This window comes from Lissotriton vulgaris, chromosome 9, assembly GCF_964263255.1.
Source record: "Lissotriton vulgaris chromosome 9, aLisVul1.2, whole genome shotgun sequence".
Taxonomy (NCBI): domain Eukaryota; kingdom Metazoa; phylum Chordata; class Amphibia; order Caudata; family Salamandridae; genus Lissotriton; species Lissotriton vulgaris.
This window is the reverse complement of record NC_141697.1, coordinates 755,356,975-755,501,153: the sequence shown is the minus strand read 5'-3', so window position 1 is coordinate 755,501,153 and position 144,179 is coordinate 755,356,975.

Genomic DNA, 144,179 nt, shown 5'->3' with positions numbered 1-144,179 from the left:
GCGTTGATTCTCGGCCTTGCTCTCTGCTCTATGACACATCATGGTATCAAATATTGTTTTCAGTGTGATCTCATCGTTGTTCTCTTGCTGTGGACTAGGATCATGTATAACGTTATGACTAGACCCCGGGATATCATTGACAACTGAAGCAGTGGATTTAGAAGATAGGGGATTTGTGTTATTTGGTGAATTAGAGGCAGCCTCTTGGCTCATTGTGCGAGAAGATCTCTTCTTTCTCCGCTTCTTTTTTATAATGGTTACCGCATTAGTATTGTCAGGACTCATGCTAATCTCACCCTCAGAAGATAGGCTCTCGCCGCTAAAGTCTGCCCAGTCTTTATTCGCTTCATCGGATGAGAGTTCCGATAGTGAATAAAAGTTTTCAGGGAGCTCTTGATTATGTTGCTGCACAGTGGTTTCTTTTACATTTCGTGTTTCGCTTGGCGCTTCATTCAATAGTAATACCAGCGATGGAAGAGAGCATGCTCTGTTGGTAATAGCTCCACCCGGAGTTGGAACTACAAGTCCCATGATACCCTTCCTTGACGAGTCGGTCGGTATCTGAATAGGTGCTAAAGTAGAGGGATTATTAGGGTTATGCTGATTGTCACCGCTTGCAGATGGTTGGTTAGTAGATTGTGCTGCGGTTATGTCAGTTATGTCAGTTATATCAGTGCTTCGATTATCATTGTCAGTTATTTTCTTTTTTGCAGCATGCTTTTCAAATAAATCTGGTAAAGTTTGTAATGCTGGGCTTTTTATACCGAGTATTTCATTAGATTTAACAGCAGCCCCTTTATTAGAGTTCTTACCCTGTTTGGTGATGGTTTTACCAGGGATCAGTGGCGTTGCCTCTGCCATCTCAGTAATGACCCCGGATATACTTTTTTTTCTACTCCCTATCAAAAATGTGTCCGTTTAGACTATTTTTTTGTATCCTCAGTTTTTTTTAGAAAAAATTCATATTGAGATATTACCACAAGTCATTTCAGATCATAATCCTATAATTGCCGAGATGCAATTCTCTATTGATTGCCAAAACTCCACTAGATCCTGGTCATTTCAAAGAAATGTATTATTAGATGAAGATTATCTTCAATTTATGGTCAATATTATTAAAGATTACTTTCTAATAAATAACAATACTGCCTCTCCACAAGTAGTCTGGGACTCTTTTAAATCTATTGTACGGGGCAAGACAATCAGTTTTGCAAATTATAAGAGGAAAAAAAACCAAACAGATTTTAGGGACAGGTTAAACAAGATTAGGCAGGTCGAGCTGGATTTATCTACCGCATGTAAAAACAATGCTAATATAGAGGATGTACAAACACGATTAACCATTGAACGCTCAGGTCTTCGTACACACATTGCTGAAGAAGTAGCGGCAAAATTCAAACAATATAAAACGGAAAGGTACGAATTTAGCGAACGTACGGGAAAAATTCTAGCACAGCGCTTACGACAAAAATCCTCTTATAACGAAATACAATGTGTTAAAGATACAAATGGGGTCCTCCACGAAAGTAGGGAAGGAATATTAGAGGCATTTCAGGGCTTCTATAAGATGCTGTATAACGACTTTAACAACGAAATTGACAAGACTCTTAATCCCACAGACTATTTTCAAATCATTAACCGACTTTCTTTGTGCACAGATGATATAGATTTATTTGCTAGGCCAATAAGTTGGGAAGAGATTGAAAGGGCTATTACGAGTCTTGCAGCTGGTAAAGCTATGGGGCCCGATCAGATTCCTCTTGAATTTTATCGGACATTTAGACTCTTGCTGAAACCAGAGCTGCTTAAAATTTTTAATGTAGCATTTCAAGACAAAGCTCCTGATTCCTGGTCTACAGCCACTATAGTCGTTTTTGTCAAAAAGAACAAGGATCCAAAAGAATTAGGCTCGTATCGTCCCATTTCCCTGATTACAGCTGACAGTAAGATCTATTCTAAAATTCTTGCAAATAGATTAAACGATGTTATGCCGGGTTTAGTTTCTAACATTCAACATGGGTTTATTAAGCACAGGGACACTACAGATCACGTTAAACGGGTTATTGCACTGTTGGATTGGGCTCAGGCAAAGGAATCCCCAGTCGGAGTTATTCTACTTGATGCTGAAAAAGCGTTCGATAGAGTCAACTGGGGGTTCCTTTGGTCTGTGCTAAAATGGAAGGGTTTTCCACCACAATTCATTAAAGCTATACAGTCACTTTATTCTAACGCAAAGGGTGTAATAAGATTAGGCACGGATATCTCTAGTCCATTTTCAATTACATGGGGGACCAGGCAAGGGTGCCCTTGCTCTCCACTTTTATTTGCACTTTATCTAGAACCTTATTTGAATAGATTAATTACAGAACCTGGTATTCCACCTGTCCGTCTTCATGAGATAGACCACAAAGTCCTAGCTTACGCAGACGACGTGGCCATTGTAACCTCTGATTCCTCTTCCGCCTTACCTAAAATAATAGAAATTGCAAGTGAATTTGGAAAGTTTTCTGGATACAAATTAAATATCTCAAAAACCCAAATTGTACATTCTAAAACTGGTACACCTACTGATATTCTACTAAATGATACGGCTACATACCTCGGTGTAACTATATCATCTAAAGTAGATGACATTGTTGGACTAAATCTGGATCCTTTACTTATATCCACTAACAGAACCTTAGAAAGGATAAATAATCTACATTTATCTTTATTTGGACGGACTAATGTCATTAAGATGTTGATTTTTCCAAAATTTCTTTATTTTTTTCGAACCATTCCCCTATTTTTCTCTATGTCTCTTTTTAATAAAATAGATAGGATGCTGTCCAGATTTCTATGGGGGTATCGCCGTTCAAGAAGATCTTTAAAATGGTGTACCTTACCGCAAGGGCGTGGTGGGTTGGGATTTCCGAATTTTAGAATGTACTATTGGGCTATAACTCTTAAAACAATCAAGGTTTTATTATTTCATGATCATGTTAATGAAACCTTTGCGTCACCGTCCATTTTTGAAATGCTTATGGGTGCTCATGTGCGCCAATGTTTACTGATATTTATGGAGCCGAGCTATTACAAAAAAAAAAAATTCAAGGTTCTTCTCTCTGCTTTTTTATTTTGGAGACAAATTAATAAAGCTTTACGGATAATCCCAAAATATAATTTTTATACACCCATCTGCTGTAATATCTCGTTATCTGGTATCTCTCAAGATATCCCCATGAATCGATTCCGTCTGGGACAGATACATTCAATTGGGCAACTGTACCAAAATGGGGCTCTAATGTCTTTTTCCGAACTTCAAGATATATTTGGCCTCTTCAGAAAGGAATTTTTTTAATATTTACAAATTCGTAGTTTTCTGGAAAAAAAAAACCTCTTATATAGCGACGAAATGGAGACCAATGTTGTTATGGAGAGCGGTAGGAGGGATAGTCGTATTGGCACAATTTATCAACTAATGGTCAATAGGATGCATGATGATCTCGACCAACAAGCCCAGAAATGGGAAAGGAAACTGTGTATAGAAGGGATAGATCTGGCAAGGGCGTTTGAGATTAGCAATAAAACATTAATCAACAGCTCTCTTAAAAGTCAACATTACATGGCTTCTTTAGATCTTTACTATACACCGGCAAAACTGGCCAAATGGAAAGCTACGAAAGGCATTAATTGTAGTCGATGTGGTACTGTAGCAGCAGACTCATGTCATATGTTTTTTAGCTGTTCTAAACTAACTGTATATATAAATAGGATAGAAAAGTTTTTGACTAATTTGCTCAATATTAATATCAAGCTATGTCCATCTGTGATTATTTTTGGCTTATATGTTCCATCCGAGAGCTTATCAGCTGATCAAGAACACTTCATTTTTATTGGAATGTCCATTTACCGTTTTTGTATTACTTCAAGATGGTTAGATGCTGATCCACCATCATTCGAACAATGGTTGGGAAAGCTGTTAAATGTGTATAGAATGGATAAAGCAGTGTACAAATTGAAAGGACACAGAAAGAAGATATTTGCTAGGAAATTATGGTCTCCTATTGATAATTGGATTTAATTTAATAACGACCACATCTGTAAAAAGTGATATCTTATGTTCTCTATGTCTCACCGGTTTATTTTTTCTTTTTTGGCTTCGTTAATAATGTATCGGCAATTATGCGAATGATTGTCATTGTTTAAAATGTTTTTCTCATCCTTGTATTTTGTATGCCTCTGCCACTGAAAATAAAAAAAATATTAAAAATATATATATATATAAAAGAGTTCCAAAGTTAGAACTTTGTTTTGAAAAAATGAAGGTCGAATTCAGAGTCTCTCATAACACTGTGTCCCAAATCAAAAGTCAGTGTTATTGTTTGGAGAAAACATCAGGGACCAGATGTAAGAAGCCTAATTCCGGTCAGTAACGGCCGAAATTACCAAATTTCGTCCATTACCGACCGGAATTGGGCTTTTCAGATGTAGGTGGCCAAATTGTAGGACTCGGAAATTTACAGAATCGGTAACTTAAGAAATCAGTAAAATACCGAATTCTTAGCATACCGATTCAGTAAATTACTGAATCCTTAATGTAGAGAGCACTCAAGTGAGTGCTTTTTACATTTAAGTATTCCTTATTTACCACCAACTATTAATTGGTGCTAAACTCCGAATAACTTTTAAAAAACAATTTTGTGATTTTTATTCAGTGCCATGTGGCAGACATACATGTATGCCTGCCACATGTGCACCCATGCACTATACAGGGGTGCAACAGGGTGTCAATGTGACACCCTGCCACCCTTGTGGGTCTACCCCCTATTACCGATTCATTATTTACCGAATTAGTAATTCTCATTCATTCCTATGGGCCTCAAGGCCCATAGGAATAAATGGGAAGTACAGATTCAGTAAATACCAAATCAGTATTAACCGCATTTTACCGATTCTGTAAAATTTACTGAATCATTAGCTACATATCATTTACCGATTCTAAAATACTGAATCAGTAAAATTCTGTATTTTAGAATCGGTAAATGATATTTACCTACATCTGGCCCCAAATCTTCTAAGTCTGTAAATAATTTGTCTACCATTGTAGTTGAAAGTTGGATTACCTGGTTAAGAAGATCAACCGCACATAGATGTGAAGCATCGCCGTCAGCATTGGTCGCATTAGCAATGTTCGTAGTGTGTGATACTTTTGGGCCTGTTTCCTCTTGTACCTCACCGTTAGCACTTTACGTCTGTGAGATCTCAATGAATGCCGTCATCAGAATTGGTAGCCGCTGGGGACAACACAGTGCATAGGCTGTTACTGGTTCAAGCAAAGTCTCAACATCCGTTGGCATGACTGATGGAAATGTCAGACATGTGTCTAGCACGCATTCTTCTCCGCATAGCAGGCAGCGCAGAAAAGGTAAGATGCAATCTTGCCAAATTGGTCTGAATGACAGAAACCATGTGGTATTTTAGTCCCAAAATTTAGACGATGCGCTCACAACACTTCATCACCAGTAGAGTTGTCTTCAGGGTGTCGCTTGTGGATTGACCTGCCATATCGCAGCAGTAGGAACAAAAATAGTATACCTGCAGCAAATACCAAAATGAGAGGCAATCCGCCAAACACAGAGTGCACGAAGTTTGGAAATATTCCTAGGACTACTTCAAAAGTTACTAACAATCCAGAAAATACTGTCTTAAATACAAGTACAATACCACTCGTATCAGACATGTTTAAGATATGACTTAACATTTCTGAGAAATGCATAGGGCAATTTGTAGTTAAGAGGGCAAGTATCTCTGCAGAAGTCGTTGCGACTTGCAGGTCATAGGTTTCTTTGGCCGAGGTCAGTGGCACAGTTTTCTGTAAAAGAATGGCTTTCATTCTGCTTAAAGTATCAATTTGTATAGAAGAGATGTTCAATGAAGGCCATAACGGCAACTCCAGTTCTGCCTTGCTTTTTGGGAACAATACTTGCATACAGCAAGTGACCCCGGCTGACACAGTCACTAGATAGGGTTAACCTGGCAACATGCCACAGCAGTTGTGATCGTTCAACATAATGTAATTCCATTTGAAAGTTGTCCAAAAAGTATATCAATCACCGCAGCTGGAGAACCCTACAGGTGGCAGGATAAGTTGTTAGAGGAACCATCTCAGGCCCCGTGTAAATTAATACCCTGATAAAGGAGAGAACCGCTTAGTGAGTTTTAACAATTTTTACCACTAAGCAACACCTCTCTTCCCCCAATCCAACATCTGTGGGCGTGTGGTAATTCTTGATGTATTCTTTACCCAACCTTTCATATGTGCCTACTGGTATGTGTTTTAGGCAATATTGAAAATGGAAAATTGTAACAGGCAGAGTGATTGTTCCATGTATAATCCATTCTGTGGCTGGCTTTTCAGTGACAATAAATGTCAATCTTTCCAGTTTTTCATGCTCAGCGCAGTATAGTCTGCTCCCCTCTGTGCCATTTTGATCTGTTTATCAGTGAAATTGAATTCTGAAAACAGTGACGTAGTATTGAATAAACTCCAAGGCACATAGCCTGAACGTAGGTTTTGTAACGTCCAGCCTAATAGCATGATATAACGTAATTGCGACTGACCATGTTGCAACATGACCAAGTCCTGTTCTATGATGTCTATGGCAGAGGAGACTATGCTATAGAAAGAATATATCCTGAATGACAGGGTCGTTAACCCATTGTCAATTACAGAGAGAGTTTTCTCTAAATGAATACATTCAATTTCTCTAATTCTTTCTGCAGTCTCTGCTTGCATAATCTTCCATGCTTCATTATAAGCAGCATATATACCGGCATATATAAAATGTTTATGACGCGGTTTTTTTGGTCCATGCAAAAATTCCTTAAGATTAAAGTAAAGATAAGTGTTGCTGTACATCCTTGAGTGTAGATCTATGTAACCGTTCAAGGCACAATTTCCCTACACTGTATGTTGTTACTATTCCTGGATGCTGTCTCTGAATATACCTTGGATCTGGCTGAATGAATGTGAACCCCTGTCTTTGTGCAGAAATCTATCTTGACAGTTGTTTGTGTCTCTGGGCCAGATTAACCATTTTTTCCAATCTTGATCTGTTCTGTTGTGATGCCAAATAGTATGTACGTCAACCTCCCCCTCTGAAGTTTTATCACTAACAGGTGTAGGTATGGACGGATTATTTAGGTCTTTTATCTTGGCTAAATCAAGACAAGATATCTGTTAGACAGTCTCATTCAAAAACATAATTTGCTCTAAATAAAGCTTCTATCCACTGCATGTGCCAATCTTTTGTGCCCCAGGCAGTTTTTGTCTCAATGTTGTCTTTCCAAAAGTCAAAACCTAGTGAAGACAGCTGAGCATAAAAGGCTTGCGAATAAATTTGCTTGGTATTTGTCAACATACTTTTCATTCCGGTCTTATTAACATTTTTAACGTAAAATGATTCTGGATTGGAAATATTAAAACCTGAAAAGTGTGGAAATGTTCCCAATTTTTTTTGGGAGCTACCCTTTGGTGGCGTAGGACAATGTTCCTATTGGTTATATATCAATACATTTCTAGGGTTTGCAGATTTGTGCAAGAAATGATGACCATAGTGATTATAACAATACATTTGTTCATAATCTGATGAACCTTTTAAGTATTCCTGATTTGTTAATACAGCAGACATTTCTAAGTCTGACATCATGTTATTAAAAGTCTCGAAGTCCCAATCATCAGAAAAGGTATTAGATGAAACAAAGTCATCATGGAAATCTTGAACTGGTGCGGAATGTTCAACTGCTCCGCAGGGCCAAAAATATTATAATCAGTTCTGTCCCAAGCTACACCCCCTGGTTTAGGAACAGCTGTAATGTTCACTGATGACAAGTCTCTTTGTTCACGATGAGAAGATTTGTGTGGCTTAAGTAGTAAGTTGATCTTCTTAATTTGCTGTGTCCGTTTTAACATATCTTCCATTTATCAGCATTCCCAAAGTTATTACCTGGTTCAACCAAAGTAGAAGAAAAAGCACACTCAACACAATCCAAAGTTCAATCCATGGTGAAACCAGATAAGTCTTTTCCAAGGGATGAAAAAGGTCTGTTGCTTGTTCTTTTAAAGTTCTTTTTACTGGAGTTGTTTCAGGTTCGCTGGGACCCTCGGAAAACGTATCAAAGTTAATGAAATAGCCAGAGGCAGTTCTGTCAATTGTTGGGATTGCATTAGGGTTCGTTGAAATCGCTGGAACCACTTGATCACTTGATACATTTGTGTAGTCTGATGCTACTTCATTGTAGACAGGTGTTTCTTGACGAACTGTTATGTGGGTCTCAAGAGGTCCAAGTTCCATAGCTTTGTTGCTCTGTCCTTCTTTCCGCACTGCAGATTCTTCAAGAGTGATGAGTCTCTCAGTTTGTACCTCTTGAAAAGTAGCTAGATTAGGGTGTCTGCTACATTGACGGAGTCCTCTTGGCCTACTGCTTATGATCGTCCACATGATGTGGTTTGACCAGGTCGATGGACACAAACCTGTTCTCCATTTTGACAGAAAGGTGCGGTAGTAATACTGTTCTTGATCCGTGGATTGCTAGGACAGGTAGTAGTTGTCTGTAAGAAGGCCCAAATTCCTTCTTGTCTGCGATCTTCTCTTTGACTAGATCTCCAAGCTTAGGAATCAGGACAGGCCTTGCTGGGAAGGTTGGTTTCTCTTCAGTGGTGGTTGGCTTCAGGAACACGTAACTTTGTTTTGTTCTTATTTTATTTAAGTCCTGTAAAACAGCCAAACGGTGTTTGATATCAAAGGGTTTTTGGTCTACCACTGAAGCCTGACAACCGAGGTCCGATACTAAAATTCTGGTCCCAAAAAGGACTTCATATGGAGGTATACCCCCTAGAGAACTTCTTGGCAGATTGTTAAGACTACGTTGGACACTTATTAGATGTTTGACTCACCTGTCACCTGAGCCTAATACCCTAGCTGTTATAGATTGCTTTATGCCCCAGTTTTTTCTCTCAACAACCGAATTTCCCTCAGGATGGAATGGACAAGAATACCGCAATGCAACGCTCAATTTGGCCATGGCCTCCTTGTAAGCCCGAGAGATAAACGCAGGACTCTGGTCAGAATGTAGCGAGCCGGCGGTGTATGTGCCAAAAAAGGCGCGCAAGTCTTTCATAACAGTTCAAGAATCAGCCGAGCACTGAGGCCACATCCAAATGAATCTTGAACACAAATCCATTGCTACCATGATATTTTATAGTTACCATCCCTCTATAAGGGACCGTAGTGGTCCAGGCAAACGCAAGCTAATAGTTGATCTGAAATTAACAGGGGCATCTGCCAGGACGTTTCACTGTAGATACTTTCATCTTTTGGCAGATTTCACATTCCAAAACATAGTTTCTGGTTTGTTTCCCCATGCGTGGCCACCAGTATCTCTGTTGTAATAATGATACTGTGGTGGAAACACTTGCATTTGCAGAGGCGAACCCTTCATGTGCATCTAAGATAATCCTAATCTATGTTTGGAATTACCCTATCCCCCACTCCAGGGATTCGAGCAAACGGAACATTGTTTGCATCAATATATATAAGCGTTTCAGTGGAAAGCCTTTTGGTAATGTTTTACCACTGTCTTTGCTTGAAGCATTGACAGCTAGAATTATTTTGCTGTCTATTTATGTTTTTGAATGAGTGATTGCAGCTACGGAAGCCGTTTGCACAGCTGACTTCGAGGCTTCATCAGTCAATTAATTCCCTTCAACGTATACGCCATCACTATGATGACTCAGCATATGTATCACATGAGTGTTTTGTAGTCCATGTCGTAACTGAACTACTTGTTCCCAAAGCATTTTATGCATGATTTTGCCACCTTTTGCATCTTTGTAATCGTTTTGAATCCAGTTTTGCAGGTTTTTATTGTAAGATTGAACATAAAAACAAGAATCGCACACTATGAGTGTGGGGAATTCGCGGTCCGTATTCTCAAGCACCATCTTGAATGCTTGTAGTTCAGCTCGTTGAGCTGTACAATCTCCTAAAGATTGTGCGTTAGTGACGATTGGCCGGAATTTACCATTGCGCTAACGACCTTTAACGATCGCGCACGCCACACTATAGGCTTGTTTACCCCCCCTGTAGCGGGTTGCGCTGATCCGTCAGTATAAATAATACATTCATACTGCTCTAGAGGCAGAATTTCAGAAGGCAGAGGACATTCTTGTTCGTATTGAAGAAATGCTTGTATCTTCAAACATGGGTCAAAAAGGTATTCAATGTCTGTTGCAGCAAGAGAATTAACCAATTGTATCCATCTTGGATGTAAAGCTTTAGCATTTGGAATGCTCGCTTTTTTCACTGCCTCTAAGACAGGTACAGGTGTAATGACCATAATGCGTTTACCCTGTGCGCGGGCTCTCCTGCCGCAGTTTGAACCGCTGTCAGAATTTACTCTGTTGAAGTGAATTTCATTTCTGTTTGTGTGTACAAATGGGATTTGTATGCTATTGGTACTTTTTCAAAGTTAAGTACATGAATCTGCATTGTCCTGGAATGATTCGGATCACTAAGTTGCGTACGTTTAAGCTTGTTTGCAAATGTTTTGTTGCTAACATGTAGTTTGCAACTAACGCAAAATTTCTGTGTGTTTTTGTGTCCAATTAGCTGTTTTGAAATCAGGTTTGAGTAGTTTGTAATGAGGTTTAACCCTTTCTGCATAATTTAGAATGTATGTTCTTCAGAAATTTAGGAAACCTAGAATCGACTGTAGGTTTTTTAGCCTTTTTGGGGGCTGGAGCAGCGCACATTTCTCTAGAGAGTTTGCTGCAATGTTTTTGCCTTCACTTGAAAGTTCATATCCTAGAAAGAGGATGTTTAAATGGGTAATTCTAGATTGAGGTTTCTTGTTTTTCTGAACATGTTGATCGTCTTTGGACTTCACATGTTCTTCCTTGTTTTCTGACTGTCCTCTTCATTCCGATTTCTTTGACGAAGTCTAAAAGGTACGAGTGGAACGTGTATCAGTATCTTGATTTCTATCAGGTTTTCTCAAATTATCCCTATTCCTGAGGTTATACCTCCTTCCAGAGGGCTCCTTTGGAGGAGACTTACCTCTGGATTGAGAACACTTCTGTTTAGAACTTTGTTTAGTGTTTTCCGACTTATTTTTAGAAGGAGTGGGAGTGTTTTTAGTAAAGACCTTTTCAGGACTTTCTGACAGTTGGGGTTTAACTGGTTTCCCACCTAAACTATCTCTGCCTAATGCTTCACCTTTATTATAGGCTAATATTATTATTGAGACCTGCCCAGTATTCCTTTTGAATCTGTTTCAGGACATCTGGTATTACCGCCATAGACGGAACACAGTGTGTTTTAGTGTAAATTGCAGCAAAGACTGTACCCCAAGTGTCGCAGTCCTCCAGATGTGGTGCAATCCCCATTGGTAAATACTGCCTCGATTTGAGTAATTTTTTGAGGTATCCAGAATGGAATTGGTTCCCGTTTTGCAGGTAATTTACGACAGAATGTAGAGTCTGTGGTGTAATTTTATTTGTGTTCCCCTGGAGGGGGGAATGCTGTGGAATCATTATTGCTGATTGGACTGTAAGAGTCTGCATGACATATTGAACCAATTGTCTATACATTTTCATTAGCTCCTTCATTTGAGCTAGTAGTGCCACATCGGTTATTTCATTGATTTCAGGATGTGTAGTATAGATGGTTAAAACCAGCCATGTGGCTCCTGGTCTACATAGTGGACCGAGCCTGGCAATGTGATTTATATGTTATAGGGCGCCTTTAAACCAGAGAGCATGCTCCTGGTATGTTGGTGGAATTTCTATATCCTCGAAAGGAATGTATTTCGTTGTTGGTGCATCTTCTTTGTAGAAGTAAAAAACATGTGTTACTGGATTTGCTTCAGGGACGACTATCCATGAATGGAATACCTCTGTCTGGTGATATTCATGTGCCTCTATCACAAAAACTACCCTACCACCTCTCGGTGTTAGGCCAAGTTTTATAGTGATGGCTTTCCTTAAATTTAGAGGTATGCTTATAGCATCCGCGTCAGTTTCATTAAAACCTGTTTGATTAAAAGCTAGTACAGCTTTGTCGCCTGAGGCTCCACCGGTTTCGGTGTTATTGTCCCCGTTTAGAGACATTTTTGTTTACTGAAAGTTTGCAGAGCAAGTTTCAAGGAAGCAAAGATAAGGTGCAAAATATTTTGGAACACTATATCCTTCAACGTTGAACAAACCAAAAAGCTAATACATAGGATTTTCGTCCTACTCAGCTATGGCGGATATTATCCCTTTACCCACTGCTGACGTCTATTGGAGTATTACGGAAAAAGGGGTCTCTGAGAAAAGCATGACTGAGTTACTTTAGTATCTAGCGTTAAATGAGTGCCTTACCAAATGTTGGGGGCCATGTAGTGTAGTTCCTATATTCCCAATAGGCTCTGCGCATTGGAATAATAAATCCTATAGATATGACGTAGGACTTTGGTCAGTAGGTCTCTATCGAATATACTAAACTTAATTATGAGTGCCACTAGTTTAGAGGTCACTAGAAACTTTCTTGAATTCACAAGAAGGGATTAGTTTCTGACAACAGCATAAACATGACAACTTTGTTTCCCTAGGACTGGAATAACTATCTTCAGAGTCGTGGAAACAATTGATAAGTATTTCACACAGTCAACCGTGCATGCTTCGTTTCTACAGAGTTTGCAGAGAAATATTGAGACTGGCGTTTTTAATAAAAGGTTTATTGAACAGTCTTCTTTCTCATGCAAGAGAGGTGAACTGTTACAATCGTTATACAGAATTCAAGGTATAATGCGTACAGCGAGAATAGTATTATAAAAGAATACTGTAATAGCATTGTATGGTTTCTAAGCCATATAAAAATACATACATAAATAACATAGGCTAAAATACTCAACTGGTGCTTCTAAAAAACGCCTACCCCAATGTACCTAACCTAGGTCTAGTACGAGGGAAGAAGTAAGTATGGACTTTAGCATAGGTTTAGTTTTTGCCAAGAATCTACTAAAGTTTGCTCTAGGTTCTAATCACCTCCGTACCTTAGAATGAAGGAGGTCTGTATCTCTGTCTCAGGACTCGATTTCCCAACACCCCTCAAGGGGAGTCAGACACACTGGAGCTGGATTTCTCAGCAGAGGAGGGCAGCTTCCTGATCAGTGCATCAGCTGGAGAGTCGGCTTTCTTCGGCACTTGCAGTAGTAAGCTGCGTCTGGCAAGTAGGTCGTCGAACTGCTTTGAACAACCGTGCTTTGCCATAGCAAGTGAAGGTATATTTATACCTTGAAGGTGTTTAGGAATGCCATGTTTGACGTAAAGTCGGGCATATGAACGTCATGAATGAACCCCTAAGGAATAGATGTTCATTGTAAAACTAACCGAGTTCTTGGAGAAATCAATATTCAACAAAGGGGAAGTCCCTAACGGCTTAAGCTGGTCTTCCAAGATATCGTTGTGACGTTTGGTGAACGGATGGAAGTAGCCATGCCTGTATTTGGGTTGCATGGGCTATTCCTAAATAAGGGCTTGATTTTTATGCCTATATAAGGGCAACGTGAATTGTGCCTATATAAGGGCATGAATCGGGAAAATCCATTCAGAATCGAAAACACCATACAGCGTTACATTCTACTAGCATTACATACTAACATTCTACTATGACTTACATTAGAATACTACACAGAGCACATGACTTTACAGAAATGAGCTCATGGTTTTATCCACAAGTCTTGAGACTAGTAGGACTGAGTCGTTCGCTTCCCACTCCTTCTATTGTATGAACTCAAACTAACACTACTTCCACAGGTATGCTACAGCGCCTAGCATCCAGAGCCCATCACTTTACAGCAATCAGCTTGCTTTGATCCCAAAGTCTTCATACCGGTAGGTGTGAGTACTTCACTCCTGGTATAGTATAAACGCACGGTAGCGGTCAGTAGTTCGTTTCCCACTTCCTGCGAGGTATAAACACCTACTAACACTACTTGGCCACGTATGCTACAAAGACCAGAACACATCACATTACAGCAATGATCTCACGGTTTAGGCTCTCAGTATCATACCCGAGTGTAGCAGCATCTCATCACCATTTCACTCTGAGCAACACTGCACTTTCAGACAGGTAGGAGTGACTACTTCGCTTTGCACTCCACCACAGACGTTACAGTGCTCCTATCTTCCTCTTTTCGCCCATTTTTCCCCTTACTCGTTTCAACAAAATCACAAAATGGCAGCCAACACTTCCTAGCAGCGCTCACAACCAATAAACATCAAGCTCGCGCTTGTAACTCCCCAGCCAATCAGAAGGCAGAATTCCCTGAACTCACAAAGCCCCTCCTTGAGTCCCCTCGGACCGTCACAGCCCCTCGTGCAGGAAGGCCAATGAGCAGGGGCTAAATGCGGAAAGCAAATTGCCACAAAGAAAGGTAAAATACCTCAACCGCTCAGGTCACCCTGGTAGGGAGGCGGGTATCAGACACATTCCATCCCTGGAAATACCAATGTGCAGTGAAGCGCAACAGTTTCATTCCAGACCCAATTGTGTGGTGGGGGCTACCGTACTGCGCGGCTGGCACGCACAGATAATATCAGCAAACACTCCCTCTGAGAAAGAAGCAGAATCCCAGAGGGGAACTGGTCGGAAAGGCTTAATTTATTCAAGCAAGACAGTTCCAGTGGCGGCGAATGTATTTTGGCGTTTCGCCTTCTTCAGTACGATGCAGTTCATTGTCCATGAAACCAGACAATATTCTGAATCCGAATTCGTACAGAGTAGGTAGGCAGCTGGTCAAAATGTCTAGCTATTCAAGAATAAAACAGGCATAGGCAATAGTTCTGGATTAAAGGAATGTTGTGTAGTAATGTGAAGCATTACAAGTAACTAGTATAGGAATTAATATGTTTTTGTGCGGAAGTAAGTAACTGTAGAATATTACTAGCAGCCCACCCCAGCGTTGCCTTGGGCAGAATGGGGCAGCATTTCAGGCTTGCGTGCACTCCCGCCCCGGCCCCCGCCCGCCATGTCATTGTCTGTGTCCCGGACAATGTCGTGGCGGGCGGGGGCTGGGGCGGGAGTGCACGCAAGCCTGAAATGCTGCCTCCAGACCCTGAGCCTTACAGCAGTTGTTCCGGGCCAACCTCCCGCACCGGCTCCCTCCCGTCCCATGCCCCAGAGCCTTACCTGAGCCGACGCTCCTCCCCGAGCTCCTCACTTCACCGCCGCTTCTCCTCGTCATCACGTACATTGCGGGCAGCGCTACGTCGTGGCCATCAGCATCGCGGCCGGCGCTACTTTCAGGGCACTACTTTTTTTTAAAGTTATATTTTTAAATTTACGTTTTTGTTTTTATTTTCTATAGCCTATGTCCATCTGCACACCCTGAGGATTACAACAATGTATTGGGTATGTGGATTGGCGCTGTGGTTCCCGAGTTTACCTTGCCAAAAGGTTTGTGTTCTCTCTTTATAATAGTAGTATAGATAAATAGATGGATGTAGGTTAAAAGGTCAGGTGACAGTGCACTGTCACGCCAGACCTAAACATCCATGTAAGATAATGACTGCCATTCTCCCATCTGTGCTACTGCCATAGAAAGACAAACACTAAGAAGTATGTAGTTATAAAATACACTTTTACTGCATTGCAATGTAATATGTGTACCCCTGAAAGTTCAAGAAAGCCAGCAGGATAAACACAAAATGATCACAGCTGGTGAAAGCAAGCACTTTTTTAATTGAACAATACAACTTCTGCCCAATCCAAACATGTATTCCTTTTCCCCAAGTTGTGGGCGGAGCCAAAGCACCTCTCTAGTGTTGCTCACATAATGGTTGGGGCCAGCTGCTGTCAAGCAAGACCATAAAAACAAGCCTTGGCATAGCCAATAGGTCTCACCTTTGGGACCTTTTAAGTATTTAGTTATGCAGCATAATATCCTTGGTGCAATAACATCAACTGTTGCATGGCTAAACACTTATACGGTCCCAAAGGTGAGACCTATTGGCTATGCCAATGCTTGTTCACTCGACGGCGGTGATATGTTTTTCGGGGCAATGAGGCTCCCACTTCATAAGAAGTACATAAATGCCAAGGTTTCAGATTGGTATGTATGACATTTTCCTAATTTTAGTGCAATTATGAGTGACATTTTAACAGCTATGAGTGACATTTTCTCTTGAGCAAAATCAAGCAATGAAAATGAGAGAAACATATAAATATCAGAAATTAAACCCATTTATGCAACGAGAAACTCTAAGAATATCTTAAAACTGGTGCAAAGCATCAGAAATGGATGGGCATTTTTTAAATGCTACCCTTTAACACCTTGATTCCAAAATGTATTCACTGTGTCTAATTCGCCCCAGCGTCCTTGGCCTCTGTCACTTCTTTCGGCTTTTTAAGGGCAGACCAGACAACCTGAAATAGTCACTTGGTAGTGGTTCCCACTTTCTAGCAATTAGATGGGAATGACAGGGCTACTCTAGTCATCTAGAGTATGTAAATGCTGGGAGAAGGGCCATTGTGCCACTGTGTTCTTGGCATCTGAAGGTAGTGCTAGTGAGTTACTAAACTGGCAGCTGCAGGAGATGCTTATTCCTTCTCATTCATACTCAGCAACATTAGATGTGCACTAAGATGCTGTTATCTCACAATCACGACGAGCCACTTGACAACTGTGTTAGTTGTCATCTAGAAAGACACTAATGCATAACACACATGCAACATAGATGCAAAGTAAAACTGATCCGAGACAGAGTGTTCTTTAGTGAAAGGTGTGTGCATGTCACAGAGCAAGAGTGATCTTTGACACATACAGTATTGTGTCTAGGGGACTGTCATGGTAGAGGTATGTCATCTGCCTAACTTGGATGGAGTCTTCTCGAAACCCAGCAATGTAACTTGACACAGAGGAAACACTTCAGGGCAATATTCTAACAAGAACAAGAGTTGAGAACCTCTGAAAATAACATGGAGTCTGCAGTGCACCTAGCCTTTCCATGATAACAAAATGCGGAGGGGTTGCATGCAGAAAGAAATGTTCCCCCTCAAACTGAACACTCACTAGGCACCCTGCATTGGTTTCAAAATGACTAGTTTAGCAGCGTACACCCTAATAAAAAGATCATTACCCCGATCTGTGCGGGCCACCCGCGTTGGCATGCCGCTACCTGCCCAGCCCCCACAGCCTGTCTTTGTCACAGAACCAGGCTGTGATTTAGTAACACTCCGGCTTGGAGGCACGCTGAAAGTAGAGTAGATGTTGGACCTTGGAGTGTGACTTCCAAACACCGAACAAGTATAGTGAGCGACAGACTCCCTGCAGTGTGTGGCAGCTCAGAATATAACACGATCATGACGGCTCTGTGCCCTCATTCTAAAACACATTAGAATCAGCAACTTAAGAATGCTACCTCACTCCAGGCTAGCCACTTACTTTATTTTTGCTGTTCAGAATGGTACGGGCCTACCTGGAGCTTGCCGCCGCACCGTCTGCTCAGACTACTGGCCTGCGGCAACACTAGCTGAGCATGATTGAGGCTGAGCTAATTAGGCTGCACAGTGATGTCTGCACCGGGGACTGGTGAGTAAGGAACCACATTTCAGCACCCGCCTGATGCAGTCCCTGGTACACTCAGCCCCCGGGCCGGTGAGGGCAGAACGCAAAGCCGGGAGATCTTTAATTATTGCCAGCGAAGCACTCTTACATTACTCTTATTTCACGTCCCTATCTAACTTCGGGGCTAGGTAGGCACACACACTTACTTGAAGAGAGCAGCTGCATTTCACGCAGCAATGCTGGCTGCCTATCTCGCCTCTCTCTGTGTTGTGACCGGCCGCCTGAATCAGGTTCGCTCGGGCCGGCTGGCTGAGCTGCACAGTTCCTGGTGCCGCAAACGAACCACTCCAGCCGCCGCAGGCGTTCTAAGGGACTCTGCCACCACCCGGGCTTTAGTGAGAGAGCTGAGTCAGGCGCGCGTGATGCAGCGGGCGTGGGATTAATGTACCCCGCCTGCTGTGACCTCATCAAGACCAGCCTGGAGCCATTTCTAGGATCAGTTGCTGCCCGAGAACTCATGAAAATGAAAGTATGCTGCGCTCCCGCGTGGCGATTCACATACACTTGCTACATTGTAGCAAGCGCCGCAACTCAAAACCCAGCCCCCAAGAAGTCTCCCCTGAAGTCTCCCAGCACAAGCTGCCTGCCTGTACCACTGACGCAAGTGTTTTATAAGAACAGCGCTTGATAGGCACAGACTCTAATATGCGTGACTTCGCATTTCAGTGCAGTGTGCGGACCACCTCACTGAAGTGCGGTAGAGTCACGCCTGATGCGTGATACTTGGCAGGGCTGGATGTATACCGCGCGGTGGGCACCATAATGCAGGGTGGGCACCTGCAATTAAAACAGCAACACTCGGGGTGGGCACCCGCTGTGTCCTTTATCACGGGCATGCTGCCAAGGTTTCAGATTGCTGTGAGTGTCTTTTTCATAATTTCAATGTAAGTGACATTTCAACAACTATGAGTAACACTTTCTCGCAAGCAAAATCAAGCATTGAAGACAAGGGTAACATGTAAATAGCATAAATTGCATCCATTTGAGCAACAAGAAACTCGAAGAAGAACTTAAAATCACTGTAGGCACCAGAAATGGAAGTGCACTGCCACAGACTGCTGGCACTGCAGCTGGTCTGAATATGATCTAATTAATCTGATCATTCACGACAGTTCATCAGACGATCCTTTGTATTTTAGATTTACTGCCATAGTGTGAGACATTTCATCAAAATTAATATAAAGTAGGGTTACCCTCCCCGACCCCCAGTCCGGTCCCAACACTTGAACAATACCCTGCACAACCCCAGCACTACCCTGAACCCTTAAACTCTACCCCCAGCACGACCCCAACCCCCAGTTCGGTCCATACACTCAAACACTACCCTGCACGACCCCCCAGCACTACCCTAAACCCTAAAACACTACCCTACACGCCACAAACACCACAACACTACCCTAAATCCTTAAACACTACCCCCAGCACAACCCCACGACCCTCAGTCTGGTCCCTACACTCAAGCACTACCCTGCAAGACCCCCCAGCACTACAACACTACCCTACACTAATCAAACACCACAGCACTACCCTAAACCACTACCCCAGCACGAACATCCCCCGACCCCAGTCTGGTCCTCACACTTAAACACTACCATGCACGATCCCCCAGCACTACCCTGAACCCTAAAACACTACCCTGCACTACACAACATTACCCTAAACCCTAAAACACTACCTCCAGCACGACCCCCGACCACCAGTCCGGTCCCTACACTCAAACACTACCCTTCACGACCCCCCAGCACAACCCTAAACCCTAAAACACTACCCTACACTACACAAACACCACAACACTACCCTAAACCACTACCCCCAGCACGACCCTTCCCTGACCCCCAGTCCGGTCCCCACACTTAAACACTACCATGCACGACCCCCAGCACTACCCTGAACCCTAAAACACTACCCTGCACTACACAACACTACCCTAAACCCTAAAACACTACCCCCAGCATGACCCCTGCCCCCAGTCCTGTCCCTACACTCAAACACTACCCTGCATGACCCCCCAGCACTATCCTAAACCCTAAAACACTACCCTACACTATACAAACACCACAACACTACCCTAAACCACTACTACCCCCAGCACGACCCTCCCCCGACCCCCAGTACGGTCCCCACACTTAAACACTACCATGCACGGCACCCAGCACTACCCTGAACCCTAAAACACTACCCTGCACTACACAAACACCACAACACTACCCTAAACCCTAAAACACTACCCCCAGCATGACCCCCGTCCAGTCCCTACACTCAAACACTACCCTGCACGACCCCCCAGCACTACCCTAAACCCTAAAACACTAACTTACACGACACAAACACCACAACACTACCCTAAACCCTAAAACACTACCCCCAGCACGATCCTCCCCAAACCTCCAGTCCGGTCCCCACACTCAAACATTACCCTCTACGACCCCCGAGCACTATACACTAAAACCTGAAACACTACCCTAAACACTGCAACACTACCCTTAAAGACTACCCCAGCACGACCCTCCCCTAACCCCCCAGTCTGGTCCCAACAGTCAATCACTACCGTGCACGATCCCCCAGCACTACCCTAAACCCTAAAACACTACCCTACACTGCACAAACACCACACTAGTATAATAAATAACGCATAAAAATAGTATAATAAATAAGGCACTGATCTACCATTCAGCATGCAGCTTGAATAGAATGTTAATAGTAGTCTGTTTAAAGTCCAGTAGTATTCAAATTGTTTGTATTCACTAAATGTTCTGCATTGTAAATGAAGACTATGCGACTACAAATAAGTATGTGCTTAGTATTCTGTTAGTATTCAAGAAGTACCACTCACATATCAGTAGACTTCATGCACTTGCCTTCCAAAAAAGAATACTACTGAATACTAAAATTGGCATAAATTAGTCTTCGAATGCTATAAAAAGACAGGTTAACCACTAAATGTATTATTCCACTTTGGTAAGGACTTGTTTAACAAGGAAATCGGGCAATCACCGGAATTCGTTGCTATATATATAATGATGTTCTTTCTAATGTCAGCGGTTTGCACCGATTACAATTTCTAAACGGTTACAGTCTGTCTCCGACAGGCCTCTTCATTCCAAAATAAACCCAACGCACTTGTCCTGCATTTGGGAATGCCAAAGGTGTTGGAGTGTTGGGATCCACTCATTGCCTACCCTATTTTCAGTGTGATTCGCAAGGGTTCGCAATTTGTACTTTGTGATTCATAATTGTAATTTCGAATTGCAAAACACTTTTGAGTCATGTGACTTCAAAGATTTTAAGTTTGAAAAGTCAGCTGCACTGGCTTTGCCAATTCAAAGCCATATAATATTTAAGCCTAAGTAAGTATGTTTGTTGAGAGTAACACAGTATCACATTTCTTTATGGTAAAATTAAAAAAATACATAATTTGAAAGGAAATACAAAACACTTTGAGGATAAACCAATCGTGCGTCCCTTAGTGCTGTCTGCTATATAAGATGGCTGTGTTTCAATGTGATTAGCAGTAAACTCAAACCTCTAATATTTAATACTTAAGTTTTTATATCTCTCACAGTACAGTAAAACTCCCATTGTTGTCTCATCAATATGAAGACCTTGTGAAATGTCAGGAACCCAAGGCAGCATCTCGTGATTTAACTGTTTACTCATTTGATTTATGAGTTGAAGGTATTCCAAGAACTGTTCAATACAAGTTTATGGTGATTAATTCATGGGCCAATAATTGAAAGTTGTTTGTCCACTAGAGAAATACAGGATCTGGTCATTATCAATTGATCACAAAGACATGCTCTTGAAAAGTTAGATTTTTCTTTTTCTTTTTTTTAAATGGACAACTAAGTAAGTGTGTTAGCAGGTCACCTTGACTCACTTTTGATGCTGGAGTAGCATGTGATAACTTTTCAAAGCCTGCCTAAAATTAGTGCTTACGTAGGCAGTTAGCACCAGCCTCTGTCCATCTTTAATGGGCTATACCCCCTCACCTTTCGCCCAAAAAGAAAAGTGTCTGTCAGGCTCAGCAAAGGTAAGCCTGACAGACACATTTTATTTTCACGTCACTTGCCAGGAACTAGACATATACTAAATGTGCAGGATCCTGGTGTCCTGAGCTGAACTTTGCGAGGCTGAAGATGTTGCGGCTCCTGTAGGTGTGAGCTCTTCAGTGTGACAAAGTACCTCAAGGCCCTTCCCATATGACGAGGGAGAACGTCACTGATAGCCTCAGACCTAGGCACTTCAGGTCTAAGTCCTGAAGTGCCCAGGGCCGTGTAGCAATCACTGACACCTCTTCACAGAGTGGGGTCAGAAACTCTCACTGACCCCATCCCACTCTTTGATGAGTAGAGACTGCTGCCTCCCTGCATTGGCTGACCTAAGGTCTGCCAATGTGGGAAGGCAGCAGTCCCACCCTCCTGGGACCTCTGCTACAGAGCTGTGGTGCAGGCAGGTTTTTTATGTTTGGTGAATGTGTGCATGAATAAATGAGAGTGAGTGTTGTGAATGGCTCTGTGTGTGTGTGTGTGTGTATGTGCACATGTGTGAATGCACCGGTGTGAGTCACTGTTAATGTGTATTTTTAGGTCCCATCCACCTCCCCTCCCTGCTAAAAGTACCAGCCACCACTGATCGGCACACTCATAAACTACTGACTAACGTACCTGTTAACTATATTTTTAGCAGAATTGATGATTAATATATTAAATCTGCTATTTGTAAACAAAGATACAGACTTGTGTTTTGCTTTGTATCTTCTAATATAAACTGTGTAATATTGTGAAAGAGATTTTCACATATTCAATGGTTTTGTTTCAAAACCTATATGCTGTGCAATTTGTGTGCCAGCCTCCCTCACTGCTTAAACGGTTAAAAGCTAAGGGGCAGATTTACAAGAAAGTGACTCAGTGCATTCCGCAAGCCATTTGCCTGTGCCACACAGAGTCACTTTCAAAGCACAGGGATGCAACATATTTACAACAATATGTCGCATCTCTGTGCTTCCTCCTGCGCTGGTGCACAAACTGCTGCCATGCATGTCATGGGGAGACTTTAACCGCATCGCTGCTGCAGTGATTTTTCCCCTACGTGGCTTTTTTTCAAAAGCCGCGTTATCCGCACACGCCCCCCGTGGCTGATGACGAGCTGAGCTCGTCATCAGCATCGAAGGGGGTAAACAATCACTACAGGCATTTCATTCCTTCAATGCAGCACACATTGAAAGAGGAAAAAACGAGGAAAAATGAAAAAAATTCTCCACGTTGTGCCTCGCTACGGCTTTCCTGGGGAGGAGTAGCAGTCGCACGAATTTCCAGATTTACGATTCCTTGTAAATCTAGAAATGTGTCTGGTTCCATGGGTGTTGCGTAGGAACACCCACAGCAACACCCATGGAATGCCCCTTTCACACAAAATGCTGTGTGTAAAGGGGCCATATTTACAAGGAGGGGAAAAGCCAAGAAGGGTGGCTTTTCCTGCCCTTGTAAATATGGAGCAGTAAATGCGCCATCGGTATGACACAAAAAGTGACGTACTGGTGGCAGTGCAGGGGGCTTGTAAATCTGCCCCTAAAAATGTTTCCAGTAGCGTTTCACAGGTCAAATGTCAAATAAGTGCTAGGACTTGATGCTTGTTGCAATTACTTGTCTGTTAAAAGCTTTGCCCCTAAAATACATAGTTCTGAGTAAAACATGTTAAATGCCTAGCTAAAGGCTTGGAACATTTTAAAATACATATAGAAAGGCAACTGCAATTCATATTCGCTACTTGTTTTGTTTTACTTGCGTTCCCATCAACATTAGCAATAAACAACCACAGGATATTAGAGGGGGGTCAATTGTTTAATAATAGTTGTTTAAATTAGATGGAGAGCCATCCAGTGAGAGTTGGAATTTTATAAAATTATGCTCTGTGTTTGGAATCTACAGAATGAAGCATAAATGAATATATTGTTGAGTGGTGAGTAGGGGACTAGTTTGATTTCAATGATGCTCTTAATGCCTTGCTTCTGACTTTTTAGGTGCTATTATTAAAATGAGTTACTATTGCATGAATGACTAGTACTCAATTAACTGATTACAAAAAAAAAAAGTGGAGTTAAATATTCAGACTCGTGCCCCTTTGATCATACATTAAAGCAAAAGATACTGTGCCGAATTTTTGAAACGGCCTCAGCCAATGACAATCCTTAGCGCCACATTTCTTTAGAGCATTATTTAAACTGGTCATAGGTTGCTGGTGCTAAGGTCTAGGGGGATATGCTAGAGAAGCTGGGGCTGGAATGTCTACTTTAGAACACTATCAACTCTGCCTGGCCTCTGTGTGGAGTGGATGGTGGGCAAACCACAATGCTAGAATATGAATAGTTACCACTGACTGAGATTAATTCAACCTTGACACCCATCGCTTTTTTTGTTTCTAGGTCGTCTGCAGATCTCATGTCAGGGGCGCATGTTAATTATCTAATCTACCTCCCTAGCAGATGAAGGATGGTTTGCAGCCTCTGTCACTAGCCGCTTGATGTTTATTTTCCTTTTGTGATTAGGCGCATTGCAGATTTTAGACATGTAGACATTCCACAGCTGAAACAGCTATCAGCATAAACCAATTACTATCGGCACAATTGCTTTAAACAATGTGCTATTGAGTAAATATAACACACAGAGATGCACACAGACTCTTGTCATTACCTACTGGCGGTCGCCAGTAGGTAGTTATAGTTAGGACCTATTTTCCATTGGAAATTCACAACATTCTATTTCCAATATCTTTGGCGCCGGTTAATGAATCTTCGCAAAATTTTCAAAACTCGTGTGGCGCTCCGGCCCGCTCTTATCCTAAAAGTTTCGGGGTGATTTGGCATGTGGGGGCCGAGAAAAAAGGGGGTCCCAATACGTGTTTTCCCCATGCAATTTCCCATAACAAACTTTACACATGGCTACAGCCCGAACTGCTGAGCAGAATTACACCCAATTTGGCAAAGAGGTAGTTCTTGATTCAGAAAGAACCCTTTTTGTTAAATGGTGTAAATCCATTTAGTAGTTGCTGATAAAATCAAAAGTAAAAACTCATATATATCTATGGCCGCGCAGGGACCGGTACCCCCGGGGCTTCAAAATACATGGGTGGGGGGGTTCAAAGGCCCCCCAAGCACTGGGGACCGCCACCCCCGGGGCTTTGTGACAATATATGCGGGGCTCATGGCCCCCCACAGCCCCGGGGACCACCACCCACCGGGGCTGTAAATTTTAACATGGGGGGCATGCAAGCCCTCCCAATCCCCGGGGATCGCCACCCTCCTGGAGCCCTTGATGGCCCTGGGGACTGCCACCCCCCAGGACCGCCTCCTGCAGTGTCCCGGGGTGCCCACCCCTGGGACACTGTGGTTTGCTATGGCAGGGCGGGAGCCTTGCAGCTCCTGCCCTGTCATAGCAAACTTAGTTTGGATTTTGAAAGAGAGAGCATAAAAACCTGCTCTCTCTTTCAAAATGCAAACCAAATTGCATTTCCATACCGGGAGCTGCATCTTAGCAGCTCCCCATGTGAAAAACCATTGCCGGATAACGAGGGACGCGGGGAGCAGGTGGGACCCTGGGGGGAATGGGGACCCCCCCTACGGCCCTCAACTGAGAGATTCAGCCCCGGGGGATGGGGTCCCCGGGGCTACAAGTGGCCCGGAAGTGGGGGCCACGCGGCCCTCCTCCCCAAAATTAAAAAAAAAAAATGTCATAAAAAAACAAAGGCCGGCCCCGGAGGATGGGGGCCATGGGACCATAAGTGGCCTGAGAAGGGGGGGCAACGTAGCCCCCTTAAAAATAATTTTTTAAGAAAAGGCCATGCCCTGGGGGATGGGGTCCCCGGGCCTGATTAAGGCCTTAGGAGGGGGGCCACGTGGCCCCCTTCCAAATTTGAAAAGATTAAAATGAATAGGGGGCAGGCCCTGGGTGATGGGGTCCCCAGGGCCAATACAGTAGAAAAAGAAGGGGGGGGGGGCACACAACCCCCTCTTCTTAAAAAAAATAATAATAAAAGACTGGCATCACGCCGGAGGCCACACCCACTCCTTGCAGAGCATTGTGCAAATGTCTGTTTGCAGATAGGGAAAGAATTCCCCTTGAATACTTTGGGTCCCTGGGGCCAACTAGCCCACCAGGAACCTCCAGTATGCGCCAGGGGCTGAGCTGCAGAGTGGTGTTCAGAGGCCATGCCCCTTTTTACACCTCTCTGCAACGCAGCTCTGTAGCACTTAATGGAGGTAGCTGGTGGGCTAGTTGCGCCCCAGGGACCCTCAGGATTCATGGGGAATTAATTCCCCAACTTAAAACGCACCACGGGGCGCATTGCAGAGTGTTGTAAAAAGGGGCCTGGCCTCTGAACACCTCTCTGCAACGCAGCTCTCTGGCGCCTACTGGAGGTACCTGGTGGGCTAGTTGGCCCCCAGGGACCCTCAGGATTGAGGCAGAATTAATTCTCCAACTTAAAACGCGATACAGGGCGTGTTTGCAGACATGTCACGTCAGGCCAAGCCCCCTTCCTTCACCATTGTGCAAACGCGCCCTGTGGCGAGTTGAAAGTTAGGGAATTAATTCTCTTTGAATACTGAGGGTCCCTGAGGGCCAACTAGCCCAACAGGTATCTCCAGTATGCGCCAGGGAGCTGCGTTTCAGACAGGTGTTCAGAGGCCACGCCCCTTTTTACACTTCTCTGCAACGCAGCTCTCTGGCGCTTACTGGAGGTACCTAGTGGGCTAGTTTAATCTCTCACCTTAGAACAGCCACAGGGCGCATTTACACAGTGGTGAAGGGAGGGGATAGGGCCTGAGGTGACGTGTGCAAACATGCCCTGTGGTGCGTTTTAATTTGGGGGAATAATTCCAATTCAATCCTGAGAGACCCTGGGGTCCAACAAGCACAACAGGTGCTTCCAGTAAGCGCCACTGCGCTGCGATGCAGAGACATGGTGCAGGCCGTGCCCCTTTTTACACCTCTCTGCAATGGCGCTTACTTAAGGTACCTAGTGGGCTAACTTGACCCTAGGGACCCTCAGGATTCAAGAGGACTTCATCTCCCAACTTTAAATGGCCAAAGGGCGTGTTTACACAGTTTGGAAGGGAGGGTACGGGCCTGAGGTGACGTGTGCAAATACGCCCTATGGTGCGTTTTAAGTTGGGGAAATAATTCCCCTTCAAACTTGAGGGTCCCTGGGGGATAACTAGCCCACCAGGTGCTTCCAGTAAGCGCCACTGCGCTGCGTTGCAGAGAGGTGGTCTAGGCCATCCCCCTTTTTACATCTCTCTGCAACACAGCTCTGTAGCGTTTACTGGAGGTACCTAGTGGGCTACCTGGACCCTAGGGACCCTCAGGATTCAAAGGAACTTAATCTCCCAACTTAAAAGGGCCATAGGACGCGTTTACACAGTGGTGAAGGGAGGGGACGGGGCCTGAGGTGACGTGTGCAAACACGCCCTGTGGCGCATTTTAAGTTGGGGATATAATCCCACTTCAATCCTGAGGGACCCTGGGGGCCGACTAGTCCACCAGGTGCTTCCAGTTAGCGCCACTGTGCTGCGTTGGAGAGAGGTGGTCTAGGTCATGCCCTTTTATACACCTCTCTGCAACGCAGATCTGTGGCGCTTACTGGAGGTACCTAGTGGGCTAATCGAATCCCAGGGACCCTCAGGATTCAAGGGGACTTTATCCCCCAACTGCAAATGCCCACGGGGCATGTTTGCACACATGTCACCTCAAGCTTTCACCTTCACCAGTGTGCAAATGCACCCGTGGCACGTTTTAAGAGGTAGTTTTAATCTCCCTGCCCTATTATGTACTAGGGGCTGATAGAGGAGGTATTGCTAATCACAGGGGTACCCCAATGCATAGTGTTCCCTAGTGTATGTATTCTAAGTGTCATTTAGCATACAACTGGCTCTAGGCCTGGTTAGTCAGAGTCAGTTAACACCAGTACCCGTCTGAAAAAGTTGTGGGCACAGGATGATTTTTTAACAAGGCCTCTTTCTGCTCCTCTGTTGGTTCTGTTTGCACATGTCTTGATTCTTCCAGCACTTTTCTTTGTCTTTAAGGACTTCTGTTGCTTCTTTCTGCATTTCTTTTTTCTTTCTGTGCATTTTTTCTTCTTTCTTCACATGTCCTACCACTGTAAGCATAGTTAGAAACTAGCATTTAAAAAAACTTTGAAATTCACTAAAAAAACATAGGTTTCAGTTACGTTAAAGTTAGAAATTAGCATTCAAAAAACCTTAGAAATTCACTGAAAAAAACATAAGTTTCAATGCATTTTAGTTAGCTGGACATTTCACTCGTACAAAACCATTGAAATTCCCCCGTTACAGTTTGTTCAGCTAACTATAACTCGCGTGCCCGCAATGCACTGCTGATGACGTCACATATTACATCATTCATGACATGGTCAGTGACATCACTCATGACATCACTGATGACATCTCAAATGACATCACTGATGATATCATTGATAACATCACCCTTGTGATAGAGTGGCAGACCTTCTTTCACCCTGATATAACCTTTGATACACACACTCACAAATAGAAACTAACATTTTCAAAACAATGGATATGCCAATGGCAGTTACAACAACCTATTCAGTAATTCCAAGATCTACACATATATCAATTCATTCACCAACAGTCCTATACAGTCACTCATACATGTACTCACTCATCATATGTACTTATACACCTATACATCCTGTTAGACAGTGACACTCATTCATAGAGTTACTCACACACATAGTCACACATGCAAACAAAGTATCAAACATCCATTAAATTGCATATACAGTTATACACACACCACCACACTTACTGCTACAGAAACTTACACATACTTACTCTCTTAAGCAATTCCTTATAGAAACACTTACTAATTTATACAGGAACTCTTCCAATCTCTCTCTCACATATACTCACTTATATACACCAATACTCACATATACTGGTTTAAAACATATGTAGTTACTCATAAAGACACTATTGAGACAGTCATTCACTCACTAACACACCCATACACTAACTCATCCACCCATACAGTCCTGCACACATGCTGTCTTCAACACATAAAACAGTGAATCACTCATTGATGCATCTATGCACTATGTAATACGCCCAACTGAACCATGCAGACACTCAAACACTCATACTGATACTCAAAAAAAACAACTAATAACCCATATAGATACTCCTGTAGCTACTCACCAACCCATGCAGTCCCTTATACACAAAATGAGAGACTGATACAGATATTTACATAATTAGACATTATTCACTAACCCATGTATTCACTAAGATACACTTAATCAGTCAGTTATACAATCAATGTTTAAAAAAAAAAACATCCTTTCACAGAACTAACTTAAGACAAAATCCTAAACTTACTACCATTTTGGTATTTACAGAAGGCACTTACTAATTTTGGTATTCACAGAAGGCACTTACTCATTTCAGTATTTACAGAAGTTAGGAGTCCTAACTTTAGGACTCCTAAATGCCTTCTGTGAATGCTGAAAGTCTTCAAGTTAGGATTTTTCTGAGTGTAGGAGTAGTAAAGTTAGGACTCCTAACTTTGGGACTCCTAAATGCCTTCTGTGAATGCCGAAAGTCTTAAAGTTGGGATGTTTCTCAGTTTAGGAGTAGTAAACTAACTTTACTACTCCTAAACTGAGAAAAATCCTAACTTTAAGACTTTCGGCATTCACAGAAGGCATTTAGGGCCCGATGTAGGAGCCCTAATACCGGTCGGAAACGGCCGATTTCGGCCGTTTCCGACCGGTATTAGGGTTTTCTAATGTAGGAGCATGCTTTACAGAATCGGTATTTTACCGAATCTGTATTTACAGATTCGGTAAAATTACCGAATCGGTAAATACAGACTCGGTAAAAATACTGATTGTGTAAAAGCACATGTAGGTAGCACATCTTTGAGTGCTGCAGGCCTTTTAGATTCGGTATTTTACCACCCAATCCAATTGGGTGGTAAAATACCGAATCCAGGTGTGCATGCACATCTGTGCATGCACACCTGTGCAATGTGACACACAGACATGCCCTTAGGTCATGTCTGTGTGCCACATGGCACACAAGTCCGGAATTGGGGTGCCGGAGGGTGTCAAAGTGACACCCCCTGCACCCTTGCAAAAATCGTAATTTACCGAATCGGTAAATACCGATTCGGTATTCACCATTGATTCCTATGGGCTTCAAGGCCCATAGGAATCAATGGGGGATACCGATTCTGTATTTACCGAATCGGTAAATACCGAATCTTACAGATTCGGTATTTACCGATTCTGAAATACCTACATGTGCCCCCTTCTATTTTACCACTTCTTAAATACCGAATCGGTAAAATTCGGTATTTTAGAAGTGGTAAAATAGAATTACCTACATCTAGCCATAGGACATCCTAAAGTTAGAACTTTCAATTTGGATTGCTGAAAAATACTTGCTGGGTCCCCACGCTTCAGGAAGCAGCTTATCAGGCCTCTGAACTCCTTCTTATGCTGTGCAGACAAAGCAGATATATCTGAGAATAATTTAACTGAAAAATTGTCACTATTCTGATATATTTTGTTACAAATAGAACATGCCAAAATGTTATCCTTAATTCTTAAGTCACCAAAGTTTACAATAATTGTTTGTGGATATTTGGCATTAGTATACTGGATTGCTGGTAAATGATGGGCCCGCGTGATAGTAAGGTCGATCTCCTGTACTGCTACTTCTGGACACACATATTTATAAATAAGGTCCGAAAGGACTTCTATTACTGAGCGGCTATTTTCAAGACCCCCAGGAACTCTTCTTATGCGTAGGTTGCATCTTCGTGGCCGATTTTCCTCATCATCCACCTTGCTTTGAAAGTTGGCTAGCACAGATTGTAGTTTGGTCGCTTGTTCAGTTTGCCGTGGTGTACTATCTTCAAGATCTGATATACATTGCTCTGCATCTGTGATGTGTGACGTAAACTGTTGAATATGAGATTGAATTGAACACAGCTGTGATTCAGTTTTCTTTTGAGCTTCTTCCTGTGCCAGTTTCATACTTTTAAATTCTAGCAGATTTCTTTTTAGCAGGGTATGTGTGGAGTCCTCCTGCGCTTCCACTTTCTTTGTAATTTTGGGCACCGGTGCAGTCTGCAAAATCGAAGAGCTTGTGGGTATGGTCACGGGTGGAACTTCAGTTGTGGCCTCCATGGCAGTGGTAAGCAGGGAGGTGTCCACAATTAAGCTCAGCGTGGTCTCCCCAGAAGAACACTCATACTGGACATCAAGGTTTGTAGTTAACTTCTATGTTAAAGGGCTGATCGATTTATGCTGTTCCCTTGCATTGAGACATATAAATAATGGATATGCTGCCCACTGCTTGCTACCCAAGAGGACCTTTGTTGTTGGAACTTCATTTGGTACTATCATGCTTGCATCCATTGTCTGGGGAGAGGCAGGGCTTGCTGCGTGTCGGCGAGGCTCTATTGTATTGCAAGTGTCCCTAACTAGCAAGTGACCCAATCAGCTGCTCGATCTTTAATCCACTGTTGCCCATTACTTTCTATGGCCCAATTGTCTAAGTGCCTCATTGAAGGAGTCACTCCTGGGTTCTCCGCTGAACAGCCTAAATTCATTTTCCTTCATGGAAGGATTCTGGCTACGATTCATTGTACCCCGTGTGGAGTTTGCTACTAGCCGGTTTTTAATAGTGCTGTCTCTGGAGATTCTCTTCATGATCCTCATAGAATAGCACTTTAAGAAGGTAATATGAGAAGGTATGTAAGCTGCACCCAAAACTGACTAGGCCGCTTCCACGCCCATCCCGCCCTGTCTACCATCATAGGGGCAGCCTAATGCCTACCCTTGTGGTTCAAGACCCAGTGATTGTAGCACTAGGGGTGTAAATCTATTGCTGCAGGCATAATGGCAGTATCATTTGTAAAATAGTGAAAGCTGTTTTTTTCCGACCTTTGCTTGTGTGTTTAATCTTTGATCCTTCCAGGCACCAGAAGTGGATGACTGTTCTTGGCTTCTGTGTGGTATCCTCCCCAGCTCCATATTCTGACAGGCATCATTGAGCACAGCAGTCCAGCCCGAGTCTGCGAGTCCACTATGACCACACAGGTCAGGCCTTCTGCCAAAACGAAACAAGCTCTCCTGCTGTCTTTCGTTGCCCCGTCTGGCTTGGTCCTACCTATGCTGCAGCAGCTTTGTGAGCGCTACGCCTGCTGTGATAGTACTGGTTGGGCCGTCTATGAAAATGGAGTGAGCTATCCCGCTGCCATTCATTTGCCCGGTCATACAAGGTCCTGCCTCATCACTGAAGCTCCATGCTGACCCCATCCTTGATATGCACCTAGGACAATATTCTTGTATTTGGAGAGAACAGACACCTTCACAATGCCAGGTTAAGAAAAGTCATGGACATTTTAAGTAAGCATGGTCTTACTGTAGAACTTCAATTCAATTCAATATTGCTTTATTTCGATTTTGGTTGCAAATCATAAAAGCATACATTACAAAACATACATATTTTATAAATACATACAATCATTTAACCATTTATAATACATTTAAAAGTACATTATTTGCAAGCTAAAAATGTAATTCGATTGGCAACCTGCAAGTTGAATTTAGATATCTAAGCATTACTTATTAAGTCTATAAAATTCAGGTTTCAATTTGTTGTGGTGAGTGCTCAAAGGTCAAACGGTGGCAAAGAACACATTTAAGGAAGTTTGCCACTAAGAAAACCAATCGCTCACCCTGTAACAATTGTAGGAACAGCAATGCTGGACGATATTGTTTAAAACCAGTGCTCCTTAGAATGGGTACCAGCCATTTTTTCCTAAGGTTGTAATAAAATGTACCAAAAAATAAAATATGGGAAGTGGATTGCAGCGAATGCCCATCACAAGGACAAGGGGGGAGTACTTTTGCCCAATTGTTTCTAGTAGGGTATGTGACCGATCTATGAAAGGAATTCATTCTAAACCTTACCAACAGATGTCGTTCGTAACTTGTGGTGTTATAGGTGAGGTATGGTTGTATTGAAGGTTCCGTTTGTGTAAGCAAGGCGTGAGTAACAGAAGGTTTCGTAATCTCACTGGTTAATCTCAAAGCCTCTAAATGAGCCAAACATTTCTTTTTTAGAACCTTTCTCGGTACCTCACGAATTAGGGAGGGATTAGAATAGTATTGGTCCCAACCCAAATCTTGAAAAAATCTCGCTACATAACGCAGCCACCTTGAGTTACTGGCGTCATCCATTTTCAAGCAATCGGAGAGAATATGTTGGGTAAAAATTGCCTTTTCTGAGGTCCATATCCTGTGCCACAATAACAATGGTTCAATTCTTGCTAGGTCCGTGATGTATGAGAGACCTAGCTCAATGTGGCAGGCAAGAGTACCCGTACTACCAGGTACTCCTAGTAGATATCTAAGAAAAGTATTTTCAACCCGTTGGATGCTGTCGAGTGCAACAAAACCCCAAAGGCCCGCCCCATACAGAGCCACAGAAAGACTTTTGGCTCTGTAAATCTTTAACATTTCCAAGGGTGCTCTCTTCCCCAACTTTCTGGCAAAATTAGTTAGGGCTGCTGTGGTTCTTAGAAAAAGCAACTTGTGTATGTCCACAGCAGCTCTCCATGAAAGTTTATGATCAATTGTTATGCCTAGATAGCAGTATTTGTCAGTAGTCGCTATTTTTTCCTTATTGAGGTAGATCCCCCTCATTTGTTTTTTGCGACTTGAACCCACCTTCATAACGAAGGTTTTGCTAATATTTATTTTTAAATCCAGACCAGCCATAAACTTTGACTACCTATCCAGGTTCTTTTGAAATTCAATTGGGGTGCGGGCTAGTATTACTGTATCGTACGCATACAGTAATGCAGGGATTGGGCGATTTTCCACCATTGGGAGATCTTGGAAGTTTTCCAACATCTATCTTTCTAGCCCATTGGTGTATAAGGTAAAAAGAAGGGGAGCCAGGACACATCCCTGCCTCACCCCTCTTTCTATAGGGAAATCCTCCGCCAACTCTCCTCCTGTTCCATAGTGGACTTTGGCTGTGGCATTGGAATAGAGTTCCCTCAGGAACTTCACTTCGTTTGATGGGGCCCCCATATCGGTCAACAAGGACCAAAGTTTAGAATGGGAGACACAATCAAACGCAGATGATAAATCCACATAGATCATATACAGGTCTCCGCTTTTAATGAAAACATATTTATCAATTAGGAGGGAAAGATTTAGGGCCTGCTCAGTGGTACCTACTGTAGAACTTACCAAACGTAAGTTTGCTGAAGAGAAAGTATCATACTTGGGGCATGAGATTGGGGTGGAAGGTGATAAATATAAGGCTTCTTTAGCCAATGCTATCAAAGAAGCTCCAGCTCTGAGTTGTAAGGATGAGTTAAGGTCCTTTTTAGGTCTTGTAGAATATTGTTCAAAGTTTATTCCACATTTTGTAGAAAGGAGATTTCATGTGAGGCAATTACTAAAAACTAAAACGAAATTTGAATGGTCTACCTTTGCCAAGAGGAATTTCAGCTGATCACTTTGACCATTTACAAAGTGTAAGCTTTAGAGTGTTTTGACCCTCATTTAGACAGTTGTATCACTACTGATGCCAGTGGAAAAGGCATTGGAGCTATTTATTCAAAAGAGACAAGGATAGAAAGAAGTTGATTGTTTCTTTCACATCCTGGGCATTAACTCCAATGGACAAAAATACTCTCCAATTGATGGAGCAGCACTTGCATTTGTCTGGGCCTTAGACCATTTTAAAGCCTTCATATGGGGCAAACCTGTTACAATGATATGTGCTCATAAACATTTAGTTAAACTTCTAACTACAGAAGGAAGTGTTAGTGCATCTGCCAGATTTGCTAGGTTCTCTATGTGCATGCAAGGTTACATCCATAAAGTTGTGTACTTACTTGGCAAGGACAATGTTTTAGCTGATTGTCCATCCAGGTTGCCTAAAAAACTGGAGGAGTGCAAAGATGATGTATGGAATATTTTTCAAGTTGCATTAGAGCATGGAAATAGTGATCCTGTGGTGAGAAAGGAGGAATGGTTAGTTGAGTGTGGAAGGGGTGAAGAACTTAAACAAGTCAAGGAATGTATTCAGAGTAATTGGACAAACAAAAGAAAAATGATTCAAAACACAGACCTTTTTTGGAAGTAAGGTCGCAGCTGACCCTGGATAATGATACTGTAGTAAGAGGGGAAAGAAAAGTACTTCCTTTTGGTTTAGGTAAATCTGTCATCCAATTATGTCATGAGTGTCATTTTGAAATGGTGAGGACAAAGTGTGTAGTGAGTGATTACTTTTGGTGGCTAGGGCAGGATGCTAAGATTGAGAGGTATGTAAGGAATTGTAAGGTTCTGTTGTTGCTAATAAAACTTTACAATCCTTACAACCACCAATGTCAGAGGGTTGCCCCCCTAAATTCCTATTGACTTCTGCTGCCATTGATTTGTTTGGCCCAGTTTGTGTAGATCAAAAGTGTGTCATAGTGCTTTTTGACCTATTCTCACGGTGGCCTGTAGTAAAGGTAGTTGAGAAACTTTCCACACCCCGTGTTGGAATTTATTGATGACGTTTTTGTTTCAGAGGGCTTACCGAATTTGGTGCCAAGTGAAAATGGTGTACAATTCCAGCCATATGCAACCAATGATTATTTTAAGAAAGAGGGAATAGTACATAGAACTACCTCCTTGTATAATCCCAGTGGAAATGGAGCCATCAAGAGATTCAATTTAGTTGTCAAAGGGGTCATACAATATACTTGTGTTAACAGAGTGTATTAGGACATGCAATTGCATAAGGCTGTTTGGGCGTACAGAGTGACAAAAAATTATGCAACAGGGTTATCTCCTTTTGTAATAATGAGGAGGCACAATACCAGATCAAAATATAATACTGCTTGGTTGTGTGATACTAGAGTCCAACATTGGTCATTAGAATCAGTTACTAGTAAGTTGAATGAAAAGGCAGTCTAAAATAAAACAGTTTTACTATGAGAAGCATAAATGGAATCCTGTCAGCATTGCAGTAGGTGATTTAATTAGCATAAAGCAGCCTTGTAAAGTCAAGAAAGGAGAAAGTCCTGTGTATGAGCAAGAGGAAGTAGTGGAAGTGCTCCAAAATGCTGCAATGGTAAGGAGTGGAAACGTTTGGAATTTGATATGTGTTGCCTTGGGTTCCCAAGAATCTTGAAAACAGTTTTCCTCATCTAGTTTTGAGGAGGATTTTCAGTGGCTGGAATTAAAGCTCAATCTGGATGGAAAGGGGAAGAGTGTAAGTGGGGATGACAGCACAACTATGGATAGTACTGAGCAGGAAGCTGTGGATGGAAGTGAGGAAGTGGTGGATGGTCAGAGCAACCAAGAGGTTTTGGTGGATGGAAGTACGGAAGTCATCGATGGTGTGTATGGTCAAAATAGTCAGGAAATGTCTGTGGATGGAAGTAGAGAACAAGAAGGGCTCCTAAATGGCTGGAGGATTATGAGGGTGGAGGTGTAGAAGCTCATGGTTCTAAATGATTACTCCTTGATATAATTTTGTTTTTGTAGATCTCTTATTTTTTATTAGAAATCCTTGTGCTTTATTATGTTGTTGAATATTCGCTTGTTATTGCCAACATTTGTCTGAACTACACACACAAAATCAGACCAGTTTAAATTCTGTCAGGATGTTGCTGTAAAAAAAAAGAACAGGGCGCCCTTGTACAAAATTAGAAGATGCCTGTAAAGAAGAAAATTACTTCTTGATGCATGCCTTAAATGTAAGAAAACTGGAATACCGATGATAAACTGTGGCTCCTGGAAAAAATAGTCTGATTAAGCAAATCAATGAGTTAGTGAAAAAAATGGCTCATACAGATACTGTTTTCAGTTTGTAAAAACGCAAAAAAATATATAAAACTTAAAAAGCGCAACATCTTGCTGCATAGTATATGCCAAGATAATGTTCTTTTTGGAGAGGTACAGCAGCTTTGGAATGGGTTGTAAAGGATTTGCTAAGGCATCCATTTGATGCCGTCTAGTATGCAATGTGATTCACATCTTTTGAGTGGCAAGTAGACATTTGCTCTAGGGCACGTTTGGAGATGTTCAGTGTGTACTGATTGGATTTCACAATGATTCATCAGGACATATGTTTTTTTAAAGTCATCTTGTTACTTCAGACTCTAAACACTGTACTCTGCTACTAGTCCACCATGATTAGTACCTAAGAATATTTCTTGCCATTTGGTTTGGAAAACGTGAGCCCACGCATTTCAAGTGTATGGGTACAAAAACATGTCCTTACTGGATATATTAGTTATGTGACTTATCTGTTAAAATATTCTGGGCATCACCAAAGATTCTTCAGATTAAAACTGTTGCCCATATTGCTGTTAATGTCATGGAAACATCTTGGAAGACATGCTTTGCCCACATGCATTATGTCTTGGCATTGGCATTGTTTGGACACATTTAAATCAGCAGTACTGAACATGAAGAGAATTAGCCTTTGAAAAAATAATTGTGATTCTTGTTGTATCTTCTTTAATGGAACTACCGCTTTATGTCCATCTTTAATTGTGAAACATGAAATAGGATTCTCTATATACAGCACATATATATTTTTGGATAAAAATAATATATATTTATATCTTTACTAATAAAAGCTTGAAAAGCTTTTTTTTAAATAAATGTTGATATACTATGCTGTAATTATGAAAAATGTGTTGCCCTTTGAAAAGCAGTAAGTATTTTACATAGATTGCATTTATTTTAAACTTTTGGGACCAGTTTGTAAATGTGCTTGAACATTAAACATTTTGTTCTTCATAGAGTATGTTAGGAGTTTAATGTATTCATTACTTCTTAGTTATTTTTTGTGCCCCTTGCCCGAATACAAAACCTTTCAGTTTACTCTCTTCAGTACCCAAAATGTCTGCCACCAATGCTCACACCTTAACACTTACTGTTCGGTAAATGAAATGTTATTGCAATAAAGATTTCCTCTAACAAATTTGACCTCCAGATTTACAAAAACTCAAACATGGTGTGTGAAACGTAATTGACAACTGTAGATACATAGTAACGAACATGAGAGGATATCAAGCCAAAATAAAAAAAAATTACTTGTGCAAAAAAAAAAAAAAATCATTGTGTAGATCTTTGTTTTCATAAGTTTCCTTGTTCTTGTTATTCTGTTGAAATGAGAGGGATGTGTTATGTCCCTTCCTTTTTGTGGGTTGCTGGGCAATGTTAGATGCTATGTTCTAGCATTAGAATGTGGTCACTGGGGTGGGCAGTTTACTGATAGACAAGGCGTTGTGAAGATGTGAATCCTGGTGGCTCCATACAATAAACTTGTATAGTTCAACTTATATCCTGTAGTCTGCACTCAATAAAGAATTTGTATTCTTCATTTACGTTTTCTTTTTTTTTAAATGATGACTCCATTTCAAAAACGTATTTTTATAGATATTTTCCAGAGTAGATGCTGACCGGATCAGGGGTTTAGCTACTAGTAGTGTAGCCTGTGCAATGAACTGGGGCCCAGGTGTATGTGGTGGGTCCAACGCCAACATCCCCTTGAGTTTTGAAATGGCACATAAGTAACTACGCTGGAGCCCCAAAGGTGAACAACATTCAAGTTGGCTTAACATTTTGTTTTAACCCCTTAAGTGCTGCGTCGGGGCGTTGGCCGACGGCAGCACTACCTCCCCAGTGCTGCGCACGTCCATTGAACGTTCATTCAGCACTAGTTCGAATGGACAGCGCAGCACTGGGGAGGGAATTGCGCCGCAGCTAAGGTGTTAATCTTGTCACATTTGGTGTGCTGTGCCTTCAAAGATAGAGGTCAAATGTCAGTCTTGTCTTTTGACAAATTGCATCTTATTCTTTTAACATGAGACTGGTGTTTACTTTTCTTCACTTACTGTAAAATGTGAGAATTTTGTAAAGTGAAATATGAGTATAAATTGTGATGGTGTGAAAGGGAAGTCAGAAAGATGTTGGGGCATATTATCAAGAACGGCGATAAAATTATCGCCACTTTAGCGGCAGGAAACTGCCACTAAATCGGCGCTAATGGGCTTTATATTATGCCCTTGTGAAATCCCATAGCAGCCCAGGTTAACACCAGAACCTGGGCTGCTATGGGAATTCACGAGAGCATAATATCAAGCCCATTATCGCCGCTTTAGCGGCAGTTTCCTGCCGCTAAAGCAGCGATAATTTTATCGCGGTTCTTGATAATATGCCCTGTTGTTTTCTATGAGAACACAACAACATTTAAATACCTATGAATGAACTGCAAAATTATTTCAAAATAAGCAGTTAGGAAAGCACAAATTTAGCACTTTTTCTCATTCTAAAATGGGATGTTAACAGTTTTAATAGGATCAAAACAAACCAAGACACTTTACCTGGTGATGCCTAAATAACAAATATCCGCTGAAACACAGTTTCCACAGATTATTGTTTGTGCGAGTGTTGTCAGTAAATGTGAATGTCCATGCACATTTAGTGGTCATTTCAATGGAAAATGCACTGTCAATGACAGTGGCTACCACACTATGCTTAAGCAACATATTTGTGACAATGTGGGTGGCATGAGTTTCTTTATCTCCACAGTAAGCTATGGAGCTCTATGCCCCAGATCTTAAGAACAAAATGGAATTGTTTTAATTCCAGAAAGCTCATAATACCTGGCTCTTTAATAGTTAGATTGTGCTTCCTCCTTGTTACTACAGTTCTTCTGTTTTGTGGAGTTTCATTGCCTAAACACCCCAGGGTAGTAGAGCACTTTATAATTGTAATTTTAATTTCCTTTCATACCACACCCTTACCATTCACCTGCAGAATCAACATGGCTCTTTTGTGACACTTTTTCCTTGTGCAATGCTTGCAGTTTTCAGAATCCCTATAAGCTCTGTGATGTAAGATTTATGGCAGAACTACCAGTTTGAAAATTACTCCAGAACCACTGCCTTCTAGGGCCACAGGAGCTCTTGCAGCACAGGGAACTTGCTGTCGGCTCCATCCAATTTCCTAAGCGGCGGGAGTCATATTATGATCGGCAGCATCTACTGAAGCGCCTACAGGGGCACTGTGAAGGCCCCATTGCATTGGCATTTTGTAATTACAGAGTGCACCATTTGGCCCTTGCTGCCTGATGCCAGCTGGGGTTATAAAAGAAGTTATGCCCATGATGCTGCGTGGCATCTGAAGACATAACTGTCAAATTTGTACTGCTTTCAGCCTGCCTGGTGGAGGGCATGCAAAGGTAGTTAGTAAAAGAACATAGACTTACTTAGGACTGAGTGCTGGAACTGGCAAAATGAATGATTTACACGTTGTTTGATTAATTTTATGCTAAAGAACTGCAGAGTTAATTTTAAAATAACTTATTAAAAACAGAAATAGGAATAGTTATCCTTCTGAAACCTGTGGAAGCCAGCAAGATTCTCAGAAAACAAGATGTTGCTCCCCAGAGTGAAATGCTGAGAGAGGGGAACTCAAGTAACTGTTATACACAGTAATGTAGTAGAGGTGGACGAGCCAACAAATTAACAGGGAAAGCTGATTGAAGGGCATCTATTCTCTCAATATGAAGAAAGCTATGCACTGGCTGACACTGCAGTACCACACTTGTTACGTGTCTTTGAAGGAAGATTATGCTGGTTCTGCAGTACCACACTTGTTCCATGTTTTTCAAGGAAGATTGTGACACTCTTGACGAGTACTGCATCTTCCATTATTTGTGTGGGCAAGGACTCAGTGTCCTCCAAGGTTTACCTTTTTAAATCATTATTTATTGCAGACCATGCCCTTCACATTTAGCTGGCATAATCTTTTCTTTTGTTTTTCTTTCTTTTTTGTCTTTATTTATTTTAGCATATGGTTGCACAACAAAGATAAAGACCACTTTGATTGTTAGAATGCAAGCTGGACTTTTTTATGCCAAGACTCTTCCCTGCATAAGCCCACAAAGATTCGACTCACATAGTCTGCAGTGCTAGTCCACATGTGACTGATAGGAGATTATATCATCTCAGTGGACATTCTAGCTTCTATTAAAAAATATATATGTTGCAGTTTTTTAACATTAAAGCTAGAGGAGAGTGCCACTTAAAGAAATAAACAATTAGCCTCAGAGAAGCTAAAAATACACAGTACAACAATGAGGAATTGGTGAATGCTCACATTTTATAAAATACTATAGTGAGGAATTCATAAATACTCTAAAGTTACAAGGGAATCTCATGTAATCATAACCATGATTAGAAAACAAAAATGATCATTCAAGAAGACAAAAACATATATACAATGTCTAACAAACCCTCCAAGGGAATAACAGCCAATACACCTAGACCTTAATGTGCATGGTGTACAGAAACTTTTCAAACTGATCTATTTGGATAGCACAATCCAAACACACTTGGCTTGAAACAGCAGACCTGGGCTATACTGGTGGGATGTATCCTTAAATTGATTCCTCGCCATTCGAGCAGGGGTACCAATATTTGTTTCCCCTTTAGGTTGTTTTTTAACCTCTTTTCAAATATAAGGCCATTTTCAAATTGAATATTACTAAAAGTCAGGCAAACCATTGTTGGAAAGAAGGGGAGATTTTATCCAACCAGGACAAAGCGATACATAAGCTGACTACAGCCATAGCTATAAAGGAAAACCACTGAGCAGGGCCCCAGTAAAATAAGCTGAGGAGTTAAGGTGATTTTAATTCTTAAACACAAATCAAAAAATGTTGTATTCTCACTTTGGAGTGGTTCCAATTGGGGGTAACTACAAATTATCTCCGACTCCTGAAGTTGACAGCACGGGCATACTCATTCATTCTTTCTTTATTTCGATCACTTGGACCATAAAAGGTATACTTCAAAAGTAATAACAGTCGAAAATAATACATGTTCATGAAACAAGAATTAAAAAATCATTATGATATTCATATTATTGTACAGGTTCAAAGTGCAAGTGCAAGATAAGGGTCTGACTGCAAAGTGCTATTAAAATCAATTTGTTATAGTTAATAAAAACAAATGCAGTCACATCAGATCTAAAAATTATCTAAGCAATGAATTCTTATGGTGCCTGTACCAAATCCGTATCAGAGTTCAGAATGTGGCGGGTGCGCTTATGCCAGATCGCTGTTAAAAATTTGGCTACGGCAAACACAGTTGGAGGTGATAAATCAGTCTTGAGTATTCTATAGGCTGGAATGCAATGTCTGAAGCCTAGATTTTTAAGGAGAGGAACAAGCCAGTACTTTCTAAGTTTTTGGTAGGCAATGCAAAAAAATAAAACATGTGATTCATTTTCCAGCTGGTATGAGCATGCGGGATATTGTTTGGTAGAGGTAGGGTGAGACCAGGTGCTTGTGAATGTTCTAAGAGGGAGGGTGCTGTGTCTCCACTGTAAGAATAGCTTCCTAGTCAAGGCAGGGCAAATTCCGTCAAGGTCTACTTCCAAGTCATAAAAGTCTTTTAATTGGATGAATGAATTTGTTAAAGTCCCCAACCGCCTGCTCCCTAGTAAGGTATTTAATTTTATTTAGTAATAATCCTTTGATAAATGCTTGCGTAAAACCTTACTGCAGGCATTTTCAGGGTCTATCCATAATTCTGGCCTTCCCAAACTTTCACATGACTTTTTTATGTATTTTAGCCAGGGAGTGTTCATCATGTTTGGTAGGCTTAGAATCTCTTTCAGCTCCATCCTGTATGTCAGGAGCTCTGGGGGAGTCCAGAGTCAACGCCAGAATGTTAATGGTTTTAAACCCAATTCTTCATCAATCAGTCTAAGGCCCAATCAAATCTAAGAGGGAAAAGCGGGGTGCTTGAAGGTAGAGCTGCCAATTGCCTGAGGAACTTGTTTTCTGTAGTCATCATGTTTTGGCAAGGTGTGTGCCCCCAAAGTTCCCCGCCATGTGTGACTGCCCTTCTTGCCTGCATTTTGTAGATTTCAAGCACTGGAGCAAGGAGTTTGTAAGTTGATTTATTTGTCATCCTGGAGATACTACCCGTTAACTCCACTAATTTAACATTGGCCTGTGTTTGATGTGTATCCCAGGTCATGTTCTGGTTAATGGTCACCCCTAAATACTCAAATGTTTGAACCCTCTCTAACCTCGTGGTACCTATAGTTGGATTGGGGCGAGTTATTGGCAGGGGGCTGAATATCTTATATTTGGTTTTCAGAGCATTAATCTCCAGCCCCCTCTCCCCACAGAATATCACAAAACCGTCCAGTACACGTTGTATCCCCATAGGGGATTTTGAAAGCAGGAGGGTGTCATCCGCAAACATAATTGCGGGCACCCTGCTGCTATTAAGCTTTGGGGCATCTATATCTTTAATCCTAGTCAGGTGTGCGATTACCCCATTGACAAAGAGGCAGAACAGGGTGGGTGCAAGCACACAGCCCTGTCTCACCCCCCTGTCGATGAGGAATCTTCCTGAGAGCATTCCATTCCTGCCACACCTGACCCATACAAAGTTTTCTTGATGGAGTCTCTTCAATATGTTCAAGATGTCTGGTGGAATACCCAGCTCCTCTAGCACGGACCACAGTTTGAGTCTTGGCACCAAGTCGAAGGCGGCGCGCAAGACTACAAAAACCGTGTAGAGGCTGCCGCCCTTGAATGTTACAGTTCTCCAAAATAGCAAGTTAAGGCGGAAGATCTGATCCGTTGTGGAGAGCTTCTTTCTAAATCCTGCCTGGTAAGAGCTCAAAATGGAAAACTCTTCGATCCAGTAATGTATCCAATCTAGTATCAGCCTCCCAAATATTTTTTGTGACACATCGATGAGGTTGATGGGCCTTTAGTTGGCTGGTAGCAGAGGTGAACCCTTCTTGAATTTGGGGACAATCTCTGCGCCCAGCAAAGTACAGGGCACCTCCATGCCCCGCTGGACAGGGTTGAAGATAGACAACAGGTAAGGAGCCCATACATCTGGCTCTTGTTTATAAAGATCACCCGGGAGCCCGTCCAGGCCGGGGGCTTTGCCAGATGCTAACCTCGAGATTGCAGCTCACACCTCTTCCTCAGTAAAAGGGTCCCCCTCTTGCTGTGTGCCAATAGTTGGCAATGAGTCAGCTAAGCCCTCAACTGTATCCAAAGTGGTTCTTGTATAAAGAGCTTGAAAATGATCTTCCCAGGCCTTGGCTGAAATGTTGGGTTCAACTGCCGAGAGCGGCTCATCTGAGCCCGTATTTACAATACGCCAGAATTTACGGGAATCCCTGATTGCTAATGTGGTAGTGAGATTCTCCCATTTCTCCTGTTCCCATTCAGCCTTGGCATGGGTGATCAACTGTTTATAATCCCTTCTCCTTTCCTGTATGATGGATCTGTTGTTACCTTGCTTTAGGGATGTTAATAGGTCTGATTTGTCCTTTCGGCAGGCAGCATTGTACCACAAAGGGCGGTGACTCGTGCTAGCCCCAGTTTTTCCTGGGGAAAAAAGAACTTCAGCCATAATCTTAATAAGGTCCTCATGAGCAGGCCAGAGTTTTTTGTGCATGTCGTGGGCATTAGATTGCTTGACGATTGCACACACCTTTTCGAGTGTGGGAATAACACAGCCATACAACGCTGATAGCTTTTCTGGATTAGTGGCTAGTTTTTCCCACCTCACTCTCCTTCTGTTATTCGCCAGGGTTAGCCCTGAATCAGGCACGTCTACTCCAGCCCGTATTTCACTATCTACACCAGGGAGGAGATATTCTAGTTCTAGCACATTATGGTCGCTATCATCCCTGACTATCACCCTGAAGTCCTTCATTTTTGACCAGGAAGACAGTTCGACTAGAATATAGTCCAATCTTGCCTCCCTCCCCGCTTTATTAAATGTGCATTTGGGGGGAATATCAGGGTTCAATCGCCCATTACAAGCCCTTATTGCGTGTGTGAAAGTTAAAGTGGTGATCTGTATTGCTAGAGGAGTCCAAGCTCTAGGGGGAGGGGCCACCGTAGGAGTTACTGACCAGAGATGTTTCATCCAGTAACCCTGATACTGGCTCAAAGTGGCAGTTAAGATCACCTCCGACCACAAAAGGTATACCCTTAGCAATATCATTGAGGAAGGTGGAAAGTTCCTCAATGGTTCTAGATTCCCGAGTAATATTCACTGGTCTGGAGTAGACATTTACCACTGCCAATTTGGTGGAATTGGGCCATTCCACGAGGACGCATTGAACATCCTCGGATGCTGTGGAAAGGGATGTAGCCTTGCAACCCAGGTAGGTTGCCACCCAGATGGCAAGGCCCCCAGATGGGTGCCCCTTGCCCCCCATTGAGCAGGAATAGAGAATACAGCAAAGCCTGGACGGGTATATTCCTCTCTCGCCCACGTTTCTTGGAACATAAAAACATCTTTAGAGTCTATGAATGTGTTCCAGTCTGGGCAATCAAACTTATTTCCTAGGCCAGCCAAGTTCCAGGACAGTATCTTAAAAGTGGCTGGTTTGGAATTGGAGATGGTACTTGGGGCTGCCCCCGGGTCTGTTGGGTTATCCGGCAATGTTACATTTTCCTTCCATTCCCCATATTTAGCTGTAGATTGCATAATTTTGGGTGGCAACCCTGCTATGGACTGTTGGGGTTCCTTGTCACGATATTGTTTTGTGCTTGACTTAATCCCTTGAATGCCATTAGTATCTCGACCGGGGAGAATGATATCTTCTACCTGCTCACCCCTAGGTCGATGATAAGCCACCTCTCTCATCAGTGGGTAATGTCAATCAATCATATCCAGACAGCTAAATCTGTTATATGTTGTTGGATATGCAGGCTGATGGACTATGGGTCAATGGAATTCCCCTCTCCCCCTAATACCCCAGCCTCTCCCTCTGATGGGAACTGTATCCCAACCCTTCTCCTCCGGTACATTGCCCCAGGGTGGGTAAAAAAATGATACGGGTAGGGACTGAATAGATGTCCCTTGATCACGGTAAGGCCAGCCACATAAGTGGGAGACAGTCCTCGGATCCCTAAAGTTAATCACAACGCAGTCGCCATTGGTAGATTTCCTTGTATTACCTAACCAGGGAACTCTGCTTACCATGAGTACCTCACTCATTATCCCTAAGGGGAGGGGTGTATTTAGGGTAAGCCAATTGACCACCTTGTTTTTTAATGAGGCGGCAGATTCTTTGATCTCTGGGTTTAACTCTGGTATACACGTTAGGATGACTACGTATGGACTGGCCTCGGGGGAAGGTCCATGGACAGGATCTTGTTTGTTTTGTCGCCCACCCTCTTGTTTTGTTTAAAATTAGAATAAGAGTGATTAATTGTAGTTGCACTTTGGTTTGGTTGTGGAATTGAAGGTTGGGTTGCGGACGGCTGCAGTGGTGAAGTGTTTGAAACTATTCTGACATCATTGCTGGTGCCTACTGTTACGTCCCTCTTGTTCTTAGGTGGAACCCCGTCCCTGTTGTTCTTGTTATTTACTTTAAGCCCATCAAGTATTAGCGCCAATATGTTTTCTATGATTGTAAGTCTGGCTTTAATCTTAGTTAGACAGGCTTCTAGGGGGCTAAGCAGTGACCTCAGGAGGGCACCAATATTGCTAATAGTAATGGCACCTCCTTCCGTTGAAATGGGACAGGAATTAGCTTGCTCAATGACTCGTGCCGATGGAGTTGCTAAGGATGTTAATATAGATTCATCAGGTGGTGTGGGTACGATTTCAGTGTTTTCCGAGATGTTAGCCTCCACTGAAGTGTTATGCTTGGCGATTTTTGCCTTGCGTCCCCCAGGATTTTGGGCCCCTCTTTTCCTTTTGGGTACTGCTCCTTCCCTGTCTCCACGTTTCTGACGGCTGTCTTTGGCATTTAGGAGTTTCATTGTTTAAGGTAGTTGGTACTGGAGAAGGGGAGCGGGGTTGTGTTTGAACGGGGGGTGAGGTCAAAGGCTGTATCTCTTCTAAACCTGAGGATTCATTAACCCTAGGGTCTGAAGTCAAACTAGATACATTAGGCAAGTCCATCGCCCCATTATCCCATATTTCCAGCTCCGTAGAGTCAAGTCCATTCTTCGGAGATCTGGCGTGCGCTATACTGCCCATGGAAGACCTTTTTACCCATTCAATTTCCTGGGATATGCGCCTCGTCAATATAATTATTTCGTCAATCAGAAGAGAGTCAGCTTTAACAAAATAGTTGTCCAAAGTACCTGTTGGGTGTCCTCCAGACAGCATAGTTTTGCTCCTCCTTTCTCTGGCAGCCAAAATCCTTTGGACGAAATTGGGATACTGGGTGATGAAGTGAAGAAAAAGCCAAGGGGGGTGGCCCGGTCCGGTCTCGTCCGTGCTCAAACGGGCTCAAACGGTCGCGGTGTAATGAGCCAGTAATATATCACAGTGGCCGTCGGGGCGGGAAGAGGACGGAGCGCTGCCGCGCGGGCTGCCGGTCCTCGCAGTTCCGCCGGTGCTCCAACTATGCCCCAAAGAATATTTCACAAAGTTTGTGCCTCCGAGTGGCTCCCGTGAAGCGGGGGCCTCGAGGCGCTGTTTTCAACTGCCGGTGGGGGCGGGAAGAGGAAGGAGCGCTGCCACGTGGGCTGCCGGTCCTCCCAGTCCCGCCGGTGCTCCAACTATGCCCCAAAGACGATTTCACAAAGTTTGTGCCTCCGAGCGGCACCCGGCACGGGCATACACTACCCACAGTTCCTCCCCATCTAGCAGATTGACCGAAAGCAGTATTGTATAAACTAGCTTGAGTGATTCCAGGAAAGAGCAATCTACGGTCCCCAATTTATTGTGCCCTATTTCAGATCGATTTTCGAGGTCATCCCGTGACAGGGCTTTCAGATCTTTATAAAGTTGGCTGATTGTACAATGGTCGATCCTGACCATCTTTTCCAACATCTCTATTTTTGAAAATCCCAGGGTCCCTCCATTCCGAAATAAAAATCTCAAATCTGAAAATTTATTAAAAAGTCTCTCTGGGGAATCTCGAACTTAGCCCATAGGTCTTCAAATGAGGTTATACCAACATAGCTACAGATATCATCAAGGGGCATATTTACAAGCCCCGAACACCACCAGAGCAGCCCTTTATTTTACGCCTTGGTGGCGTTGCACCATTCCCCATATGTACAAGGTGGCTCTAGGCCACTTAATGGGGCTTAACTCCACCTATTAAATAATGTTTCTTACCGCTGTGGTCTGCTGCAGCACAGGGGTTGGCAGTGGGTGCTGCAGTGGGTGTTACACCACAACACCCATTGCTTTTTGATGTTGCCCCAGATTTACAAGGCTGGGGCAGCACCAAAAGCTAAGCCAGGTAATACCTGGTCTTAGAATGGTGATTTGTGGAGAAATAATACATTTCTCCTTGATTTTTGCTCTTTGTATGTGTGATGCATTCTGAAACACACATAGAAGGAGCAATTTGCCATTATTCATTGTTTATGTGCAAGAAAGGTGTCCCTTCCTGCACATAAACAATTGCCCTTGCAGCGATGGCACCCTTGCAATATGGCGCAAGGGGCCTGCGCTGGCGCTAGGCAGCATTTTTAGCTCTAGCACAAGGGTAAAAGCAGGGGTGCACAGTATTTTTGTATATATACAGCACATCCCTGCATTTTAAAAATGTTGGAGTGCCGAGCTACTAAATTTGGTGTAACACCACACTCTGGCATTTTCTTGTAAATATCCCCCCTAATATCTTAATTCCACATTCCTTCCAGCCCATCACGGCTGAACGCCTGAGAAAATCTGGAAGTGACGAATTTCTTTCCAATGAGGTATAATTGAAGCGCCCTAATCCCAGCTTTTTACAGAGTGGATTCCTTATATTAAAAACTCCCTGTAAATATTAAACCACATTTTTTTAAAGTAGCTGGGTTGAATTGGTTGCAATAAACATCCCTAGCTTCTTTCCCGAGCAACAGTTGATCCCACTTGCACATCATAGTAAAACCTAAGTACACAGCTGTCAACTACCCTATCATCCCTCAACTGTGAATGACTGTTGCATACTACTTGGGTTTCGGTTTTAAAGAGCAAATAGTGTGAGGATAACCCAAATGCCTGAGCCCCCTTTTCAATTTCCATTAAAGTCATTGCAGGGCTAGGGGTAACTATTTCCCCATTATCTGCATAAGCGAGCACGTTAGTATCTCAGCCATGGTATTGCATGGGTACTGTCAGGGGGTTCAGGTCAAGTTTCAAGTTTAGGGATTAATACAAAAAACACAAAGAGTAAAGAGGAACAGGGACACCCCTGCCTGGTGCCTCTTTGAATTTGAATTCCCCTTGACTGCTCACTCATCAATTGCAGTCCAGCAGTCAGTATTTACTACAGTACTCTTACTGCCCTAATGAATCTGAGTCCTATTCCATACTGGCCCATGACTGTCCACAAGTATTAAGGAAACCCTATCAAATGCCTTCTCTGGATCTAATAATTTCAAGGCCATTGGGGTTTACGGACACAGTTGAGGCGTCAAAAAGCATAATGGCCCTGCTGGTATGGTGTGTGGTTCCCTTTTAGGGTATAAACTCATGTTAATTTGGTGATAAAATATTTCCAAAAATTAAACTCAAGCGTGAGGCTAGAATTTTAGAATAGATCTCTGTGTCACTATTGATAAGTTGGGGTGGGTTACCTTTATTCAGTAAAACAGTTATGTTTGTCATTGACCATGAATCTGGAGCTGGCTGACCCTTTCGTATCTGCGAAAGTATATCTAGTAAATCCGATAGTAGTTGTGAGAGAAAAAACTTGTAAAACTCTAACAGGATCTTATCCCCGACCTCTTCTACTATACTGTTTCTTCCAGCGACAGGAGGCCTTCAATAGATCCTGTTCTTGCCATATTTCATTCACAAACGCTGCAAATCCCAAAAAACAGTGTTTGCGAATGAAAAATCGCAATTTCCAATGTATGAAGCTAAATCGCATCGCAAATTGAGAATTCGCAGGAATAGCGATTTCTTAATTTGCAAGCCTCAGAATTCAGTGAATTCCCTTGCGAATACTATATTTGCGAAATCTTTATTTGCGAAAATCGCAAATGAGAAATCGCACATTAAGAAATCGCAAGGGAATGTATGAAAAATTTGCAAATAGCAAATTAACAAAATTTGCAGATTTGGAGAATCGCAATTAACACGAAGTAGGAGCAGGTGGTAACCAGGTGCAAGCTATTTAAGGAATACCATAATTCAACAGACTTTTCACCACAATGGCTGGACTGTACGTGATAGCCAGGAGGCTGCGACTCAGAGCTGCTGCACAGAGGAGGAGGTGCCAGGGGAGGATATACCGTGCGCGCATTACCCTGTTCCATCGGACTGAGGAGGACATCCATACACAATACAGGCTGGATGAGGAGAGCATCCTTGATTTAATTGAGGAACTCAAACCCATTCTTGAACACCCCACACGCAGGACACAGTCCATCCCCACTCACTGGCTGCCTGTTGCTCGGCGGATCGAGTTTAAGGTGCTTTGCCTGGCTTTTAAAATTTTGAAAGGCGCGGCCCCACCTATTCTGATGAACTTACTGACCCCATATGTTCCTTCTCGATCCTTGAGATCGATGGGCCAGAATTTGTCTGTTGTTCCACTCTTTTTGCTGAGCAGGATTGGAGGCCGCTCCTTCCGAGTAGTAGCCGCAAAATTATGGAACTCTCTTCCCAGTGAAATTCGAGCTCTGGAAGATTTATTCCAGTTCAGACGCGCCATCAAAACCTTTCTTTTTAATACAAATCCCTGATTCTGTTGCATTTTGTGATGTTGTGTATACCTTCCTTGGCGCCAGGACGCCCCTTTGCTGGGGCAGCTGTACGCGGTACAAAAACCAATAAGATAACATAACATAACATAACATCCAGGTCCTGTGCTCACTGCACCTCTTGGCATCTGGCAGCTTCCAGGGGGTGATAGCCTCAGTAGGAGGGGTGTCACAGAGTGCATTGTCGTGTTTTTTCCACACATTCCTCGATGTCATGGTACAGAGGATGCAACACCACATTCACTTCCCAAACACCCCACAGGCACTAGACCAGACCAAGCAGGGGTTCTATCAAATCGCACAATTCCCCCAAGTCATAGGATGCATAGATGGGACACATGTTGCCATATCCCCCCTCCCACAATGAGTATGTGTTCAGGAATTGCAAGTCATACCATTCCCTGAATATACAAGTGGTGTGTGATGCCAAGCACATTATCACTGACATCATAGCTAAATACCCAGGCAGCACACACGACTCGTTCATCTTTCGCCACAGTTAGATCCACCGTTGACTCACTAATGGGGAGTTTGGAGAGGGCTACCTTCTAGGTAATTGCATAGGAAACAGTGACACAAGAGTTAAGCACAGCAGTGGCAGTGGTAGGACAATGAGTAACTAGGCATGGGCGGAAAATCCGTTCCGCTCGCGGATTTTGCGGATTTTCGGGAAATCCGCAATCCGCGAGATTTGCGAATTTCCCGCAAAATCCGCAAATCCGCGAGCAGCGGATTTTGCTCGCACTGCTCGCACAGTTCGCGTGAGTTCGCGCCCCGCGAATAAGTGCAAAATTGCAGAAATACGATCTTAGCAAAACTGAAAGTAACTACTTACCAGGTTCAAAAGTTCAGGCTCATCATTAGTAGCCATTTCCTGTAGTGCTTCCTGAGGGGCCCCTCCAGAGTTCAGTTGCCAGTTGAAACTATTATGTGACCCTGCTCTGAACCTCAGAATAGTTACACATATGCCACAAAGGTCCTGAATTACAGCTAAGGGAGACAAGCAGGAGCCAGGCTGGAAGTTAAAATCCATTAATCAGCCCCTAATTCATTATTGTCAGTTGGGGCAGGGCAGGTGTTGTAACTAATTTTGCAACAATGAAAGCACTTAGCAAGTGCAAAAGATCACTAATCAGGGCGCACTAAGGAAGCAGGTGCCAGCTAAAAAAATATTCTGTGACACATTAATCAGCCCCAAATTAATTCAGGTCACTTGAGGCAGGAAAGGTGTGCTTTGCTTTGCCGAAAATAATGTACACTGGACAACCAGAGGGTGTGGTGATGAAACAGAGGGTGGCATGGGTGGGCCAGAGGGTGGCATGAGTAGTCAGAGAGTGGCAGTGGTGACAGAGAGTGGCAGTGATGAAGAAGAGTGTCCCAAACAGGCTGGACACGTAGAAACAACAAGTTCGCGAAACTTGCGACCCGACAGGTAAGTTCGCAATTTGCGAAAGTGTACAAAACCCTCGCGAACTGGCAGAAACACGGGCGAACACAAAAAAAAAAAATCCGCAAATTCGCGGGAATTCGCGGATTTTGCGGATTGCGAATCCGCAAATCCGCAAAATTCGCGAACGCGAGATCCGCAAAATTCGCTCATGCTTATGAGTAACCTGTTTTCCCTTATCTCACAGGCGACAGTGCGTATGCAGTACGGGACTTCATATTGACCCATACCTGAATCCTGCAAATGCAAGGGAGGGGAGGTACAACAGTGCACACATTGCCACCCGCAGTACCATTGAACGGACCTTTGGCATCTTCAAGAGCCGTTTCAGATGCCTGCATAAGAGTGGAGGAGCCCTGCAATACAGCCCTGAGACCTGCTGCAAGATGGTGGTTGCTTGTGCCATGCTGCATAACATCGACACAAGGAAAAGCACCCCAGTGGCGCTCAGCGAATCAGACACCTCAGATGAGGAGGGGCCAGCTCCAGGATGCAGGCCAGCCGGTGTGATTGGAGCAGACAGAGGCGAGAGGACATTACATAGATCTATTTCTAGGTGAGAAATGATGACACAATGCTATGTATTCAGGATTAACTGTGTTAAATATCCATAAAATCAGGAATCATATCACCTCACACAGCCTGTGGTGCACACAATATGTATAGTGTAATCACGCACATGTTCCATTCACAGTGCTTTTAAAATAATAGTCACTGATCCATGCACTGGGTTGATCCACCCATTGGCAATTGTAAGTCCTGGCACCTCAATGGCGGCACTGATGTCCCATTGCCCTGTGCCCACGTGCACACTACGGCGCCTTTCCTGTTGGGGGGGTCGGGTGAGGCTGCTGCAGCTTGACTGTGCATCCTCCTCTAGGGAACTGAGGACTCCTGTTCCACCTGTGGCAACTGCACGCAGCTGATCCACAGCGCATGTCACCTGTAGTAAACCCCTGGCCCTGTCCTGACGGCAGTGAGCTACCTCCCGACTAATTCTGGGACCAAGGGGTTGTCGTCAGACATGATCATTGGATATTTTTCAGTGGTAGACCCTTTTAAGAGGCTGTATGAAACAAACATGTAATCCAAACAAGCATGTGATATATGAGGTACAGAATAATTAAGTGTACCCCGGATCAGACGCTTTAAACTTATACAAGCATCAGCCAGCCCTTGGGTATTACCCAGACAAACCAGCAACTTAAAAACTTTTGGCTTCCACCCTGAATATCCGCGTAACCTTCCCTCTAGCCAGTAAACACTTCCGTTAATATTGAAGTCCCCACATATCTAGTCCAAGTGCCTCTGCATGCTCTCCCACAGCAGAAATTTGATCCCCAATTTCAGCGCAGGTTTTGTTGACTTTTATGATAGCCCCTTGTACTTTTTTGGTGTCAAGGCATGCTCAGCAGCTCTCATTGTGGGTCTCTTCCTGCAACTGTTTTATAGAGTTGTTTATAAGTCCCAGTGAGGCTAATGGAGAACTATTTTGCCCTTCACTCAGCTTCTTTGAATTTCTTGCTGTTGATTTTTCCCCTGATGATTCTTCTGTTTAGCAGTACATTGCTCATCCAGTGACCTAGTCGAGTTGAATTCTGAGGACCCCAAGGCTCCCGAAGCTGCATATGGCAGGTCTTTGTCTAGATTACTAGTTTTTGAATTAGAGGAGTTTTTGAATTAGAGGAGTTTGACCCTTCCAGGAGAAAAAAGAACTTGTCCCCGTATTCGGGCAAATCAACTACATTGTCTAGCCCAACTAACTGCCCATTATTAAGGCTCAATTCTCTCTTTGGGGAAGAGGTAAAACTTGAGATTGAGGGGGCTCTAGAAGATCGTGAACATTTAACGGTGGCCTACGATATTACATTAAGATGTGGCAGCACAAGTTCTTCCCGGGTCCTTTTTTCAGATTTCTCCAGAAGCATCACACCAAACAGAATTCACACTCACAATTTCTGCTACCGCACTAGGGGTTGGCCTCAGTTCTAGTGAATCCCCCGCAGTAACCTGTTTACTTCTTTGCTCTGTCATCACCTGGTCCAGCACCTCCTCAGTCACTCCCACCTGGCCTTTCTAATACTCCTTGTTGGTTCCATGAGCCAGCAGCGGAGGGCTTTCTATTAATCAGTAAATAGTCAGCGCAAAAGGATCATGGGGACTCCCATCAGCCTTCCCGCGGCTGGCGCCTTATTGGTTTCTGTCATTTGGAGTTCTCTCTATCCCGGCACCAATTTTCACTGTAGCTGAGGGGGAAGTATTTCGCAATAGTCTTCAGGGTCTGCACCTGTCATGATCCTCCGTGGAGTAAAGGGCACACGAGGACCGTACAAACTACACGGCCTAACATGCCAAAGGCAACCATTTGGTTTTCTTAGCGAAGTAGAGGCTACCTTTATAAGCCCTTCCCTTGGGACGAACCGGTGCTTGTCAATCTTGGTAGTGAGCCTTTGACCCTGGATTTTCCGTAATACTTTTGCCACCAAAAACTTTTTCTGCACTCTATGGAACGGAGCCCTCTACTCTGGTTAGAGTTTCTGCAAGCAGTGGGGGATGCCACCTTGCTGTAGCTGGTACACGCTTACTGCGCTCCATGGACTGGAGCCTTCTGCTCTGGTTACAGCTTCTGCAGACAGTGAGAGTTGCCGTCTTGCTGTTGTTGTACTTGCTCACATCACTCTAAGGACCGGAGCCTTCCCGCACTGGTTTAATCTTCCGCAGCCAGTGGGAGCTGCTGCCTCGCTATTGCTGGTACTCGCAGGATTTTCTGTAGTCAGGACAGAGAATTAATCTGAAGCATGCTAGGTAAACCTGCTTTTGCTGTTCATTGACTACATTGTGGCCGGGAAAACTCAGAGGTTAGGAGCGCCTTCCCACGATTTCTGCATCATGACATATTTACGTGTGTCCATTGCCGGCACGTGTATGTCTTTGGACCACGAAGTCCTTTTTGGATTGTTGATCCTTCCCTGCACACCATGAGACTTATCAGACCAAAAGACTTATCACATTCTGGCTGCGATATATTCTATCTAATTATACTTCATTTGTTTCCCTGCCATGCAGACATCCTACCATTTTGTGAGAGACTAATCACGCTAGGTTTGCTGGTGAGGATTCCGGATTCTTATGTGTGGCTAGTGCGCACTCTCAAGGAGAGAGTGACATTTACACATATCTTTCTTTTGGGGCCTTGATACTCTGGATAGTCTGTACCTTGGATTCCAGGTTGAATTCCTCACTCGCAGCCCACCTGATAACCCGTTGCTACACCCGGGTACAGCTTTTAAGTAGTATCGCTGGGGTGGTAAGGAGTTGGTACTGCTTCTCTGGTGGCCTATTTAGGGCACATTTGATAGTTTGAAGGGAGTAACTGATGTGCTTTCTTCCATGTGCAGGGGCTCTCCAGTGGCTGTGGGATTCTTCGAGTAAGATGGTTCGCTTCAATACAAGAGGATCAAATAGGCTCTCTCAGTAGCAGACCACTACCTTTTGTTGTTTGATCCTTATTTCAATCAATCAATCAAGAAATTTGTATAGCGCGCTACTCACCCGGAGGGTCTCAAGGCGCTTGGGGAAGGGGGGACCGCTACTGCTCGAACAGCCAGGTCTTGAGTTGCTTCCTGAAGGGGAGGTGGTCTTGGGTAAGACGGAGGTGGATGGGGAGGGAGTTCCAAGTCTTGGCTTCCAGGTAGGAGAAGGAACTCCCTCCCATGTTGGCTCTTTAAATATGTGGAACGGCGGTGAGGGTGTGGCTGGTCGATCGTAGCTGGCGGGTGGGAGTGTAGAAGGTCAGGCGTTTGTTGAGGTACCTGGGGCCCAGGTCATGGAGGGCCTTGTGTGCGTGGGTGAGGAGTCGGAACGTGATTCTCTTGCTGATGGGGAGCCAGTGCAGGTCTCTCAGGTGTCCGGAGATGTGGCTGTGTCTGGGGATGTACAATACACAAAAGAGCAGACCAGGTCTGGAGATATGGCGTGGCTATACCAGTCGCCGCGGCGACACATAGTGCATGTGTAGGTGAAGGTTGCTGTCAACATATAATGATTGATAACACATTTAACAGAAATTGTTAAACAAAAACCTAAGCAATTCCCATCAGACCACCCTTTATGGTGGAATTTACATCATGTGGGGATTGCAGAACATTCCGTCCGACCATGTAGTGCCGGTCTTGGAATGGATAACAGTGATGTAGTCATAATAACCATCCTAGTGTGATGCTAGTGAAAGAGTGCAGTGCTAAGGTGATGGTGATAGATAAAAAATGGCTACGCAGACTCAGAGGAGGGTTTTAACAAAAGTCCATGTGCCAAAAGTTAAAAATGCGCCACGTAGTAAGAATGCCTACTGGCACAGTGCAGGGCGGTCGACATGTTTCAGCCATAGGGGTACTTACCCCGGCTTTCTTCAGGACCTTTAAACATAGAGTGGCTACTGCACTTGCGTTGAAATAAAAGATGTACTACAACACAATACATTAGTTGTTCATCTACCAGGAACTTCAATACTTAAGTGTCCACTGGAGGGAGATCAGAGTGTTTTCTTCCTATCAAGAGACATGAAAACATTTGGTCAGACAACGCTCAACTCTACACACACAACCACATATTTACACAGAGACTGATTAACCACGCTTGCAAGAACAATTTGCATTCTGCATTTTTTAAACAAGCATACTAGCTTCATCACCCTGAGGCATTTCCTCACGATGATACTCACCCAGCTTTGTGTGGGTGAAGACCTCACCTCACCCGGCGACCGCTCGGGAGTATGAGGCCCCGCTCTGTAGTGTAGAAAAAGGGGTACAGTGAGCACACTCCTTCACTATACCCAGTCCAATGACTCTACACTTATATCCCCACAGACGTGTGAGCGCAACCCAACTACCTATCCAAAGGACTGACATCCAAGGATTCCCATCAAGGTATCCTCTATACACTTATGTGCATAACTCAATAGGTTATCTTTCAGTGACAATACAAGGGACTGTGCACTGACCTAAGGCCACAGTGCATTTTCAACAGTGGTGGGTGTTGTAAGGCACCAATAAATGAAAAGCTATGACACACATTGTCATACACTCCCTTCATTACTTAGGAGCATACTTGACAGAAAGACTAGAGACTAAATATGATAAAAATTCTAAAGCATGTTAGCTGACAGTGGATGTGCTGGCCCTATCTATGCTACACGTTCTATTCCTAGAGGATCAATGTATCAATGTATCAACCCCACCTCTTTGCTAGGGACCACAATGTAATTGACCAAGTAGAGACCGGTTCGAAATTGGTGGAAAATGGGGCAGAAGGCGGCTCACCTATCCGACGGTGCCTCCTGGCTTGCAGCGAGCGGAAGTGGAGGTATGAGTTGTACCGCCCTGTCCCCTTAAGTAGCAAGCACTAATTGGCTACATCATCTTGGTAATGAAAAATTCGCGGGAGCGAGTGCAAAAACATGGCACTACTTTTCCACGCATGCGCGATACCAGCGAGACGCTTCCGTACCGCGCATGCGCACTCGAACATGGACGCCCATCTGTAGCATCAGTGCACAGCGCTGATCAAAAGAAAATGCGCTTAGGAGACTCGCATTTCAAGGTATTTCAAAGCCGCTGTTCGAATAAACAGGCTTTAAGTGGGTCTAATTTAGTAGATCAAGGTATTATATACTCGGTCAAAAGGGAAAAACGGGGCATGTGTCAAAGAAACGTGTGTCAGCCAGCACATCTACTGAACAGGTGATGAATCCCAAAATAGTCACTAGACATGTAATGTATCATGTAAAGTCTGTCAACAATGACTCTACAACCATAAGTGTCTAGAGTTAAAAGAAAAGCTTGACTGTTTCTTGCATTAGTAGCATTGACAGAGAAATTACCATCATAACGAGGGTGTCTGGGGATGTCCAGGATGAGTCGAGCTGAGGCGTTCTGGATGCGTTGGAGTCTCTTCTGAAGTTTAGCTGTGGTTCCGGTGTAGAGGGTGTTTCCGTAGTCCAGTCGGCTGGTGACGGGTGCCTGGGTGACCGTCTTTCTGGTTTCGGTGGGGATACATCGGAAGGTCTTTCGGAGCATGCGTAGGATGTTGAAGCATGATGATGAGACAGCGTTGATTTGTCTGGTCATCGAGAGGGAGGAGTCCAGGATGAAGCCCAGGTTGCGTGTGTGGTCCGTTGGTTTGGGTGCGCTGCCAAGGGCAGGGGGCCACCAGGAGTCGTCCCAGGCAGAGGGTGAAGATCCAAGGATGAGAACTTCCATCTTGTCCGAGTTCAGTTTCAGGCGGCTGTTCATCATCCACTCGGCTACGTCTTTCATCCCTTCATTTAGGTTGGTTCTGGTGGTGGCTGGGTCGTTGGTGAGGGAGAGGATCAGCTGGGTGTCATCGGCGTAGGAGATGATGTTGAGGTTGTGTTGGCGTGCGATGGCTGCAAGGGGGCTCATGTAGACGTTGAAGAGGGTGGGTCTGAGTGATGATCCTTGTGGTACTACGCAGATGACTTCAGTGGCCTCGGATCTGAACGGGGGGAGGCGGACTCTCTGGGTTCTTCCGGCGAGGAACGAGATGATCCACTCCAGTGCCTTCTCTTGGATTCCGATGTTGCTGAGGCCCTGGACTAGGGTGCGGTGGCAGACCGTATCGAACCCTGCGGAGAGGTCCAGGAGGATGAGGGCCGCTGTTTCCCTGTTGTCGAGCAGGGCTCGGATGTTGTCAGTGGCTGCGATGAGGGCGGTCTCGGTGCTGTGGTTGGCTCGGAAGCCGGACTGTGAGTGGTCGAGGGATCCGTTCGTCTCGAGGAAGGCGGCAAGCTGTCTGTTGACGGTCTTCTCGATGACTTTGGCAGGAAACGGGAGGAGCGAAATGGGGCGGTAGTTCTTGAGGTCGGTGGGGTCTGCTGATGGTTTCTTCAGGAGGGCGCTGAGTGCGGAATGCTTCCAGCTCTCCGGGAAGGTGGCGGTGTGTTGAAGGAGCAGTTGATGATGTCCCGGAGTTCCCCTTTCCCTTGCACGCTGACCCCTAGAGGAAGAGCTTACAAGCTTTCTGGGGGGTGGTAGTGCGGGGATGGGGAAATTAGAAACTCTACATTACCCCAGCTGGATTTGTTCCTGAAGGTTAGTAACTGCTGGTAACCAATCTGAGTTCTGACAGAACCCCTCATTGCTGACCTCTTTGATTCGGAGCCTTCCTACTCACTGATGCCGGTATAACAGCATCATCATTTTTGTGGGTATTCAACTCAGATTTCCTGGCCCCCAAACTGCTCTGTTCCACCTTCGGGTACATCTGCCCCATAATCAATGGCGCGCGCTCTCTCTCTCTCCCTCCCCCTCCCCCCAGTATTGTCCATGATATTGATGAAACCACAACAGCTGTACAGCTGTGAGCAAAATCTGAATCTTCTCTTCTTGGGCTGCCTGTAAATTCCGCTGAGTGTTCCACGGGGTGGGGGGTTAGTCTCCAGTGCAGGTATAAAAGCATCTCTGGTCTCACAGCTTGTTTTTCCATCTTAATTTCCCCATTCTCACTGGTGAGTTTTGCTCATGATGAGTGCTAAGGGGAGAGCTATCAATCGGGTGTGCTATTCGATCTCCATCTTGCCTCCGGACATCAGGCTTAAGTTTACATTTTCAAGGTTTTTGAATTCACTATTGGCCTTATTCACCAGGTACCCAGCCTGTGCCTCCTATGCCAAGCGCTGTCCAAACTCAGCTCCTTTCTGCAGGATAGCAACCATGGTTAGTGCTTTGCGAGGGGTGTGCCTTTGGGAATGCCTGATTAACATTGTCTTTTGTGAGAGTAAGGTCAGTAGTCCACAGGTTGAAGTTGTGTCCTTGTGAATGCAGAGTGAGGCATATGCCTGTGACAGTGTGGTGTTAGGGTCATGCCTATGTGAGGGCAGTAGTGTCAGTGTGGGTGTCCCTGCATGTTATGTCTTTGTGTGTACACTTTACAGGGGCCAAACCTATTGGCTTTCTTAAAGCATTTTACAGTTATGGCTTTGACTTGCAGAAGTGGAGGGAGTGGAAATACGATAGTGCCTACGGGAGTGGTAGGGAATTTTGATATGGCAGATCTAGAATCTGTCGAAGTAGGTTAGGAGTGTCGGGGACACCTGAGAGACTGAGATGTCACCCTAGTGAGAGGGCCCAGGTACTTTGCTTGCACTAGGGCTGGTTGCAACCTAGCTACACCTTTGGACTGGACCACCACTGAAAGTGTCCAAAAATATATGTTCTTCACAGAACACCCACAAATAACCAGTAGTTTGCCCACATGCATTATTTTGCCCCTAGAAATACTTAATCCATGCAATCATAGAAAAGTGGTGGGAGGGATTGGAATGAATACTGATGCTTAATGTATCATATTTCAAAAAGGAAAACTTAGCACCATTGCATAATACTGGTAAATTGACGCCTAAATCCAGCGCTTACCTGCCGTGAGGGCAACGGCTGCTGCTTGTAGCTCCAGGGAAACGCCGTGAGGGGAACGGCTGTCCCTCCACGCCGCAACATTGCCTGCAGCCAGTGGGGGGTCAGAACTACACCTCCCAGGTGCCCCGGTGGCCGAGTTGCGTCCCTAACGCCACCTTTGCGCCCGGAGGCGCCAGAAAAGAGAGGAATGCGTCTCGCCCAGCGAAACGCGCGAGGGAGTGCCCGAGCAAAGCCCGGGCAAAGGGCGGGCCCTCTGTGGCCCTCAGTGGCCGGAAGAGGACGGGACGGGCCACAGACCCTGGATCTATTTTAAGAACTATTTCATTCACGTGAGACTTTGGACTTATTAATAGGTTTACTTTAGATATATGATGTTACAACGCGTCCTTTTACAACGCATACCATGACCACGGATCCATTACAACGCAGGTAATGTTACAACGGATCCCATTACAACGCAATTCACAACAACGCAGGTACTATTACAACGCAATACCATTACATAGTAAGTATAATTACAGGTAAGTAAATAAAATTAATATTTAAAGTAAATAATTATTACTGTATTATTAATTTAAATCATTTAATATTAAAAAAATAAAACATATATTAATACATTTTAATTTTAATTTTTTAAATTGTAAATATATATTAAAATTAACCCTGTTCCCCGAAACCCAACCCCAGCCCTAAAACCTAAAAATACCCCTGTACCCCAAAACCCAAACCCAGCCCTAAAACCTAAAAATACCCCTGTACCCCAAAACACAAACCCAGCCCTAAAACCTAAAAATACCCCTGTACCCCAAAACCCAAACCCAGCCCTAAAACCTAAAAATAGCCCTGTACCCCAAAACCCAAACCCAGCCCTAAAACCTAAAAATACCCCTGTACCCCAAAACCCAAACCCAGCCCTAAAACCTAAAAATACCCTCTACCCCAAAACCCAAACCCAACCCTAATACCTAAAAAAAACCCTGTACCCCAAAACCCAAACCCAGCCCTGAAACCTAAAAATACCCCTGTACCCCAAAACCCAAACACAGCCCTAAAACCTTAAAATACCCCTGTACCCCAAAACCCAAACCCAGCCCTAAAACCTAAAAATACCCCTGTACCCCAAAACGCAAACCCAGCCCTAAAACCTAAAAATACCCCTGTCCCCCAAAACCCAAACCCAGCCCTAAAACCTAAAAATACTCCTGTACCCCAAAAACCAAACCCAGCCCTAAAACCTAAAAATACCCCTGTACCCCAAAACGCAAACCCAGCCCTAAAACCTAAAAATACCCCTGTACCCCAAAACCCAAACCCAGCCCTTAAACCTAAAAATACCCCTGTTCACAAAAACCCCCAAAAAGATAATCTTACCTATAATTATACTTACGATGTAATGGTATTGCGTTGTAATAGTACCTGCGTTGTTGTGAATAGCGTTGTAAAAGGATCCGTTGTAACATGACCTGCGTTGTAAAAAATCCGTGGTCATGGAATCCGTTGTAAAAAATCCGTGGTAACAGTTGTACACCGTTTACTTTGTGTCTTAATAATTTTTGTTTTATTGGTGAAAATTGTTATTATTACTGGTGGTTTGATCTACTAACTTAAACGCAAGAGTATAGTTGTTAGTGCTATGTCTAGACTCACCAAAGACAGGCCAGTTGCTGGCCTGAACACTATGGACAACTTCTTGGTTAAGAAGGTTATCCTAATCAACAATGAGCGCAGGGCTTCTTTAGGACGTAGTAATCCTCCTGTATCACCTGAAAATACGCCCACTCAAGTGATAGAAGGGACAGAGGGATTTACAGAAGGGAACCCTAATCCAAGTAGTGAGGGGGCCCCTGGGACTCTGGTACAGGTACAGGTACATGCGCAGGCGCATTTAGATCTGCATAACTCCTCAAGTGAAGAATCAGACTCGGCCCTTCTAACACCAAGACCAATAAGAAAGTGTAAAAAGATTCCGGCAAAACGAGGGGGAAAAATCACAAAAAAAAGAGCTGATAGTTCCCGTCCTAATACCAATAAGGCTGGTAACCCTGCAACAGGTGTTAGTAACTTGGAGGGTAATAGTGAAGGAGGGTTAAGCTTAATTTCTAACCATTATGAGAATCTGATCAGCACACTATTAAGTAAGATGGAGGAGAAAATCACCAAACTGGTTAATCCATTATTAACTAGATTGGATGCTGTAGCCTCTGTGTTAGAAAGGCTCTGAGGACTGCTGGCGGCACATCTGGCTCCTGCCACTGCCCCAAAAACGAATGTACCAAAAACGAATTCTAACAAAGTTGTGAAGGGAAAGGCAGATAGGGCAGAGAGTGTGCAGCAGCGGTGTGCCCAAGGTTTGGTAGAAACCAGGGCTGTTAATAATTTGTCACCAGCAATCCAGCCACAAAAACAAGCGCCGGCACTTGTGAGTAGCGGACCAGTGCCAACCCAGAGAATAAAACTTAGGAACCTAAATCTTACGCCTGACTGTGTGCCCTATGTGGTGGTGCTGACAAATGTTCCACGCTTTGAAGAACATTCTGCTCTACCACTTGGGGAGTCTCAAGAATCACTGAAAAATAGAACAGTGGCCTGGTTAAACCAAAATGGTGGTTTTCCAACTCAATGACCAAATTATTTCAACAGAAAGGGTCAACTGGGTTGGCCCCTCGAGGAAATCAACAACTGGGGTTTGTGTGGTTATTAATTTTAAACTCCCACAACATGTTTCTACAGTGTTATTGCATGCATCCTTACTAGTGTATAGCCCAAACAGTGTTTGTGTGCGTCCATTAGGATATTTCTATGCGCCTAGGCCAATAACCCCCAAAGACTCTCGAAGTTTCAGGCTAATGTCCCAAACTCGACCACCCACACCGGCAGCACCATATATGTATAATACTGCCAGCCATGGGGTGAATGGATGGCAGATGCCTGTACAGAATAATAATGCTGTTAATCAGAGTTGGAGAGGGTTTAATGTGGCCACACAGAATAGATTCGAGGTGTTTTCGGGCCTGGATGCTTGTGATTGACCTGAGGAGCATGAAGGTCAAAGTACTGCACGAAACCCTGCAGATCAGCCAATAGAGGCAAAACAGCTCACAACACACAAAAATATTGTTATTTGTTGGAATATTGCTGGGCTGGCCACTAAGATGCAAGATGAGAACTGGGTTAAATATATTAAATGTTTCCAGATTATATGTTTACAAGATACTTGGTCAGTAGAGTGTGACCTTTTTATTGAAGGATACAAGGCATACTTTGTACATGCTATAGCAGTAAGCAGGGGTAGGCCAAGGGGGTTCACGTTTATTTCTATAGCTATGACATGCACAATACAAAGAAGGTCATCAAGCAACCCTGGTATTTTAGGCTTAGTTTTAGCCAAAGATAATTGTATGGTTGGGTTGATCAATTTTTATAATTCTACCAATACATGCACAGCTTTTAACAATCTAACAACCTTAAATGACTATGTTAGCTCTTCAATGAAGGACTGCTCACATAACCTAATGATCATGGGTGATTTTAATGTTCACCCCTGCGGGGACCCTCTAATGAAAAATCTTCAGGAAATGCATTGTGCTAGATATGAGGGCCTGCACTTGGAACATACATTGGAGGGGGACTTTTTTAATGACTTCCTAAATGACCATGATCTTACACTAACAATGGCACTGTGCGATCCCATGAAGCGCTTTTATACTCCAACTTTCAAAGGGCATGGGAAAGGGACATTTATAGATTATATGCTAGTTACTTTGCCAATGCAGGTTTTTGCAGATTCATTCACTATTGAAAATATTGAATTTAGAGATCACAATCCACTGACTATCCACCTTAGGGGTCCTTGGGTGGTTAATACAAGTCGCAGTCAGTCCATGGGCAGGGTAATGACAACGGATGGAAGACGCCGCCTAAAATGGGCCATGTGTACTCCTGACCTTAAATATAAAAACATCAAAGATACCTGTAGTGATGAAATTAACAGCTGCACTCAGTTTGACTCTAACCCAATGCAGGTCCTGTCTGCATTTCAATGTCTAACAGACAATGTCTCTATCTTAATGACAGAGCCAGCAAAGAAGTCTGTGAAAGAGGGACCGTGTTGGTTTAATCAGGAATGCTCTAAAGCCGCACGCAACCTGAGATCTGCCCTGGCAGCAAATCCACGAAACAAGGAGACAGTCAAAGGGTGTCGCAAAGAGTTTAAACTAGCTACTGCCACTCGTAAAGAATCTCTGAGGAACGAGGCGTGGAATGAGATTTTGGACCCACAAATCCTGAAAAATAGTTCTAGATTCTGGGCGGTAGTCAAGAAACCATTCCTGGTGCAAGATCCAGGAGAGGGACTAGAAAGTGTTATAACTAAGGAGGAGTGGGTAGAACACTTTAAGCAACTATACAGCGGCACGGTGGACAATATTACGTATATTGACCCCGAAAATGGGACAACTTCCTTCAGAGTAAATAGAGGTGAGGTAATGGTAGGGATAGAGGGGCTTACAGCTGGTAAAGCACCAGGACCGGATGGATTACCCCCAGACCTTTTTAAGTCTGATCCCAAGTTTTGGGCACCGATTGTTGAAGCTGTTATCAATGCAGCCGCTAGAGTCGGGTGCCCATTTTCCTGGGGGGTTTCCACCATTATCCCGATTTTTAAAAAAGGGGACCGGGATAGCCCACTCTGCTACAGGCCTATCTCCCTAATTAATTCCATGGTTAAACTAGTGGGTAGAATTGTACTGCAGAGACTTTCTGACTGGGTGATGGACAATAACATCATGTCTATCTCACAGTATGGCTTCTGGAGTGGCCGATCAACCATAACACAATGTATAAACCTTTACTCAATACTCAGAAAATACTGTATTGCCCAAAAAGGTACCGTCCACCTAGCCTTCATGGACCTATCCTCAGCCTTCGACTGTGTGAACAGGGGAAGGCTCTGGGGATCCATGAGGGAGAAGGGAGTGGACAGTGGGATTGTCAATTTTCTAGTAGATTGCATATTAGCCCCTTTCCTTTTTAACTTTTATATAAATGATCTTGATAGCTTTTTGCAGGAGGTGAAAGCTGATTGTCCTAGGGTGGGGAGAAGGAGTATTCCCGTTCTTTTATACGCAGATGATGCAGTCTTATTATCTAGAACTGAAAAAGGTCTCCAATTGTTACTCAATGCTTTTAAACAGTTTATGGAAGAAAGAGATCTGCTGGTTAATAACTCTAAATCATTTAATATGCAAGTTGGTAATCGACCAAAAAGACATTACACATTCAAACTAGATAATTAAGTAATTCCATTTTCTAATACATTCTCTTATCTAGGAGTCCTTTTTGATTCTAAATTGTCGTGGGGTCCACAACTTGCAAAGAAAAAATGTGATGTGGGTAGGGTTAATGCTTCTATTTTTAATTTTGCTTCAAAATTAGGGAAAAAGCCAACGCTCGCAATGATGAAATTATATGATGCTAAATCAGTAGCAACTGCAGCCTATGGTAGTGAACTTTGGGGCTATATGGCTTGTGAACAATTACAGATTGCAGAAAATGCATTTTTAAAACGCCTTTTGTGTGTCCCGGCCGCCACCTCCAACTTTGAGGTCCATGAGGAGTTGGGAGTAGAGTATTTGAGCGATATTCTCTCCCTACGCCCATTGACCTGCTGGTTGAAACTGTGGCTAAGCCGAGACATCCCCCTAACACACCTGATTGTAAATGATTTCATTTCTCATGATAAGGCACTAGGTACCCCATGGCTGAAGTACCTAAAAACCAGTTTCTGTGCGCTGGGCCACCCTGAATTATTTGATCGTCCAACTGAAATTGGAAAAGGGGATGTTGAAGCAATTAAGCAGTCTTTTCTCCTGAGACGGAAGGCCGTGAGGGAGGCTGTTGAGTTACAGAAAACAAGTGTAAGGAAATATATCATGGTTAAAACATGTATGACAATGGAGCCTTACCTACTCGGCACATTTAGTACCCAGGAAAAGTTCTTGTTAACAAGATTTAGAATAAACTTGTTCCATCGTCTGCTTATAAGACCAGAAAATATGCTTTTAGTAAACTTCCTGTATCCTGTGGCCGCGACGGAAAGTCTCCACAGGATATGCTGCATTTTATGTTTTAATGTAGATTTTATGAATATCCGCGTAAACACTATTTGCTTGATCTTTTAAATAAACTTAATTTTAATCAGATACGACCAGCCTTTTTATATTTACAATTGTTGCACAGTGATAGCATCCTCCAAATAATTGAATTTTTAAAAATGTCTCTTAGAATGAGAATTTGTCTGGATCAATGAATGTTAATATACTAATGTATTACAGTTCTGTGGAATAGGGAAATTTATTTATTTTTGTAATTATACTTCACCAATTTTGTATGTATGTACAGTGTGAAATGTGTACTTTTATGGTTGAATCAAACCGAAATGAAGTCTCTTTTGAATTTGAATTTGAATAAAGACTGTGAGAGAGTGGAAGAGAGAGAGTGAGAGAGAGAGAGAGAGAGAGAGAGAGAGAGAGAGAGAGAGAGAGAGAGAGAGAGAGAGAGAGAGAGAGAGAGTAAAGAGAGAGATGGAGAGAGGTGAAGAGATGATCCGTGTGTTCACAAGAATAATCCATAGCCCAGTCCTGGTAGTGTAACGAAGAGCAGTCAGGCATTACTGGAGGAACATGTGTAAAGTATTTTATAGTACCATAAGGGTTCATAAGTAATTGACAAGACCCAAGAAAAATACAACACCAATTTATATATTTTTTTTATATTTACTTAACATTTTAGACACCAAAATGAACTAAATAGCATATATATAACCAGAGTTATGGATTTTCAAAGCATTAGAAAATAACTGCATTAAATAGTGTGGGCATTTAACATTGTGATCAATGAGAACATCTGCTAGTGAAAATCAATCACTTAGGGGTCTAGTTGTAGTGCACCCTCACAGGGTAGAGGTCTTTAGGGTCAGTTGGTTAAATTTCACCTGTCCCTTGGAGTCCAGGTGCAGTGGATGTCTTGGCTGTCAGTGGTCATTAAACCAGTCCACCAAAGGTGCATTTACCATGGGGACGATGCCACCAGAAAGGAGATGCCGATGCACAAGAGCAGGAGTTGTTGCTGTCATCAGTCGCAGGGTTTGTGAAGCGCCCTCTTAATGCAGCTTTAAGTTAAGAGGTTAGTTACAGGACAGGTGACCGAAAAGGCATGGCAGCAGTAAAATGAACTTTGATGTCTGGAGGTTCAGTGGAATGCAGGATCACCTTGATATGATGGTGAAGGCCATACTACACTTCCCACAATGCACCACACCATTTACTTTCTGCCAATCCATCAGAGGAGCCAACGGCCAGCGCTTCTTTGCTTCCATAGCATCGTTTTACCTCAAGTTTGCTGTGGACTGGTCCCACCAATCCACGGGAGTCAGAGGGTGTTTCTGGCTTCCACAAGTGTCCCTCACTTAAGGAGTTTTGAGTTTTACACAAGGATGAGGGTCATTTATTCTAAGTGTTTTGCCTCTTTTGCTTTGTGCTGGTGGGCAAAGTCCTGTTGTTGGTGACACCGGTGTATGATTGGTCCTTCTTTGTAGAAAATTGGTCAGAGTTGGAGGTCTGGTGTAAGGGATGTCCTTACTTAGGGCTTAGACTTAGTTTAGTTAGTGGTGTGGGAGTTGGCAGCCAATGGGCCATAGTCTGACCGTGATGTGAGCATATCTGGTGGTGTAGGTCATCTTTTTTATTTCTGCCCTCACAAAGATGGCAGAAATTAACTTTAGGTGTACAAATCATGCAGCTCACCTTGGAGTTGCAACCAGACTTCCTGGAGGTGATTTATCAGAGCAAACATTTCTATGAAAACACCCTCATGCAGAGTCAGGAAAAATCAATATAAAAACAATCAAGAGGAGCCCAGTTATGTTATGTTGCAGACAATTACAAACATTATTATGCATTTTGGGGGAGGGTCCACACCATAGGCAGTCATATCACATATAGGTTCCTAGTTGGTAGATAGCGTCTTTATACTGACCCAACAAGCATATAGCACATATTGTGTTAATATGAAAACTAGCCATTTAGTTGTGTCAGATCAGAACACACATAAGGCATCTGCGGATCATTTGAATGACTAAAGCTGTCATACTGAATTATCCACCTTTTACTAAGGTGTGCATAGTAAGGCAGATAACATAGAGTGCTCTACAGAATCAGGGCTTAGATCACACACAGGGTGCAGTGGTGTTACAGTATCACTCTTTTAGTGGCAATAAAAGGTAAAGCTTTGAATCAAAATTGTAAATAAAGTGCACATGTGTGAGGATGTTCTATTGTAGTGTAGTTCCTATATTCCCAATAGGCTATGCACATTGAAATAGTATATCCTAATGATTTGACGTAGGACTGAGGTCTACTAGGTCTCTATCGAATATACTAGACTTAATTGTGAGTGCCAGCTAGCTCAGAGATCATTAGAAACTTTCTCAAATACACAAGAAGGGATTAGTTTCTGATAACCAAATAAACATGACAACTTTGTTTCCCAAGAACAAGAAAAGTATCTCTAGCGTCGCAGATAGCTATTTCACTCAGTCAATCGTGCATGCTTCGTTTCACCAGAGGTGCAGAAAAATAGAGAGATGGGCGTTTTCAATAAAAGGGTATTTATTGAACAGTCTTCTTTCTCATGCATAAGAAATAAACTGCTACAATCGTAATACTGGTTGCAAAGTACAATGCGTACAGTACGAAGAGTGTTATAAAATAATGCAGTGAAAGCATGATATGGTTTCTAAGCCATAAAATACATAGAATACATACATTAATAAATAAAGACTAAAAGTACTCAACTGGTGCTTCTAAAATACGCCTACCCTGGTGTACCTAACCTAGGTCTAGTACAAGGGAAGAAGTAAGTGAGGTGTAGCTTAGTTTGTGTATTCTTTTGCCAAGAATCTAATTCAAGAATTCTCTAAGGGTCTAATCAGCTCTGTACCTTGGTTTAGAATGAAGGAGGTCTTGTATCTCTCTCTCAGGACTCGATTTCCCAACAACCCGCAAGGGTAGCTTGGAAACACTGGAGCTGGATTTCTCGGCAGACGAAAAGACAGCGTCTCTCTCAGTGTGTCTGCTGGAGGGTCGGCTTCCTTCGGCACTTACTTCGGTGAGCTGTGTCGGGCAAGTAGATAGTCGAACTGCTCCAAACCACTGTGTGTTTGTCTGGGCAAGTGTGGGCATATTTATACCTTAAACGTGCCGAGATTGACTTAAGGTTGGACATAATAACGTCATCAAAGACTCAGTTCTTTGAAAACTCCTTGAGTTCTTGGATAAATCAATATTCAAGCAAGGGGAAGTCCCTGACTTCTGAAGGCGGGTTTTTCCAAGAAATCGTTGTGGATTCTCAGAACTAGTAGAAGTAGCCATGCCGTATTTGGACTGCATAGTCTCAGTCTAAATATGGTTATGATCTATATGCCTACATAAGGATAAGGTGATTTATACCTATATATGGGCATGTATTGGGAAAATTACACTAGGGTCCTAGATTCATATACAACACCCACTCCACTTTAATATGTTCAACATTACTAAATTATAAGCATCTAAAGACATCTAAAGCATGTGTTTACAATCCTAACCAAAATACATGAAAATGCATTTGAAATGGCTGTACATGAAAAAATGAGTATGTCTATAGTACGCATTTAAAGGAAATTATGTCATTCTAAGCATAAAGTATGATATCGGTAATGCAAACTGAATGAATCATGAAATTAGATTTATGAAAATAGCTCTTGAATACAGAAGAAAAGGTTGAGACCATTCCATAGCAGAATATATAAAACTGTTTTGGTTTTGAGGACAAGGCCAAATATTGTCTAGGAAGTGTTTCAAAAAGAATTTCTTGTTCTCTAAGAATTGCTCTACTTTAAGCAGATTACTCTGTGCCAAAAGAAAAAAAGTTCAATTTTGAAAATAGTTCAAATTAAATAGAAGAAAAATAGAGTTCCCAATTTAGAAGGTTTGTTTTTGAAAAACGAAGGTGGAATTTCAGAGTTCATGGAATGCTGTGTGCAGAATTCAAAAGTTATTCTCGATGTCAGGAGAAAACATCAAGGGCCCGATGTAGGTGGCCATTTACCGTCCGGTAACGTCCGATTTCGGCCGTTACCGGCCGGTAAATGGGGTTTTGGGATGTAGGGGGCCAATTTTACCGATTCAGTAAATTTACCGAATCGGTAAAATACTGAATCGGTATTTTTACCGATTCGGTAACTCCTAGATGTAGGTGGGACTCTTCTGAGTCCCAAAGGCCTTTCAGATTTGGTATTTTACCACCCAATCCAAGTGGTAAAATAAAATTGCCTACATCTAGCCCCAAATCATCTAAGTTGGCAAAAAAATTGTCTACCACAGTAGGTGAAAGTGGAACTACTTCATCAAGCAGATCAATTGTGCACAGATGAGAAGCATCGCCGTCAGCGTCAGTTGCCGCGTAAGCAATGTTACTATCAGATGGTACCTGTGTGCCTGTTGTTCCTCGTATCTCACCTCCATTTGCATTTGCTGGTGAGAGCTCAATGAACGCTGTCATCAGGATTGGTAGCCGTTGAGGGCAACACAACACGTGAGCTATTACCGGACCCAGTAATGCGTCAGCATCCGTTGGCGCAACCGATGGTAGTGTTAGACAAACATCTAACACGCATTCTTCTCCGCAAAGCAGGTATCGTAGAACAGGTAAGATGCAATCTTGCCAGATTGGTCTGAACAAAAGAAACCAAGTGGAATTCAGATCTCTTAAATGAGCCAAGCCAAGAATCTGTGTAATCCTGTCACGATACCGCATGGCTAGGAGAGCTTGTTCCATGGTAGTCTGGGTATGGTTGGTGACTGGACTTGCCATATCGGAGCACAATAAACAAAAATAGAATTGCTGCTAGAATTTATAAGTGCATAGGTAGTAACAGGGAGATTACTGAACTGTATAGGTAATGCACAAGAGATTGCAGAAGGGCATGATATTGTGCCTGGGTCATAGCATGAGTACATGGGAAGTGACTAGATTATTAGAGTTCTGCAAGAAGAGTGCATGGTAAATTTATAAGTGGTTGGGTTTTGGCAGAGTGATTGGATAAGGGCATTTGAATGGCTGGGTGATTGGGGGAGTCATAGGTAGTAACAGAGAGATTACTGAACAGGATAGCTAGTGCTCAACTAATTGCATAAGTACATGAGTTAATTCCAGGGTCATTGCATAAGTACATGGGTAGTGACTGGATGATTACAGTACTGCAAGGAGAGTGCATGGTGAATTTATATGTGCGTGGGTTTTGGTGCAGTGATTGGATAAGGACATGGAACTGGCTGGGTTATTGGAGGAGTGCATAGGTAGTAAGAGGGAGATTATTGAACTGTATAGGTAGTGCTCAAGGGATTGTAGAAGTGGATGAGATTGTGCCTGGGCCATAGCATGAGCACATGGGTAGTGACTAGATGATTAGAGTACTGCAAGAAGAGTGCATGGTGAATTTATAAGTGCTTGGGTTTTGGCGCAGTGATTGGATAAGGACATGGGACTGGCTGGGTGATTGGGAGAGTGCATAGGTAGTAACAGGGGGATTAATGAATTGTAGAGCTAGTGCTCAACAGATTGCATAAGTACATGAGTTAGTTCCAGGGTCATGGCATAAGTACATGGGTATTGACTGGATGATTACAGTACTGCAAGGAGAGTGCATGGTGAATTTATAAGTGCTTAGGTTTTGGCGCAGTGCTTGGATAAGGACAAGGAACTGGCTGGGTGATTGGAGGAGTGCATAGGTAGTAACAGGGAGAATACTGAACTGTAAAGGTAATGCTTAAGAAATTGTAGAAGTGCATGAGTTAGTACATGGGTCATTGCATGACCACATGGGTAGTGACTAGATGATTAGAGTACTGCAAGGAGAGTGCCTGGTTATTTTTAAAAGTGCTTGTGTTTTGGCACAGTAATTAGATAAGGACATGGGATTGACTGGGTGATTGGAGGAGTGCATAGCTGGTAACAGGGAGATTACTGAACTGTATAGCTAGTGCTCAACGGATTGTAGAAGTACATGAGTTAGTGTCTGGGCCATTGCATGAGTACATAGATAGTGTCTGGATGATTACAGTACTGCAAAGAGAGTGCATTGTGAATTTATAAGTGCTTGGGTTTTGGCGCAGTGATTGGATAATGACATGGGACTGGCTACTTGATTGTAGGAGTGCATAAGTAGTAACAGGGAGATTACTGAACTTTATAGCTTTATAGGTAGTACTCAAGGGATTGTAGAAGAGCATGAGTTAGTGCCTGGGTCATTACATGCCTACATCGGTAGTGACTGGATGATTAGAGTACTGTAAAGAGAGTGGATGGTGAATTTATAAGCGCTTGGGTTTTCTCGCAGTGAATGGATAAGGACATGGTACTGGCTGGTTGATTGGATGAGTGCATAGGTAGTAACAAGGAGATTACAGAACTGTATAGGTAGTGATCATGGGATTGTAGAAATGTATGAGTTAGTGCATGTGTCATTGCATAAGTACATGGGTAGTGACTGGATGTTTAGATTACTGCAAAGAGAGTGCCTGGTGAATTTATAAGTGCTTTGGGTTTGATGCAGTGATTAGATAAGGACATGCACTGGCTCTGTGATTGTTGGACTACATAGGTAGTAACAGTGACATTTCTACACTGTATAGATAATGCTCAAGGGATTGTAGAAGTGCCTGAGTTAGTGCCTGGGTCATTGCATGAGTTCAAAACTAGTGACTGGATTATTAGAGTACTGCAAGGAGAGTGTATGGCGAATTTATAAATGCTTGGGTTTTGGCAGTGACTGGATAAGGACATGGGACTGGCTGAGTGATTGGAGGAGTACATTGGTAGACCAGGGAGATTACTGAACTGTATAGGTAATGCTCAAGAGATTGTAGAAGTGCATGAGTTAGTATATGGGTCATTGCATGACTATATGGGTAGTGACTAGATGATTGGAGTACTGCAAGGAGAGTGCCTGGTTATTTTTAAAAGTGCTTGTGTTTTGGCGCAGTGATTAGATAAGGACATGGGATTGCTTGGGTGATTGGAGGAGTGCATAGCTGATAACAAGGAGATTACTGAACTGTATAGCTAGTGCTCAGCGGATTGTAGAAATACATGAGTTAGTGCCTGGGTTATTGCATGAGTACAGGGGCATTGACTAGATCATTAGAGTAATGCAGGGAGAGTACATGGTGATTTTATAAATGCTTCGGTTTTGGTGGAGTGATTGTATAATTCATGGTGCCGGCTGGGTGATTGGAGGAGTGCATGGGTACTACCAGGGTAATTGGAAGTGTGCATGAGCAGTATCTAGGTGGTTAGATGACTGCATGGGTAGTACAGAGTTGATTGTAGCAGTGCATAAGTACTGCAAGGAGAGTGCCTTGTGAATTTAAAAGTACTTGTGTTTTGGCACAGTGATTAGATACGAACATGGGACTGTCTGGCTGATTGGAGGAGTGCATAGGTAGTAACAGGGAGATTACTGAACTATATAGGTAGTGCTCAAGGGATTGTAGAACTGCTGGTGTTACTGCCTGAGTCATTGCATGAGTACACTTAGAATGCATTAAACTATATAAATAGAACCTGAACACATAGATAACTCATTACATACTATCTAGTTAAGTAGATAAGGACAATATGCCAGAAAGTGTAATTTATGTTGGTTTACTTTTCAGTTACATCTTGACCATTCAATCTACAAATATGCGACATCATTAAACTATACCTCTCAACAGACTTATGAAAGAAGAGCAATTAACAACACCTTAAATGAGCATTTTTAGATCCACACTTTTAATAAACATCTTCAGCTTTCTATCTAAAATTATGTGGAATCATTCCACTATACCTTTGCTTAGACTACAAAAAGAAACTAATTAACAGCACCTGATTACACCATTGTATCTTTAAATATATGGCATATTTTAACTTTAGTTTCTGTTCAAATTAATAACACAAACCTAATTATTAACACTTTATATGATCATCTATCAAACAGCACAGTTTGCTACATGTTTACCAAAGTATCTATAATTATGCAGTATCATTCAACTATACCTTTGTACAGAGAAGAAAAAATGAAGGCTAATAAACTACAGTTCGGGCTGGACTGTTCCCATGGGGCACAGGGTCAAGACTGATTTGCATATGGCTGGGTTCAAACTGGAATGGCACGGTGATCAGAAAAATGATGGATTTAGGCCTAGATCTCTGCACTGGGGTGTATTTATGACATTGTTCTGCATTCTGTCCATCAACTGTTGTTTTTGCATTTGTCACTCCAAGTGGGACGGGTATGCTCAGATGTGAGACCAGTGCTCTCCATGCCACTGGAATCAAGCTATCCGGGCTGAAAGCCCGAAACCTGTCCTAGGATGCTTGGTTCCAGTCCGGGGAGGACCTGGTTTGGCAGTTCGGCCTGGACTGTTCCCATGGGGCACAGGGTCAAGAATGATTTGCATATGGATGGGTTCAAACTGGAATGGCATGGTGAGCAAAAAACTATGGATTTAGGCCCAGATCTCTGTACTGGGGTGAATGTATGACATTGTTCTGCATTCTGTACATCAACTGTTGTTTTTGTAATAAACAACACCTTATATGAACATCTTTTAAAATACACATTTGTTCTGCATGTTCAACCAACTATCTAAAAATATGCAGCATCATTCAACTATACCTTTGAACACACTTAAAAAAACAAGCTTAAAACATTACATCAGTAATCATCTTTAAAAATACACATATTACTATACAGACTGTTTTATTTTAAACAATATTAAAGTACAATGAAACTAATTCCAATATACATCTCTACATGTAATAATGTATTTCAAGCAACACAGTTTTAGAATAATGTCAAAAAAAAATTAAATAAACCCCAACAATGTATAACTCACCTCGCAAATAAATGTGTTGAATGAAAAATCTTACACACTCAGACAGGATTGTCTTTTACTCACAGTCAATATAAATCACCAGACTCTGCAAGGTGAAACCAGTATTGGCGAGGTTTCCCTATCTTTTTCCATACAAATACATATAAGCAAGAAATGACATTGCTCACCAGAGATTTTCAAATTGTCAAACAGATTTCTATTGGTCACAGATAATAACCATTTTCAACTGATGTCTTCACCCCTTTTTGCTTGATGCCATAACAACAGGTCATGCAACATTTAACTTAACTGACAGGTCACAAGTTCACCATACTTTCAAGTTCACCACACAATGTTGCAAATAAAAACAGCAGGTGTGGTTGGCTTTCCAAAACATGACCATATCCTTTCTACTTTACCTTTCAAACATTTTTTATTAACCAATAAGAAACTAACTTTTTAAACAAAGTAAAATGCACCCTATTTTTAGATATAGAATATTCTTAAACAACCAACCAATTCTCTTATTTATTAAAAACAGCACCTTCTCCGCTATTTTAGATACCTCTCATTCTTCAAGCTGACTACCTCAGCTACGGACATAATTATTTTTGCTGAGAGTCACACTAGGGGGCCACGCTGAGTGCTAATCACACCTCGCGTTCATACCATGGGGCGGCGCTGGGAGCTGCGCACCCTTGCATACACACCAGGGAGCCGCGCTGGGAGCTGCGTACCCCTCGCATTCACACCAGGGGCCGTGCTGAGTGCCGCGCTAAGATTGCAACTCCAAATTTTGGTGGAAAAAAATACAGTCCACTTCCACTAATTTATATTCGTTTCGGTGACCCCATTATCCGGGACATGCCCAAACACTGTTTTTAAAATTATTTAAAAATGGAGGCGGGGGGACAGCACAACCCCCCTCCCAGGCCATTTTGGACCTCGGGGACACCATCCACTGGGACCTGACCTCATAGTTAGGGATCGTGAGGGGAGCCCCAATGCCCCCACGGTCCCGCCAGCTCCCCACCTCCTGTAGGAGACAGCATTGCTTTTCCACAAGAGGAGCTGCTGACATGCAGCTACCCTTGTGGAAAAGCAATCTGCTTTGGATTTTGGAAGCAAGAGCAGGAAACCTGTTCACACTTTCAAAATCCAAAGCAGTGTTTGCTATGGCAGAGCGGGAGTTGCACAGCTCCCGCCCTGCCATATCAAACAGCAGTGTCCTGGGTGTGGGCACCCCGTGACACTGCAGGAGCCGGCCCTGGGGGGTGGCGGTTCCCAAGCCATCAAAGGCCTCAGGAGGGGGGCTGTGTGGCCGAAGTGCACTTCACTGATGAAGGCAAAAGGGTGTTTCCCAACAACCTGAAACTCTGCATCTGCACTTACATCTAGCTACCACAATCTCACAATGAAAACAAGGGCTCTTTTTAGAGCGACTATATAACACAGCATATAACCTAGGTTCATATTTAAAAAACTAAAATTATTTTTGCTGGGAGTCACACTAGGGGGCCGCGCTGAGTGCTGCGCACACCTCACATTCATACCATGGGGCCGCCCTGGGAGCTGCGTACCCCTCGCTTTCACACCAGGGGCCACGCTGAGCACTGCGCTAGTGATGCGGCTCCAAACTTTGGTGGAAAAAAATACTGTCCACTTCCACTAATTTACATTCATCCCGGGGACCCCATTAAGCGGGGCAAGCCCAAATACTGTTTTTAAAATTATTTAAAAATGGAGGAGGGGGGGCAGCGCGACCCCCCTCCCAGGCCATGTTGGACCTCGGGGACCCCATCCACCGGGACCTGACCTCATAGTTAGGGACCATGAGGGGAGCCCCAATGCCCCCACGGTTCCGCCAGCTCCCCACCTCCTGTGGGAGACAGCTTTGCTTTTGCACAAGAGGAGCTGCTGACATGCAGCTACCCTTGTGGAAAAGCAATCTGTTTTGGATTTTGGAAGCAAGAGTAGGAAACCTGCTCACACTTTCAAAATCCAAAGCAGTGTTTGCTATGGCAGGGCGGGAGCTGCACGGCTCCCGCCCTGCCATATCAAACAGTAGTGTCCAAGGTGTGGGCACCCCGGGACCCTGCAGAAGCCGGCCCTGGGGGCTTGCAAATTATAGATTCATCCTTGGCCAAATTATCGATGGCTTCACGTTGTTCATTCATGATATTGTGTCTGATCATGGAGTGTGACAAACGTTTCCTCAGTTTTAGAAGATCCGTGTTGACTGCCTCGGCAAATACATCAATGGCAACAGGGGGTAATTGAGGCTGAAATTTTGACACTGGTTTGAATTGGCTTTGTTCTTTAACCTGTTCAAAGCCGAGCCGTTTAGTTCTTTGAATAACATCATCGCCGAGAGTTACCCCATCCTGAGTCAATGTATCCCTCTCTGTGCGAAGCAGTTCCATGGTCTCCACAACAGCCAGATTTTCCCCAGTTAGGACATCAGTGCAGGCAATATTACTAACTTGTTTTTTATTCTTAAGGAAGGTCAGTTTTAACTTGAAGTACTTGTGGAGTTTGAATTAACGGGTCAGTTTGAAATGGTTGATACGGGTTTGCGTATGCTCAGACGTGTGTCCCTTGCTTACTTTGCCACTGGATTCAAGCAAGCTGGGCTGAAGACGGCTGAAATGCCAGAAACCGGTCCTCGGTAGCTTGTTTCCGATCCAGGGAAAGCATGGCTTGGCAGTTCGGGTTGGACTGTTCCCATGAGGCACAGGGTCAGACTGATTTGCCTATGGCCATGTCTGAACTGGGGTGGCAGAGTGGGCTAAAGAACGGTGATGGATTAAACCCAGATCAGTTGACTGGGGGTAAGTGCTTGTTTTGTCAACGCTCCGTCCATCATTTCCTTTGGTTTTTCTTTGTTCACCATAAGTTGGCAGGGTATGCTCAGACGTGAGTCCCTTGCTCACTTTGCCACTGGATTCAAGCAAGCCGGGCTGAAGATGGCTAAAATGCCAGAAACCTGTCCTCTGTAGCTTGTTTTCGGTCCAGGGAAGGCATGGCTTGGCAGTTCGGGCTGGACTGTTCACATGAGTCACAGGGTCAGACTGATTTGCATATGGCCATGTCTGAACTGGGGTGGCAAAGTGGGCTAAAGAACGGTGATGGATTAAACCCAGATCAGTTGACTGGGGGTGAGTGCCTGTATTGTCAACGCTCCGTCCATCATTTCCTTTGGTTTTTCTTTGTTCGCCATAAGTTGGGAGGGTGTGCTCAGACGTGAGTCCCTTGCTCACTTTGCCACTGGATTCAAGCAAGCCGGGCTGAAGATGGCTGAAATGCCAGAAACCGGTCCTCTGTAGCTTGTTTGCGGTCCAGGGAAGGCATGGCTTGGCAGTTCGGGCTGGACTGTTCCCATGAGGCACAGGGTCAGACTGATTTGCATATGGCCATGTCTGAACTGGGGTGGCAGAGTGGCCTAAAGAACGGTGATGGAATAAACCCAGATCAGTTGACTGGGGTGAGCGCTTGTATTGTCAACGCTCCGTCCATCATTTCCTTAGGTTTACTCCATCTTTAAAATTGGTCAATGAAAATTACATTGTATTTTTTCACAAAACCTGAAAATAGATATTGATCCACTGACTGTCAGGTGACAGTAATTCAACTAGCTCATTTAGATTTTCCTCCATTTTCTTGACCTAAGAACTAGTTGCACTAAAAGGGCCAAACATTATATAAAATAGGAGTAACCACACTTAACCCTGAGTTTAACATGGTAACAAAGTTGTCAATGTTGTGCACGCCCTGAGAGCCTTCATGTAGATGAACTGGTTAATTAATGGGTGAAAATGGGGAAACACATAGAGCACGTACAAAAATAATTAAGGAAGGAAGTTCTAAAATATAACTTCATCTTTGGTTGAGCAATGAATTCTTTTTCTAGAAGGGAAAAACATGGCCAGGTCAGTGATTGACAGGAAATGAAATGTGAGAATTGTGAGAGGTAGCCTCGAGCATTGAAACGCGTTGCAAATATAAGGCTATCCAGTGCTCAAAGCACTCCAGAGAACATGAGAATATTTGTTTACGCATTAAAGGCATGGTTCGCTAGAGTGCACATAAACACTCGAACGAGTGGAAAAAACAAGGCATTAGCGTTCATTAGGTACATTCTCAGATGAAATTGAAAATCTGACACAAATGACGTGCACATTCCTGAGAAGAGTTGTCCTAATGGTGAATGTCACCGACATGCGTTACAAAAAACTCGAATATACACGTTTCATCAATTTGTATATGGCATGGGATATTTTTTAATGAAGGTAGGACGCAAGGGATTCAATTCAATGAAAGAAAAGGCATTAACTATGTTAAATAATTCATATTACATTTCTGTTCACTCTGGTAATAAGATATGTTCTCTCGGAGTTTCACCACAAACTCGGGCTTGTTTGTTCTAAGGTATAATCTATTTTTAAATTCGAGATATGAATTGCCTGGAACAAGCGAAAGTCTATTTTGTGTATCACCTGATAATACATATCCTTTGCAAGCATGTTCAAAGAGGGAAAACATTGTTTGAGAGAAAAATATGAAAATGAAAGACAAAAGTCGCACAGGGCTGAGTTTGGGAAATATGAAATCCATGCACATGTTATTTATGTTGCTTGAGTAGTACTTGAAGTGCAGACTTAGGGGCATATGTACAAGCCCCTATCGCCACCATTATTATTATTATAGAATTTTGTACCGCGCACGGTTACCCTTGGGCATCCCAGCGCTTATAGAAACCCAGAGCAGGCTATTAATAGAGAGCAGAGGAGCTACAGTTATTCTGGAAAAAGATGTGTTTTCAGATGTTTCCGAAATCTGAGGAGGTTTGGTTCGGAGCGCAACGAGAATGGGAGGGAGTTCCAGACGCGCGCTGTATGGATAGAGAAACTCCTGCCCCCTGAACGGGCTCTCCTGATTCTCCTTATCTGAAGGAAATGTTTGTTGTCAGAGCGCAAGGCTCTAGTGGGCTTGTAGGGGCGAATCATGTCCTTCAGAATAGCTGGTCCTTTCCCCTGTATGCTCTTGTGGGCGATGCACAGGGCCTTAAAGGTAACTCTCTCTTTGACAGGGAGCCAATGGAGTGCTTTTAAAGCAGGCCTGGCTGACTGCCTGGCCGGAACGTTCCGCAGCAGCCTTGCTGCAGCGTTCTGCACTTGTTGCAGGATCTTGAACGTAGACTCTGGCGCTCCGAGAAAGAGCGCGTTACTATAGTCCAGGCGTGAGATGATTAAGCCTTGGACTAGCAACTTCCGGGAGAGTTCTGGTAGCAGGGGGAAGAACCTTACGGGCCGACCGGAGCATTCCATAGCACACTCCCGCAGTCTTCTTGGCGTGTGTCCTAAAGGACAAATCCGGCTCCCGCCAGACCCCCAGGCTCTTAATCTCCTTTTTTGGGTCGGGCGGGGTGCCCATGCAGTTGGGCCAGCTGCTTGGCGAGAGGGCAAAACTTGACTGGCCCAAGATCATCAGCTCAGTTTTTGATCCGTTCAATTTGAGCGATGACCTGGACATCCAATCGAACACCTCTCTCAAGCATGCATGGAGCATCTCGGGCTGTTTCTCCATCTGTGTGAGACTCACCACTAGCTGGGTGTCATCCACATAGCTTATGGTTTTAAAGCCAAACGGAGACACCACACCCTCCAGGGGTGCCATATACACGTTAAATAACGTGGGGCTCAGGGATGAGCCCTGTGGCACCCCGCATTGAAGTGGGAGGGGAGGAGATTTTGCGTTTCCTTCCCAGACCTCGAAGGTACGCCCCTCTAAAAAGGAGGCCAACCATTCCAGGGCCACTCCTGAAACACCCGACTCAGCTAGACGTTGTATAAGCACCCCATGGTTGACGGTATCGAAGGCCGCACTGAGGTCCAGGAGGATCACTGCCACTGATCCCCCTGCGTCCAAAGTGCTTCTGGCCTCCTCTACCACTGCTAGCAGAGCCGTGTCCGTTCCATGGCCCGGTCGAAATCCCGTCTGGGAGTCCCTCAACCAGCCATTCTCCTCAAGAAAGTTTGATAGCCGATGGTTCACCAACCTCTCGGCAATCTTACTGACTCCTGGTAATAAGGAGATGGGCCTGAAATTGGCCAGGTTCTGCGGGTCCATGCCCGGCTTCTTCAGAAGCGCTTTAACGACCGCACTTTTCCAGTCAGGCGGCACCTTCCCCTGAGTGAACGAGAGATTGATCAAATCGGTCAAGGGCTCTCCTATCGCCGGGGGGGCCTGCTTTAAATACCGCATCAGGACTGGGTCCCGAGGTGAGCCACTTTTCAGGCTCCCGAGGACCTTCAGTACTTCGCCTGTAGCAACAGGACTAAATGACGTCAGTCGATTTTCCGACAGGCTGAAGTCCTCAGAAGGGGGCGATGTTCCCAACGCCGAGGGGAGAGAACTAATAATAATATCAATTTTGTTTTTGAAGTAGGTGGCTAATTCCAGACATTTTTCCTGTGGTCTCTCGTAGACAGGAGTAGGCTCAGGCGGTTTAAGAAGCTCCTTCATCACTAGGAAGGCTTCCCTTGATGAGGACGCCGTGTGATTTACTCTCTCTCCATAGAAGGAGGCCTTAGCAGTACGTATAGCACGTTTGTATATTCTTAGTGCCATGCGATATTTATCCCTGCTATCTGTCTCAGGAATCCTCCTCCATAATCTCTCCGCACGTTTGCAGTTCTGTCTCAGAGTTCTGAGCTCTGGGGTATACCAAGGGGCAGAGCCCATTCTCTTGTCCCTAATAAGCATCTTCTTGAGTGGAAGCACATCGTCCACTGCATTGGTCAACCAGTTCCTCACTGTGGCATCTGCAGTTACCGGATCACAGCCCTTCTCAGGCTGAGTGTCCTCCAGACGGGCATTCCAAGTCTCTACAGGAAGCCTTGACCATGCCCTGTCTATTCTAAATTTCCTGAGTGGGAGCGTGTCATCACACTTGATCTCCCAGTTAGCCATGATCAGTGAGTGGTCAGACCAGGGAAGAGCTAGGGGAGGCATAGCGGATATACCCGTCATGTTCGAAAAAATGGGGTCTAGAAGATGCCCTTTGACATGTGTGGCCCCAGTATTTATTAATTTCATCTGGAGGGAGCTCAGCTCGCTCATCACATTAGTTGCCATAGAATCAGTTTCGTCATCAAAATGGCAATTGAGATCGCCCAGCAAGATGAAGTTGGATGCGGCTGCAGCCAACAGAGTGGTGGTTTCCATTAGTGACGATGTAAAGTCACCCATGTTTCCTGGGGGCCTGTAGACTAGGAGGCCTGTCAGCGTGTAGGTAGGGGAGAATTGCAGCGAGAATTGGCAGCTCTCACAGTCTTTGACCCCTGCCTCACGTGCCTTACAACCCAGTGACTCCCTGTATATAACGGCCAGACCCCCCCCTCTCCCTGTGCCTGTGTCAAGATGGTAGATCAGATATCCCGGCGCCAGCGCTGTCACCACATCCGGACCCGAGGTGTCAGATAGCCAAGTCTCAGTGAGAAGCAGGGCATCAACCTTGTGGTCCAGTAGTAGGGAGTTAATCTCTGTTGCGTGGCAGCGGAGAGATCTGCAATTAAGCAGGGCAAGCCGACACAAGGTAGTGGGGGTGGCTTCTTCTACATCTGGTTGTCAAACTCTACAACCCCTAAAGCGCTTTCCTTCTTTGGCAATATAGCAGCATCTGTCGTATTTCGGTATTCTGTAGGATAGGAGCTCGTCCTTCGTGTACCTGATCGTGATAGGCTGTTGGGGACTCGTATCGGGCATAGCCACTGGCCCCGGACCCGGTTGGGCCCGGACGGGCACAGACGGGCATAACTCTGGCGAAACTCCGGCGCCAGTCTGGCGCGTCCGCTGCTCGCGTCCGCTGCGCGGAGCCATAATGGACTATTTATATAGGGCGACTAGACCGCTCGGCGAATGTGCCCCCACCTAAGATGGCCGCCAAAATGGGATCGAGCCCGGGACCTGTCTAAACCCAGCACCCAGGGATCGGGGACCGAGGGAAATGATTTCTCTGCCTAACGAGGGAAGGAGCGTTCAGAAAAACAAATTTAAAAACGATTTTAAAACTCCGTTTTTTTCGTCCTAAAATGTCGTTCTAAATGCAGGGGGGATCGGACACAAGGGATAAATCAAGTACAATTCTTTATCAGGTAAAAGCAGCAACTGAGCGCTCGACTTGCAGCCTCTCAGTAACTCTTAATCTCCTGTCTGGTCGCTAAGCCCTCCTTTTATAGGGCGACTAGACTGCTCGGCGAATGTGCCCCCACCTAAGATAGCCGCCAAAACGGGATCGAGTCCGGGACCGGTCTAAACCCAGCACCCAGGGATCAGGGACCGAGGGAAAGGATTTCTCTGCCTAACGAGGGTAGGAGCGTTCAGAAAAACAAATTTAAAAACGATTTTAAAACTCGTTTTTTTTCGTCCTAAAATGTCGTTCTAAATGCAGGGGGGATCGGACACAAGGGATAAATCAAGTACAATTCTTTATCAGGTAAAAGCAGCAACTGAGCGCTCGACTAGCAGCCTCTCAGTAATTCTTAATCTCCTGTCTGGTCGCTAAGCCCTCCTTTTATAGGGCGACTAGACCGCTCGGCGAATGTGCCCCCACCTAAGATGGCCGCCAAAACGGGATCGAGCCCGGGACCGGTCTAAACCCAGCACCCAGGGATCGGGGACCGAGGGAAATGATTCCTCTGCCTAACGAGGGTAGGAGCGTTCAGAAAAACAAATTTAAAAACAATTTTAAAACTCGGTTTTTTTCGTCCTAAAATGTCGTTCTAAATGCAGGGGGGATCGGACACAAGGGATAAATCAAGTACAATTCTTTATCAGGTAAAAGCAGCAACTGAGCGCTCGACTAGCAGCCTCTCAGTAATTCTTAATCTCCTGTCTGGTCGCTAAGCCCTCCTTTTATAGGGCGACTAGACCGCTCGGCGAATGTGCCCCCACCTAAGATGGCCGCCAAAACGGGATCGAGCCCGGGACCGGTCTAAACCCAGCACCCAGGGATCGGGGACCGAGGGAAATGATTTCTCTGCCTAACGAGGGTAGGAGCGTTCAGAAAAACAAATTTAAAAACGATTTTAAAACTCGTTTTTTTTCGTCCTAAAATGTCGTTCTAAATGCAGGGGGATCGGACACAAGGGATAAATCAAGTACAATTCTTTATCAGGTAAAAGCAGCAACTGAGCGCTCGACTAGCAGCCTCTCAGTAATTCTTAATCTCCTGTCTGGTCGCTAAGCCCTCCTTTTATAGGGCGACTAGACCGCTCGGCGAATGTGCCCCCACCTAAGATGGCCGCCAAAACGGGATCGAGCCCGGGACCGGTCTAAACCCAGCACCCAGGGATCGGGGACCGAGGGAAATGATTTCTCTGCCTAACGAGGGTAGGAGCATTCAGAAAAACAATTTTAAAACTCCGTTTTTTTCGTCCTAAAATGTCGTTCTAAATGCAGGGGGGATCGGACACAAGGGATAAATCAAGTACAATTCTTTATCAGGTAAAAGCAGCAACTGAGCGCTCGACTAGCAGCCTCTCAGTAATTCTTAATTCACCTACAGTGACGTTGTGGTGGCGATAGCGGCTGCTCCTTATGTACAAGGCAGCGTTACGCCACTTAAGGTGGCTTGATGCTGCCTTTTACATAAGGCACCCTTTCATGCTATGGTTAGCATGAAAGGGGCGTGCAGTGAGTGTTGTGGTGGGCGTTCCACCTCTACACCCATTGTATTTGATTCTGCCCCCTATGAAGAAGGGTGGCGTACATAGGAGGCAGAACCAAAATTAAGACCAGGTAAACCTGGCCTTAAGTTGGCAAATCAAGGAGAAATACATTATTTCTCCTCGTTTTTGCTTGTTTCCATGTGTGCTGCACAAGGCAGCACACATGGAAAAAGCCAAATGCCATGGCTTGTTTATGTACAGAAAAGTGTCCCTTCCTGTACATAAACAAACTTTTTACATAAATGCCGTATTGTAACTTGTATGTGTGCTGCATGAGGCAGCACACATGAAAGTGACAGAATGGCATTTTAGGAATATTTATGTGCTACCTACACATAACCAATCCTCCCCTGCCACATACACCCTTGCACTCTGGTGCAAGGGTGCCTGCGTTGGCTCTAAGTTGTTAAACTTAGCGCCATTGTGCAGCCTTGTGTTTCAGAAGTGGCAGAGTGTGTTGTTAAGCCAAGGCGGTAACTACACGCTCTGCCACTTCCTAGTACATATCCTCCGTAGTTTCTAGTGGCAATAAGTGCTGTGTACAGCGTTGAGGGAGGTAAAACACTAGAAAGTACAAACAAATGATATAGGTTCAGTGGAGCAATACAGGTGAAGTGGTAGTTAGACTGAGTTACAGTAGTATATATATATATATATATATTTATATACATATATATATATATATATATTTATTTATTTACATATATATGTTTGTATACTGTCTCTTGAGGTAATTTAGAATCCTAAAGAGTTCTCATTTGCAATTAGGGCAGTGTTGTGGGGGAAACTTTAAGTGTGGTAGAGGCAGGCTTTTTTGCAGGGACGCTCCTTTTTTATTAGGAACATATTGAATTCTACATTTGTTTGATTTAGATAGAAGGTGGTTAATATCCTTGTTTAACGAGAGTGAGATACATCCTCCATTCTGTAATGTGCGTGTGTCTACACTTTTGATTTTAGCAACATATTGTCCACCTGCAGTTGTATTCATACTGTTGTGCTTCAATCTAAATGCGTTACTTTAAGTTTGAAATATTATTGAGAGAAATGAGTCTCAGGTTGGGTTGTATTTGACTGGTTAGAAGAGGCTCTCTACATATTGGTATCTGATAGAAATAAGAGGACCCCAGCTTGCGCTCTTTTCAATGACAATGAGTTCAGAGGGGGTTCTCCAAGCAGCCTTTGGTCAGCTATCTCAAAGGCAGCCATAGGAATGCCAGCAAGAGGCAATGATTTCATTTATGCAACTAAGATTTTGTATTTTGGGCAACTAGGGCCTTCTAATTTGTTCCTAGCTGCATGTGTTCTGCTCTAAAAATGAAAAACAATGTGGCATGTGCACAAGCCCCTATCGCCACCACAATGTCACTTTTACTGATGTTGTGGTGGCGATAGGGGCTGTGCCTTATGTACAAGTCAGTGTTAAGCCACTTAACATGGCTTAATGCTGCCTTGTACAAAAGACCCCCTTTTGCAATATGGTTAGCGTGAAAGGGATGGGCAGTGGGTGTTGGGGTGGGCGTTCCACCACAGCACCCATTCATTTTGATGCTGCCCCCTAAGTATAAGGGTGGCGTACATAGAGAAATGCATTATTCCTCCTCATTTTTGCTTTTTCCATGGAAAAAGCAAAATGCCATGGTTTGTTTATGTACAGGAAAGTGACTCTTCTTCTACAAACCTCGAAAGCAAACATGAAGCAACATGCATGAAAGTGACAGAATGGCATTTTAGGATTGTTTATGTGCATGAAGGGACCCCTTACTACACATAAACAATCCACCCCTTCTTGCAGACACCTTTGCACAATGGTGCAAGGGTGCCTGCATTGGCACTAAGTTGCTAAACTTAACGCAACCACAGGGGGAAACGCAAGGCTGCACCACATTCTTGTAAATATGGCGCATCCTTGAATTTCAGAAGTGGCAGAGCACAGCGTTAAGCCAAGAAGGCTTCCTTGTACATATCCCTCAATGTGTGCGTATATTTCACTGTTTGCTAAGTTAGCTGAAATGTACGCAAAATGTTTGGGCAGTTTCTTGAATCTCCTCACGGGGGATTGTTTTCTACACAGATGTCAAGAAACAAATGTACCATGTTTAAGCAGTATGAGTTTTATATATGTTTATTTTTTTCTGTGATGCTCACAAACAAAACTAAAATATTGTACGCCCAGAAGCATACTATGGAAAATATGGTGACAGTAGATACAGTACATACTTTGCGACTGTGGTCCAATTGAGCCAGCAATGGAGGCCCTATTTGAGGGGGGCCACAAATGGGCTTTTGAGAAAACATTGACAATTTATAGAAGAAGATCATTAAGCACAGGGAATTAAGAGATACCTGCATCTGTTTTTTGCCTCACCTGGAAACGCTGGTTGTGGCGCTCCCCGGGAAACCAGGAAACTGAGCATAGGTTGTGCCTGGTGGTGCACTGCACAGTTTTGTTGCAGGTAGTTGGAGGGTATGTTGCTCATGCATTTGGACGGAAGACAGAGATCTTGAATGTGATTTTGCCTTTGGCTAGGATAGGATGATTTTTTTGGGATCTGGCCAATATTGAGGTGGAAGTTTATTTAAAAGTGCCTAATAATGTTGGGGACAGTGCTGGCTGAGTGGCTGCTTTTTATTCATCCTGCAAGTGTGACTGCACTAGTTGTGTTACTCATGAAAGAAAGAGTTCCTGAAAGAGTCACTTATAAATATTTAAAAGTGAGTTGGTATAACAATCCAATTAATATTGAATTAAACATATGATTATATAAGGCGTAATTAAAATAAGCCATACCAAAAAATTTATTTGAAAAAAGTGTATCTTTTTTTATAAATTCATCAAAAAATATCAATGCATTACACAAGATCAGTTACACAATGTTCAGGCAGGGTCCATGATAAAACATTGCTAAAAGCACAGCCAACCTACATTATTCAGAAAAATCAGATTGACATTTTTGTTTGTAATGATCAAGAAAGATTAACATATCCACCTAACATAACCAAAACTTTCAGATCAGAGTACATTCACAAGAGAAAAGGGTTTTTAAGAGTTATGGGAAAGGGCGCTCTGCAAAAGTAAACGCTAGGTTATTGGGATTAACAGTATTGGGTGTTGGTGCGAATAAGCGAAGGGATAAGCCCTATAACCCCCTGTGGTACGTCTGTTCACTGAACACACGTTACAAACATCAAGCAATTGCCTATTGCACACAACCAGAGAGTAATTATTATTCAATTTCTTTAAAGCATATCACACATGAGCAGAGAATGAACACATAGTTATAAAATAAGCTGTCAGAGAAAACAACATGTTTAAAGAAAATCTTCTTTAATTTCTTGTGCAGGCAGCCAACACGTGTTTCGTCGCATAGCAATGCGACTCATCAGGGCTGTAAGTTTCAAGTGAATGACTGTAAGGCCACCTCCTGCACCTATTGAATGCCCCTATGGGTGAAGAAGCAACCTGAGGTGACTGAAGTAACGCCAGGCCTTAACACACCTCAGAAGCATAGGACCTTGCTTGACTCAGAGGTTCCATCCTCCATTTCCATAGAGGCTGCCTGCCACCTGGATGTGACAGAAACAGGGCAGCAGCACCCCCCTTACTACTGGTGATCTTGAGGGGACTGGAATTTTAAGAGCGCCGTGACAACTGCCACAAACCACAGTAATGTCACCCCCTGCATCTCTTGAATGCCCTTAAGAGCGAAGAAGATACCTGAGGAGACTGAAGTAACGCCGGACCTCGACACACCTCAGGGGCCTCAGTACTCGCGTGACTCAGAAGCACCGTCCTCCGCATCTGTGGAGACTACCTGACACCCGGGTGTAACAGAAATAGGGCAGAGGTGCCCCCACCTCACTGCTAGTGATACTGAGGAGACTGGAATTCAAAGGCCGCTGTGACGACTGCTGAGAAACGCTCAAAGGCTGCCCCCTACAACTATTAAATGTTCCTACATCCCTGGCATAGCAGGAGAAATGGTGGCGACTCCGGAGAGGCAAGGAGAGTTGAGAATTGGCATTGAGTCGTATAAACCATAGTACCACACAAGGCAAGTAAGTGAAAGGACCAGAGCTTCTTGTGACGCCTGTAATGTATGAAGGGACTTGGATCTGGAGACACGCTTGAACTCCTCTGACGCAAAGATCAAACCAGTCTCTCAACCACCCAAAACATTCAAGGGGCAGATGTTCTACAACAGCCCCCTCACATCTAGGTGTTGAGCACACTCTCACCAATGGCGCTACTAAGACTACACTCAGGCTAGCGCACCCCCATGCACCACCGCAGGAATCTGAACCAGAAAGGGGGAATCAAGAACATGTTCCTCCCCCCTCTCATCTGCCCTACGGAAGAAGGTACCCACAACAGTGGTCATTAGGATAAGAGGCAGGGGCAACCAAGACAGGTCTAGGCCACGGGAACACAGATAAAGAGGCTGACATTTAAGCGCATCACTATAAAGCCCCCCCCCACCCTGAGGCCCAGCACCATCGAGACAGAAGATTGGTCCACGCAGGGGCTTGCCATTTGTTTGTTAGGCACGAGAAGATTAAGTGATGTACCCAGAATAACAGCATGTTGAGCATTGATGCCATGACTCGAACCCTGTTCCCAAGCTTCAAGGTGGACTGCTCTCGCTGTAAGACTACATCCTCTCCCATATATATATAAAACTCTATAAAATAAAAATAAAAACATTTAAAAAATGTCAAACCCCTGCGTGGACTGATCTTCTGTCTCTTCTATGCTGGTTTTTGCAGAAGAGCTTAAACAATCACACAATATGCCCACGAAAGATTCCACCCCTCCTGCAAGCAGTTCCTTTCAAGTTACCACAATCCCAGCAGAAGGCGAGACCATGTATTGCATCTTGCAGGATATCATGATGGTCAGTCGTCGACTGGAAGGTATGGAAGATAATTTATTCTCTCTTGCAGCGGAGGCCAAGTCAATTAGGGCAGATATTGTAGGGTTCCACACAAGAGCAGAGAGGCTGGACCAACAACTAACAGCAGTGGAGGGCCGACTCAACACAGCCCAAGGCAGGGATGAAGAACTGCTATTCCTTCGCAGCAAATTGGTGCGCCTGGAAGACTGCAGCAGGAGAGATAACGTTGGTTTGCTAGAGAAAATTGAAGATCTGAATCCCAGAGCGATTTTGAGTGACATCCTTTTGAAACTGGTTGACATCACCTTTGATCCACCACTAGAAATTCAGCGTGTGCACCGCATTGGAACTCCACGTAAAGACTCTACAACACGTCCGAGACCCCTCATCACCTTCTTTTTAAGGCATGAACAAGCATCACAATTGTTGTTGACAGCACGCGCACAAGGATCATACCAATATAGTGGTCATGACATCTGCATGGCAGTCAACTTCTCCAGGGAAATCAATGAAAAGCATTCCTTTCTATGAGACCCCAGTTGCGACAAATGGATATCAAATATGGTCTATTTGAGCCCGCCAGCCTACACATCACCAAAAATGGGAACTCAAAGAACTTCCATGATCCTGAGGATTTACAGCACCTCCTGGACCACATGAAACCACAAGAAATGGACATCCATCATAATTTTACAGAACAGACAACCTGGCCCCAGACTTTCTAAACAGACGCCTGACAGTAGGCGACGGTACACTAGTGGATCCCAACACCACGGTGGAGAACTTGAACGAATAACCTGCACCAATGAGGACAAGGCCTTCGCCCTCCAAACAGTATCTACCTTTACACAGGAACAACACAGGGATAAAACCTGATTCCCCCTAAAGCCCCCTCCAGATGAGGAATGAGATCAAAAAGGGTCAAGTTGTTGTTACAGCTAAAGTTGATGTTATCACCATGAATATAACCGGGGCCAGTAACACCAGGGACTGAGTGGGGTGTGAACGATTTGCTTTAAAGGAAAATAACACCCAGGCACAGGACAGCTGAGAATCACCCCCATTCTCATTCTCATTAGGGTTATAATTATAATTATACTTATACTTTTATTATTGTGTTATACTTTATGTGCTAATTGTGCTACTTGTGTTAAAAGCCTGAACAAGGATATACTCATTATATGTTATTCACAGATGTGGCCCATAAGGCCTTAGCAATGTTTGTTTTGTTTTGTATACTGCAACTTATGCAATTGACAATACTGCCTCTTAACCAACTCCACCTGCGACATGCATGTAATCCTTCCTTATACTCTCAGATGCGACTAATGTTCTACCACACGCTGCCATGCTACATCATGGCACACCTCCCCTAGCCAGTAGTAAGCGTGGGCGTAAAATCCATTTAGTTCGCGGAGTTTGGGGATTTTTGGCAAATTTGCGGTCCGCGAATCGCGCAAATTTGCTAAAAAATCTGCAAATTCGCAAGCTGCGAATTATTTTGCTTGGTCGCGCTTGAAAAATACAATATCACGCGTGGAACGTTGACTTACTGTGATTCTCAGTCCGCCGAGTTGTTTTTCTCCCGGTTTGCATGTGCTGCGCCATTTTTGATCTTGTTGCATGATCCCGCAAGAGTTTTTTTAATGCAATTACGTCATCGCGGCTCGCCATCTTGCACAGCGAGAGTTTGACAATGCGAGTACGTCATAAGGGCCCGCGATTACGAATTGCGGGAGTAAACAATGACGAACACGTAGATGCAGCGCGCAGCTGAAATCCGGTGGGAAATTTGAACAGCTCGCTTTCCCGAAATAGCAAAAATTGCAATTAGGAACAAGAAATCTACCGCAGGAAGAATAAACCTTCTGAAAATTATGATTTTGATCAGAATAACTCCTCAGATTGACATTTGGCTGCACTTCTTGGTGCAAGGAGTCCATTTTTTGTGGGGGGGGTCTATTTTTGGGGGGTGGGTGGGAGGAAGGAAGTGCCCCAGAGTCTCTAACTTCCTGTTCCTGTCCAGCAGGCTCCTCCCAGTGCTTTGTCCATGTCCTGATCACTTTTGATTTGTATCTGGAGCTGGAAGGATTACTTTTTGTGGCTGCTGCTGGATATTTGTATTTGAGGACACTTTGGAGTTTGAATTACTTTTGGACTTGAGATTTTGCAAGTAAGTTGGATTTGTTTGTTTGGGGCATTGCAGTTGCTGCAACTACAGTTTTAAAACTTTTTCACAACTTAAAAAAAATATATATTGCGGGTAGCCACAGTATCCAGTAGGCCCAGGGTTAGTCATGGGTGCATGATACAACTGGTTCTGTGATTTTTTTTAACTTAATTCTCATTTATGTCATGGAATTTTAGCTCACTGTTATATGTTGATTTTTTTTTAATTTTGGGGTGTCTGTAAAGCCTCACTAGCCAGTAGGCCCAGGTGTAGTGAATGGTGCATGGACCTAGACTTTCTGTGGGGTGTCTTGAATGTAAACATCATTGAGGGCATGGGTGGCATTGGATTGTGGTGATTTTTGTGTGTTTTTCAACTTTTTGGGGTGTTGTTGGGGCCTGGCCATGTGGGAGGGGGCCATTTTGAGGCCTGGTACAGGCAGGACCTGGCCATGTGGTGGGGGTCAAGGGGCCATTTTGAAGCCAGGCAGTGTGCTCAGGCCTGCACCGATTTTGCCTTGCTATCATCCATTATACCCAGGGGTACTTAGTGGTGCATGGTCCAAGTCTTTCTGTGGGGTGTCTTGAATGTAAACATCATTGAGGGCATGGATGGCATTGGATTGTGGTGATTTTTGTATGTTTTTGGACTTTTTGGGGTGTTGTTGGGGCCTGGCCATGTGGGTGGGGGCCATTTTGAGGCCTGGTCCAGGCAGGGCCTGGCCATTTGGTGGGGGTCAAGGAGCCATTTTGAAGCCAGGAGTGTGTTCAGGCCTGCACCCAGTTTGCCTTGCTTTCAACCAATATGCCGAAGGGTACTCAGTGGTGCATGGACCAGGTCTTTCTGTTGGGTGTCTTGAATGTAAACATCATTGAGGGCATAGATGGCATTGGATTGTGGTGATTTTTGTGTGTTTTTCGACTATTTGGGTGCTGTTGAGGGCTGGCCATGTGGGCGGGGGCCATTTTGAGGGCTGTTCCAGGCAGGGCCTTGCCATGTGGTGGGGATCAAGGGGCCATTTTGAAGCCAGGCAGTGTGCTCAGGCCTGCACCCAGTTTGCCTTTCTTACAACCATTATGCCCATGGGTACTCAGTAGTGCCTGGACCTAGTCTTTCTGTGGGGTGTCTTGAATTTAATCATCATTGAGGGCATGAATGGCATTGGATTGTGGTGATTTTTGTGTGGTTTTTTTAACTTTGTGGGTGCTGTTGAGGCCTGGCCATGTGGGTGGGGGCCATTTTGATGGCTGGTCCAGTCAGGGCCTGGCCATGTGGCTGGGGGTCAAGGACCCATTTTGAAGCCAGGCAGCGTGCTCACCCCTGCACCCATTTTGCGTTGCTTTTATCCATTATGCCCAGGGGTACTCAGTGGTGCAAGGACCAAGTCTTTCTGTGGGGTGTCTTGAATGTAAACCTCATTGAGGGCATGGATGGCATTGGATTGTGGTCATTTGTGTGTGTTTTTCGACTTTTTGGGGTGTTGTTGGGAGCCTGGCCATGTGGGTGGGGGCCATTTTGAGGCCTGGTACAGGCAGGGCCTGGCCATCTGGTAGAGGTCAAGGGGCCATTTTGAAGCCAGGCAGTGTGTTTAGGCCTGCACCCAATTTGTCTTGCTTTTAAATATTATACCTAGGGGTACTCAGTGGTGCATGGACCGAGTCTTTTGGTGGGGTGTCTTGAATTTAAACATCATTGAGGGCATGGATGGCATTAGATTGTGGTGATTTATGTATGTTTTTTTACTTTATGGGGTGTTTAACTGATGTTTCTCTGGCTTCCTTTGCTTTTAGGTGCACACGAGAACCACCAGTGCCAGGAAGAAGTCCTGCAGCGGTGTGTGCAGCACAACGTCACGTGACGTCACGTGTGGCCACAGACAAGACAACTCTGCAACTCATGCAGCTGCGGCCTGCTGTTCTGCCATCCGAAGAAGATGGGACCAAAGACCTCAGCGAAAAAAGTTGCCAGTGACACTGCCAGTAAGAAGGAGCAGAAGAAGCAAGTGGCACCACCTACCAAGAAGACTGGTGTGCCCACCGACACCTTTTCTGGGGAAAACAAACTACGCCTGCAGCAGCAGCGGTGTCCGCCGGGGACCAAGCTGGAAGCAGCACCTCCGCTTCATTGGGCTCAGTGCCACCACGCCAAGTTGGGTCCAAGACCATGAGTGCTGCTGAGGCAGCCACTTTACTTTCTCAATCACCATTGACCAGTGATGTTGGCTCATCAAAAGAAAGTACCATCCAATCAACGCTGGGTGTAACTCAGCTGATGAGTGTTCAACAACCACAGCCGCAACGACAACCACAGGTGCAAGTAGTACAAGTGCAAGTACATGGGCAAGGAGAGGCGCAAGTAGATGCGCAAGGAGAGGCGCAATTAGAGGCGCAAGGATAGGCGCAAAGAGAGGCGCAAGTAGAGGCGCAAGGAGAGGCGCAAGGAGAGGCGCATGGACAGGTGCATGGAGAGGTGCAACTAGAGGTTCATGGAGCGGCACAACTGCCTAAAACGCTTGTTCCTCCAGAAGTAGGTGCACATCAGGAAATTGATATTCAAGCGGGGGTATCATCATCTGAGGAAGCCACTCTTCCTGATGATGATCCATTGTCTTCCAGATCCCCAGCAAGAAAAAGGTCAAGGAGGGATACTACTACAAGTTCTTCTTCAAGCCCCCTTCATTCTGATGACCTTGATCATGATTGGAACCCAGCAATGCAGTCTGAGAGTGAGTCACGCCATGAGCCGACAAAGGTAGCTAAGCCTAAAAGGAAGGTTCACGCAAGGCTTCGAGTTATGGCTGATGACGACAAACAAGAACTGGTGTCTCCTGCTGCTGATGAACAGTCTGATGATGACCCAGTCATCACAGTCGTCACTCCAGCCCCAGCGGGCATGCAGCAGACAGACATTTTCATCTTATCCCGAATTGCTGCTGAGCGGGATGTGGGCGGCGAGGCACTGGTACCACCACCAACGCAGTTAAATACAACACCAACATGACCTACAGCTTCCATATTCTTTAGTCAGAAGGGCCGGCAGGGACCTTCATCCAGCTCTACCTCCATTACCTCAAGTAGTGGTGCTGTAAGTGAACAACACAAACAAATTCAGCCACACCCATCCTCCACTTCATCTGGCATTGAAAGTCAAAGTAGCACCTCCACCACCAGCAGACATTTCCAGTCCCCAGTTTGGGACTTCTTTACTGTTAGCCAAAGTGCGGAAAACATGGTCGTTTGTTCGATTTGTAAAACATTAGTTAGTTGGGGTAAGCTTGGTACCAACTATGGTACCGGAGGCCAGAGAGGTCATCTCAAAAACACCTCATTATCCAGTGGGAGGTGCACCTAAGTAAGATCGAGGAAGCCAAAAGAAAAACAAATCCAAATGTATCCATTGATATTGCATCTGATGATGATGAGAGGCTGATCGGGCAGAGGGTAAGTGAAGAAGTGACAGACATTTTTTCTGGTACACCCAGTACCCCTGGCAGCAGCACTGCAGTGGTATCGCCCACACCCTCTACCCCTGCAACATGTATGAGGCACACTAAGAGTCTGGGAGAGACACCAATGTGAAAAAGTACAACACTGGGCCTAACTGGTTTAAAGAAGTCATCATCATCATCACGTAAAATGGTCCAGCCCACCATTAGCGGAATGTTGTGGTCGGAGGCGCCATTTGAACGCAACCACCCAACGGTACGTCTGTATAACTTAAAGCTGGCTAAAATGCTAGCGCTGGACTTTCTCCCTTTTTCTTTCGTGGAAGGGGTGGGTTTTCTCGAATTTGTGGCAACAGTCTGCCCTAAATGGAAGGTTCCTAGCCAGTCCTATTTTGCCAGAGTTGCGGTTCCAGCACTACATGAAGATGTGCTGGAGGTGATTGGGGCAGCTTTGCAGAAGAGTGCTGTTCATACTATACACCTGACAACAGACATGTGGACCACTTACCAAGCTCTTGATTGCATGTGCATGACTTAACACTGGGTCTCTTTGCAGGGGTCAGAGCAAAGACAACCGCAGGTGTTGACCAGGACGCAATTTTTCAAGCTACTCAGAAACATGCAACAGTAGCCATGTTTGCCCTGGAGAAATGTCATACTGCATTAAACATTTTGGATGAGTTTAACACAAAGGTCTTGCAATGGCTGTCTCCAAGAAAGCGCATGATTGGTTATGTTTCCACGGATAATGGCAATATTGTAGTTAAGGCCATGCAAGAGGGTGGTTATTTCAGAGTGCTGTGTTTGGCGCACTGTATAAACCTGGTTGTGCAAGATTTCTTGAAAAAAGAAAATACAGTCAGCAAGTTACTGACCACCTGCTAAAGAATCTGCACACATTTCAGCCATTATTTTAAGGCCCGGGAATCGCTGAGGCGCATGCAACATGAACGTAGAATGCCAGTAAAAGGATTCATCCAGGAGGTGGTAACACGTTGGAATTCAACCTTCTACATGCTTGAGCGTCAGTCTGAGCAGTGGGTGGTTATCAATCAATATGTCTTTGGACTGGGTTCTACTATGAAAGACATGTGGCTAGAGTTGGAGAAATGGAAGCTAGTTAAAAGCCTGACAGACATGCTTCGTCCTTATGAGGTCTTCCCGCGTGAAGTCAGCAGGGAGGACTATACTTTGGGCAAAGCTATCCCATTGTTGCGCATGGTAGAGCACCCAACTGAAGGTGGTGTCTTCAACGTTCAAAGATGATACTGACAAGCAAGATGCATTTCAGTTGGCTTAAAAACATACATACAGAACAACATTACATTTGTGCCACTATTCTGGATCCACGGTACAAAAAGATACTGGCCAGCAAAGCATTCATTCCTTTTGATGAAGCAGATGTTACAAAGTACAAACATTGGCTAGCTGTGTCAGCCACTCGGTTCGAAAAAGAGCGGCAGAAAATTGAAGGAAGCGGCAGTAGAAGTACTGAATCAGCAGGCCATCCGGTGTCAAGGTCCACTTCTGAATCAGTGGCCGAAGTGAGTCACTTTCCCTCTCAGCTGTTAACGACACCAGCAGCCGTATCATCATCCTCACCTGGACCAGGCCCAGCCATAATATTGTCGGAAGCAGATTGGCTAACTCAGCAAGGGTTTGCTCGTTCCAGAGATTCAAAGGCTACAGAACGAAGTACGCAAAGTGGAGGAAACCTGGAGAACCTTGAGTCGATGGTGCAGAGGTCTTTGTTAATCAGAACCCATTGGTGTATTGGTATGGGAAAAGGCATCTATGCGACAGATCACCAACCTGGCTATAAATTACTTGTCTTCCCCACTCGCAAGCGTGTCTTCTGAACGTGTTTTCAGTGCTGCTGGTGGCATTGTAACCTCAATAAGGAGCCGCCTCTCGGCCAAAAATGTGGAGAGGTTAACAATGATCAAGATGAATCAGCATTTCATACCACCAGATTACAAAATTTGTGAATGCACGGCGGAAGAAGAGGACACCGACTTAGATGACGGAAGTTCTTCTCTGTTACCTGACCTACTCCAGTCTCAATTCGCAGAGTTTGGCAACGAACTCTACTTCCCTGACACCGAGCCCTGAAAATGACTTACTTTCTTTTTCGTCCTTATTCACTTTTATTCCTGTGTGTCTTTCTTTGTTTTGCAACTTTACCACGACAAAACTTTAATCACCTAGGGCCCGATGTAGGTAAACGCGATTTTCCGAATTCAAAATACCGAGGCGGGCCGAATCGGTATTCTGAAATCGGAAAACGAGATGTAGGGAAAAAAAAGCGAATGAATACCGAATCGGTCGGCATCGGTAATGAGAATCGGTACGTTCCGAATCGGCACGGTCCGAATCGGAAAGTACCGAATCGGCTAACAACGAATCGGAAATTACCGATTCGGCTACCACCGAATCGGATAGTCCCGAATCGGCGAATACCGATTCGGTAAAAGCCGATTCGGTAAAATCCGATTCGGCAATCATAGATTCGTAGCCATGAAAACACACCCATGGCGAAAAAGCCCATAGGAATGCATTGAAGGAACCGATTCGGCTTTTACCGAATCGGATAATACCGAATCGGATTTTACCGAATCGGATATTACCGAATCGGTAAAAGCCGATTCGGCAAAAGCCGATTCAGCCAATGAGGTGGCTCCCCCTCCCCCACCCAAACAGGGAGTGGCAACCCTGGCAGGTGCAGCTAATTAAGAAGTTTCTGGAGAGCCAGCCTGAGATCAACACTCACAGTTAGCAGCAGTGGGAGTAGGAGGTTGCCAACTGAACTGGAGAACATGGCAGAGCAGTCAGAAAGCCAGAAGTCCTCCCAGAAGAGGAAGCCGAAGTTCACCACCACCGAACTTCAGGTGCTGGTCGAGGAAGCGGTGAGGGTGCACCGCCAGCTGTTTGGCAAGCTGTCCCTCAATGTGCCAGACAGCACCAAGAGGAGGATCTGGGCCGACATCGCCCAGAAGGTCAATGCTGCGGGTGTCACCCCCAGGTCCGTAGAAGAACTGAAAAAGAGATTCTATGACATCCGCAGCCTCACAAAAAGGAAGATGGCTGAGATACAGAGGCAGGCTGGACTCACTGGAGGAGGCAGGAACCCGGCGCCACCCCTCACCGAGCTGGAGGACCTAGTCTCCAGCACCATTGAGAGGGAGAGTGTCAGTGGAATCGGGACCCTGGACAGCTCTGCGAGAGCTACAGCTACAGGTAAGAAGCATGCGCATCATGACACACCCTACCAGACACCTCCCCATTAGACACAATGCATAGGCAAACCCCAGCACAGTACTGTCACCAACATACAAGAGACAAGCATCATGGTACATGTAGTCAGCAGAAGTTAGCTAAATATGGCAGTGCAGAATCACAAGACAGGAAACAGTGTGACACAGTGTAAGGAGATGCAAGGACATGTGGAATGCTATAATTGTACTGACTGTAATACATCGACACTCAGTTTACAAATGCTTCTTTGTACCTAGGGGCCCCATCAGGCGGAACAACAGTGACATCAGAGGGAGCAGCACCGTCCGACACTGCAGTCGCAGGGCCGAGCACCAGCCAGGCTGGCCAGGAGGAGGAGGAGGAAGGAGACACCCCAGGGCTAGGTATGGAGGGAGTCCTGGTCATTGACTTCGATGCACTGCACTCCCCAGAAATGGCCAGCACACCCCCCTTGCAGTTCTCCCCAGAGAACTCCCCTACAAGGGACACCATTCCGCCTACACCAGCTCCTGCCACAACCATGGCCTTGCCACCTGTTCAACCTGTCCTGGGAGCAGGGGCTCAGGGACCGGCCAGCTTCACACCCCCACCAGTGGCACCCCAGCCCACTCAGCAGGCCGGAAGCAGCAGTGCCCGGCGCCGTACCATCACCACCACTGCTGCACCAGCACGGGAGGGCAGTGTATTCCTGGGCCTGGAGGGACAGATGGTGAAGATTCAGAGGCAACAGGCAAGATCCACTATGGCCTGCCAACGCCAGCTCCTGCAGCACAACATGCAGATGGGAGAGTTGGTCAAGGGATTCCAGGCCGTCGTGGAATCGAACAAGGAGGTGGCAGCAGGGTTAGGCAGGCTAACCACTGCCATCACCCACTCATCTAGCAGACAGGAGGAGCATGAGCTGGTGCGCAGGAGGGATGCCCGGGTGCTGAACCGCGCCATGGGCCGCCTTGCAGCGGCGACGGCACAACTGTGCCATCGCAGCGCCAACCAGGAATCTGTCCTTAGTCAGCATACGGCTGAGCTCACTAGGGGGATGGCCCGGATCACCACTGCTATGGAGGCCATGATTATTTCAAACACCGCCTCCAATCCTGCCCTGGACCTGGGTGATGCTGGGGACAGCAGCAGCCGCAGCAGCCCGGCCAGCGCTGCGTCTGAGCCACGGAGGAGCACCAGGCGCTCCGCTGATGCTGCTGGGCATTCAGAGGGGGCTGAGGGACACCCCAGTGGGTCTGGCAAGCGGGCAAAGAAATAGCCTTGCAAGGGCGGGTGAGGCAACCAGAACCTTGGACTTTATTTTATTTACCATACACCATTTTTTGTTGCACATCAGTGCTGTAACTGTGTTGCAACACTATTAAAATTTGTTTTTTCCAATCAACATTTAGCTGTCTTTGCATCTGTACTCAGTCAGAAATAGTTCTCAGTGATCTCCTCACGTCTGTATCTGCCATCACTTGGCGTACACACCCCAGCTGGCTGTGTCAGTGGCACAGCTTCGTCGTCGTCATGGTCCTCGTAGTCAGACAACTCCACCTCAGTGCCCTTCTTCACCGCAAGGTTGTGTAACATTGCACATACAGCTATGATCTTGCAGCAGGTGATGGGGGTATACTGCCTTGCACCTCCACTCTTGTGCAGGCATCTGAATCTACTTTTCCAGATGCCAAAGGTCCGTTCGACAACATTCCTTGTGCGTATGTGGGCCCAGTTATACCTCCTTTGGCTGGGTGTGGAGGGGTTGAGGTAGGGGGTGAATATTAATGAGCGGAGGGCATATGCACTGTCGCCTGGAAGAGAAAGGGGTCACATTAGACACATGCATACATGTATTCCACCTACCTACTATGTGTAATGGGGGTCTGATGATGTGTCTCACCTAGGAGGTATCCTTCTCCAAATTCGCCAGCCATCAGCCGTGCATATATGCCGCTCTGTTGGAAAATATAGGAGTCATGGGTACTCCCTGGAAATTTTGCTACCAGGTCTGTGATGGTGCACTTTGCATTGCAGATCACCTGCACGTTGATGGTGTGTGTAGACTTGCGATTGCGGTATATGTATTCGGTGTCCGCTGGTGGGCAAATCGGAATGTGCGTGCCATCTATGCAACCGATGATTTGGGGAAATTGTGCCATCTGGTAGAAGTCAGCTTTGGTTTGTAGCAGTTCTGCGTGGGTTGCAGGGAAAGAGATGTATTGGTCCATCCTGTGTATCATGGCGTCAAGGAATGTGTGGAAGAACCTTGACAGGCTGCTCTGGCTCACCCCTCCTGCTGCTGCTACACAACTTTGATAGCTGCCAGACGCTAGCAGGTGTAGGCTGCATAGCACCTGGATGTGCGCAGGGATGGCGTGTGCCCTTGGGGTGTGGTGGTCCAAGAATGGCTTGAGATCCCTGATGAGCTCAAGTATGGTGTCAGAGTCCAGCCTGTATCTCTGTAGTATCTCTGCCTCTGTGAGCATGAACAGGGTTATCCTCTGTCTGTAGACCTGTTCATTTCTTAGCCATTCCCTCTGTCCTTCCTGCTGTAGCCGTAGCCGCCTCGCAATGACATAGAAAGCTGCCATCCTGCAAGTTGCAATGCATTTTGGGACTGTTTATATGGGTTGGAGTTGGTTACCACCTGATTGCAATCCATGGTAAATACCGAGTGAATTCTACCGATTTTGAGCCGATTTCGGTGTTTCTGTGCCTCCCTACATCTCCCCAACTGTCGGAATCGGGGAATGTCCCGATCGGCGATTCATACGAATCGGCATGTTTTCCGATTCGGCTCATGTCCGAATCGGTCTTTCTACCGATTCGGTACATGGACCGAATCGGTGATTTTCCGATTCGGTGTCACTAACGAATCGGTCAATGGACCGAATCGGTGATTTTCCGAATCGGTGTCACTAACGATTCGGTACATGGACCGAATCGGTGATTTTCCGATTCGGTTTCACTAACGATTCGGTCAATGGACCGAATCGCTGATTTTCCGGTTCGGTGTCACTAACGAATCGGTACATGGACCGAATCGGTCTTTGCATCCGAATCGGTGTTTTTCCGATTCGTTACATATCCGATTTTCGGTATGTACGTATCGGATTCTTTCCCATTCGGTACTCATTCCGATTCGGTTTTCACTCCGATTCTTTATGTTTTTCGTTCCCTACATCTCGATGGCTGTTTACCGATCGGTAAGGGCCAAAAATCGGTATTTTCGGCCGTTACCGATCGGTAACGCCCTACCTACATCGGGCCCCTAATCACAACAACAAGCCAATCAGCAGAACTGTCTTCAGTTATTTCCTTATTGATTTGAAGGTGCCGCAGTCTCCATTCCTTAGGTTCAAAAGTTCACAAGAACTCAGTAATGCTCCTCTATCCTCCTCCTCCAAACTCCCACTATCCATTTCCCTCAAAGCAGATGGCTGGATTTGGCACAATAAAGAAAGAACTTTGTCTTCGTAGAGGAGTCCCCTCAAGTGGGATTGGAATTACTGAGTCCACATTAATGATGGCTGACACAGTTACTTCTGAAATTGAAAGGAGAGGCTGCTCTGTGGGACTTCACTTCCAGAAGAAGATGGGGACAAAAAGTGGAACAAGTAATGAATGAATAATGAGAAGATGGTAGGCAGTGGACAGCAATGGCTGTCTGGCTCTGATGGAAGAATCTGCTGTTTGTTTGTTGTGCATGGAATGAATCTCTTCTGTTATTATTTAATCTTTTACACACTTAAGGAAACTCAAGTCTACTATGCTTTTTTTTACCTTGTTTAATTCAAATTGTACTTCAACTGCAGGGCCCACTACGTTGCATTTGCCAATATGTTAAATGTCCTTGGACTCACTGTTTGCCAATATACCATGATGATTGATGATGAGTGTTGATGATCAAAGTTAACTAATATATTTTTTTTCTTTACAGTCACTCGCTGGGATGGATGGCTCATCATTGTCAGTTTACGGAAGAAGTATGTCCAATTCGTGAGTGGCAAACAGGTAAACCAGTCAACAACAACTACTACAGCAGAACTACATGTTTGTCTAGTCGTGGTGGGGTGGTCGAGCCAGTGTAGTGTTGTTTTGCCAGGCAGAGTTCAGACAGCAGTTCATGTTAAATTGGGGCTACATTGCAGTTGCTGCATACAATTAGATATGCTTCAAGGGTGAAAAAAACTGAAAATAATCACAGCCTCCTAGAGGTGAAAGGGCTGGCCTCTGCGAGGTAGCTGTATAGCATGTTTTTGGGGGTCTGTTTGGGGGTCTTCTAGATTTTTGTGACTGGGTTGAGGGGTCTTGGAGCACTTGTGGGAAGGTCTAATTTTGATTGCAAGTGGTTTGAAGAAAATCCATGGTGGAAATGGGGAGTTAGGGCCTAGCTGCAGAGCGCGCTTGGATTGATTTTGGAAGTAGGCCTGAAATGTTCTAAGTGTCACATTTTCCATTTTTGCTTTTTGCCTGTTAGGGCGTGTTCTACTTTTTTGCAGGTGGGTTCAGGGGTCTTGGGGCATTGCTGGGAAGTTCTAATATCGGGCACAAGTGTTTTGGATAAAATCCATGGTGAAAACGTTTTTCCTTTTTTGCTCACATGCCTGATTTTGGGGGGCTGTTTGGGGGTGTTGTAGGTTTTTTGTGGGGGTATGGGGGTCTGGGAGCACTGCTGGCACAGTCTAATTTTGATTGCATTTGTTTTTAAGAAATTCCTTGGTGGAAAAGGGGAGTTAGGGCCTAGCTGCAGAGTGCGTTTTGGCACGATTTGGAGTTAGTGTTTAACCTGGTAGCAGTATTGCATGTTTTAAGGGGGCTACTTGGGGGTGTTATAAATGTCTGCAAATGGGTTCAGGGGTCTGGGAGCACTACTGGTAATGTCTAATTTTGAATGCAAGTGTTTTTAAGAAACTCCATGGTGGAAAAGGGGGGTTTGGGTCTAGTTGCACAGTGCGCTTTGGCACGATTTGGCGTTAGGGTTAGCACTTTCGCATTTTTTCTGGGGGCTACTTGGGGGTGTTCTACATTTTTGTGACGGGGTTCAGTAGTCTGGGAGCACTCCTGGGAATGTGTAATTGTGATTGCAAGTGGTTTGAAGAAAATCTGAGGTGAAATTTTTTTTTTTACTAAAATTGCTTTTCGGCGGAGGGCTACTTGGGGGGGGTTCTAGATTTCTGCGACTAGGTTTAGGGGACTATGAGCACTCCTGGGAATGTCTAATAATCATTGCAAGTGTTTTGAAGAAAATCCATGGTGGAAAAGGGGTCTTTTGGGCCTAATTTCAAAGTGCGCTTTCTGCATGATTTTCAACTAGGCCTCATCCCCGATACAGTATTGCATGTTTTTGGGGGGCTTCCTGGGGGGGTTCTACATTTTGCCGACTGGGTTCAGGGGTCTGGAAGCACTCCTGGGAATGTCTAATTTTGTTTGCAATTTTCTTTAAGGAAATCCATGGTGGATCCGCAGAATTCAACCATAGTTACCATTACTATCCTTGTAAAGGAGAACCAGGTTACGCACTTTTGAAGTGATGATGATTGTGTATAATAATAATGTCAGCTCTGAAAACTGAAATTGTTATTTTTGCACTACACAGCATACCTTACATTTTTTTAACTGGTTCACTTCCTGTTTTTTCCCATCAAAAATTACAGGACGGCTTTTACCATGTGCCATGGAACAAACGCTGAACTCAGACGCAATCCGCAATTACTCATCACCAGGCAGCCAGTGGACAGTATGTCTGGTCACCAATACTGATCGACGGATGTAAGATGGAATGGAGGATTATATCGCGAATAAGAGGAATGGCTGGATGCATGCAACTTCACCAATTCAACCGGACAACTACAACATAAAGTTACAGTATTCTCTCTTAACTTTTCCTTATCTTTTAAATGTTATTTTTGTAAAAATCTTGAATTCTACGAATGTGACTAGGTCGTTTCTTTGTTCTCTGCTTCAAAGTCATCTCTCCAGGTATTTCATATGTTTCTTTGCTATTTTTATAACTAACTTAATGTACTAATAATAAGTGTTTATTCTCTATGAGGGCAGAAAAGCAAGTGAAATTGCGTAATTAATGCAGCCCTGTACTAGTGTCAATGTCAAATAGTTTCCTCATACTTACTAATAAGATGTAGTAAGTACAACTTTTCAGTAACCTAACCATCCGTTTAGCAAACAACTTCATGCATGCAGAAGTGCATTACCTTTATGTCCCTTAAAAGATTTATGGATATCTTTGAATCCCAAAAATTGTTTCTCTTCATTTGTTGTTAGTCCAGCTAGTGTTTCTTTTTTTCTTCTCTCCACAAAACTTTTCCAAAAAAACCCATTCCCATCCAATCTTCAAAACCCCTAACCCCCTTCCCCCGGGCTGTGTGGTTTTTCATTGAGGTATGACTATGACAACAAGAAATTCCACACACTTGCAGGGGAGGATAAGTTCTAAGCATCAGAAAAATGTTGGAAAATGGAATTTCATGTGCGACATCGTGGATTGAGCATCAAACACCATGCTCGTACACATGACAATTCAAATGGTTAATTATTATGTTTAAGTAAATCAAATCAAAATAGTCTTTATTCAATATTTTCCAATCATCAAAGACATTTTACAATAAAAAAAAAGATTATTTGTTTGTTACGCCCCACACCCCTCAAAAATATATGATCCACAATGAGTCGTTTCAAATTAGTATAAAAAGATATATCAACCTAACTCATCCTATTTACATAATTACATATACATTTTTTGTTAAAATATAAAAAGATAAAAACAATTATAAAAAACGAAATTCGTCAGTGCAATATACATCAGTTACTCAATACAGTATGCATAGTATAAAAAATACAATGTACAAATTTGAATAGCAGCATATGATAGCTAACCCTAGGGTTACTCCAAGCTCATTTTGCGAGCCCGAATTATCCATGTCCAATGAAGAAATTTCGACATGGCTACAACAACCGGCTGGGAAGTGTCAGTTCTCAAAATCCTAACAGCCTCAGTTGCTGACTTTATGCCCAACTGGGCACAAATTGGTTTTAGCCATGATCGTCTGGGGGCACTATATTCAGGGCAGGCAAACAAAACATGTCCAATATTTTCCTTATGATCGGAACAAAAGGGGCACCTTGAAGTTTGGTTCTTGTACCATTTTTCAGTTAGGGCATTCAGTGGTAGTGTCCCTACCCTCAATTGATGATACTTCTTCCGATCCCCTGGGATGGTTATCCAATCCCAATATGGTTCGAGGGCCGGAGCATGCTTGAGTTCTAGGAAGTCTTTAGTAAAGGATCGATCAATACAACTTCCAAAGCACTTAGCCTCGACCATGCTCCAATACAAATCTCTAAGTATTTTTTTGATTGGAAAAACATTACTTACAGGGTCATCCCACAAATGAGATAGTCCCATAGCCCTGTAGATTGTTTTAACCTCTCTCATCCATACTATTTTTTGACTTGTATCCAAGGATCTAACCTCGAGGAAGCCTTGGGCGTACTGTGAGAGTTCAGGGGTTACCCATAACCTCCTCCAGTAGGCAACTGTTCTATACCTAGCCGTATCCTCAAAGCTATGGAATCCCAGATCATAATGTAGAGGTAGCAAAGGTGTTGACATTGGTAAGCCAGTAATGTTGCGGAGAAATTTGTTTTGTGCTACCGTCAACTTTTTAAGATTACTAAGCCCCCAGAGTTCGGCCCCATAAAGGACTGCCGCTCCGACCTTTGCATTATAGATTTTTAAAACCGGACTAATTGGTTTAGTATGTGAGGAAAATAGTTCCTTGGTAAGAGCTCCTGTCAATTGGGCATGCTTTGTAGCTAGCTGGTTAGCATGTTGTTTCCAGTCTAGTTTATAAGACAGGGTGATACCAAGATAATTGAAAACCTGTGTCTGTTCAAGTTGGACCCCATCCAAGATCACCTTCCCTCTGATGTGTCTCCATTTGTGCTGGACCATAAATTTTGTTTTACTTGTGTTAATAACAAGACCATGATCCGCGCAAAACGACTCAAAAACACCAATGGCCCTCTGAAGTCCCTGTTGGGTCTTTGATATCAACAGGGTATCATCCGCGAACATCAACAGGGGGATCAGTCTTCCTGCCAACTTTGGGGCATCTGTAGGTTGTTGTTCAAAGTACCTGATCACCCTGTTGATGTATAGCGAGAAGAACGTTGGAGCTAGTACGCATCCTTGACGTACTCCTTTTGCAATAGGAAATTTATCAGTAACGCTGCCCTGCTGATTCCAACGGACTTGTGCAAAATTGTTCTCATGCATTCTAATTTATAAGGACAGAATTTCATTTGGAATACCCTGTTCTTGTAAGATATTCCACAACTTTGAGCGAGGAACCAAATCAAATGCTGATTTTAAATCAACAAAGGCTGCAAAAAGCATACCCCCCACGCCAGTATATTAAAACAAATCTAGAAACTTGGTCAATGGTACTAGTATGGCTGCGAAAACCTGCCTGTAAAGGTGACAGTATGTTCTGTTCATCTATCCAACCATGGATGCGCTGCAGTAAAAGCCTCGCCAATACTTTTTGAATACATGCAATCAGGCTAATAGGCCTATAATTGCCTGGATCCAAACATGCCCCCTTTTTAAAGACAGGGATAATCTCGGCACCCTTCCAAGTCTCCGGAATAGGCGAGCCCTTAGCAATACCATTGGCTAACAGCTGGATATAGGTAGCCCATGGATCTTTATCATGAATAAACAAGTCTGCAGGGACGCAGTCTAAGCCTGGAGCCCTAGCTTTAGGGATATTATTTAAAGTTTTTAGGACCTCGGCTTTAGTGAAGGATAGGTGGCTCGTAGAAGTGTTTATAGGGCCTTCCCACCCTTCTTCATCTCCGTCCTCAGTGGCAAATTGGGTCGCATAATGGGAGACCCACACTTCTGGTGACACATGGTTCGCGGGTTCACTTATTTTTACCCCCCTTCCCCATTTAACGATGTTCCAGAAGGAGGTCATAGATCTTTCTATGCTGGCTTTTAGGAGATCCCTCTAATATCCTTCCTCCCAATCCCCCTTTGCTCGTGTTTGTATTTTTTTATACATGACTCGGGCATCCTTTATCTTGATTTTATCTTTTGTCTTTACTGCATCAGACAAAGCAACATAGGCAGCCCTACAAGTTTTGTCGTACCACTGATCCTCCTTTCTTACTGGCCTACGCTGCTTTTTAGTAACTTTTTTAACAAAGAAGAATTTCAGTTTATTAAAAAACACATCATGGATCACACTTGTTTCAGATATCGAAGTCTCCATAGTGGAGTTACTCCTTAAATCACTAATGGCCTGTGTTGTAAGGTCCCTCATTGCTGTTATACTTTCATCATTAATTACGCAATTCGACCATCTGATTCGTCTGTTATCATTTGAGAGGGTTATTTGGACATTTTCCCCCGTTTCATCACTTTTCAGTAGGTCAAACAATTTAAATTACAGAATTAATGGATCATGGTCACTCTCAGCCCTTGGCTCAATCCACATATCATTGACACTAGCCCAGTTCTCCTTATTGGTCAGAATATAGTCGATACGACTCTGTGAAGTGCCATTGTTAAAAGTGAGGGCACCATGTTTATCGGAGCCCGTTCTTCCATTGGTGGACCGCAACCCATGCTCTACACATAGGACTTTTAATTGGAGTGCAGCCTCGGACCACTTTTTGATAGGTATTAAAGACATCTGAGGGATTTCCCAGATATAGTCCTCTTCTATCGTGAGGTCAACATCATGGTTATCTATTATGTTTAAGTATCCTTTGCCTTCATAATATTTCTTATAGTAGCCACAGTCTACTAAACTAGTACTTATATTTAGAATACTTTAGCACTAGGCTACAATTTATGGCACTGTTCTGTAGCGTACTATCTATTGTACTGTTTCTAATGCTACGCTCAGGCCACTCAATGTTTCATTTCCATTTTTTTCATATGCTGCTACTGCCAGTGTGTACCACTACTACTACCAGCACAACAATGATATTTCATCCATCGAGGATTCAAGTCAACAACTGACCTTAATCACCATTTGCCATGCAGGCAGCCATGTGGCTACCCCTATTCTTAAACACGAATCACAGATAAGATAGGCATTTTGGAGAGGTTGAATAATGGGCTAGGACTGGGAGGAGAGCAGAGACTGCCAGTACTACTAGTAAAGTACTAGGAGGGCTACTGAATTTACTGACTCATTACTGGCAATCTGGTACATTTCAGGACTAGATGTTTTATTCATGCTGGTAAGTTGGAAGAAACCAAAAATCCAGTAGCCACTGCCCACTCCCACACAAAATAATATGAACGAGTATACTCACCCCCTCATACAACTCACCCCCCTGCCTAACCCCAACCAATGTCCAAAGGTCCAAAAGTCCCCTTTCCCAAACACCCAATCCCCCCCCCCCCCCCCAACAGTCTTTAAAAAAGGGGCAAGGGAAAGTCACTTCTTCCGGTGGTTGCTGCACGTCCTGCAGCTCTCTGCGAAGGTCCAGGAGCTGGCGCTGATGTTTTTGGCCAACCACTCCAGGTACTCCACTCTTTTACGGAGGCGGCACTGACGTACCATCCAGGCTCTGGGGCGGGCAGCTGATTGTGTTGCTGCTGTGCGGCGGTGGCGGGAGGCTGTCGAGCCATGGCTCCGTTTGGCTGGAGGCTTCTTTCTGGTGTACACGGGGGCACTGGAGGAAGATGCAGTGGTTGCTGTCTCCTCCTGCTCTCGAGCCCACAGTCGCTGATACTCAGCACAAATAACCTCCAGCTTACAGGGCCTGGCCCGGACAGCCATCTCCTCTCGGGTGAGCTTTTTCGGAGTAGCATCTATATGAAGAAAGAAAAAAAATACTGTATCCAATAGTCTTTACCATAAAGTCAAAGTAATTCAACGGAAAGTTGACTCGCAGTAACACCAGCAAGTAGCAAACACAGTATACCATTTTGGCATGTATCTTTCCGCCATCTTTGTAGGCCTGTGACATTACTGGGAGTTTCAGGAATTCCACTAGCAGGACTAGGGATGGACTCACTAATACATACATAGTCAGAGTGTACTAAAAAAAGTCTTCTGTTTTTTCTCTTGTTTTGCAAACAAAACTACTGGTACGTGAACTTGTGGTAGCCGGCATGGCAGCTCACTCAGCTTGCACCCAAGAAAAACAGACACAAGCCATGATGACGCAGACTCGCAGTACTTGAAGCAGTACATGCAGGTGGGGATAGGAAGCTCTTACTTTTCTATAAGGGTGGCTCTGCCACTCGCCATACTCTGTTACATCAAGGGCTACTGTTCAATGTAATGATATCTTTCGCACTGCCCCCCCGGGCCTTGACTACTACAAAAGAAGAATGAAGATTATTCAATTCTGATCATATATCATTGTCCTGCCGATCACATGATCTTTGGTTATATGATGGATGCCTTTAGGTGCTTTCTTTTGATAGATTGAGTGAACTACAGTGATAGTCCACCCATGACACAGCTGAAATAAAATTATTAACATAGGGATTGAGTGTGGTACCCATATTTGGCAGAGGAAGGGACTTGACATGATATAATGTTGTCAACTATGCAATCCATACACAATAGATGCTGTGCTTGCAAAGTAAAGTACTGTACTGTTAGTCAAGGCAGCGAGTATTTGTGAACAATCACAAATTCTAGTTTTTGGATTTCCTCAGCTTTGCTACTTTGGCACAGACATGCTGCTCAAAGTAACAATCTTCATCCACTCAGTGTCTGCTCTACTACATCATACACCTCTGCTATCGATGAGGAAAAAGAAGATAACATCCAGGCTTCCAAAGTACGTCTATCATTCTACTTAATGTCTCAAATGTACCAAGTTTTCTTTTTCTCAACAACCAACTAACACTCTTTTCATTATATTTTTGAAACCACCGTCTTCTTCTCTTGACTTGCATTCAAAAACACAATTCTTTACAGTCATAAATGTTAAAACTCGCTCGTCCTTCGTTTCACCCTTCTTTCACTTTTCGTTCTTTCATTCTTCACATCCCTAAAGTACATCTGATATGACTTGCCTTCACGATAAAAGTTTGCCAGCTGATTTGAAGTCAAATAGAGGGGGCCATTGCTTACCCGAGAAGTACCGCCGCTAATGCTATTACAAGTCAAGCTTGACTGTCTTATACGTGATAGCCAAAAAAGTAGTTCTAAATTAGTAACTGTTCTTAACAGTACAGTGTACTTGTACTAGTGTACTGAGTACTGTACAGTACATCATACACTCCTTTGCGAGCCTACTCAAACATTTCAATAAGTAAGGAGTATAATAACTTACCACCATCCACCGCCGCTGAGCCTTCCCCCCAGCTCCTCCTGGTGCGCCGCCGCATCCGCCCCTAGAGTGGAGCCCTCTGCACTGCTGGCCCCGGCACTGTTTGTCATCTGTGCCGCATCAGATGTTGTGACGTCTAGAAAAAACATGTCATATTTTCAGATGCCATACACAAACCCCTATTACGTCTCGTAATGGAAGGAAATGTTACATAACACATTTTTTATTACTGGGATTGAAAAAAAATTAAGGTTTTGGGGAGGGCGTTAACTTTTCATATGCTTATTCCATTAAATGCTACACTTCTTAGGACATCTGATGAATGCTTGCTTAACGTGCACCATTTTTCAAATTACAGAAATAAGATTACATTGTCATCACCAGCAGTACTTTAAGTACTCTAAAGAAGGTGATTCTAAAAATTTCATGTGAATGTTGTTTAAACTTTAATGTCATCTATCAGCAGTGCTCGCTCCGAATACTACGCTATTAAAAATAAAGAAATAATATATTCATTTCTTAATTGAAAATAAAACTTTAAAACTAACAAACACTGTGTGGTTTTTGTTCATGAGTGAGTGAGCGGAAGGGTTGGAGCTACTACACTTGGCAGTCATGTTTCAGTGACTCAGATAGGCCGGGACTCAGCTGTAGTCTTCTTCTGTTCTTCTGGGTCGTCAAATCATTGGTCAGACACACTAGATAGTCGGTCAGGGGATTGGGGGTTCAACTTCTGTTCGGACTGAGGTATGTGGAAAGTCGAACTGCACCTATCATCAATAATGTCCTATTTCTCTTGTCCATACTTCTTTATGTGCACAATAGTCCCTGAAACACTAGCGGTATGGTATGTGCTCCTAGCAAATCAAAAAGGCAACTGCTACCTTTTTCTTGATGTAAACATTGACATTTTGTTGTTGGAAATTGTCAAAGCACTAACATTAAGAACACTGGAATAGACAGCAAGGGCAACCCAGATGACTGCACTCAGTGCCTACAGCTATTGCTGGATCAGAGTTTTGTTTAACACCGTTTGCCGACTGGGCAAGCTTAGCTACCTGCACAGACTGACTCATAATCGTAAATAGTAGTAGCACAGAGAGTGATGGTAGAGGCAGGATAAGAATCTAGAAAATAGTCTAGATTTGAAGAAGATCAAAGACTATTTTAGTAAAAAATAGAATTAGGAAACAGTTTGTAATGAATAGGAGCTGTAAAAGTTAGGGAAGTAGAAGTATTAACATAACAATAGAACAACTTACTGGGGCCAGCAGAAGAGCCTACAAGGGACCGATCCCGTGACTGTCCACCTTCTTCCACCGGAGTCTCAATGGTGCTAGTCGCCTTGCCCCTTGGAGGTGCTGATGATCATGAAATAAAGAAACACAACATGGATGATTGTTTTTTTTTAAATATTTGATTTCTTTGACCACAATCTAAAATTATCTCGGGGAAACAAATTAGCAACAATTGCACTACGTGCATTGACCTATCTGATCTGGTCAACTAGGAGGATACTACTATTACAGTATTGTTGGATTCGCAGACCGTCTTCTTGGAAAGTTATGTAAATCACTAACTAAACCAACAGCAAAAAGGTTCTACTATGACTGCCAGCAATCAGCAGCACGCAACGTGACAGACACAGTCCGTCATCATGATTGCAGAGCACTAAAAAATGTCCTACTACTACTAATAACAAGTCATAATATACTCAACCTATCAATCCATCACTATCTCTTCTTCTTAGTGGCAGCAGGAGTACAAAGGAAAGACTGGACTTGAGTCTCTCTAGCATTACGCAGTTCTGTAAAGTACTACACTCATACATATTCTCAGGCCAAATGAGCACAAAATTGCAAACAAGTAAGCATAGTAGCAGCGCCACTGAGGAGGCGAGCACCTGCAATCACAGAAGCTATTTAAACACTATTTTACCTGCAATGTAATCGAATAGGCAGCATTCTTGCTCTTCGGTAAAAACATATATTAGCAATATAACACAGAGCAGAATAATACAAAGTACTTATTAAATAGCTACTCACCAAGGCCAGGGATCTCCACACCTAGCAGGTGGAGCAGATCCTGATCCCGGTCGAGGACGTCGGCCCACCGGTGCGTCGCTTGGTCGTAGGTGCACCGGACCCCCGACTCCCTCCGCATGGCCCGACACACCTTATCCCACCGCTGGCGATGCTCCCGGTGCCATACCCTTGACCGGGCCTGCCCCCTGCTGCCAGGGTCTTAGGGAGGTGGCGCAGAACAAAAAATATCAGGGCGGCCACCTCCACCGCGGTAAAAACCTCCCTGGCCACTACATCCACTCCCCTCAAACGCCCGCAATGGAGCCGGCTACGGGGTGCGGGACCCTTCCCCTTTGATTTGCCGGCTCTCTTTGCCATGGTCCTGGCCGAAAGAAGAAAAGAATAGGGGGAAAGAAATAAATAAAATAAAAGAGAGAGCTAAACAGAAATAGTAGTTATTAAAGTAACAAAAAGTTGAAGAAAACACAAAATATAGATCTAGACAAATAGAGAGATAGATAATGAGCAAACAAGAGCAAAAAAAAGTTCAAAGAAACAAAGGATTGGAAATATTACAAGAGGATAGAAAAGCCAGGCCCAGAACCATAGCAATGAATGAAAAACAAGATGGCCGTGCACATTGAGGACCGCGTGGGTAAGTTTGCGCGATATTTCCCCCGCGTGCACGCAAAAACATGTGCAAACTCGTAATAGTGCGCCGCACACAACGCGAGATTGCCAATAGCGCTTGGAAATGGAAATACGCAACGCACACAAGATGGCCGCGCCCATGTACGACCGCATGGGCAACTTTGCGGTCGGTGCGCTGCAAGCGGTCTGCAAATATACAAAAAACCCTGCCAACACGCAAAACAAAAATCCGCAAATTCGCACAAATTTGCAGATTTTGCGGATCACAAATTCATTTTTGCGTGAATTCGCGTACCGCGAATTTGCGCATTTTGCCCATACTTAGCCAGTAGCCAATAACATACACACCTCGGACTGCAGGTCATACAAAATCTAAAATTTAGCCCTGGCTACCATCCTGTCCTCCCGACGAAGCCTCCTCCCGCAGAGGCGCTCCAGAGAGCCCAGACCTGCAGTTAAAAGTTAAGAATCTCAAAAGCTGCTATACTACAACATACGACTCCTACTACCCTCACCACCACTACCACTCTCTTATGGACCCCTCCTAGCAAGCCACACCACCCGTCACACGACATTAATCCAAACTCTTTTGTCCATATCTCCATTACCATTTGCCATAACAACTTAACCGGATGGTAAAACCTCTGCTGGGTGCCAGGGATACTCCTTCCCATTGCCACATCAAATCCCTTACCCCCTCCCTCGTCCTTTTTTGCAGCACCAACACAACCTCCCATGCTCCCCCACACTGCTGAAATCCTGCCAGATATGACTTCCGCCCCATCGTCCGAACCTATATGAACAACCCTCACCCCCTACGTGCAGTACCATGGAATTTCTATGGACCCACGCGCTATATAAAAAGGCAGAAAGTACTCTTTCATACAATCAAAGCGGGTGGACATGGCATTACTCTGGGAAACGCATCCAGACACACTGGAATTGGACAAGTTGCGGAGTGACTGGGTTGGAAAGGTATTTCACAGCAGAGTGCAATGGGGGAACCCCAGACATGGGAACCATCACAAATGTTGGGTAGGAATCCTTAATCGTAAACCTCTCCAAGTCACGGTGTTAAAGACATGGACAGACCCAGACGGACGATACGCATTTGTCAAGATGCGAATAGGAGACGTTTGTGTCTGTGTGGGGTCCCTTTATGCCCAGACGGGAATGAATAATCATTTCTTCTTCAACTGAACCACTTACTAGCGGAAATAGGTACCTTGCAATACCTTGTAAGTGGGGATTGGAATCTAGTAAGAGATCCAGTCCTTGTCAGAACAGGTCCCCTCGACAGGGCAACACCGCGGACAGACCCCTAATGGGTGACATACTGGCAGATATCGGACGGGTGGATCACTGGCGTTACTCTCTCCTGGCCGATACAGAAAATACATTCCCACGCCCGACTCATGGAATACTCTCTCCCTTGGACTATTTCCTAGGCTCTCAAAACACGGTACAGCTGGTCCAGGAGTCCTACGTCCTGGAAGCAGCTATCTCTGACTACTCCCTAGTTCTTTTATCTCTGCAAAGAAAATTCAGCGCCACAGAACCCCTACGGGCAAAGCCAGGCTACGAGAACACATTCAGGGTTACCTCTCCACCAATCAGCCGTCCGTGGACTCTGGCAGGACTCTTTGGGCCGCAGCTAAGGCTACCATTCGGGGCCAATTTATGTGAGATGCATTACAAGCCAACAGCCAAAATGCTGCCCAACAGAGGGAGCTGGAATAGGACATTGCTTCTTAAACCAGCTTATACACTGCAAAGCCAACTTTACAGCACCACAAATATGAGGAGCAGGCCCACATGGCATTGAATGGCCTTTTCACATCAAAGGCAAAATACGCCCCACAAAGAATGAAAGGGAGACACTATAACTACTGGCAGCACAGTTACGCCAAAGAGAAGCTGCTATAGCCATACCGATCATAAGGTCAGCTGGGGGAATCATGCTCACCCGACCCCAGGACATTGTAAATGAATTTGCTTTGTTCTACAAGTTCCTCTATACCCGGGGACACAGGTGGAACAGGACAAGATGGTTACTTTCCTCACGGGGGCAAACCTTCCTCACGTCTCGGACAAAGGCAGAGAATTTCTCGAAGGGGAGATCAGTAAGGAAGAGATCTTCCATGAAGCCCTGGGGGAACACGGCTTTCCAGCTTAATTTAACCAATGAGCAGGCGAGGGGATGGCTGGCACTCTACACGCCCGATTTCAAGAGGCAAAATGCAGGGCCTCTCTAAGATCCCTCTCTAATAAAGCAGTGATTGCCGTCCTACCCTAACCTGGGAAGGACCCCATACTTTGCGAAAGTTACCACCCCATCTCGCTGCTAAATTGTGATATTAAAAATTCTGCTTAACATCCTAGCGTCCCGCCTTCACAAAGTTATGCCCTCCCTAATCCACCATACGCAAGTGGTATTTGAACCAGGATGCTCCTCTAGGAGCAATTTGCGCACTTTTGCCACACGTTATGGTCTGCCAAATCCCTTCCGAATGACGCACCGGCATTGTCACTCGATATGGAGAAGGAGTGTGATCGTTCAGAGTGGGAATATATTTTTAGAGTCTTGGAATGATTCAGATTAGGGACAAGTTTATAGCCAAGGTGTGACTGCTATAGGATAATCCCACTGCACAAGTCAACTGTGGAGGATTTGTGTCGCACCCATTCCCGATCTGCGGAGGAATATGTCAGGGATATCCCCTGTCCCCCCTCCTCTTCCTCTTGGCTATAAAGCCACTAATAGGTCAAGTAGCGAACGTCATGGGCATCCGCCTCCGGATAGGATAAACTAAACGTTACCTGTCCGCAGTCAACATTCTGCTTTCTCTTACAGATCTGCCTCACTCCCTGCCATACCTGATCCAAATTATGGATAATTTCTCCTCCTTTTCCAGTTACATAATAAATTAGGACAAAAGCGAAGCACTACCCACATAAGACGGGACCACAAAAGCAGCCATACAGGGATCCCCCTTCTACTGGCAACCCTTGTGTCTTAAATCCCTGGGCATTTTGATGAACAAGGAGACGAAGTGGAGGGGAGGGAATGGTTGCAGATAACTTAAGCCCCCTGCTTACTCAGATGCAACACGACTTTGAAAAATGGAACGTACTCGGGCTATGCAAGTGGGGTAGAGTACAAGCAGTGCGAATGGTCACCCTCTTGCCCCTCATATACACCCTTGGCAAGCCCCCCCTTCAGGTCCCGCCTGTCCACATGCCTCATTAGTTCTAAGATAAAATCCTTTGTGTGGGTATCGCTGAGGCCTCGTGTGGCTGTGGTAAAACTGAAAGCGCAGCACTCTAATGGAGGAAAGTACCTCCCATCAATAGAACACTTCACCCTCGTGCTACAGCTATCTCAAGTAGCGCATATGCTAACAGTAACTTCTGACATGCCACAATGGGTACACATAGAAAGGCACTTGCTATCTACAGAAAAAGGTCTCTCAGCCCTATGTGGGACAGGAACAAGCCGTCTTGACCCCACTAATAGGATATGTCAGCCATGTGCAAGGCTTCACAAAGGGCGCATCGACTGTTGGGTTCCAACCCACAAATCCATTAGAAAGTACCTTGAGGGGTAACACAGGCATACGCATTAATGGGCAACACTGTCCTGGCCCTTATGGAAAGCAGCAGGCATCCACACCTTAGATCAGCTCTTCCACGACGGTGACCTCAAAACATTTGTGCAATTAAGGGAAGAGTTTGGCCTTTCGATGCAACAAACCTGAAGCTACGTTCACCTTAGCAATTGACTGAAGAAACGTTTAGGACCTCATCCGTGGTCACGACAGGCCTCACCAAAGGAATTGTATCTATACACGTGGGGGAAACACAAAGGAGTTACATCTGGCTCATACAAAGTACTCACATCGCATTTATTTTTGCAGCCTTTGTCCCAAGACCTCCGCATTAGAGGGCAAACCTGGCTATCGGCCTCCTAAGAGGATCACAAATGGGTAGAGATTTGGACAACCTGGAAAGGGTCACCCAGGAGGCAAGACTGAAATTCTGTTTATTCAAAATTCTCCACGACTGGCACTAGTCACATCAAAACTGCACAGGGCAGGACTACTCTCACATGCCAAGTGCTGGAGATGCACTGCTACCGGCTGTGACATGACCCATATTATATGTGAATGCTCGACAGTGCAACCCTTCTGGGCCTACGTAGATCAGGTCCTACATAATACAATGCCTCTGCATCTCCCACTTTTACCCACCACCATTCTCCTGCATAATCTGGGAATTCCCCAGAGCTTTTCTAAATCACAATGCCGCCTCCTACACACAGCACTAGCCACCGCTAATATATGCATTCTGCAACAGTGGAGATCACCGACCCCAAGAGTGTCGCAAGAGGCTTGGTTAATAGTCATGATATACTCAGTTTCTCCCGTGCAAGTCATTTACAACCTTCAAGACCAGACTGATCTATTTCTCCAGGTTTGGTCACCTTTCCTGCACTCAGAGGGTGATCTCCTGAAAACCCCACAGCAGACATCCCACCACACGTAGCGACAGTGACACCACCTAACACCCCTTGAAACAAAAACAAAAACAAGAATGGTGACCCCACGCTTAAAAGATCACCCTCCTTCCCATCGGTCCGCATCTGTGTTCACACAGCCTTACATACACCTTACATACCCTTTTCCTCATATGGCCACACCAGATCCACTGTACACCACCCATTTTGCATCTTTCACATCCTCAGCCGCTTTGCTTCCTCAACTGTGTATCCCGGTGTTCTCTAACATTCCTACACTATCATTGTTTTCTCCTTTCCAGCCCCCCCGCTCACCTAATCCCCTCCCCACCCACTTCTCTCCCATTTCTTCTTCCCTCCCTCCATGGCACCATGGCACAGCACTGCAGAAATGTGACAAAGGAGCAATATGGACACAATAAGACTATGCCCCACATAGATACCACAAAGAGAACCAGCAGTAGGAGCCCTATAATATTCCTCCCTTCAGAGTCTTGGTGCCCTTCCAACATCAGGCATTATAACAATACCCAAGACTAGGGAGACCTCTCACCAAGATCGCAAGATGCTTTGTACGATTACTAGGCAATATCTATTTCATGCACAAAGTCCAAGCAAATGATCAAGCTCACCATCCGTGGGATCCCACATATTAGGACAACACTAGATAAGCTACCTTAGGCATACATACTAAGACACTGGGTCCCTAACCTCCCAATCACTGCCCCCGCTCAACACATATCAAAACTAGCTCCTGTCTCAGCCCCTAAGAGACATAAACTGAACAAGTTTTCATTAAACTGTTTATCCGTCCATTGAAAATTTATTGTTGATGCTATTGTCTTCAGGAAGTAATTTCTTGCAAAATCGGTAGTAAAGAATTACAGCACCAAAGAAAAAGAGATGACTAATCATATGATATGTATGAGATACTACTGTGCCATCTTAAATCAGACAAAGATACTCAAAACCCCAATACTTGCAATGAACACAAATATAAAGGTGTTACTTGTGGTCCTGAAAAATGTTCACATCAACCAAGAAAACCTAATCAACTCAAGTGTGAGAGCGTTTTAAAAGCATGTACCCATTCAAAGAGACTTAATGATGTCACATATCTAAAAAATATACAGCCGCCATCTTGGAACAGTGAAAGATACTTGGAACCCTTATACTTCCAATTATTGTAAATGTATACACAATTGCAATATTCAATAAAACGTGGAAACCTCATAATTCCAATGAACCAAAAAAGGGAATAACAAAATTATTCTACAAATATCTCATAGGAAATCTCATTTAATGTGCACAGCATACAAAGTGCTCATCAGAACGTTTAATAGCTTCCATCTTCAAACAGCAAACTTACATATAATCTCAATGGCAGGATATAATGACACTCAATGGATGTGTCGGTCAATTTTCTTTCAAAAAGTGGTCTTCCTCAGAATTGTCAAATAATCACTATCAAACAATATATACAAATCAGAAAGTCATACAAATACCAAAGAAATCGACTACTTGAGATACTCATTGATAATTTAAAAGAACCAACACACCAAAATATCTATACCCCTAGAACAGTCAAAACTGCTATCTTATATCTTGGAGAGAGGGGAGGCCATATAAAACAGAACAGCCAAATCAGAGTGTTGAAAGAAAATACCATTCCACCTGTTGTTTAAGACCTTTCTTAATAGTGTTAGTTTGCTAGATCCATCTATTTTCCTTCAAAGTAAGCAACTAATCCACATCAAGCTTTCTCTTGGAGTGACCAATCACCTTGAGTACAAACCATTTTATTTGGTTTGCGCCATGTGCAAATGTTTTATAATGGATCATTTAATGGAGCATTCTGCACATTACATCGAATTCTAGATTGGTGTTGTAGAATATGACAATGAACCTTCAGAGCTGTTTTTTCTGATATATTAAAGGGTACAAGGACACTCTGTGCAAAAATGGCATTCTTTGATACACAATTTGAAAATTGTTTGAATTGGCATGTTATTCCATTCAAAACATGTTTAAACACTATTTGAAGTGGCACATGCTGTACTATTATCACATGGTTGGTGTCCAGTAACAGCTCCAAGTTCCCATAGTTGTCTCAATGCGGGTGTTTGAGGTTCTATATGTTCCTTTACCTGTGTCTTAGATGTAACGGTTTTGCTGTTATCACCTGACCCCTTTTCAGTTTTGAGGAAATGTAGATATGAGAGCAAATAGTCTTATGTCAATAATTAAGTTATCCTTTTTTTCTATTGGTGAAGATTGTTGCTAAGAATCTGCAATGTTCATGTTTGTGGAGTGCACAAGGATACCCAAACAAGATTATGAAGGTTGCACTAACATAAAAACTTTTCAAGAACTGTTCACTTTCTATGATGTTTTATTTCAGAAGTAGCACTTTTTCATGAAAGATGGCTTGGTGGTATTTTATGAAGTGTTTTGTGCCCTCTTCTTGAGAATGAAAATTAGTTTTATTTTGCTCCCCTGTCTTTCAAATTTATGACAGATTGATTGATGCTTTTTAAATAGAAAAAGAGCAGTGGGTTATAATTGTTTAGGTTGAGCCTACAGACAGTGAACCTCTGTATGCTTACCAAAAGACCAAATTTTGATGCCACTTACTCTTATATTTTAATTTTTTTTAAAACTGTGTATGAAATTATTATATGTAATTGTTAGGTATATAATGTGATTTTATAAGTGTCAATTGATGTTACATGAATGATTTTCTACTTGTGTTAAATGTTTAATAAAAGCCTGTTTTTTTTAGCTAGCTGTAGTTTACTTTTATATCGTATCTGATCTACATGTGATTTGTACCGCCAAATGTCCTGGGTTGTTACTTTTCATTCGTGCTTACCAAAAACTTACAGTGGTTTTATAGCCCACTCAAATCTTACCATTGGTTGGTTTTTTTTGTTACTCAAGTTTGCTTGCTTCTTATTCAGTGGCTTGTCCATCACATCAATGTCTATCTCCTTGAGCACACCCTTTTTATTTGTGGCCTTCCACTGCCCACTGTTAGGCAATAACGTTTTCTTTTTGTGTAAGCACTCCATGAGAGTCCATTTGTTTTCCAGGTGTTTCCTTTGTGTGTTTCACTTCGATACTCCTGGTTATTCTCTCACATCCATTACTTCCCTGTCCCACACCGTGTTATTTTTGCTTTCTTGTGTGCTTCTTCCTCTATACCCTGTGTTGCTCTCCCTCATTTGTAGCTTTTTCCCTCCCAAATGTACTCCCCATTTCTTCGTGCTCCATTGGCTCCTCTATTCCAATCCTCCCCACAACCCTAGTATTTAATATTTATTAAAGTTTACTTCATTTTTTATTTACTTACTAATCCATTTCAGGATGGTACAATAAAGCAAACAAAAAAGAGGCACAAGTATAATTTTGGAAGCATTTATAAATTGTCACACATCCACGCTTGCTTAATGACAGATACATTAACACACTTGTGCGTGCAGATAAAAGGATATCCCAGATATTGAGAATGTTTCTACTGATATCTGATGTCTACTCTCTAACAGCTTTTGATTTATGTTAGTGTGATATAAACCCAGCACTCTTAAGGCGAGGCAAGAAAACACATTTCAGGTGTATTTAAAGTGACACACACAAGTTTATTATTCCAATACTTTGAAAAGGAAGGCAAAATATAAATATAGACTCCCAAGACTCCCAAATATCAAGTACCTTAGGCACAAAACCAGAATAACATATAGTATTTATACATGGAGCAGAGAAACTTAGACATGATATACACAAATTAAGTTAAAAAAATACATCACTAATTGTTCATTTGACATTCTTGCCAAACCTGGCTGGGAGAGCCTTTGTCAGCCCAGGCAAATTTTTCGATTGGGACTCTGAACAGTTCCCTGCTGTGACACGTCTGCCTCACAAGCAAGCTCCCATCTGGGTGCCAAGATTTCCTGCCTTTTAATACCTTTTCTCAACTTGAGAAGAAGGTTCTAGAAACCTCACCCCCTTTTTTCTGTTACAAAAAAACCAAGCTGACAGTACTGGTCTATGTCAAGGTCAAGACAAAAACTGGCCAGGCCCCTGTATTTTGGCTCCGAGACAGAACTGTACATTCCACACATTTCTCTGGCAACAACAATATCCGCCCTGAAAGATACCAAGCAAGCATCCCAAACAACATGTTCCAGTTTACTCTGCTCGATGACGAGTAAAAACAAGTGAAGAGCAAAAACATCCCCTCCCCACCCTGATGAGCACAGAAAATGGAGTCAGTTACACAAGATGGAGTCAGTTATACACATTTGAGTCAATGGCCAATATATCATTCCCAATAGCATCACAGGGGGCTACTGAATTGGATTAGTCGAAGAGCCAGGTCTTTAGGTCGTTCCTGAACACCTGCAGGGTGGGCTATGTGAAGATGGTGGATGGATTTGGCCACCAGGTGTGAAAAGGTATGGCCACGCTCCTGCTCCTGTGAATGTGAGGGGTGTGGGCCAAGAAGTGGGAAGAGAAGCAAAGTATATGGGTAGGTTGCTGAATGTGCAGACTGTGGTTTAGCTATTTGATTTGAGCTCTCAGGCCAACCAGCTGTGATATTTGGGGGGGGTCTACTGGTTTAGGTGTGTTTGAGAGGTGAAACTATGCTAGCGCAATTGTTGGTCTATGCGTTTAAGATTCCGACTGCCCCCTGGAGATACTTTGCTCCAGCTCCTATAGGGGGATTTTGATGGGGTGGCCGGTGTGGTGGAGGTGATTGTGATATGGAAGTGGACAATGGAGTGGTCAGACTAGGTGATTTTGGTGTCATGGCTGTACCTGATTCTATTGCTGGCTGAGGATATTGGGTCCAGAGTGTGTTCAGCAATGTGCATGGGGTCCATGTCCACTCGGGAGAGCCTGAGTATTTTAATGCTCTAGAGTAGATTAGTTGTATTGGTATTTTGAGGTCTTCCAGGTGAAAGTTGAGGTTGAAGAGGAAGATGAATTATTTTGAGTTAATGGCCAGCGGGGAGGTGAAGCCGGAAATGGCCTCCCAGAAGATGGGGTAAGGTCCAGGAGAAATGTATTGGAAGGTGCCTCTGACCTTTGTTTTGCTGTTGTTCATTATCTTTTGCTTATGCTAGTCCTGTTGCAAACAGTATTGTAGCTTTGGCTACTCCCAAAGTGAATTTATTTCATTAAAATGTATTGCTTGAATATATTTAATTATTATTCACTTTCAAGTGAAGCTTTTAATGCCCCACCCATGAAGATTTCACTGAATTTGATATCTCTTCTAAGAAAAGGCCTCCAATGTTTCTTTCAAAACCCGTGTTACTAGAGAAAGCTCTTGACTAGGGCATCACCATGTAGGCCTCTTCAGCTTCACAGTATACAGAGGATATGCTAATAGAGAGGAAGAGCAAATGCAAATTACAGAGATGAATGAGTCAGAACTCTCACACGTGCAGATAGGTGACCTTAAGGTTGCGCCAAAATTTGTTCCTGTGAAAATTGCCATTCCAGCCGCGAGCCTCACACCGCTGCTGCTCTCGCCCCTCACATCTGCTCCCACCTCACAATTCTGCAATCTTCAGAATTCTCTACTGACCCGGGCTGTAGGATGGAGTGGCTCACCGCAGGTGCCACCTTACCTCAACTCTAAAAGCCATTTGGTCAAAGCAATTTGTTTCCACAACACATATAGACAAGCCATGATTGACCCATCCATCCTCCTGGAACCTAACCTGCAAATGGCATGGTTCCTCATCATTGTGCCGCTATCCATACTGCCTTCCTTGGACGCAAGCACTGAGGCACTCGCAGCAGCATCTCTCCACCACTGAGGCACTCGTGGCAGCATCTCCCTCAGGCTTTGCAATTTTTATTTGCCTTGCCCGCAATCTCAATTGTTTTTTCTCCGCTCACAGGCGTTTCTTCTCTCAGACATATATTCTAACTCCTGATGATGGTCCCCATATCTCAATAAGAGATTGAAACATCGCTGACACAAAGTACCATGACTTTTGCAAAAGTGCTTTATTCTGTTATGAATAGCAGTGGTACCTTATAAGAAATAAGTGCTACTAATTGTCCGGTATTTGTGGAGCTACTCAATACATTTTTGAGTTTTGTTAATCTAATTTGTTCATTGTGCTGTTTGTTTTTCACTGTTTATGTTTTTGCTTATTTGTCAATATTTATTGATTTCATGCACTATATGATTATATTCAGAGGTGTTATAGAAATGATTTGATTTGTATGTACATTGTTGTCAATATTTCTTTGGAAGGGACCTTTTGTGCCTCTATAAATAAACATGTTCCCAGCGCACAAATGAAGTGTGGAGAAGTGTGGCTTACCTATTAGAGGAGGCAGTCCCTGATGCAGAGGTCAGACCCGGGACCTGGGTTCTATCCCTGACGCGGTAGGGCCTTGAGCTCAAAATGTCCACGGACTCGATAATTCTCGCCTCGCTGCCTATTCGAATCGTGGGTACACACTCTGCAACTCTGGGCAATAGCTTGCTTAATCTCCACTATGGCCCCACCACAATGGGATGCCTGGTCTTCACCTTGGAGATGCCCAGTAGGGGTAATCTCGCAGGGAAAGGCCAGGACGGGTTCCCAAAGCAAGCGCCTTGAGACCTTACGGTGAAAGGCGCTATATAAGAACGTATGAGAGATTGTGGAGAAGGGAGTATTGTCCCCTACAGAAAACCCACTACCTCACACTATTGCAGGAGTATAAAAAAGCCATCTTAGAAGCCAAAACTGCCCATTTTTCATCAAAAATTCTAGCGGCAGAGAACAAATCGAGAGAAATCTTCACCATTGTTCATGATTTAGCCTTTTCAGAGAGGACCATTTTCAAACCCCCTCCTACCCAATCCCTGTATGACTCGCTGAATCATTACTTTCTGGACAAAATCTCCAATATCAAGATCAACATCCCCCCCCTCCTCGACTTATGTTGATCCCCTCCCTCCCACTGTCCAATCCTGTCTACTCTCGATTCCCCCTCTCACGGAAGAAGTCTTTTTGGAAATACTCCCTTAAGTAAAGTCAGGTTCCCCGGCCGATATCGGTCCGGCCCGCATTCTCCAACGGATCTATTCCGCCTGCACTCAGCCCCCGATCACCTTCCTCAACAGTTCCCTTGCACAAGGGGTTGTAATCCCAGCTCTTAAATCGGCTTCTATTGTGCCTATTTTAAAGAAACCTGGCGCCGATCCATCCACCCCAATCAACTACCGGCCCATCACCTTGCTGCCCTTCCTAGGCAAGGTGCTCGAGCGACACGTCACCTCGGTACTTAGCGCCCATGTGGAAGCAACCGGCGGTTTGGCGTCTTGTCAAGCGGTCTTTCGGCCCAGGCACTCTACCGAGTCCGTCATGGTGTCGGTCCAGGACAAACTCAGGGAGGGCTTGGACCAAGGCAAACATCAGGCTCTGGTGCTCCTCGATCTCTCCGCCGCTTTTGATACGGTGGACCACTCCATCTTGCTTTCACGTATCAGAGCGGCGGGAATCAGGGGCTCAGCCCTGGTCTGGCTTTCGTCCTTCCTGCAGGACCGCACCCAGGCGGTCCGGCTGGGGGATTTCACGGCAACTCCTCTCAAGATCACTTGTGGTGTCCCCCAGGGCTCTCTTTCTCTCCTCTTTTGTTCAACCTTTATATCTACCCTCTTATTTTCGCACTCCAGCAGCTGGAGGTCACTGTATACAACTATGCAGATGACCTCCAGCTCATCTTCAATCTTTCTTCTTCCTCCCACTCTATCTCTAATTTTCAAACCATTATGATTTTCATCAGGGACTGGATGAGCCACAAGCATCTGAAGCTGAACCCTGACAAAACCGAGCTGGTCCTCACTGGTGGCTCCTCCAGTCCCTGGACCTCTTCTTTTTGGCCCTCTTCCTTAGGTTCCCCTCCCACTCTCTCTCCTACAGTCAAGACCCTAGGCATCAAAATGAATAATCACCTCACCCTTCACTCACAAGTCAGCTCCGTCGTCTCTTCCTTTTTTCTCACTCTCCGCACTATCCGCACTGTCTCCTGCTTTTTCTCCCCCTTGGCACTAAAGTTGAATATGTCTGCCCTTGTGATCTCCCGGCTGGACTATGCCAAAGCCCTGTACAACGGCATCCCGGCCTATAGCCTACGAAAACTCCAGCTTGTGCAAAATCAGGCAGCTCGGTTAGTGTACGGCCTTTCCCGCTCCCATCATTCAACGCCTCTTCTGAAGGCGTTACACTGGTTGCCTGTTCGGCAACGTTCCCTCTTTAAAACCGGCTGCATGGTCTTTCAGGCACGCCAGGGATCAGCCCCTGCCTTTATCTCCTCCTTGATAAAGGAATATTTCCCCACCAGGGAGCTCCGGTCATCGTCCCAATCCCTCCTACAGGTACCCCGCTTTAAGAGGAAAAAGTGGGGAGGATCCAATTTCTCATTTCTGGCACCCACTTTTTGGAACTCCCTCCCCGACCATCTACGATCGGCCAAACATTACTCCTTCTTCCGCAAGGGCTTGAAAGCCTTTTTGTTCAGCCAAGCCTTCCCACAGTAAATCCTTTTTTTTATCTCTTTGCCTCAGCCTTCCATGCCTCCAAAGCGCCAAGAAACCGTTGGGTGTACGCTGCGCTATATAAATATTTTAAATTCAAATTCAAATTCAATGCATGCTGACAGTTCCTAGCATGGAAGCACAAGATTATACAAAAAGAATTCCTGAAAAAACGTTTCTGGAATTCAGTGACTGTTATAACTGGCTGAGTCATGGTTTGCATCCAATATGGTTGGTAACATGTATGTTGGCTTTTATATCAAGTGAAAATATACTTGAGGTGAGGAAATAGTGCTGGCCGTGGACAGAAGCACGCATACACATGCTTGCTGCACCAAATAGACTAATTAAGGGGCCTCATATCCTAAAGTCAGAAGGGGACATGCTCTGACTCTCTGTAGAGAGGAAAAGAAAAGGAAGTCAACTCCAGGCCGAAGGCAGAGATCTACAGACAGAGGCATTCTTCAGGAAAGCATTATCAGCCAATGTGCAGGTTTGTTGGGGGAAGGGGAGTTCCCTGGTTCAGCCACAGGAACATTGCCAGATCAGGTGAGTGACAAGCAAATGGCTAGCAGCCTATAAAACACTTCAAGCCAGTGTTTGAAAGCCGCTTAAGAATAATTGCCTGTGTAAATACAGTCTCATTCTGCTCCCTGTTGTGTACCTAGTTGTAGGTTATTATGGTTGTGCTGGTCATGAACATACTAACATCTATGGCACTTAGTTCCACCTTAGAGTTTGTGGTGGTGTGTCACAGGAATGTTGGATGTGCTACTGATGTGGTGTCACACTTCTCCTTCAAGGCACATTTACAGATGGGTCTTACTGGGCAAGTTGTGACTGTGGCTGTAAAATGCTGCTTCTTCAAATGCAATAGCAGTGGCGGCTCCCCCACTAAGGTGGAGGAGCTTTGCCCCACTGCTTTGCAGCAGTGAAAGAACAGAAAAATAAAATGATAATAACTCAAGGTTATTATCAAATTTTATTTACTGTTACCTGTAGCTTTGTGAGCTGGGCGGGTCTGCTCCGATGACAGAGAAGCAGGGAAGGACTGCTTGGCCAGCCCAAAACCGTCATGCGCACTTTGCATGTTCTCCATGCAGGCTGCATTACAGCGTGCGTGGAGAACATGCCCAGGCCCTCAGCTCCTGTCGGAGAGCCGAACCACAGCACTCAGACCAATCACAGGGCTGCACTGCAGCCTTCTGATTGGCTTAAAAGAACTCATAACTTTGAATTGCAGTGTTGTGATTGGCTCAGGGGAGCCTCAGCCTGGGTGCTTCATGTTTGGAAGACCAGCCAGAATATAACATTACGGTGGAGTTATTTTTTTATTTTATTTACTCCTACTTCTTGCCCTGCCACTCCCGATCGGTGCCAGCTGCTCCTGTGTAATAATCCAGTGATCTAAGACGAAAGAGGTTTTGTCCAAAACGTTTAGCTTAGGATTTTGGGTATAACATTTTGATTACTTACACCATCCAGGATGATTGTTAAAATATAAAGCAAAAGCACAGAGCATTCAGATCCCGGGATTTGGCATGGTTCCTAGATTTGCAGAGAGTGACCAAAAGGTGGTGACACTTATACAGACAAGAGCCTTCACCAACAGCAAGACACTCCATCATAATGGACCTGGTAATCACAGAGAACTTTTCCTGACCTCTTCTCTAGACTGACATAGCTTATAAGATGAGTCACAGGAGACAGAATATTGGCGTGACCTAGAAAGACACATACAAATCATCCACTTCTTGAACAACATAAAATGATGATAGTGACACTCATCCCCATACATGGGATTTTGACATCCACCTTCATGTCCTGGTGGTGATGTAAACTATTAACTATTATCTGTTTACATATTGTAGTTGAGCCGTACTGCGTGAGCTCATCACAAGTACTTCTTCACTAAATGCCGTTTTCATTTATACCAGACCATTCTCTTTGCACTGAATGTTGCACCTTGTCTTTCATCACTTCCGGTGCAAGAGCCTGACCACCTTCCTTACTTTGTACCAGTAAGGAGAGAGGCCATTCTCTTGTTATACAGAGGGCATGGTTGCGCCTGGAGAGAAACATCCTACACCTCATTCACCAAGTCTTTTGCTTTGGAGACAGACAATAAACTCTCCATGACACTCCTACATGGACTGGCTCTGCAACTGATTGCACTGTCCACCCATAAAAAGTATGTGAATCATACTGAGGCACGCACGTTCTTCATCCCTTCTATGGTTTATCACAAGTCTTTGTCGTGAAACCCTCAACACCGCCCTCCTGACAGCCTGTCCTTGTCATGCAAACAATTGCTTCTATTCACTCATTCATGTACAGACATGGACAGATATTTTCTCTCTCATCCTCACCTTATCCAGTTCTCTGAATGTTTCACTTGCCTTATCGGCTTCTTTACACAGACCCAGGTATTCTATTCCTACAAGGCCTCAGGGAAATACCAACATCCTTACGTTACTGACTTTGAACATTAACAGACTCTCACGGTTCATTTAGAGAACGGAGCTATATAGCTAGCGGGCTTGTAAGTCATATATTTCTCTTGGAGAAGATGCACCCCTTAATCCCAGATTCTGATGAACTGAAAAGAGACCGGCTTATCAAAGTGATCAGTAGTAGATCCCCCTCTCTCTGAACTCTCTATGGTGTAGATTTACAAGGCCCTTGCTCCACCAGGGCATCCCTTTTTGAATCGCACCGGTGGCACACTTTATGATCCATATTTACAAGGACAGGAAAAGCCACCCGCCGTTACTTTTCCTGTCCTTGTAAATATGGCCCCTTTGCCCTCAGCACTTTGCGTGAAAGGGATGTTTCATGGGTGTTGCTGTGGATGTTCCCATGCAACACCCATGTAACCAGAAACATTTCCAGATTTACGAGGAATCGTAAATCTGGAAATGCATGTGAATGCTACGACTTCCCAGGGGAGGCGTAGGGAGGCTCAACGAGGAGAAATGTATTAATTCTCCTCGTTTTCTTTTTCTCTTTCTATGCGTGCTGCATGCTGAAAATTAGAGGAGTGCATATGCCAGTATCCCCTTTAGCCAGTTTCTTCGCATTCGAAGGAACTGTACAGATATCAAAGACTCTCTCAAACAAGCTGTCATTCTTAAAGAAAAATTGTCTAATCGGGGATACCCTCGCAAATTGATTAAAGATTCCTTTAAAATGGCTAGATATTTTAATCAAGATGCTATGTTCCAAACCAACGAGGCTAATTCCATGGACAAGCTTGTCTGTGTTACGAAACACTCAAACATCAATCACAAAATAAGGCAAACTATCAACTCCTGCTGGCACTTACTGAATATGGAGAACAGCGATAGTAAACTTCCCAAACCCCTATTTGCATTTAAAAGAAAAAAAAATCTCAAGAATCATCTAATAAAAGGAAAAATCATGGAATCGCCTACACCTCATCAAAAGTCTATCTGTGGTCTTGGAACCATTAAGGGGAACCATTGCTTTGGCACGTGCCAAGCTTGCCCTAATGCCATCGTGGGCAATACAATCAATATCCTTGAGCGCTCGATAGCCCCATCAGGAATGACAAACTGCTGTACCTCCAATATTATTTACATCTTCACATGCCCTTGTGATCTCATATATATAGGAGAAACTGGACGAGAATGCAGGCTGAGAATAGGGGAGCACAAATCTAATATTCGAATAAAACATTTTTCAGCTCCCCTGGTCAGTCATTGGCTTGAGAAGGATCACTCTGAAATTGACCTTAAATGGTCTATCCTGGAAAAAATGTGTACAACCCCAGGAAAGGATCCTACCCTGATTAGAAAGAAAAGAGAGGTATTCTGGATCTACCATCTCAATTCTGTAAACAAAGGCTTTAATGAACACTGTCCCTGGGAGTATGCTATTATTTAAACCCTAGCTATCCTCCCCTGATGTTGTTGGGATTTGGAATGCTTATTTATCTGTTGAATACATAGACTGTAATTTTGCCACCTCATTGATTGCTGCTACTGACTTGCATGATCCTCGGGCCCCCTAATCGATTGTAATTTATGGATCTTTTTGAATTGTCTATACGTCGTTTTCTTCTTCACTTATGCCGGCGGGGTTTTAAATATTCATTCTTTCAGTTATTAGTCGTATTATCCCTTTCAGGATGGCTGATCGCTCTTCTAGAGTTGATTTGCCTCTAGTCCATTTCCTATCTCCCTACACGTAATTCTAAGCCTCCTCATTGGCGGCCTCCTGAGTCGGGAACTATTGAAATTGACCAGCCCCTCTGTGTTGTTTTCAACCGCAGGGTTTTCCCACCACACCATTTACTGGAGGAAACTCTACTCAGCAAGGAGCTGCTATCCAAACCTGGTAAGTGTGCTCCTTCTCGCCTAATTTGATTAACTCCGTTGATGTCGCACCTTCGAGACTGTGCCCATCTAGCAATTTGTGTAAGGACGCTAGGTTGTTTTTACTCATATATAAATGTTTTTACCCATTTTTTATCTTGAGGGATATCCTGACGACCTCGCCCCTGTACAATGTTAAAGTGCAGTGCATTTGGAATCCTTTCCAAGGGGGGATATATGTTCCTTTCTTAGCAGATTGAGATCTTCTGTTTGGCTCTACCATGACTATATCGCTCCAATGTTCTTACTACGGTTTCGAACGTAAGAGAACCACTTGAGACGTGGAAACTCTTAAGATACTTCTGGGCTTCTCGTCTCTCCATGTGGGGTAAGCGGCATCATAGGAGATGCAAAAAAAGTAATAAAATGTTTTTTTGTGTCCAAGTTGTTCTCTTTGTATTGTTACATGGTTATTTTTCTCTTCCACCCAGATCATGCTGTATCTCTAACTGAAGCATGTATCCATTTGAATCTGCTGACCCTTCTCCTGTGCAGCTCTAATAACACTTTTATGCTGGCATCCCTGGCTATTTTGAACGCTGTTTGCATTAGGCTTACTTCGGTTTTTGGCAACCCGGTGGATCACTGGTAGGTATAATGGCCCATATGGCTCTTGTTTGGTCAAACAGTACATCCTTCTCATGGATAGCTGCTACCGCCGATGAGCTGAGAATTTGTCTTTTACTGATTTCTGTTACAGATGAAACCTGTTTGGAATATTCGGTTGTTTATATAAGTGAAACTGAGCAACATCATTTTTCAGGTAGCTTATGAGCTTGTGGGACGGTCTCTTTAAATCTTTTGTATGTCTAGGCTTTCTATATGCATGCACTCCTCTAATTCTTAGCACATGTCCTTGGTTTTGCTTTCACAAAATATTAAAAGATTTATAGATGAACACAGGTGTGTTTTCGTCCTATGTCATCTCTACTTTGATGTTTGATTCTTTTGGTGCACTCTTTTCCATGTTTTAGACTATTTTGTCCCTCTATCTTGAATACAATTATCTATTAATTCAGGTGGTCACTAGGGTTGACTTTTGTTATACTGCGGTGCTGAAGAAAAATAAGAGCATATATTATGTTGGATATAATTATGCAAACGTATGTGTTGATGACATATTCCCCTGTGTCTTTAGGTGTGCCTGTTTGTCCCACACCACTGTTCCATCTTCGCCCTGATGAAGGTGTGGCCCTGGCGAGGGCTTTACACCGAATCGTGCGTTGGCGTTTCACCCTTCTTGTGTCCTTGGATTGTGTGTCCATGTACCATCTGGACCACTCACAAGAACTCTCCATCTGAACATCATGTGGGAGTCCTATTATTTTGACTGATTTGTGATATTTTGTTAATTTGTGTTTTGCTTTACAGAATGAATGTGTATGGTAAATTTGAACCAGTGTAGGTATGATTGACAATTTTGAATGTGATGTGTGGGATACTATTTATATAGATTTTTATAGTTGAATATCTAATTATTTATCTATGTACTTTGCTAAATTTGATAATCATGTTTGATATCATGACAATAGTAATAAAAAAGAGAAAAATATTTTTGTCTAATCAACATGGGTTTTTTTGAATATTGAATACATGCAACTGTCATCCCTGGTGTTTGGTGAATAATTCTGGGACCCTTTGTCAGGACCTTCTTGTTACTTATCATATATAGGCAGTTGCTTTTTGTGTTTGTTGGTTCTATTTATTTCTCTGTTTCTCCTGCCTATCATCAGCTCCCAGGGGTCCCCCTTTGTATTGGTTTTTAGGCCCTCAGGGCCACATAGCAAACTGCAATGGAAATAATCAGACAGTTGTACAACCGGTCTGACATAAAATGGTAATTAGTCAAAAACTAAAGTGCACTGTTCATAAGCTGTCACTGAACTAGAGTATGCCGGAGTGACAAATGCAAAAAAAGAACAATTGATGGACCGAATGCTGACCAATGTTAAACATTCACCCCCAGTGCAGAGATCTGGGCCTAAATCCATCATTGTTTTGCCCACCCCATGCCATTCCAGTTCAAACCCAGCTATTTGCAAATCAGTCATGACCCTGCACCTCGTGGGAACAGTCCAGCCCAAACTACCTGACGGGTCCTCCTTGGACCAGGAACAAGCACGCTGGGACCTGTTTCGGGGTATCACCCCTCATCAGCCAGGTTAGCTTGAATGCCGTGACATGGTGAGCACGGGATCCAAATCTGGGCTTTCCCGTCCCACTCAGAGTGACAAATGCAAAAAGAACACTTGATGGACAGAATGATGAACAATGTCAAACCTTTATCGCATGGTGAGCAAAATAATGATAGATTTAACCCAGCTTTTATGACTGCGGGTGAATGTTTGAATTGTTCTGCATTCTGTTAATCATTTGTGTTTATTTTGCTAAACTAGAGTATGCACATCATTATGGCAAAATGGGCTTTAAGAGAAAGGGATTTGTTTTTCATTGCTCATTTCGTCCTCCCTCCTACGGATTTGGTGAGTCAAAACAGAGGGATGAAACCCATGCCGGCATTGATGTGCAGAAATCTTCTGGTACCTACTTGATAAAGGATTCATCACGTCGTAAAATGCTAATCGTCCAACCTGGGTAGACTCAACAAAGTGAGAAATGGAGTGATGCTGCTCTCTAAAATTTTATATTAACATGTTACTGAAGAAAGGTGGAGAATTATGTGGTGATGCTAGTTAGGCATCACCATGCAATACTGTCACAAACCCCAAATATGGTCCTTGGATTCACACTAATAAATACATATCTTAGTCCTGGTAGTGTGGCAACGAGCAGTCAGGCTTTACTAGAGGGACATGTGTTCAGAATTTCAGAGTACCAACATGGATGATAAGTAATTGACATGACTCAAGATAAACCCAATTACAATTTATTTATGTGTATTTTTATCTTAACCCCTTGGGTGCTCATGGTGGCTCCACGCCGTCATGAGTCACAGTAGGCGTGGAGCCGTCATACTGCTGCCGCTCAGCCCACACGGCACTACTTTCACGCCTGTGTGGGTGAATTACTGAGTGGGTGGGGTCATGACGGCACCATGCTGTCATGAGCACACGTCGCCCGTGACTCCCGTGGGGCCGTCATGAGCACTGAAGCACCATGCCATCCCCTAGCCCCCCACACCTTGGCGGAATTTTCTGCCACTTCTCAAAATGGCAGAACCCTTCTTCCAGTGTAGAGACTGGGCTGCCCAACCTGAAGGTGTGGCCAGACTTATTGTGGTGTACACCTCCTTGACTATACAATTTGCCACTGGCCTGGTTGCAAATATTCTTGAGGCAGTGTTAAGGCTGTTTCCTCCTCTGGGAGTTAGCCCCGATGCATATCATATTTATTGCAGCCTTTGTAGCTCACCGCCTTGATGTGCCAGTTCACTAACCTGCCTGGGAGGGAGGAGGTGTTAGCTCCTTCCTGCCCAGACCTTTATTCCTGACTTCTAGAAGTGATTAACTGCCTGTCAGAAAGTCAGTATCCTGTCTAGGCGGCAACAAGTGTGGGAAGTGCAGGCTTGCAAACCAGAGCACAGAGAAGCTGGGACAACTAGGTGGGCATCCTCTAAGGTACCCACCTAGGTGCATACCACATTACCCTTGACCCAAGATTCATGTCAGGAGTGGAGAAGGCATGTTCTTTGATACCAACCATCACATCAGCCTTGGCCTGCCCTTGTTAGCCCACGATCCTCCTCCACCAAATACAGCCCGTGGGCTCTGCACCGATCTCCCTGCAGCAGAACAGTCCCTGGGGGGCTGCACCGACTTTCTACTCAACAGGGTACTCCATTACCCAGAGTCCCCAAGCGGCGCCTAAAGCGAGCATCATCCCTCAGCGCCTGGAGGCGTGTTAAAACTGGAGCAGGGCTCCCGCAGCACGAGTCTCACATCAGCCTTGGCCTGCCCTTGTTAGACCGCGATCCTCCTCCACCAAATACAGCCGGTGGGGGCTGCACCGACAATCTCTCTGCAGGAGAACAGCCCATGGGGGGCTGCACCGACCATCTACTCAACCGGGGACTCCATTACCCAGAGTCTTCAAGTGGCGCCTGAAGCGAGCGCCATCCCTTAGCGCCAGGAGGCGCGTTAAAACTGGAGCAGGGCTCCTGCGGTGCGGGTCTCACATCAGCCTTGGCCTGCCCTTGTTAGCCCGTGATCCTCCACCACCAAATACAGCCCATGGGGGCTGCATCGACCATCTCCACGCAGCATAACAACCCGTGGGGGGCTGCACCGACCACCTACTCAACAGGGGACTCCATTACCCAGAGTCCCATAGTGGCGCCTGAAGAGAGCATGATCCCTCAGCGCCAGGAGGCGCATTAAAACTGGAGCAGGGCTCCCGCGGCGCGGGTCTCACATCAGCCTTGGCCTGCCCTTGTTAGCCCACGATCCTCCTCCTCCAAATACAGCCCGTGGGGGCTGCATCGACCATCTCCACGCAGCATAACAACCCGTGGGGGGCTGCACCGACCACCTACTCAACAGGGGACTCCATTACCCAGAGTCCCCTAGCGACGCCTGACTGGTAAGAGAATTGACTCAACAGTGATTTCAAACTCTTAGTTTACGGGACAATGTACAATATAACTACCTAATATTCCAGCTTCCGCCCCTTGAGAATTACTTCATTGGCCCTGCTGTTATTTTCCAGATAAGCTGTGATTTGCTTAGCCATCTATCGGGGAGAACTTGTTGGGAAGCTTTAACGATTCTATTCATGCATAATTGTGTATTTGTTACCTGTATCCTGTGCTAGATTTATGTTTGGTGACTAGGAAATGTGTATCCCACACGATAAGTAACACTAGCTTCTGATAGCTTACTGTGCATGCTTAGTATTCCCACACTTGTTGCGCAGATCAGTTTACTCTGCCAGGTGAATAATAGTAATGGGGAAAAGGAAAGCAGTAGAAACAACCACAGGCAGGCAAAAAATCCCAAGAACACAAAAGTTGCCAAAATCTGCAGCCGAGAATTGCACATTAGCCGACATTGATAACCTCATTGAAGAGGTGGAGAATATGTTGGCTAATGGCAAGGAGTCCAACTCTAGAGGCACCAACAAAATCTCATCATATTATGGCAAAAAGGATAAAACCTTAAGCAGGAACGCAGATAGCGACATAGTTACAGTCCACCAGATGACGGGAAAGGATTATCTCTTGAATCATCAGCTTAATATTAATATTAAGTAATACTAATCGTACAAGTAATGAATCAGTACTTAATTTGGAAACCGATGCTGACCCCCACGATGAAATCATAACACTCGAATGTTCTAACAGATACTCAGTGCTTGCGAAACTACCCTTACTTCCAACTTAAAACTTAACACCCCAAGGGAAAGTGAGTCAACTATAGTAAAGGATAGCTCCCCCAAAATAAACACCATCAAACTTCTGTCATGTAACATAGCTGGTCTTACGAAAAACGTTCTGGAACCTGATTGGCAAAACTACAAAGATAAATACGATCTATGCCTTTTCCAAGAGACCTGGGCGCTGTAACTCCTATATACGGTGGGGTACCGAACATTTAGTATTGAGGCAACACCTTTAAAAAAAAACAGACCCTCTGGTGGGCTTCTAATCTGGGTCAGGAATCAAGTAAACGCTGAAATAGACAACATACTGACTAGCTCATGTGATATTCAGGGAGTACACTTAAAGTTCCCCAATAAATCTACGATCTCATTCCTCAACATATACATAAGACCACGAGACCACTCCAAGGAATCACCACTAATTACCCAATTAGGTGGGATTATTGATTCTTTGACAAATTATGGTCCCATCGTAATTGGCGGTGACTTCAACTGTTGTTACGAACCATTAAGGGGCATGGAAGCTATAATGGAGGAAGAAGACCAGGAATTGGGCATCCCATTATTAAGAACTGAATGAACTATGAGGTGCACTGCCTCAGCCCTGCAGATTTTCAATCTCACTGTAGAAAAAGGGCTACAGGCTTGTAACGGAAGGTGCCCTTCTGACATTGAGGGAACAAATACTTTCACAAGGGGTCAGTCATCCTCAGCAATAGATTACATCATGATAAGTGCTGTACACTGGGTGTATGTGATTGATTTTAGAGTAGAGGCTAGGAGGGAAAGTGACCACTTCTCCCTTTGCCTAGATTCAGAAGCTAAACACTTCCAGTACCAATCTAGACAAGATCTGCAGATACCACAGCCTACTCTGTGCAATAACAGACGGGCAGTTAGATGGCCAACAATCCTAGGGATACTAGAACTACTTACTTCTATTTATAATATTTACAGTGACCTTTTATCTTCTTTCCTTTTTAACGATGTTCCGAATCCTATTTTAATCACTCAAATTCATTCAAAATTAGTGGAAAGAATTGAACCGTACCTCACTAGAGCAGTGATGGGTAAAACCCCTAGTAAGAACAGCTGATATGAGCAAATCCCTGGTTTAATGAGGCTTGCAGAGAGGCTAAGAAAGATCTAATCAAAGCATTGTGGTCTAAAGAACCAAGTAAAATTAGGCAAGAGAGGAAAAACTATAACCAGATATTAGAACGCAAACGCTGGGAGGATGCAGGCTGGGAAGACCTGTTAGCTGCAGCGAGGGCAAGCGACCACTCACTTTTTTGGCGGATTATCGCAAATCGTAATAAGTTTAGCAAGCCAGCCCAGGATTACTATTTAGACCCTATAACCTGGTTTAACCACTTTGCACATTTATACGCATGTCCGGGTTCTGAATCAAATGAGAATGTACGCATAATTAATGAGTTGATAATGTCTGACGAGACTGATCCATTACATTTTTGCATCCTAGATACTAAGCAGGCCATAGCCACCATCAAGGCGTTCAAAGCAACAGGCGCAGATAACATCCCGGGGGACCTCTTTAGACATGATCCAGACATTAACTTACTGAGTAATGCAATAAGCAATGGAAAGCCCATCCCCATATCATGGAAGAGCGCGTAAATTGTCCTTATATAGCAGGGACAATCCCGCTAATAATAGGCCTATCAGCTTGATAGACATTACCCAAAAAGTCTACTCCAAGCAGATACTGGACAAGTTAAACGACTAGTTAACTGATAATGATATATTGTCCCCGTACCAGGCAGGGTTCCGAAAAAGAACCAGCACCATAGACCAGGTGTTTAGGCTGTTAACCACTGCCTGGAAAAATACTAAACTAAGATCCGGCAATTTGTATGTGGCTTTCATCGACCTTAAGGCCGCTTTCAATTCAATCCCCAGAGACCTGCTGTTGGTAAATCTGTTAAAACAAGGGGTCCAAAAAAATATACTGGTACAACTTATAAAACTCCACGAAGATAACTTCGAGAAAGTGCGCTGGGGCTTGGGTGGGGAATTAACGGAGGAGATTCCGGTGAGAAGAGGGGTGCGCCAGGGCTGCGTCCTGGCGCCTACCCTGTTCCTCTTCTATTTTAATGATATGGTGAACTTCTTATTGGACTCAAAACACGATTCTCCCAAGCTAGGCGGCTCCCATGTTTGTGCCCTGACATTTGCGGATTACACTATTCTGCTTTCACAGACCCACAGGGGCTTGCAAAATCTCCTTAATAAGCTTGATGTGTACTGCAAAGAAAAAGGACTGGAAATAAACCCTTTAAAACTAAATACATGTCCATTAGGCTTCACAAAAGCTACAAGAAAGATATTGCGTTGAATGGTGCAGCAATAGAGGGGGTCCACACTTTTATTTACCTAGGGGTGACCCTAGATTCTAAGCTCTCATGGTGCCCGCATATTAGAAAATCAGGGACGATCCTGATGCAAAATTCAGTGACCATCCTGAAAAAACTCCATGCTACTTACACTAAGTCTATCACTCCGGCATTGGAGGTATACAAATCCAGGGCCAAAACTACCGCTCCCTATGGCTCCGAGTTGTGGGGCGAGGAGCAAACATCTACCCTAGTTGTGAGAGAAAATAGGGTTTTAGGAGCGATGGTCCCCCTCACCCTAAACACCCCGGTGATTCCATATATGTACGACTTGGGGCTAAAACGTATTGAGCATAGGGAAGTTTTGATGACCTTGTCATATTGGATTAGGTTATGGGTTACTGATGAACTCCACATTTACAGGCAGGCACTAAGTGAACTCATTGCATTAGATACCCACGTAACTTTCCCATGGCTGCTCAACATACGTAGATGGCTCCTGGACTTGGGGCTTAGTGAGTTCTGGCACCATCCAGAAAGGTTGACTGTAGACTCAAAAAAGGAACATAAGAAGGTTTACTGGAGCTCAGTTGTGAAAAGAGTTTTACAGAACAGTGGAGCCGGCTCACTCACAAATGACTTCCTGATGGTAAAACAAACTCCCGGTTTCAAGGTGTTTTTTGACCAAATTGAACCCCAACTCGTGAAAATATTATACCTGAAATTCAGGTACGGGACCCTCTGTGTTAGGTCTTTTACAACCAAATGGGAAAAGTCCTGTAACGAGGAGGAAGATAGTGAGTGTAAAATGTGTCAGCTAGCCACACAGGAAAACATAGCACACGTTTTCTTATTTTGCCCCACTTATATGAGAGCCAGACAGAAATGGATTGTACCGTTGATAAGGAAAATGGGTGTGAGGAGATATAAAGACATGTTACGCAACTTAAAAACAGATAACACCCAGCTCATTGTTTTTGGAGTTTCGAGATTTTTATTTGCTGTTAATTATATAAGAATGAAGAATGGTTTAAAATTTTAACATGGATCCTACAATAGTGGACCAAAAGTTTTAACCATGTAATTTAGCACCTTGTAGTTGATCACTTTTATTGTATATAGTATTTACTATTTTATAATGAATTGTGTTTATAGTAACTTTTTACTTTTGATTATGTAACAAATATCAAAGGGGCTTAAGCAGCCCTGGGGAATACCATCACGATATAAAAGCATTGCACTTTATATTTCCAACTGCCCACTGCACTGAGAACTTAATGATCATGATTCTTTTTGCACTATTCTGATCGCACCTTATTATGGAACTGCGTATTTGCACAAATGTATTGTTTTAAAAATTTGCAATTTATAACTTCTAATATCATTGCATTGGACTGGAAGGATGTAAAACATAGTATAGTATTGCTTGTTCTTTTATGATTCTATGAATTTAATAAATATGTTTTTGATGATGATGATACCAAACATGACATATTTGGGTGGTACCATGATGGAGTTGCGAACTTCGGGTTTGCCTGGGTCCCATCCCATGTTATCGTATGGACCGTCTATCACTTACAGTGTCCTCTAATGGTAAAGGACACTGTTAGGGTCATATAAGGTTGAACTGGCATATCCATGCCTTTGCTATAATGCATCCTGCCTCCTGGACTTTAGGAGGCTTACCTTATCTTTAACTGGCATATATCAAAGATATTGCATTGACTTTGCCACACATGGTGAGGGTAAAGTCGAGCTCAAGCAGATTGCACTGCTCATGCAGTATGCAATGTCAGGCCTGCTCTTCCCCCTTCACCATCTCCAACATAAAACTAAAATCATTGTTAATTGTCCACTCTGAACTCATGTACACACATTACTTTTTCTGACTTGGGGCCAAGAGTTGGGACTACTGCACACTGCTAGTGTGTCACTCAAGGTGAGTCAATGACCCTGAGCAATGATTTTGGTCTGGTGGATCCAACGTCTACACTATTTGTTTGGCTGATGATTTCACAGCTCTGGGGCATATGACGTCCTCAGCTGGAAAAACATATAGCCTTGTGGACCAGTCTCCAACCCCTGATGAAGTGGGTGTAAAATTATGCCCAGGATTTCAGACTGAAGCCCTGTAGAGCTGGGGCTTCATGTCAATCAATGAGAGGAGAGCATGCTTGTTTTGTTGTGCTTTCTTTTATTATTTGCATATTGCTTTAAGGCTCGCGTTAGAGCGTGCCACCATGTAGAATGTCAATGACTGTGCTTGCATTCTTGTTCCATGAAGGGGCAGTTGAAGCCTTCCTCTGCTGCTGTCAGTTGTGCTTCCTGGCTCCACCTGTTTTATCACTTATCTCAATAAACCTTATGAGATACAACAGCCTCCTTCTCTACTTTACAATTGGCGACGATCGGGATCGACACCCTGCAACCTAAAACCTCGGATTATTTTTTTTTATCTTTTTCATCGTCTACAAGGGAAAAAGAGAATCGCTTTGCAAAGAATTTATTTTATCTCTACTATCACCTGAGCCATTTACATTCAACGGATTCAAAAGCTGGTTCGTATATTTTTCTTTACTTTAAGGAGACTTACTGACTTGCAGGCTCCGGTTGGTCGCGCATGCCGGCATCTTTCAATCGGGAGCCGGATTCCAAACACCATCTGACGACGCGCGACCACGGAATGCCTTACGTCAATCACGCGCGCCTGGGTTAATCGCGTGATGACATAATCGCGCTAGGTCACGTTGCGTGACCCTGCGTAGCGGCCATTTTGGATTGGTCGAAGGAATCTCGGAAGATTCAATTACCGAGGCTCAGTCACCGAGGCAGTTTAAAAAAAAAAAAAAAACGAACTTTATTTAACCAGCGCTAATCCATCATTGGCTCACACCATTGAATAACGTTTCTGTCTACCAAGGAGGATAAAGATAAACAGGTGAGACTGTCGGGCACTTGCTAATTGTTAATCAACCAAGTGTTGTGTTTTAAACGAGAGTACTGCACAAAAATTCTTGCATTGTTTATATACATATATGAATTCTGGGGATCAACTCCACAGTGAAGATATTTTTGAAACAGTAATGGCTCAACAAAGCTTTGTCATTAGCCCCCCACAACCCTTTTGGGCTACTGGATCACAACCAGACATGAAGTGGGTGGAGTGGAAGGAATATTTTAATAATTACATCTGTGCTATTGATGAAAATGCTAAAATGAAACCAGAGCAAAAGAAAAGAATACTTCTACATTCACTGGGTCATAAAGGATTAAAAACATATTCACGTATGCAAAAATTAGCTGACGCTGATTCAAGTGAATTTGATAATGCCATTGCTGATATGGATAGATATTTCGCACCTAAAGTGTGTATAGGTGTTGTCAGACACAAATTCTTCCAAAGAAAACAAAAAAAGGATGAATTAGTAGACGAATGGGTTGATGACCTTAAAAAACTGGCTATTGATTGCAAATTTGGTGATTTACACAACGAACTTATTCGAGATCAGCTTGTGATGCACAATGATAATTCTCCTATTCAAGATCGCCTTTGGGTTAATGGCGATGCACCTCTCGACGATGTACTCGCAATAATGAGGAAGTCAGAGATGTCGGGAAGATGTGCTACTGTGCTTAAAGATACTGTTAAAGATTCTGACAAGGCGTCATCGGCTGTCTTCAAAATCCAAGGGACACCAAAATATCAGAACAAACAATCTTATAGCAAAGGGTTTAGTCAACCTTACAAGAACCAAGGAATGGATAACAAGTTGGAAGACAAAAAGTGTTACCGCTGTGGTAGCAAAGAGCATATGGCTTACTACAAGTCATGCCCTGCTTTACGAAAAAAGTGTGGTATTTGTGGTCTCATTGGCCATTTCAGCAAAATGTGCCGTAGGCGTACTAATGTCAAATGTATTTGGAATGAGGATGAGTGTGTTGATGGAAGTAGTGATGATGATAGTGGTTGTGTAAAGAATATAAGAGGGAATTACATGTTGAACATTACTGAGGAAGGCAATTATATGTTAAACCTTACTGATGAAGCAATGGTGGGCAAACCTATCTGTGAAGTCTCTTTTGGCGGTGTTAAAGTTAAGGTATATGCAGACTCGGGGTCTCCATATACGATTGTCAACGAGGAGATATGGAAAAAGAATTTTACACAGAAAATAGGGGATAAATTAAATGCCTCAGATGTTAGTCCAGTAAGTTATACTGGTGGTAAAATTGAACTTTTAGGGTTCAGATGGCTTACCTTTATATTTAAAGGCAGAATAGCCAGAGGCAAATTATACATTGCAAGAAAAGGACCTTCTGTTCTGGGGTGGTATGACCAGAAAAGTCTCCATATCATCTTAGATCTGAATAGCAAAGAAAAGGTGCTAGTCGTAGATGAGGGCAGCAAATTGGAAGATATTTTAAAGCATAAATTCACCAACGTAGTAAGTGGTCAGCTAGGCAAGCTTAGGGGCTTTGAGCATAGAATTATGCTCAAACGCAATGCACAGCCTAAAGTGCATAAGGTTAGGCCTATTCCCCTTTTGATAAGAGATGAAGTCAAGAAGGAAATTCAGGGTCTTTTAGCCAAAGGTGTCATCGAGGAGGTAGACTCTTCGGAGTGGATTAGTCCAATAGTCGTAGCGAGGAAACCCAACGGAAAAATCCGTTTGTGTATTGATTTACGCCATCTTAATCAAAATATTGTGATTGAACGTTTTCCCTTGCCTAAAATTAACGAAATGGTTTCTTCCTTAAGGGGAGCGACTTGGTTTTCCACAGTGGACCTTTCCGCTGCATACCACCAGGTAGTTTTAGATCCTGAGTCTAGGCATCTAACAGCCTTCATCACACCATTTGGCTGTTTCCAATTTATAAGGATGCCATTCGGCCTTGCATCAGCCGCGGCTGTTTTCCAACGCCTAATGCACAGATTGTTTGGTGACATGGATGGTATTAGCTTCTTTCAGGATGATGTTCTAATTGCTGGCAACGATAAAGAGGATCATGACACCAAGTTGTGGGAAGTTTTTACCACACTTAGTTCTGCTGGTTTGACTGTTGAACTGTCTAAGTGCAAATTTGGAGAAAGAAATGTCTCATATCTGGGTCATATAATTAGTGAGGAGGGCGTCAGACCTAAAACTTCACTAATAGAATGTATTGTCAACTCACCTGCACCTGATTCCAAAGAAGGAATCAAATCTTTTTTGGGTATGGCTGAGTATTGTGCTAAGTTCATCAAAGGCTTTGCTT